The sequence below is a fragment of the Oryza brachyantha genome, chromosome 12, assembly GCF_000231095.2.
Source record: "Oryza brachyantha chromosome 12, ObraRS2, whole genome shotgun sequence".
NCBI lineage: Eukaryota > Viridiplantae > Streptophyta > Magnoliopsida > Poales > Poaceae > Oryza > Oryza brachyantha.
This window is the reverse complement of record NC_023174.2, coordinates 2441270-2583384: the sequence shown is the minus strand read 5'-3', so window position 1 is coordinate 2583384 and position 142115 is coordinate 2441270. Positions and strand designations below refer to the sequence as shown.

The following is a 142115-nucleotide window of genomic DNA, read 5'->3' as shown; positions in this document are numbered from 1 at the left end:
TAAATAACCCCTTACCTGTTTTGGAAGTACCATCTCTTTCCCCAGCTTTCTCCAAAGAAACAGATGCAGACCTGTCACATGGCTCTGAGTTTGATGTATCCCTATCTAATGATGCCATATCATCCCCATGCTTTAGCATTTTAGAGCGGTCATCATCAGATGAAGCTGGCACATCATTGCCTGTTGCCATGTTATCAGCTACATCTAAGCTTTCATTTCCACAAGATTCCTTATGGATTCTCTTCAAAAGTCTATGGTGCTTACCAGCGTTTTGTTCTTGCTGAGGAGACTGCCCATTATCAACCACTACAGTGGAAGTGCTTTCAAGATGGGGAACTTCATACTTGGCACTTTCTGGGCCATTCCACAATAGCCGGATCCTTTTGAATAGCCCATCTTTCTTAACACTGTCTTCCACCCCTGAGCAAGAGGGAATTCCAGAGGCAGCCCTAGCATCAACTTCCTTGTGGTGCTCTGGTGATTCTGTCTGTGCATTCAACTTGGCAGTTGGGTGCTCTGGTGATTCTGTCTGTGCATTCAACTTGGCAGTTGGGTGCTCCTTTTGATCCTCAGGTAACACATCTGATTGGGATGATGAGATTGCAAATGTAGGTGGGTTCTCGTTTACAGTCTCCAGGAAGCTTCTCCTCTTGGCAATACTTTGAGAAGAATTATCGGTTTTAGCATTCTTTTCAGAAAAAGAAGTTGACACAGGGAGTGGAGGTGACTTATCATTGTGTGTTGCTCGATTCAAGTTATTATTCCTGACATTACTTTCAACGGAACCCTTACAGCTTTCTTTGTCAGGATCCATTAATTTTCTGTTGGCCCCAATTACAAATGGCTGGTTTTCACCAGGTGAAGGATTAATAAATTCCACCAGATTTGGCATAGATTGGAGAAGGCAAGAGAACTTCTTATGGCCAAAAAAGTCATTACCCAGATAAATATTTTTCCTTTTAAGCTCTGCTCGGAGCTCTGACAAATTCACTCCACTAGGATATGATTTTAGTACCTCCTTGATCCCATTAACTGCGTAATTGGGGATTGAACCATGCTTCAAATCAGATGGTACTACAAAGAGTTCTTCAGATTCTGTGTCTGTAAATGGATCATCAAGGACTCCTTTGTAGTGACCATACCAAGAACCAGCTAAACCATCAGGTGGGTGGTTAAAACGTTTCGGTGAGAAATCCTCCCCTTTCACTAGAGCTTCCCAAGGCCACATGATTGTTGCTGCGCTACACAATGCACTGGTAACCTTGTTAGGACAAGCAAGCAGTATGTTATAGTTGCTCATTCGCAGACGATGCAAAATGTTTGCAAAATCTTTATCCCCAGATATCAGGAAAAAATGGGCTGGTGGAGGGTTCTGTGCGATCCAGTAGACAAGATCAGCCATAAATGATCGGTCAGAACTATTCTTTCCACCTACATCATCACAGCAGCATTATTAGCAGAACAAGAAGAAACCAAAATACAATATAAGAAACGCATGTCGAAAAGAAATAATGGAGGTGACAGAATGCTAAATTTCTACTGTTAATATAAGTAGTACTAATGAGAAGCTCTAGTGCTGCTACATCACCATCGTTAGGAACCAACATTCAAGCACTTTCAAGTATCATCTACGGCAGTGAGACCATCCAAATAACCACCTGACATTGGAGTTGCCAAAAGTTTGTTAACTCAACAACACTGCTTGAGCACTACCTAACAATTTACCCATCCAAAACGACAAAACCACATAACCATATAGGGAATTAAAAAACATATAAATTTCCCCAATATCCAAGAAAAAAAATGAAATGGTCCTGATCATCTAGCAGTTTTGAAGCTAGTTGTCACCAAAATTAAATAGCCATAAATCAAATGGATTTATTATATTTTGTGCTTCGCTAGAAAAAAGTAAGTGATAAATCTGAGCCCATCTGCCTATGCCAGACAACGTGAAGCCTTTATGACACTCAACAGAAGAAAAATGTAACTCATTCATCCCTAGGAGCTACCCATGATCCATTTCTACAAAAAAAAAGGGGAGTGCTCGTTAATTGACCCTCTGATAATATGGCAATGCACATCTAGTCACTAATCCATCAACGAATAATCCAGTGAAATACGCACTTGGAGAGTACGACTAGACGCATCAATTGTAGCAAAGGCGTCCAGATCATTTGGTAGTTCATGATTACATCTTTCGAAATGAAGAACAACTCAGAGGATACATGTCAGGAATCAAAAACCGCTCGAAAAACAACTGTACTGGGGTGGGGGGGGGGGGGGGGGGGAGGAGAGTACAACGCAACTGTGCGGGACGTGGGAGATGGAGACGCCGGTGGTGACGAGGTCCTCCTGGGAGGAGCGCGCGAGCTGGATCACGTCGCCGAAGGCGGTGATGGAGAGCGGGCCGCGGATGCCGGCGGAGCGGAGCGCGGCGGTGACGCGCGGGGCGACGCGGCAGGCGCTGACGCCGTTGGGGATGTTGCAGTTCTCGAAGTCCCACCACACGGACACCTTCACTGCCCTGGTCTCCTCACCCTGCTGCTGCTGCTGCTGCTGGTACGGGCCCCTCCGCCCCACCACGCCGCCTGCCCCGGCGGCGGCCGAGCTGAGGAGGCGGTTGCCGCTGCTTCTGCTGCTGTGGCCCACGCAGTGGAGGCGGGCCGAGATGCGGCGGAGGAGGACGAGCTGGGACATGGCTGCCGGACGGGGGGTGGGGGGGGGGGGGGGGCGGGGATCCGCCGCTCTCGCCGGCGGAGGAGTGGCGGCGGTTGCGCAAGGGTTTTAACGAAGCAAAAACCCTCTTTCTTTTTCGTTTGGGCATCTGGGCCTTGATGGGCCGGAGTGAAAACTCTGGTGGGCTTTCTTAATCGCGCGGATCAGGCCCACGTAACGAATCATTTGACTCTGGTGGGGCCCACTACAGACGCTCTCGTCTAAGCAAATCCGAGTAGAAACATGTAACCGCGGACGGCTTAAGCAAATCCGACTAGGAAACGCGAGCGATTATTCTCGGTTTTATAAGCAGACTCACCGGTCCCAGTCAGAGAGAGGCCAGCGGTTCCCAAATCTTGGATACGCTTCACAGGTATTTGTGTTTTTTCGTTTATGTTTATAACCTTGAAATTTTTCAAACTTCGATTTTGTAATTTATTTTGGTTTTGTTTAGTTAAAATTAATTGGCCGGTGCAACGGGCATTTTGCTAGTTTTATATTATAATGTACAATGTCATAACTGTTTATGATTTTTTTTATATAGAAGATTGAGGTTTTTGTCGTGATGGCGAAAAGGTGCGCAGACATGGCACTATCTTCCCGTCCGCGGAAGACAATGCGGATTAATATCAATTCTTGTAGATTGAGGTCCATGCTTCCTTACATCCCGGATAATGTGATGTTCAACATTATGCTACGACTGCCATCTAGGTCTCTTATCCGGTTTAAGTGCGTCTGCAAGGCTTGGTACGCCATGATATCAAGCCAATTTTTCGTCCATGCTCACCTGGAACAGTCGAAGCTAAAGCCATCATCGGTGCTCATGGCCCCTGGCTTTTATAAGAAGCAGAGAAATGGTCAGAAATTTGCGTTTTTGATGAGCCTCTATAAGTATCAGGGTAATAACATAATGCAACATTTGCATGACTTTCCATATGACTTTCCACAGATACTGGATACATGGAGTCGCCCTGTGCATTGCAATGGCTTACTCTTTGTATCTGACATGAAGGACAAAATGTTGATCTACAACCCATCAACAACAGAGGTCGTTTCCCTGCCAAAGGGGAGCCCTAACCTTTATAAGAGCAGAGGGCATGGATTTGGGTTTGACAATCACAGCAAAAAGTACAAGGTGACCAAAGTTTACTATCAAAGGGATTATGAAACATCATTGGTGACATGTAAGTGTGAAGTGCTCACTCTGGGCACTAATGAGTGGAGGCAAATGGAAGATCCACCTTATCCAATCGGTGAGTCATCTCCTGTTTATGTAAAAGGAGCTATCTACTGGATGGTTTCTCGTACATCATTTCACCCAGAACCACCTAATAGTACACTCGTTCGATTCTGTTTGACTGATGAGAGGTTTAGTCTGTTGTCATGCCCATGCAATGTGAAGCCTTCCTGTTTGACCCAAGTGGGGGATGAATTATATTGTGGTTTTTTTGTCAGTGAAGGTCTCTCACTGGAGATTTGGAGATGCAGTTTTGGGCAGAAACCTAAATGGACTCAACACTGCGCTATACAGATACCACCTTATGCTATTAAGTGGCATGTAGCAAGCCCTGTAGTTGCCTTTCATGGAAAAATATTACTGTTGGCACTGAATAAGATCTACAAGTATGACACCCAAACCTGTAAATTGGAGAGAATACCTTTAACGGTTGAAGACTTCATGTGCTATGACCGTGAAAACAATATGTACCAAACATATTCGAAGAATGTGGTAATGGATTTCCACCTGTTTAATTACGTTGAGAGTCTAGTTTCGATCAGAGAATTTTAAAAGACACTTCTTGTGTTGCTTTGAGAAGTGATTCAAGGTCTATAGGAGGTGCTCTTCTTTGTTGCTAAGTGTGGACTAATCCATTCTTAATGAGTTGGATGTACATTTTTATTTTGTTTTGTTTGAAGCAAAGTGGATGTATATTACTATTTAATAGTAAAATTGTACTGCTCCGTCTGGTTGTTTTGACCATGATGCAATAAGTATTCACCGTCATCTTTCCACTTATGACTATTTTTTCACTTATGATTATGCTTATAAGTTAAAATTTAAATTTTTAACTTTAAATTTAAAGATGATTTTTAGCCTTAGCTTTTAGACCGCTAAAAACACACATATAAAAGTTTTATTCATAAATTATTTTTCGCTTGCAAATATACCATTTGTCATTTTCCATAAAACACCAAAACAATCACCTCATGTTCAAGTTTTTAATATCATGGCTTTACACTCAATCGCTGATCAAAAGTTTAAAACTATCGGTGAACTTCAACAACTGAATATAATAAAAGATAAAACCCTGCGTTGCCACCATTGTACAAAATACTTGCATCATGAGAATACAAACATTCCTCGTATATTTGAATTATAGGCCATATGGCCAAGATTGTGAGACATGTAAAGTCAACGATATGATTGAAGTCAGACCGTTTCACCAAAAAAAACGTCAAAAAGATTAAAGTCAAACTGGAGCGTAGATGGCAAACAAATTTCAGAAATGCTATAAGTATGTCCGGGACGGACACAGCGACACAACGGACGGAAAGCAGGAGTCAAGCAAACATGCAGCAGGAGTCAAGCACCATGCAAACATGCAGCGGATCGAAAGTCAAAAGGAAATTGTGTCCATCCCGGTTGTACGGCCGGGATGTATGTATATAGTATTTGTGAACAAATTTACGGTCCCTGTGGACAAATAACTTTTCAATTTCTTAAGGAATACCGCCTCCTCTTATATAACTCTCACACGGCGATGAAAAACAACGTGCTACACCGATGGAAAAATACAAGACTAAAATGTAAGCTTCAATCCACGTAGAACCCAAAGATTGTATAAAAAAGACACCCAATCATATCGCAACTCTTTTCGGCCCCAACTTGTTTCTTTTGGCAAATCAAAGGGTAGTATTTTTTGGTTGTTTCCGCAATGGGATCAGCGCGATCAAGGAAATCAAATCGGGAGTTAGTTTTGTTAGGTGAAAAGCAAAGCACCTGGGTGCTCTCTCGCAAGAACTCAGCCCAAATCCGTTAGGAAAATGAGTATGAACATTTTGCCTGATAGAAATTTCAGTTCGCAGCATCAGTTTGAAAGTGACAAATTTGGTAAACCGATCATAAATCCAGATTGAATCATGTTTTTTCATCTAAAGTTTAGAAGAGAATATCAAATTGAGGCTTCATTCCAACTAATTTAAGATTAGGTCACAAAATTTGTGCACAAAATAAACTGACTAAGCTTGAAATCCCAGATTGCACGAGCACACAAGAAAACAAATCATAAGATTCCCCACCTACCGAATCAGAACGTGTTTTTGCGACCGCTACGAGCAAGTTGAATGTATCATCACATCGTGCAGATCGAGGATACCTCTGGCGGTGGCGGATCAATCGATGACGCCATATGGCGGATGTAGAACGAGAACGAGGGCGCTCCGCGGCGATGGTGCTTATCGACAACTCGGCAGCAGCAAGGATCGAAGCCGCCCCTACGGCGGTGGTGCAGAAGTTCACGGCCGTGAGATTCTTCCTCTGGGGCGGGAGCCTCGATACCAGTGTTGGAGTTCGGTGGAAATTTCCAATTTTAAGATTTTTCTTTGGAAAAAATAAAGAGGAAATAAACTAACAGTGGGGTCCACCTGTCATTAGGAGAATGAAGAGATAAGGTGAGGAGGTGTGCACGTGGCTGGGAGAGGAGATCCTTCTCCTGCTTTCTCCAGGAGTCTGTTCATCTTCTCCGTGTTTCCTTCTCTTAACTGCTCTATCCAATCTCAACAGAAAACCAGAAACTTGAGGGCTAATCCATCCACTATGCACAACAGCCATAACCTTGATCCGTTTTTGGCGCCCACGACTCACGTCGTTGAGTTGTTCATGGCGGACAAATCGTTGGATATGGCTGGCTTGAGTGCATATATAAGAGGAGATCGTCTCCTTCCTGGGAGAGGCTGATTAGCCAATAGCTCTAGCATTTTGATTTTGCTTAGTTCTTGTGTCTTTCGAGTTGCTTTGCTGCATTCCCCACGCCTCAGCTCATCGCTCGCCTTGCTGCGTTCGCTGAGTTGGTGTCGTATCTCCGAGAAAACACGGGAGGAGACCCGAGGCATAGGCGGGCTGTGATTTTCTCTGGGACAGCGTTCTTGACGCACTTCACCATTGTCGACGAGCTTGTTCGTTGCATCGTGAGAACACTAACGCTAACTCTCTTCTTTGTTAAACTAGAAATGATTTGGTTGGCAATTAGTTTTGCAGTACTAGTTTACCAGTATCAAAGTGTTTTGAGTCATTGTGATCTTTGGGTTCAGAGATATATTCCGAATTTCTAGTGGTATAATTAACTTTTGATTGTTTTACTCTAAAGTTAATTTATGCAGTACATGTTTTGTGCCTGCATCTGATGAGTTCAACACTTCGTTTATGAGGTCATGCAGTAGTATATCAAGTTCTGTAACTTTCTGTTTAGTTCTTGCTCTGGGAGCAGACTAATTCTGAGTTAAGATTTCTTGCATGTTCAGCTATCCAAATAATTTACTATTAAGTTTCTGGTGTAGCAATTGTGTGAACTGCATTCTGTCCTATTGTCTAGTAACCTGAATAAGTTGATTATTGTCAGTGGATACATAGTGACTTGCCTTGCTGATGTTTTGAGGATTAATGAGTGCCTAGGAGGAGCTTCTGTATGTAGCTTTTTTCAGCAAGCAAGATCTTGTTCTGTTTTGTTCAGATAATGTCCGGAGACATCTGTCCTTAATTCAGTTTTCATCTTTAGCCTAATTTTTGTGCTTTGCTTCCAACAACGAGCACAAACAAGGAAGTACGGCGTTGCCGCAGGAGGAGGGGCGGAGGTGGCGGGGATCGACAATGATGGACATAAGGCGATGGCAATCACTCATCTGCGGATGGAGGAAGACTGGAAGAGGTCGGGGAGGCGGTGTCGTCGGAGTAGCACGGGGATGTCGGGGGAGGCAGCGGCACGGTGGTAGTTTCGGGGAACCACTGGACTGGCGTGGACTCATGGAGGTGTTGGAGATCGGCGAGGAGGTGTGCGTCGGAAGAGCACGGTTCGGAGAAGATCTGGCACCACCCGAGCTCGTCAACTTCAGTCATCAGGGGAGGCAGCTGGGTCGTTCGGAGGAGGGCGGAGCCGTGGAGGCGGCATCGTGGATCTTGTGTGGGGGCCTTCGAATCCCCTCCGGCACTCGGACCGCTCATTGCAGGGCCCACCATTGTTGGCCGTAGCACCGGCGCTCAACCACCGTATTTATTGTGATGGGAGGGTGTCTGACGTGCCTCGCTGTTCTCATAATAGGCACAGGAACACCCTCCCCAGCTACCCGCCGCTGTCGCCCGAGCCTTTCCAGCCCGCCGACAACCCAAACCGACGCCACCTCGCCTCGCCCTCCTCAATGACTCGTCGCCGCCTCCCCAGTGCCGCTGCCGACATGCCGCCTCACGCTCTCCAACACTAGTTTTGGTTTTGGTTTTTGGGTGATGCTAACCGAGTATCAGATTATCGAAGATGTGGACCCGGGGGTATCCACTGGGCTCGGATGAAGCGAGGCCGCTAAGGGCCCACTGACTGAAACCCCCGGTCCCCGGAGGTCAGGCCCCGAAGAGCCACATGCCCCCTAGGAGGTCGGGCCCGAAAGATAGCTCTGTGAACGAGCACCGGAGGGGTCGGGCCGCTCCGAATCCCCTCGGCACTCGAACCGCTCGTTGCGAGGCCCACCCCATGTCGGACGCAACATCAACGCTCAACTACCGCATTTATTGCGATGGGAGGGCGCCTAACCTCCCTCATGATGGACGCAGCGCACGTCCCTCACCTGCACTCCCCTAGGGAAAAGGAGGGGGCGGGCTACCCTAACAGCACTTTGACATCCTTATCACGGTAGGGATGGCTTGTCTCCCTCACGTGGTCGTCGCATTAATGCTACGGACGACCATAGGAGAATAGTGGCGGCTTTTCGTTTAGACCGCTAGGTCCCAAGGGGGCGTCGCCCTCTTTCAGCTGCCCACTGACAAACAGGACCGGACATGGGTGACATGGCGTTGGGTTGACCAACGGCAAGGCTTCGCAGCGGTTGCTAGGAAGATGATTACCTGCACAATCGCTGGTGGAGAAAATAAAGGTCGTTGTGGTGTCCCCTTATAGTATAAGAGGAGGCCATGGCCAATGAACAAAGAGGACAAGTAGGACATTCTCATAGAAGCTTGTAACATATTTACTCCCATAATGCACAGGCAACAGGAACAGGATATTACGCTTTACGACGGTCTGAACCTGTATAACTCTCCCGTGTCACCCAAGGGGCCTGACCCCCTGGATCTCATTGCTTTTACTTTCTTCCCTCCGACAAGGCTTTCAGACCTTGACCTTGCACCCCTGGGTTGAACTCACAAAGGGGGTCTCATGGACACCCGCTCAATGAGCTCATGCTCCGATAAAGATGTTATGACAATGGTATCATCTGGTACTAGTGCGTCGGAATCACCCTGTTGTTGTATCAGATCTGGTACCATGATTTGATACCTCGTCGGAATCACCCTGTTATTGTATCAGATCTGGTACTGTGAGGTATCATGTTTGATACCTCGTCGGAATCACCCTATTTACAGTATCGAATCTGATACCGATGAGGTATCATATTTAATACCTCGTCGGAATCATCTTGTTTCCAGTATCGGATTTGATATCGATGAGGTATCGTGTTTGATACTTTCTTGGAATCATCCCGTTTTCAAAACGGGTCCCATGTGGTAACAACACCCTTATAAATAGGGGTTTTAACTTTATAGATATAAAGTTTACACAAATTTATATGTATAAAGATTTGTCAATATTATGTATATTTTTTTATTTTTTTGTGTATATATAATATTTGTATCTATAAATATTTTTATATGGAGAGTTTCTATATATGTATATAGAGAGAGAGTTTTTATGTATAAAGTTTATACGTATAAATTTATATGTATAAAGATTTTTATATGGAGAGATTGTATGTATAAAGTTTGCATGTATTAAAAGTTTGTGTGTATAAAATCTGTATGTCTAAATTTTATGCGTATAAAGCTTATATCTAAAGTAGGGAAATTGTTTTAAACTCTGGTGGGGACATCCCTTTGTTTATTGTATGCTATCCAAATAGTCATAAAAATATGAAAACATTTGTGAAGATAGATCAATATATGATACTACCTACGTTTCATAATGTAAAATGTTTGATTTTTTTGGTTGCAATGTTTGACCATTTGTCTTATTCAAAAATTTAATACAAATATAAAAAAAGACAAGTCATGTTTAAAGTTCTTTTGATAATAAAGTGAGTCACAAGCAAAACAAATGATATTTTTATAATTTTTTAAATAAGACAAATGATCCAACATTGCAACAAAAAAATCAAACATCTTACATTACGAAACAGAGGTAGTATATCACTATACAAACATACAAGTTCAAATGTGATTTGTACAATACATAGCAAAAATAACAAATATATGATTATGAGTATGTGTATACTATTTAAAGTTTAATTTGTTATTTTTATTATGGATTGTAGAAGTTATATTTTATCTTGCATGTTTTTATAATGATATATCACATATTAATATATCTTATTTTATATTTTTTAATAATTATTTAGATATCGTATAATATACGAGAGGACGTCCCCTCGAGAGTTTTAAATCCCCTATCGGCTAAAGTAAGCAAGTATGTGTGTGTAACTGTGTGTATATATAGAGGTAACTTTTATATGCCTAAAGTTAATACGTGTAAAGTTTATACGAGTAAATTATATATATATATATATATATATATATATATATATATATATACACACGCGTACGTATGTATATGTATACTATACATACTACTTTACTTATACCATAGAAGACGCTGTAATTTTCACATTTTGGTCCTTTTTAAAAACTTATTTTACAAATAGACCACTAAAAAACTTATGGTATAAATAGATCTTTTTGACCGTGCTAATGTCATTGGCGCCGTCGTCGTCGTATAGTACAACGTGAATGACATTGACGCCGTCCCAACGACGCTAATGGTGTTGGCGTGATAAAAATGTAAGTTTTTTTTTCTATTTGTAAAATAATTTTTTTAAAAAGATCAAAATATCAAAATTTCATACGGAAGGCGATCGCGCGTCGGGAGGGCGACCGACCGCACGCGGATTAACCCTCCCGGCGATGATGTGTCCCACCCTCGAGGACGCGTCTCCTAGCTGAACTGGGCCTATCTGGGCCGGCTCGCGGTGCCAGGCTGGATCCAGCTGACCCCACCAGCAGGAAGCAAGCAACCGAAGGTACTAGAACTTTCTAGACTCCTGTCCGGTTGTTCGGCTGACGTGGCGCGTCTCCTTTGTTCCTCTCCACGGCATGGCCACCGCAAGGTCGAGACAATATAAACCCCTCCCCTCCCCTTCGGCCATAGCCCATAAACCCGAGGCCCGAGACAGATAATCTTCGCCGATCGCCAGCCCGCCACCCACCCGCACCACCGTCCACCATGGCCAAAAAGAAGTCGTCGCATCCTATGGCGAACAAGGAGGGAGATCCTGCTCCGGCGGCGGAGGAGGAGCAGGCGCCGCGGCCTCGTGCGCCGCACTGCCCGTGGGTGATACTGCCAAGCATATCGCGCGTCAACGTCAACCTCCTCCCCCCCAGCGACGACTTCAGATTCAAGCTCGAATTGCCTCCGCGTACAAGCGCCTTCTCTATCGCAGGGCGGCTCATTCAATCAGGCCAGGACATGGTCAGCTTCACTGTACCACGGGCCCGCACTATCGTCTCCCTCGCCCCGCCACATGCTAGCGCTCCTCACATAATTGCGGTACACTCTCGATTGATACTCATCTCCACCGTTAGTGGCATTCTCTTCGTTTGCGACTCGAACACCCGCGCTGCTACTCGACTTCCCCCCTTCCTCGCCACGGAGTCCAGACAAGAACCTCGTGGAGACGCCACCAGCAGCATTGGCGTAATTCAAGACTCCCGCTCAGGCCACTCCATGGTGGCCTACCTTCTCCGTGCCAAACCGACCACGGGAAGAAAGTCCATGGAACTTATTTGCTGGAGCTCTGCATCTGCGAGCAGTGGTTGGATGGCTAAGCCCCTTACCACCTGTCCACACCCCCTGGCTTGGGGCGGCCAAGGCGGTGTCATCACCCATAACGACAAGCTGTACTTCATTGATCTTGCATTAGGTGTTCTATGTTGTGACCCGTCCGCTGAGAAGCCAGGCATGGGGTACATTCCCCTTCCTGAAACCTGCCAGATCACCCGAGTGAATGCCAGATCAAGCCACAACATCGAAAAGTGTCGTGGTATCAAGCTCACCGAAGGAAAGTTATGCTTCATTCAGATTGCGTCCGATGTGCTTAGCTTATGGACGGCTGTTGAGTCACAGGATCCGAGATGGATATGCAAGTTCAAGATTAATTTGTATGACATATGGGTAGACAAGACCTACAAGGCATCCGGACTGAGGCCAGGGAAGGTCCCAGCGATTGCGCTGGTTGATCCTATGAGGTGTGGAGTGGTTTACTTGATGCAAGAAGATGTACTATTCGCGGTGGATTTACGCAGCATGCGTACATGCCTGTCGGACAAATTCCAGCCGTGCAACGGTGTACTTCATGCAAGATGGCATGCATGGGTGGTTCCATCTCCCCTCCAGGATTGTTTTTGTGGTAAGTTATTTGTATATACCAACTTCAGTTCCTAGATACACTGTCTTTGATTTGCTTTTATAAAATTACTCTCGGATTGATTGACTGTCTTAACAGGTAGAAATGATGGTCCCGAGCAGGAATCACTGCTGTCTGATGATGGCTCATCTGATGATGAAGGTGACTCAAGATCATGGATCTATGCGCAAGGAACAGTAAGTGCGGGTCAAGCAGCTGTAGAGTTTATGGAATCACAGCTAGAAGCAATTCAAGGCTTCAAAAGACCTGAACAAGAACCTGCTCAAGATTATGAGGCCATTCAAGGTGCCGAAGGAGAAGTACAGTTGGAACACCAAACCGACGGTGAAGCTGAACTGTGGCTATGGGTCCATGCTCAAGGAACCATAAGCGCGGGTGAAGCAGCAGTAGAATTCTTCGAATCACAACTGGGTGCTATCCAAGGTGCCCGAGAAGCACCAAAATGATGATTGAACTCAAGGTGCGTAAGAGGCATGAAAGACGCCTGTATTCCTGTAAGAACAAGCTCCCTTACTTACTTGTTAAATCTGCAGTGGTAGCTGAAATGTTGTTGTGCTAGGTGTCCTCCTTTCCAGTGGGAAGAACTCCTTTTTTGTGACTTGAAATAATTGTGTGATTCAAATTTCTGTGCCTGCTATCTTCTAGTCCCTAGTCATTTTCTATGAAGTTGCATGTAAAATGGTTGGTCTTGTATGACGTGATTTTTTTTTTTGTAAAGATGGGTAATTAGGTGCGAAAGTAGACTTGTCAGTGCTTAATTAGGCATTCAGTTAGATGGAGCGAAGAATTTCACTGGATGAGCTAAATATTTTATGCGTAGGATGTAACTGTGGTTTTCGAATTTGGTAGCTCATTGAACAACTCGTTATGAAATATATAATGAGCTACTGAGCTAGTTTTACTTGAAGGTCAAAGCATAACTGCAGAAATGAAACAAATCGACTAACATCTGAACTCATTTTCTGTTGATATGCGTTCATAATTTACTTTGTTTTGTCCAATGTGGATTTGCATGCAGTCAACTTTTTCTTCTTTTGCTCTGGCAATCTTCTTTCCCTGTTGAATTCATTTCCTACATGCAAAGCTTCCAGCGGAGTTAACTGAGAAAGTGAGGTTCTTAGCTCAAATGCAGAATCTACAATGTCTGAATGTTAGTTGGATGCCTGGTGCTTCCTGTGTCTGTTTTACAAACCTGTGTGCATCGATAATAGCATCGGCGTGGATTCTAAACTCTCGAGAGGACATCCCCTCGTTGGCTTCTTATTTATGATATGTTATCCAAATAGTTATTAAAAAATACGAAAAAAAGTAAAGATAGATTAATATGTGATATATCACTACATAAACATGCAAGTTAAAATACGACTTCTATAATTCATAACAAAAATAACAAATTAAACTAGAAATAGTATACACATACTTATAATCATATATTTGTTATTTTTGTCATGGATATTTTAACTTGCATGTGACGAGAGGGGATGTTCCTTTAAGAGCTTAAAACAATTTTCCTAATAGCACCATGCATTTTCGTCCTGGGTGTAGGGGGGGGGGGGGGTAGGCAAAAGGACTGTGTACAAACCTGGAAAGCTGTCAAGATCCCAATTGTTCCAATCGATTAAGATCACGAAAAGCGTGGTACCCTCTCCGCTGGAGTGTAGCTGAACCACCAAGAATCAAATTCAACCTGAGGGATTCAGAGCATTGTGTGAGGTTGTGAGCAGATGACCAAAAGATTTTCTTCCGGGACTCGGATGGCCAACGCGTGGAAACTTTTTTGCTAATCCAACGATGCGCTCGGCTCGGCTTAATCGGGTCGCTTAGCTAGCTCGTTCCCAAATCAAGTCATAATGCACAACCACCGTGCATATTCACGGTGGTGATGGGCCCCGTTCGGATGGAAGGGCATTAGTTAACTTATGAGTGGCATGAAAAACGTATTAATAGATTAGTACATGATTAATTAATTATTAATTATTAAAAAATATATATAATAGATTAATACGATTTTTTAAAATAACTTTACTAAAGAAATTTTTTATAAAAAATACACCGTTTAGTAGTTCGGGAAATATACGCGCGGAAAACGAGAGTGGGTTAGTTAACTTGTCTGCATAGCTGAACACACCATATCATCTTTCTTCTTCATGCAAGTTGTCCCCAAATAGTACCCCCGGCGGCTACACACTACTGTTCCAATTCATCTACAGTCAATCTAGCTAATAGTCAATTCATACGATAGTCACCTATAAAACATATACTACTATGTCCCACCTGTCATACACACACTGCGTCTTAGAGTCCGTGCTGCAGCTGGCTACAAATCTATAGCCCACTACTCTTGTCTCTCCTCTCTTATCTTATTAATATATGTTTACAGTCAGCATATAGACTGCTATTGTACCTGATCTAATAATATAGCTAATAAGCTGGCTATAAGGTTCTTATAGTCTTCTCTTTGAGCAGGTACAATAGCAGGCTATAAACCAGCTATAAGCATATTTTAAAGAGATAAGAGTGAAGAGAGCTGCACACTGGCTCCAAGATAAAATGTGTGTATGACATGTGGGATCATATATTAATGTTTTGTAGAAAACTATTGTATGAATTGGCTATTAGATTGACTATAGATGAATTAGAGCTAGTACTTGGCTATACTATTGAACTTGCTATTAGTTCACTCATACAATAGTTAGCTCTTTATCATTAAATACAAGACCCACGTGTCTCTTTCACACAGTTCTGAGTTCTTATGTCTAAACTGACTATAAGATTACAGCTCACTTCTCCTCTCTCTCCTCCCCACTCTTCTCTACATAAACATTTAGCCAGCTTATAGGGTGCTATTATACTTCTCTTACAATCCTTGTCTTGGCTAGCACCGGCAGCTAGCGCCCCTCAATCCACCACCCGGCGTTCCAACATTCATTTTGCGGCGTTCCAGAGGGTCGGCCTCATAGACACTATATAAAGTTTTGTGGTTATTGAATAAAGTTTTATCTTTATACAAATTTAAGCTATATAAAGTATCTAATAGGAAAAACATCAACTTCAAAACATATCTATAGAGATTATACACTAAAAGATTATATGCACAAATTTTATACTCTCTTTTTTATTTAAGACCGTTGACTTTTAAATCTACGTTTGACTGTTTGTCTTATTCAAAAAATTATATAATTATTATATTAATTATTTTATTATGATTAGATTTATTACTATAGAAACTTTAAGCACAACTTCTAATTTTGTATATTTGGATAAAAATTCAAATGAATGATCAAATTTAAAACTAAAATTCAATGACGTCAAAAAAGCAAAGAGTGTATATAGAAAGAAAGTTATATATATAATGTTTATACATATGAAATATTTGTGCAGATTAACAGGGGCGTGTACGTGCAAGAGTACACCTACTAGCTCATCCATTATCGACAAAATAGATAACAAATACTAAAAAAACGTGGTTCGGCAATCCCTCCAACACATCATCAGTTTTTAGCCATCATCCTTGGATGATAGAAACTCCAAATTTGGAGTTTATCTCCTCACTCTAAGTGGGGATTAAAAACTATATGTTCAGTGGTATATATGTTAGAGAGAAAATGTGTAGTTGACATATATTAATAATATAATTGTGTGCCAGTGTGTGATACAAATGAGATAATATGAATGATCTGTTAGAATACAAACACATACGGACGATAATCATTTTTGAACGTTTATTTTAAATAAAGATAGTTAGGATCAAATTTGGGTACGTTAGATATTGGACATGGTCCTCCCTTTTCTCTTTCGGAGAAAATTGCTATGGTACTTTAAGTGTGTGTAGCACACAGCAAGCAGCAAGCACAGATCATGAAACGGTACTGATCATGAAAATTTCGAATTGAACTAATTACAGCATGCGTATGTCCTAGCGATCAGCCACAGTACTCACGCCGACGCTGCAGCACACAGCGTGCACACCATATCTCGGCCACATTTCTGGTCGACTGAAAAGTGTGTGGTCAACTCTACTACGTACATCAACACTAGTATACAGTAGTACAAAGACGACGACGACGACGACGACGACGTGCATATCGCCGTGCCATGTCTGAATACACAACTAGCTATTCCATTCCATAGTTCCTTGACAGTGTAAGAACAGAGATGAGTACATGTCGATCTCTCGTGGTGATGGATCGTCCGAGGAGGAAGAGAGGTTGTCAGAGCACGTCGTCGGTGCTGAGGCAGGAGTCGGGCTTGGTAAGCTTGGGGAACTTGATGCTGGACATGCCCTTCATCCTCGGCTGCGGCGCCTTACCGTGGTGCGCGGCGGCGTTCCTTTTGGTGTTCTTGGCGAACTTGGAGGCCGAACTGAGGAGGCGGTTGCCGCTGCTTCTGCTTCTGTGGCCCACGCAGTGGTGGTGGGCCGAGATGCGGCAGAGGAGGACGAGCTAGGACATGGCTGCCGGAGGGGGCTATCCGCCGCTGTCGCCGGTGGAGGAGTGGCGGCGGCGGCGGCGTTTGCCCAACGGTTTTAACGAAGCAAAAACCGAAAAGACTAATTCGGGCGCGGCACTGGGCCGGTCCACCGCCCACCTCCTGTTGCGGCCCAATTTGACTGTATGCAGTACTTTTCTTTGCTTTTTTTTTTACTTTATAAATAGGGGTTTTAACTTTATAGGTATAAAGTTTACATGTATAAATTTATATGTATAAAGATTTTTCTATAATAAGTATATATCTATATTTTTTATGTATATATAATATTATATATTTATGTAGAGAGTTTGTGTGTGTATATATTATATGAAGTTTACATGTACAAGTTTACATGTACAAAGATTTTTTCATATATGTATAAACTTTACAAATAGGAGTCTTAACTTTATAGGTATAAAGTTTAGATGTATAATTTAGAAACTTATTTAGTGCATAACTGATTTAGCAATGGTATAACTTACTAATGGTATAACCTAGCGTGTACAAAAATTATTTATAGTGTAAAAAGACATAGTAAAACATAATTACATTAAATAGAAAACAAAAATAGTTTATGTTGTAGTTAAGGAAATTGTTAAGCATATTTAAGTTAATGTAAAGCTATATTTTTTGTCGTTGTTAGCATGTTCTTATTATTGTCGCTTACATAATTAAAATACAATGATTGCTCGTTGGTACCGTACTATTAACACTGAAAGTTAAATATGATTTATCGCTTATAGTTAAAATATAATCAAACCTACAATCAAGTATTGCATGGACTTATTATTGTTAAAAGTTAATGACATAGTTAAGTAGAATAGTGTTTACTGCCAAGTTAATGTAAGTTATATTTGAATTTACAAAATTAAAAACGATGTAGTTAAAAATGTAGTTACAGATAGGATTTAATATAGTACAATATAATTCGTATGAACACATGTATTCATAAGCACACTAAAATGAGTGTCGTAAAAGATGTGTTGAAAAAAACAGTGCATTCACATTGTAGGTATGGCCAATAAAGTGCAGTTTCGACTGTACTACGAAGAAAGAAATGTCATGTATGGTCCCTGCGGAGTAGATCTTACTTAATTCAAATGCACCGTTAAGGGCATTGATAGACCTCTTGAAAGGACATTTGGTGGTATTCACAATTGGTTAATGAGGGGATTTCGCTAAAACCCAGAAACACAAGATATAACCTTGTCAATGGTAATAAGCTGGGCAAAAGAAGGTAATATCTGGGAATTGATGCCGGTGACCTCGACAGAGATATAGAGATCGTATGTGCAAAATGCAATGCAACAAGGATGGCCACCTGTCATCCACATTGCAGTGTTTAACAAGGTGGGAGCTCAGACAATGAGTACCCAAGAGCAGGAGGGGCCAAGTCGTAGAGGAGATGAAGCTGAATCAGGCAGTGAAGGTGAAGGGGAGGAAGGAGAAGACATGGTTCCGACTGGAGTAGCGGATGAAGTGGAGGTACATCTAGTTGAGGCCATGGAAAGGGAAGACTCTGAGAATGAGAGGGTTGATGACGAGAAATCGATAGATGAAGAATGTGTTGATGTGTACCCATCAGAATAGTCGAATGAGGATTTTTCTGGTCTCTAAATTAGAGAAGAGCATCATGTGCCTTCGGAGTACAAGGAGAATGAGGTCATACAAGGGGAAAGGTATCGGGACAAGGAGGATTTGACAGAGGCAGTTAAGCAGTGGGCAATATCATTATGGAGAGAGTTCTGGGTGGTGAAGTCAAGCAAGTCAGTGTATGAAGTGAAGTGTGGACAGTCGGATAATGGTTGTCCATGGAGGGTACATGCTTACAAGGGTAAATGGAAGGATTACTGGGATGTATCAATTGTGACCAGACACAATTGTCATGTTCCAGGTGTTAAGAAGTATCCCAGGAACATGACATCTGCATTCATTGCCGCGGAGATGTACGGTGCTATTGTGAACAACCTATGGTATGAACCAAAGTCAATTATTCGACACATCGAAGAGAAGTACAACTACACAATCTCATATGTGAAGGCTTGGAGGGCAAAGCAGAAGATTGTTGAGCGTCGGTTTGGTACATTCGAAGCTTCATATGTAATCTTCCAAAGCTGCTAGCTGTCATTTTAAAAGAAATCCAGGAAGCTTCTATGATATCAAATCCTTCCCTTCGACTCAAAATCCGCTTCAAGCTGTGCTTCAACGCGTGTTCTTCTCAATGAGTGCATGTATGTTTACATTCGTTCATTGTCGGCCCATACTTTGCATTGATGGTACATTTCTAACTGGGAAGTACAGAGGTCAAATCTTGACAGCAATCGGTGTGGATGGAAACAATCAGGTGGTACCAGTGGCATTTGCATTTGTTGAGAGTGAGAACACTGATAGTTGGTACTGGTTTCTGAAGCGCGTGAAGGATGCGGTTGTTCAGATGCGGCCTAGTGTTTGCCTTATTCATGATCGGCATGCGGGCCTCCTTCGTGTTGTTGAGTTGTTGAGAGATGGAAGCTTGGAGGAGGGTTTGGCACCACAATGGGCATATGTGGAAAGTAGGTGGTGCATGCGACACATGGGTGCTAACTTCTACCGTCAATTCAAGAACAAGCAACTTATGGATATGTTTAAGAGGCTTTGTGTGCAGAATCAGGAAAAGAAGTTCAACAAACTATGAAGAAAGTTAGATGAGCTTACAACGAAATACAGTTCAGAACAATCAACAATCAACGAAATAAAGTTAGATGAAGCGCTGCAAGCCTTAGGTCCACTCCCTGGTGATGGACCTACCATTAGAAAAGAATACGTGCAAATGGCATTAGGAAGTTCTTCTCACATTGGATAGAGAACGAACCTAAAGAGAAATGGTCCTTATTCCATGACCGTGGTGGTGCTAGGTATGGGATAATGACGACCAATCTAGCAGAGGTGTACAATTGGGTGATGTAGGGTGTGAGAGGTCTCCCGCTTGTTGCAATAATTGAGTTCATAATGAACGGGAGTTGCAAATATTTTTAGGAGCGGTTCAGAGCCATAGGACCATATATGACCAACCCCACTATTTCATTCGACAAGGTGATTACCAAAGAGTTGGATAAGAGAGGTATAAAAGCAAGCAAACATCTAGTCATTCCCCAAGGGACACAACAACACAAGTTTGAGGTTCTGTGTGCCGATCGGTCTAGGAGTGGCATATATCGTACAAGGGTTACACAAGAGTGCATTTTGAAGGAAGACGGGACATGCGCATACACTTGTCAAAAGCCGAGACTTGTTCATAGGCATTGTTATCATGTTATTGCCGCTTGTACTGAGTGCGGCATACATGAGAACATGTATGTGTCTCTGTATTTCAAGAAAGAGGCCATACATCACACATGGAGTTCAGAGATATATGGCTTCGGTATTGCTGGTTCATTCACAAGTACTAATGCGCATGTGTTGTTCATACCAGACCCTACCAAGGTTAGGAACAAGGCAGGGCGTGGGAAAACAAGATGGATTCGCAATGACATGGATGAGTCTGAGCTTGGGAGAAGGAAGAAACGTTGTAGCAGGTGCGACGGTGAAGGCCATACATACAAGAATTGCCTTGGTGAATCGATGAGTACAGTTGGCACCAACACGAAAGGCCCTTCGCAACAAGCTGGAGCTAATGGTAGTCGCCATGTTGGTGAAGGCACGACGACACGACAACCACGTCAGAGGCCCTCTCGTCGTGATACTACCGGTCATGTTGTGTGATTGGCTTGTTTTAGTTACATATGCATGAACTTCACGTTTATTGTAATAATTTGTGTGGATCAACTATTTGAATTTACTACTGTTGTAATGGTGGTGTAGTTCTTGGTATCATTGTCTTTCCTACCGGATTGATGTAATAACTGTGTACCTGTGTATGCACGGTCTATTCGTACCTGACCCCCTGTGTGTTCTGTCGCTATTTATGATGTTCGTTGTATGACATGTAATAAGTTCTCTTTGCTCGTTATATTATTTACGCATTGACCCTGACTATTCATTCTTTCCATGTATTAAGTTAGCAATTTTTCCATCGCATGAGGTTGACGTTTTGTTTTAATTTTGCAGGTATGGACGTTGACACACCGGAGTTGCTCGATCTGATTCTCGATCGGACACACAGATCGTTCCTCTCTACCGAGCGGAACTCGACTCTTGCCACGCTCCGTCCACGCACTTACCGGGAGGCACCCCCCTCGACGCCCGCCACATACCGAGGTACTTTGTCCTTTTCCATTACGAAAAAAATGTTCGAACAACTAATGAAATCTATTGTAACTGATTAGAATAGATTTGAACTAATTAAATATATTTTTTTGCAGTTTACGCGAGGCGGGCCTGCTTCCACTATGCCGGCTTGTTGAGCCATCAGCCGGTAATGCGAACCCGGCGAAGCGGTGGTCGGCCGATCGCTCCCTACCGTGCGGAGAGGTAGTCGGACAAGCTAGCCCCCCACGCCGACGAGTACTCCGTGCGATGCAGCTTGGAGGCCTATCTCCTTTGGTTGTTTGGGTGGGTCATGTTCACTGGCACGTCAGGCCACCTAGTGGAGAAGGGCATGATCAGGTACGCACGGGCCATCGCAGATGTTGGATGCATGCCGCAGTGGAGTTGAGGGTCCTCCGTGCTAGCGGTGACGTATCGAGCACTGTGCGATGCGTGCACGCGGACGGCCACGAACGCTCTTATCGCCGGATGTCCCCTCCTTCTACAGTTGTTGGCAGCGGAGCAGTTCTTGATAGGACGATCGGAGGTCGACCTATCGGAGTACGCCATAGATCTTTACACAGGGTGTTTACCAGTAGATTACCCCATGATGGGGACGTTGTGATGTCGTCGCCAGGTATGTTTCTTGCACGTTACATTCGTATTCAGCGTGTCTGACTACCCGTTGTACATTATTGAACTATTTGTTATTTGCCGAGGAAGTGGGCGCACAAGCAGGTGGTGCGGTCGTACCTAGAGTTTGTGATGGAGTTCGACCGGATTCAGGCGAACGACATCATTTGGGAGCCGTACACAGATGCCACGATCCTTGCTAGGACTACGCGCAGTCTTTCCTCTCTCTGCACACGGGACAAGGCGTACTGGCTGACCACCGTACCCTTTGTGTACGACATCTTCAACGAGCCGCACAGTCCCCATCGAGTGCTCCGTCAGTTTGGTCTCCTTCATACGCATCGGATGCCACGACAGCCAGCTCCCGACCACGGGTACTAATGTTGTTTTGCAAACAACGAGTATGTCACGGTTCGTATGCTAATTCAATCATTTCTCTTGCAGATTTAGTCGACGTGGACAGACTCCAGGGGCGCGGTGGGTTCCACGACTACAGGACTACGTCGCCGACTGGCTCATCGCGATGGAGGAGATCGCAGATGAGGATCAACCGCACACCAGCCACGGACCCGTACTCGCGTTACTCACACCCCGACGGAGCCTGTCACACATGTTGCCAGGATTGATGACCAGTACCCCAGGCACCATGACCAGGATTACTTTTGTGCGGTAAGTCCTTAGTCATTCTCGAAGATTGATGTCCTGTAGTTCTGTGTTCATTGTTCGGATGTTCTTCGATACAGGTGGACGTCTCGCATGAGATACAGGCGAGGTGGACGTGGTTGTTAGACGTCTAGACTCCGGTGTCACGCTGACCGACCAGGAGCAGAACATCATGTTCCGTCGCATCCAGAAGAAGCACACCTGTTGTGCGTGCACTCAGTTGTCGTGGCAACGACGTAGTTCCACGACATGGTGGTAGTTCAGCGACGGGTGGTCGTGGTCGATCATCCGCCCAAGGTAAGACACACTGTTGCGTAAGCATCACTGCTAACAGTATTACATATGGACTAACAAATGAACTACAACTCTCCTGACGTTGTTTTTAGGAGCCACAGGTCCAGGGACAACGACGCAGGCTACCGGGTCCTCGAGGCAAGCAGGACGCACTTCTACTCAGGCAAGCGACTCGTCCATGCAGCCTCCGTGAACGTCCACACATGGGCCGGGGACCTCCACACAGGCGTCGGGTGAAGAGACTTGTGTGGACCCGTTCTCGCAGGACGACCCGTGGACGTGGACAACAGCCGCACGCACATCGGCAGGATAGTGGTTATCCTATGCTGGAGGGACGTGGACTGTAGAGGGAGGTTGGACGGCCCCGCCTACTAGCTGGACCACGTCCACACAAGGTACCGATGACAACTTTGATGTATTATGCTATCCAATACAACTTGGACCGTACCGTAGTTTTCTAACTTTGTATTTGTTGTATACTTTCTCGGGCTGGGAGGACACGGCGGGAGGTAGCTCGTCCGGATGGAGTGGGGCTGGTTAGACGACCCAGCCTACTGGTGGGACCACGACGACACCAGGTACGAATGACACCTCAATTTTAATATACTAACCGGTATAACTCCAACCATGCTGCATGTTTAGAACTTCGTTTTTGTTGTACGCTTTCGCAGCTTGGCAGGACATGGCGAGAGGTAACTCGTCGGGACAGGCTTCAGGGGATTTTGACGATTTGGAGGCCGATCAGGACGTCATCGACACCTCCCAGCTTAGTGGAGCTCCACTTCCCACATAGCTTACTACCTCCTCCACTCCACTCCCCCCCCCCACACGTACTACCTATGGTGTGTCACCCGATCCGTTTACGTACTCCCAGGGCCACGTGAGGGCGCAGAGGGGGAAGGGTAAGAAAAGCAAACGTCGGGGTCCTGGGGCTTAGGGTGGGGGTTACTGTCACGCCCTGAGTTTTACCCTAATTAAAACTCAATAAAATAATGCATTAAAAATAATTTGTTAATTAAAGTTCAGGAGAAAACTCAGTGTAATAAATTAATTTAATTAATTGGAAGCTTTTCGGAATGTTCTAAAATGTCCCGAAAGCATTTTAAATCATTAACAGGATTTAAATTTGAATTGCAGTCAATAAAATTTGCTTAAATAAACTTAATAAAAATCGGCAAAATTGCAGGCAATATCTTTTTTTCCCTCCTTCCTTTTTCCTTCCTTTTTTCCTTTCTTTTTCCCTTTTTTCTTTTCTTTTTCTCTTTTTTTTCCCTCCTGGCCGACCTCCTCCTCCCCCTCTCCCCCGTGAGTATGATCTCCTCCTCTCCCCCTTGTGCGTGCAATCCCTCCTCCCCTCCACCCCACCTCCTCTCTCACTGTAAATTCAATTCCAATTAATTAGAACTCTAATTCTTATCCCTTTGAAATCTTATCTATTCCTTTTTAATAGGGGATGGATAACTAGATTTACTTCTAGTTTTCTCCTATAAATAGACCCCCTAGAGCCTCACATCTTTTCCCCGTCTCCCACTCCCGTGCTCCTCGAGCCGCCTCCTATCCAGCAGTTGCGCAGCAAGCCCTAGCAGCCCTGCTGCTTCCTGTTCGCAATTGCCGAAGTCGATCTAATCTATCGCCGAATCTCAGGTTCGCATCTATTTTATTCTTGCGAATCAATCTAAATTAATCTACCATTTAATCGTTTAGGTTTCCTATCCGAACAGTAAGGAACAACCGCATCCGTCACTGATCTCTCCACCAAACCTCAGGTTTGCATACGTTTTATTCTTGCAAATCAATCTATCGTTAATCTACCGTGTAATTGCTTAGATTTTCTAATCAATTAGCTAACGTGAGATTGATCTTCAATGCGGAGTTTAATTTTGTACGTGTAGATTGGTTTTACGTTAAAGTCGTCTAGTTTCAGTTTAGCGAGTCCTTAAATCTCAATTTAACGGGTCGTTCAATCCTGTCGTTGTTCCGCTAACAGTTCACCGGTTCGCATTTCGGATCTGATTCGCCGTACGAATCTCTGATTCGTACACGTTTTAGTTCTGTCAAGCGAAGGCGCGATTTGTTCGCAATTTTCTCGAGCCGTGGCCCAACCCACGCTCGAAGTCCTCTTTACCTCCCTCGGCCCTCCTCGTCCGGCCCAACTCCTTCTCCCTTCGGCCTCCTCCCGCGTGGGCTGGCCCATCCTCACGAGCACCCCGAAGTCTAGGCCACCTCCCTCCTCCTTGGGACACCGACAGGTGGGCCCCACCTGTTGGGGTCGTCCCCGTCCTCACCCGCGCCGGCTACGCTCACGCTGAGCCGCGCGTCACACCGCCGTGCCGCGCCATCGGCCGTCGCCGTCGTGCCACGTCCGCTCGCCGCACCGGTCGCGTCGTCGCCGTGGCTGCCGCCTCGTCGCACGCCTCGCCGCCGCAGCGCCCGTGCGCCCTACCGCGCCGAGCCACGTCGCGCCAGCCTTGCCGCTCTGTCGTCCTTCCCGCCATGTCGCTGGCGCCGTCGCGTTGCGCCGCGCGCCTACCTCACCGTGCCGCTAAGCTGAGCCGCCGCCTCCAACTCTACCACCCGCAACGGCCATCACCCGTCGCGCCCGCGTGCGCGACGCAATCGCTAACATCATGCGCCGCTGCCTCGCGCCGCGTCCTGTGCAGGCCGCCGCCGAATCCGCCGCGTCGCGCAACCACCGCGCGCACCATGCGCGCGTCTGCCGCCAATAACCTCTCCGTCTCCTCCGTGCCCGCGCCGGACGTCACAACCACCTCTCCGCCCTACGCGCCCGCCGCCGCCTCTCCATCCCCCTTAAATTCCTTCCCCGGCCGTGCCGTCGTCCCCTTCGCTCCCTCTCGCACCCGCGCCGCGACTTGCCACCTCGCCGTCACTGTGGCCGTTGCCACCGCGTCGCGCGCCACGTCCTTGCACCCGCGCTTCGCTGCCGCACGTGCTCGTCGCTGTCGCGCCGCGTCCGCTCGTCGCCGTTGTCGCGCCATGACTTGGCCATTGAGCTGTGTGCCACTCACGTGCGCCGAACCGCTTCGCCACCGCGTCAACGCCATCGCGCTGCTGCTCTCCCTCGCCGCGCCTGTGTCGCCGTCACTTCGGTTACACCGTCGCTCTGGTTGCGTCGCCGTCGTGCGCCGCCGCTCCGGTCGCGTCCGCCGCTCGGCCGCCATGCTGCGTCGCTGCTTGGCCGACGCCACCACCTCCCTCTTCCCTCGTGCTCCCTTTCATCGCCGCCGCCTTCGGCGTGTTCCGTGCCCGCATCCTCGCCTCCGCATCCGCCTGCTGCGTGGCCTTGCCGCTGGACAACGATCGCGCGCCCGCGTCGTCGCTCTGCCGGTTTGCGCCAAGCTGCCGCTCTCGCCAAGCCTGTCGCGCCCTCGCCGCCGCGCCGTCGCGTCCCGGCCACGCCACCTCTCCCACACCCGCGCCGCTGCCAACTGCCGCGTGCAACCGTCGGCCGCATTCCACGCCGCCGCTAACAACCTCCCCCGCCTCCTCCGCGTCAGACGCGCCGTCGCCAACCACCGGCCGCAATCCGCGCCGCCGCGCTAACGACCTCCCCGCCCTATGCGCGGTAGCCGCCACCTATAAATCCCCCTTTCCTCGAGCCGCCGCCGCCTTTATTCGCACGTCCCCGAGCCGTCGCTGCGCCCATTGCCTCGCCGCCGCCAGTCGAGCTCACGCCTCACCTCCGGTCACTGTCGCGGAGCCGCGTCATCACCCATTCCCGCTCGACGCCGACTCGCTGCCGCCCTTCGCGCCACCAGTGAGCATCCTCTTCCCCTCTCCCTCCTTTTTCTTCCCCTTCGGTAGCCGCCGCCGGCCCATGTGCCACCGCCATGCGCGTGCGCCACTGTTTGCCACCGACGTGCCATCCTGGCGTCGTCTCCCTCGCCTCATCATCGCTGCAGCGGGCCCCCTCGGTCGTTGCCACCGCGCCGCACGACGCCAAGCCGTCGTCGCGCCGACACTGTCGCCAGTCCCCGGCCGTCGTCGCCACGGTTTCCCCTCCCTCCATCCTCCTCTGCCTCCCCGTGCACGCGCCACAACGCCAAGCCGTCGTCGCGCACCGCTCCTCCCTCCTCTCCCCGTCGGATTCCTTTTCTCTTCTCGGTCGTTGCCGTCGCTGGCCGTTGTCCGTCGTGCCATCGTGCTAGCGCGGCCGAGCGATCTCCATCGTCGCCGCCGACCTACCTCATGCCGGCCGTCACCACCTGTCCTCGGCCCTCGCCGACCTGCCGCCGCCGTCCTCGTCGCCGGTAAGCCGTTGCTGTCCTCTCTATCCCTCTCTTTTCCTCTCCGCCCGTGGCCGCCGGAGCCGACGCCGCCGCCGCATTCTTGTGCGCTTCGGCCGTCTCCGTCGCTCGTCCGCCAGCCGCCACCCTCGCCTTGCTGTCGCCGATGCGACCCCGCCACCGTCGGAGCGCCGCCGCGCTTGTCGCGTCACTGCCGTCGCTCTCCTCGAGCTGCCACCGTCCTCCTTTGGTGCCGCCGCTCTTAGCGCCGCCGCCGATTCTCGCATCGCCGTTCGCCGGATCACCGCCGCCCGTCGCCGCCCGCTTGTCCGCGCCGCTGTCCGCCGGTCGCCACCCTCCGCCGCCTGCCCGGCCGGCGCCACCTCTCCCCTCTGTTCGGCCGAGGCCGTCCCGTCCTCCTCTGTTCTGAGCCACTGATGAGCGGGCCCCACTCGTCAGCCAGTCAGCCTCCCCTCTCCCTCTCTCTCTCACCGCCATGTGGGTCCCGGCTGTCAGCTTTCCTCTCTCCTCGGTGCTGACGTCATGCCTCCAATTAATTGCGCAATAATTCATTAAGGTTTTCTGTTTAGTTTAAAAACACAGATAATCTTCTAAAATTCATAAGTAATTCATCTAGTCTTCGTTTAGGTCCATTCAAATTTCATTAAATCCAGAAAAATACCAAGAATCCATTAAAAATAGTTTCTTTTTCTGTTTCAGTAGATTTATAGCCTGTTTTTCTTGTTTTGCCTTGTTTGTCGTAGGTTTTGACCCCGTCGCAGCGCCGTTCGTTCTCGAAGTCGTCGCCGAAGTTCCTCGTGGGTCTAAGCAAGGCAAGTGGCACCCTTCTTTGATCATATTGAACCTATGTTTATAAAATCCCCCGCTTTTACATTCAAACATGCATTGTATTCAAATGTATTTACTTTATCTACTGGGTTATTACCTTTATACCCGTTAATCCCCATTTATTATTATTGTCATCCCAGGGTTAATTTGACTAGACTTAGGGTTAGGCAATGCTTAGCCATACTTAGTTCAACTAGCTCACCAATTATTTAATTATTGTTACACTTTGATAGACCTTTAATGGTTGTAATCATTAATAATCTCCCGATGTGGATCAATATAACTAAAATATTGCTTATGGTGGGCTGTGGGTGCATGGTTTTGAGAGTCGTGCCCATGGCAATTAAGGACCGGTTTTCAGAAAACCCTGAAAGTCTTACATGTACTAACCACAAGCCAGAATGGGCAACGGTGAGACTCGTAATCTAGCTTGTCCCTATTTGACGTACCGAGGCAAGGGTAGGCGTGATGGAGTATGGACGGGCAATCGTGGTGTAACAAAAGCCTCTGCTGCTTCCGGATCTACCAAGGCACAAGAGGGGACTGCCCGACTTGGTGTAAAGGAGGGGGTGAAACCTGAAGTGCGGTGCGATTGTCTAGAGAGGGTTAGGTGAAAGGTCTTATCATGGTTTCCGTACTGAGGTATCGTGGTGATACGTTGGGGCATGGTAACATGCTTGGTAGCCATGTCTTGTGGGTAAAGTTGTACATCTCTGCGGAGTAAAACTATTCGAATAGCCGTGCCCGCGGTTATTGGGCGAACTGACAGATTCACTGGGATTAGTTGAACCATTAATAACCTGATTAATCTTGGAACTGGTTTGACCCTACGCAATGTGGTGTAACGTTGGCAGTGGTTTGGGTCTGTCGCAACGTGGTTTAACGTTGGACAGAGGGTTGACCCTGTTGCAGTGTGGTGTAACGCTGGACAGTGGTTTGGGCCTGTTGCAACGTGGTGTAACGTTGAATAGTGGATGATTATTTTAAATGCTTACTTTACTTTTATTTCAGTCTATTTTATTTACTGTTTTGCTAAATTACTGCAGCTTTGTGCAATTTAACCTTAGCCTATCTTTGACACCCTATTGCATTCATTATTCTCCCTCTCTTGGGTGTTACTTGTTGAGTACGGTGGTTTGTACTCAGCCTTGCTTAATTTTTCTCCCACCAGAGCAAGTGCCAGAGAAAGTGCCAGAGTTCCAGTCAGAAGGTTGTTCCCAAGGTCAAAGTGAGGTTCAGTCCGCCGTCGAGAATGCCTGTGGTGTGGAGCCGTCATCGCCAGTTGAAGCTGAAGATTAGATGGTCTAGTCTTGTTTTTCTTTTTCCGCTGCATTTCGATAGATAATTGTTTTTATTTGTTTTTAAGTCATGGAACTGTGTATTGATTTGTCATAGTGTGTACTCGGGCTGATGCCTAGACCGAGATTTAATACATGCTATTGTTCAGAAATTTGGTGTAAATTTCTGGACGTGACAGTTACCTAGCAGCTATCTGCAGACTTGTGTTCTATTACTGTTTATTTCATTACCCAGAGTAGTTTCTACCTATGTTTTGTACGAATTTACGTAAAACTGATTTCTGTCTTTCGTTCGTCCTTTATTGTGCCGCACATGTCGATGCCATAAAGGTCTCTATTATTGACATAGCAGTCAGGGGCCACTCGAGACATGACAACGTCATTTCCTCCTAATTTCCTCCTATCGTTGTCAAGCAAACCCTCCAATGGCGTTGGACACCTCAACCACACCCTATTACAAATAGATTTCATCGAAGAAACGGTTATTTAATTAAAGTTACATGACATTTCTCGTAGTACTTGTGAATACAATGTTGCAAATAAAGTAACTTCAATATCAAAAAGAAAAGACACATAAAGTAGGAAAATTCAACTAAAGGAGAAATCTACTTTCGATGCCTCAAGCATCAAAACACTAGCAAAATTCGAAGGCTCTACTGAGTATGATATAAGAGCAGCGACAAGGCCTTTTCAATGATCCTGGATTTACGATGCTTTGTTTGCCCTTGCATTGTTGACGACGATGTCGTTGTAAGTACCATTTCTTCTGAAAAAGTGTGAACTTAGCAAATATTACCGTTAAACCGAAACTACAAACTGAATTTAATATATAGTACAATTTTTACCTTGCTATTAAGTTTTATTAACAATCGGAATAGCAATTTATCTTTACTGCTCTCTATAAGCAGACTATACTTAACAGGTAAATTAAGATCACCAACAACCTTTTCAGTTTCTTCCAGTATTTTTAAAATTTTTAGATTTGCATTTCAATAATTCACAATAGTAGCCTATTCAACTACTGGAAGAAGCTGAAAGGGCTGCTCGGTAATCCTAATTTATCTGTTGCGCATAGTCTGCTTGCTTGCTTAAAGGAATGAAGCATGTCCCATGGTAGAGAACGAAATGAGGAGTAAGATGGTTTGTTTGGTTGGTGTGCGAAGGTCGTTGCTCTTATAGCAAGAGGGCGCCGAAAGTTGAATGTCGTGAAGCTCAGCGTCTGGACGTTCTGACACGATGCTGGGTGAGGCACCGAAAGTCGAGGAGGCGGTGAAAGTTCAATGTCGTGAAGCTAAGCGTCTAGACGTTCTGACTTGATGAACAAGGTGAGTGTTATGCCCAGAAATTTACACCAAATTTCTGAACAATAGCATGTATTAAATCTCGTTCCAGGAATCAGCCCAAGTACACACTATGACAAATTAATACGCAGTTCCATGACTTAAAAACAAATAAAAACAATTATCTATCGAAATACAGCGGAAAAAGAAAAACAAACTAAACCTCTAATCTTTAGCTTCAGCTGGCGAAGACGGCTCCACACCACAGGCATTTGTTGACACGGGTTTTGGCTCGGGTTTAAATATAATTAAATAGATAGTCCCTGATGTGCTACGAATTTAATATTTAAATAATAATCCAGACTAAATGATAGAAATGATCGAGAGAGTATATAAAATAAAAAATGTGTGGATAAAAATATTCACGGCGTGGATGAATATTCAACATGCGCATGGATAAAAATATTCACGGCTTGGACGAAAATATTCAATACGCGTGGATAAAAATATTCACGGCATGGATGAAAATATTTAATATACGCGTGGATAAAAATATTCTACATAAATAAAATGTAGATTTATTTCCAGCGGTGCCTAAAATAAATAAAATCTTCTATATATGTGCAGGTCAGCTTTTGCAAAATAAAGAAATGCCCCATATGTTTGTCAGTAATAAACAAAATATGTGAGGGTTAGACTTTAATATAATGTGTACGCGTGTCCCGTAAAGAAATAAATTAGCGCATACAAAATAAATCGACTCTTCATTCACACACATTCACCACCATGTATTCATGAGTAGCAAATATTCATTAATAAACCATTCAAATTAAAAGGAGCCCACTTGTCACCCAAACAAACTTACAAGCAAGTCAAGCCCACTCTCTCCATTTCATGCATGCATGCAGTCAAACCCACTATGCCACAATGCTACCCACGCACACCCAAAAAAATCTAAGTGCTCTCCTCCCTTGCCCTATAAATAGAGGTTCAAAGTGAGAAGAGAGCAGAAGGCTGGGAGGGGCTGGGCACACTGCTGTCTTTTCTTTCGCTCGCAGGATACAATAGAACGCTGCTGCATGCTTGCTGTTCTGCCTCCTTGCTCCACCGTTCCAAGCAGGAGGGAGGCACCGGAGATTAGCCACCGTAGCAAGGTAGTGAACAGGTAAAGTGCTGATGCATCCTCAATGCTCCATGAAAATCAATCAACTTGCCATCCTCTTGGTTTCTGCCTCCTCCTATTTTCGGTCTCTTGCAAAACAAGAGCATATCAAGGCCCCGTTTGTAGGTTTGGTCTTTTGATACAAATCATAATGGGATGTACGAAGACCTCAATCTTTGGCTTGGTCTTTTGATACAACGTCAGTGTGGGATCTACCTTGTTCTTTGACTCGGTCCGTTGATACGAGATCAAGAGCAAGTGTTGAAATCATGTTTCCTAAAGCTAACAAAATCGTCATACTCCGCGCATGGGTTCGTTCATCACGATACCTGCCATGAGTCACAATTAAAAGAAAGAATGCCAAAAATCATGTCAAAATAAGCTAAAAGAACATATCATCGCCGCACTCCGCGCATGGGTTTAATTACTATGAATACCTATCTTGAGTTGCGAAAGAGTATTCATAAATTGATCACTTCATTCTATAATAGGAATGGAGTGATAGATAAAATTAATCAACTTAAACATTTCCCCTTTATGAGAAATAAAGATATATACATAGCATAAATAATTTTACTTCAACATTTGTATATTTCGCATCTATCTGTTTGGAGGGTCAGATTGGCAACCACACATGCCGTAGTAAAAATAAAAGTGTGAGATTATAAATTCATAACAATGTCGTGATAATCGACTCTCAGAATGGGCGAAAATCCATTTCGCTTATGCGCCACGATGTCGTGGCGTGTTGTTAATTAATACATGTGATAAAGAATTGTTCCAATCCTGTGATATGCTCCATATGGCATGTCTTGGTTATATCGCCGCCAAAATAAGTCTGCGCATATAGCTTAAAGAAAATATATATATTAAACCGACCATGTCATCTACAGGTGCTGCCAGTGCAAACCCTACAAATAAAAATACTGCCATACGCATGCATACTTGGCTCAACAAACATTAGGAGCTCTAGGATAAATTTCCCTTTTTAGCTTTATTTATTTATGTTGGAATTCTTAATCAGGGGTTTTCTCTTCGGAGATGTAGTTAGCAGGACTTCTACGTAAATGTATAAATTCTGGAAGTAATGGACTCACACTCCTGATTTTTATTTATTTATTTCTCACATTTTAAATTAAATTAAATTGTCTCAAACGACTGGCGGAAAATAGATCCCACCATAGGACCGTTCCGATTTTCCCGTTACCAGCATTCTTGACGGCGGACTGAACCTCACTTCAACCTTCGGAACAACCTTCTTCTGACACAGGCTCTGGCACTTGCTCTGGTGGCGGGGGGGGGGATTAAGCAAGCCTGAGTACAAACCACCATGCTCAACAAGTAACACCCAAGAGAGGGAGAATAATGAATGCAATAGGGTAACAAGGATACGCTAAGGCTAAATTGCATAAAAACGACAGTAATTTAGCAAAACAGTACATAAAATAGACTGAAATAGAAGTAAAGTAAGGATTTAAAATAACCATCCACTGTCCAACGTTACACCACGTTGCAACAGGCCCAAACCAATGTCGAACGTTACACCACATAGCGACAGGGTCAACCCTATGCCCAACGTTACATCAGGTTGCGACAGACCCAAACCAGTACCAACGTTACACCACATTGATAGGGTCTAACCAGTTCCAAAATTAATCAAGTTATTAAAGGTCCAACTAATCCCAGTCAATCTGTAAGTTCGCCCAATAACCGCGGGCATGGCTATTCGAATAGTTTTACTCTAATCAGGGTTGTACAACTTTAGCCACAAGACATGGCTCCCAAGCATGTTACCATACCCCAACGTATCACCACGATACCTCAGTGCGGAAACCATGATAAGACCTTTCACCTAACCCTCCCTAGACAATCGCACCACACTTCAAGTTTTGCCCCCTCCTTTACACCAAGTCAGGCAGCCCCCTCTTGTGCCTAGGTGAATCCGGAAGCAGCATAGGCCATCGTTACACCACGACTCCCATCCATACTCCATCACGCCCACCCTTGCCTGGGTACGTCGAATAGGGACAAGCTAGACTATAAGTCTCACCGTTACCCACTCTGACCTGTGGTAAGTATGTCTAAGATTTCCAGAGTTTCCTGATAACCGGTCCTTAATTGCCATGGGCACGACTCTCAAAATCATGCACCCACAGCCCACCATAAGCAATATTTTAGTTATATTAATCCACATCGGGAAATTAATCATGATCACAACCATTAAAGGTCTATCGAAGTTTAACAGTAGTTAAATAATTGGTGAGCTAGTTAAACTAAGCATGGCTAAGAATTGCCTAAGCCTATTTCTAGTCAAATTAACCCTGGGATAACAATAATAATAAGTGAGAATCAACGGATATAAAGGGAATTGCCCAATAAATAAATAAAATAATAAGATTAAAACAATGCATGTTTGAATGTAAAACGGGGATTTTATCATCATAGGTTCAATATGTTCAAAGGAGGGTGCCACTTCCCTTGCTCAGACCCACGAGGAACTTTGGCGACGACTTCGAGAATGAACGGCGCTTCAACAGGGTCAAAACCTACGACAAACAAGGTAAAACAAGCAAGACATACTATAAAACTACTAAAACAGAGAAAGAAATTATTTTAATGGATTCATGGCATTTTTATGGATTTAATGAAACTTGAATGGACTAAAACGGAGACTAGATGAATTAATTATGAATTTTAGAAGATTAACTGTGTTCTTAAATTAAACAGGAAAACTTTAATGCATTTATTACGCAATTAATTGTAGGCATGACGTCAGCACAGGGGAGAGGAAATGCTGACGAACTGGGCCCACCGGTCAGTGAGACCCGGAGGCAGACAAAGGGGCCCCACGGCCAGAGAGAGGTGACGGGCTGGAAAGTGGTGCCCACAGCTCAGAGGGAGGAGTGGATGGCTGACAGTGGGGACCACTTGGTGTAGGGAGAGGGAGAGGAGGCCGGCATGTGGGCCCGGCATGGCAGAGACACAGAACAGAGGAGGGGGGAGGAGAGCGGCGACTGACTGGACGACGGCCGAGCAGGCGGCGGTGGCGGTGGACCAGCGGCGACGGATGCCCGGTGACAAGCGGCGGCGACGACGCACGGAGCGGGCGAGTCGACGGCGACGCGGGGCACCGGCGGTGGCGGACGACGGCGGGGACAGGGACCGGTGGCGAGCGGTTCGCGGCCGACCGGGCCTGCGGCACGACGACTAGCAAGCGAGGCGGAGGAGACACGAGGGCTGGGGAAGCACAGGCGTTGATTGCGGCACATCGGCGATGGCGAGGAGGAGACGGCGCCGGAGCGACGCGTCGATGGCGGCCGATGGCAAGGCGCGGGGAGGCGATTGCGGCACGCGGCGCCCGAGACAGCAACGACACGGGGTGGCGGGAGGCGACGACGCGGGTTGGCGGTGATGGCGTGGCGACCGCGAGGCGACGGCGGGCGAAGGAGTGGTGGTGGCAACGAGCGGCTGTCAGCGCCCGGTGACGGCGCGGGCGAAGGGAGCAAAGGCATGGGCGCGATGGCGGCGAGGCCGATGACACGTGCGTGCGCGTTGCGTGGACCGGCGCTACGCGGCGGTGGCACGCGAGGGAGAAGAGAGGAGGAAGGAGGAGCGGGCGCTCACCGGCATGAAGACGTCAACGGCGAGGCCGGGGAAGACGCGGAGGGGCGGCGGTCTCCGAGGACGACCGACGGTGACAAGGAAGGGGAAAAGCTCACGGCGGCGGTGACGGAGCACAGCCGAGGGAGGAGGAAGGAGCGCGGCAGCGAGATCGTTGACGTTCTAGGGCGGTGGCGTCGATGCTCTAGTGGTGGCGGCTCGAGGGAGCGAAGGGAAGAAAGGGAGAGACAGCTCACCGGTGCGGCGGACGATGTCGGCGAGGACCGAGCGACACCGAGGCGGCAACGACAAGCCAACGACGATGGCACGAGATCGATGGAGGGTGTCACACGTAGGAGATCGAGCGGTGGGCGGCGTCCAGCCGACAGGAGAGACGCGCGACAGAGGCGGCGTCGATGGGGCGGCGGAGAGGCGGAGCGGTGGTGACGACCGACAGAAAGAAGGCGGCGGTGCGGTCGGGGATGGGGGATTTATAGGGGGCAGCCAGCGTGTAGGGCGGGGAGGTGGTTGGCGGCGGTGTCGCCGGCACGTGGCGCGACGCGGCTCGAACGCGCTGTGGCGGGATGGGGGGAGGCGGCCACAACACCAATCCCAATATTTGTCATAAGTACCTACCTTCTAAATCGTTTCCCAAATTTTTGATATTTCAGTACCAAAACCCAGTATGTAAATTCATTCAGTAGGTTGATAGGGAGAATCTCAACCGCAATGACTCACGCCCCTATCCACGAAGTGAACATATATCTGACTACCACAGAAGGAATGATGAACACAAACGACGTAAAGCGGCTGAGAATCGCGATTGGTGGATCGATCCCAACGGACTACCAACGTGGAGGGAACGTCTCGAATGTCATTGCGGTGAACATTGCTAGGTTGTTAGATCTATTTCACGGTGAACTCTCGGCCAACGATGTTTCGTTTGCCCTTGCATTGTCGACGACAATCTCGTTGTAAGTACCATTTGTTCTGCATATATATTACTGGACGTTCAAGTTTATAGATTAACATTATTCAACATTATTCTGAATTTCACATAGGAAGAACAAAGAAAATGTAACTTCTTACAATGGATAGATACAGAGAGATCTTCTGTTGCAGGTTCATCAATTACGCAGCCTGAAACCCCCTCAGATGTTCTTCAAGCAGGGATGGAGGACGTACGGTGTGTACAAGCCGCTATCCTTGATTGGAGGAATAATCCATTCAGCATACCAGATTGGGTCGAACGTCCAATATGCAGTTGTGGAAATCACTGCCAGATGACTACATCATTTGAACCACAGAGTTATGGAAGGAGATATTTCCTTTATCCAAACATAACCAATAACCACACCGTAAGTATACATCACCCCAATATGACACTATGTCTTCCACATCCGTACCTTTGTTAACCTCCTTTGGGAGCATCTCCGGTATTTGTAGGGGAACCAAAGAGTGTGTTGTTTCATTGCGTGGATCGACGAAGTCATGCCTGAGTACGACGGCCATAAAATAACTGAAGCCGAAGCATGTCATGAGTACAAGAGAGAGGAGTACCATGAATGATCAAGGGTACAACGACGTTCAATGGGACAACTCCCAAGATGAACGCAATGTCTTTTCAACGATTGTATCCCGATTTCAGCTTTGTTGTAAGACATTGTTTCATGAATTGAGGGGTAGAATCTTACTAGATTTTCGCTTCTTGCTCTATTATGTTCTTCTCAGTTTTCTCCTTCTCATGTGCTACAAGTTTTACTTTGCTATTAAGTTGTATTAACATTCGGAATATATTTTCTTTGGTTCAAGATATATTTTAATGACATCATTATATACAAAGCCAATTTAATAAAATGTTAGCTTAATTCAGTACTAAATTTAACATTAAACAATACTTAATAAATCGAACCACCATAATTTTTAACTTTGTTTTTAAGTTGTAATTAACATTCGGAATATATTTTCTATATTTTCTTTTAAGTTGTATATACAAAGCCAATTTCATCAAATTTTAGCTTAATTTAGTACTAAATATAACATTAAACAATATTACATAAATCTAACCTAAATCTAACCACTGACCTAACAGTAATTAGCCGAACTAACCTAACCCGCCCACTAAGAGGGTGGTAGGGGCCGCCTGCGAAATGACCAGCCCCCTGCCCCCACCTTCTCCCCGGCCGTGCCAGCCCCCACACATTTGCACTTACCCCCTTCCCGCCCTCTGTAAGGGCGTAAGGGGGCTTAGTGCATATTTGCTCGCCGCGGCGCTAACGGTCGTCCCACCCGGACGTTGCGCCGTGTGCCACGTCAGCATTCCGCCCTCTGGGAGGGCAGGAGGAGGCTACTCCTGTGAATTTTTGAATCGTAAAATTAAAATGGTGAATAATTTAATAAATAAAATTAAAAATCCAAAAAATTCCTTGTGCGAGCAGGCGCTAGGGGAGCACGACCCATAGCTCGACCCATGCCCTGTTCGGCAGGGAGCATAAGTTAGGCACAAAAAATATAGTAATAAGTTAGTACATGATTAATTAATTATTAATTATTAAAAATATAAAATAGATTAATATGATTTTTTTAAAATAATTTTCCTATAGAATTTTTTTAAAATACACCATTTAGAAGTTCGGAAAGCGTGCACACAGAAAACGAGGGAGGTTTAGTTAACTTATGGGTGTGCCGAACATGGCCTTAGACGAGCAGCGATTGTAATTAAATGATATTGATTTTTTTCCTATGGAGAATTCTACCAAGAGACCAAACGAATAACGTATCCAATTAATCTAATCATGACATTAATTATGCAGCAGCTCCACTTGGCAATTGTACGTACGTGCAAATCATGATCACAATTACTGGAAGCTTCAATATGATCGATCAAGCACTAACCGTAGCTAACATTTTATTTGTCTTGTGGCGTGCTAGGCTGCTAAGTTTATGTATGTATGTCGTATGACTGTATCGATCGCTTGGTGTTTTCATGACACATATCTAGATGAGATTATTTCGTCTGTGACTAACAGTAAGAATTAGCTAATAAAATTGTAACTGACAATATCTAAGGAATGCGTGCACGTACAAAATTGTTTCCAAAGTTAGCGTAGGGAGCACCCGCAAACTTGATTATGCTCATAAGATTTTAATTTTATTTGAAGACGATGTTACTATCTTTCTTATAATTAATTTTTCATACTTTTATACTTACTTTTATACTTAAAAGTCACCCCTTGTCTACGCACATACATATCGATAGTATCTTTACCTACTTAAAAATATATATATTATTTCTATTTCCGTCGGTGCACTGTGTTCTTCCTGTACGTGGCAATTTCTTACATCAAATACTACCTAAAATATTTTTATGGAACTCGAATGTTCATTAAATTATATATACATGACACATATATATGCCATGTATTTTAATAAAATTTTATATGAAATGATTTTTTATCCCCCATGGCAAAACACGGGTATATATATATATATATATATATATATATATATATATCCCATCCCACATCCCACCCTTCTTCTAAGGTCCAAATCCACCCCCACCTTATTTAAAGGCTGGTCAAAGGGTTAACCCTATGAGTCAACCTCTTAATGGCTGCCTCTCATGTGTATCTAAGCTCGTATCTCGCCTCACAGGAAATTGTGCGGTAACACGATGATTAATTTGCAGTAACAATGCCGAAACATACCTATGAGGGATCTACTTTTTTTAAACAATATGGTACAAAAGTTCTTAAAAAATAATATATTAGGTGAGAGATAAAGTTGTTTAAAGTTCGAAATCTTAAGAAATATCTATAAGTACAGTAACAATGGCTTTCTATATAGTAATAACGCTATGTTGTTATAAAATATATGTATTGTTACTGCACAATTGTAGTAACGTAGTGATAGAAATGCAGTAACATCATGATATACATGCAGTAACATATATGTTACACAACTGCAGTAACGTAATGATAAAAATACAGTAACATCACGGTAAAAGTACAATAACATCATGACTGTATAATATTGTTCCAATACAACTAATACATGTGAGAGAGCTAAAAAATATTGTATCCTCAATCTTTAGAGAGAAATATCTCATGTGTTTTATATTATTTTTCAAAATCGTTTTTACCACATTGGTTAAAAAATGTGATTTAAAAAACTAGATCCATCATGACTATATTTTGACGTTGTTAATGCATTTTATAAGGCATGTGCACCCCTCTTAGAATAAGTATTCTATGCCCCATTCCCTTATAAGGTTCAAACCCTCTCCAACCCACTTCAAAAGACCCAAAACCTCTCTTTTAGCCTGGTCAAAGCTCTCTTTCGTCAGTCAAACGTGTCCTTTGACCTTCCTCTACACCTCACCTTTGTCAACTCATGTCTATCTGAAAATTGCAGTAACACGAAGTCAACAATACAGTAACATGTGTCTATCTGAAAATTGCAGCAACACGAAGGCAACAATACAGTAACATGCTTATAAAATGTAGTAACAACGTCAAAATATAGTCATGACAGATCTAGTTTTTTAAATCACATTTTTCTAACTAATGTGGTGAAAATGGTTTTAAAAAATAATATAAAACATATGAGATATTGCTCTTTAAAGATTGGGAATACAATATTTTAGCTCTCTCACATGCATTAGTTGTACTATAGCAATAATACACAGTCATGATGTTATTATACTTCTATCGGGATATTACTGTATTTCTATCACGACGTTACTGCAATTGTGCAACACGTATGTTACTACACGTATATCGCGATGTTACTGCACTTCTATTATGAAGTTACTGCAATTGTGCAGTAACAATACATATATTTTATAGCAACATGGCGTTATTACTACATAGAAGTCGCATCGTTACTGTACTTATTGATATTTCTTAAGATTTCAAACTTTAAACAACTTTATCTCTCACCTCATATCTTCCTGTCCGCAGAAGACAATGCAGATTAATAGCAATTCTTGTAGATCGAGGTCCACGCTTCCTTACATCCCGGATGATGTGATGTTCAACATTGTGCTACGACTGCCATCTAGGTCTCTTATCCGTTTTAAGTATGTCTGCAAGGCTTGGCACGCCATAATATCAAGCCAATTTTTCGTCCATGCTCACCTGGAACAGTCGAAACTAAAGCCATCATCGGTGCTCATGGCCCCTGGCTTTTATAAGAAGCATAGAAATGGTCAGAACTTTGCGTTCTTGATGGGCCTCTATAAGTATCAAGGTAATAACATAATGCAGCATTTGCATGACTTTCCATATGACTTTCCACAGGTACTAGATACATGGGAGTCACCCTGTGCACTGCAATGGCTTGCTCTTCGTTTCTGACATGAAGGACAAAATGTTGATCTACAACCCATCAACAACAGAGGTTGTTTCCCTGCCAAATGGGAGCCCTAACCTTTATAAGGGCAGAGGGCATGGATTTGGATTGACAATCACAACAAAAGGTATAAGGTGACTAGAGTTTACTATCAAAGGGATTATGAAACATTATTGTTGACATGTAAGTGTGAAGTTCTCACTCTGAGAACTAATGCGTGGAGGCAAATGGAAGATCCACCTTATCCAATTGGTATCTCCTGTTTATGTAAAAGGAGCTATCTACTGGATGGTTTCTCGTACATCACTTCACCCAGAACCACCCAATAATACACTTGTTCAATTTTGTTTGACTGAAGAGAGGTTTAGGCCGTGTTCCTTTCGGCTCGGATAAATTAACTTGCCCTGACACGGAAAACGTAGTAATAGATTAGTATATGATTAATTAATTATTAATTATTAAAAAAATATAAAATAGATTAATATGATTTTTTAAAACAACTTTCCTATAGAATTGTTTTTGTAAAAATACACCGTTTAGCAGTTCGGAAAGCGTGCACGTGGAAAACGAAAGGGGTAAGTTAACTTGAGTGGAGGGACGAACGCCGCCTTAGTCTGTTGTCACGCCCATGCAATATGAAGCCTTCCTGTTTGACCCAAGTGGGGGATGAATTATATTGCGGTTTTTTTATCAGCGAAGGTCTCTCACTGGAGATTTGGAGATGCAGTTTTGGGCAGAAACCTAAATGGACTCAACACTGCGCTATACAGATTCCACCTTATGCTATTAAGCGGCCTGTAGCAAGTCCTCTGGTTGCCTTCCATGGGAACTGTTGGCACCGAATAAGATCTACAAGTATGACACCCAAACCTGTAAATTGGAGAGAATACCTTTAACGGTTGAAGACTTCATGTGCTATGACTGTGAAAACAATATGTACCAGACATATTCGAAGAAGGTGGTAATGGATTTCCACCTGTTTAATTATGTGGAGAGTCTAGTTTAGATCAGGGAATTTTGAAAGACACTTCTTGTGTTGCTTTGAGAAGTGATCCAAGGTCTATAGGAGATGCTTTTCTTTGTTGCTAAGTGTCGACCAACCCATTCTTAATGACTTGGGTGTATATTTTTATTTTGTTTTGTTTGAAGCAAAGTGGATGTATATTGCTATTTAATAGAAAAATTATATTGCGCCGTCTGGTTGTTTTGACTAGGAAGCGATAAGTATTCACCATCATCTTTCCGCTAATGATTATGCTTATAAGCTAAAACTTGATTTTTTTTTTTTACTTTAAGTTCTGAGTTTATTTTTAGTATTGGCTTTTAGATCGCTAAGAACACACATATAAAATTTGTATTCACAAATTATTTTTCGTTTGCAAATATACCGTTTGTTTTTTCATAAAACACCAAAACAATCGTCTCGTGTTCGAGTTTTTAATATCATGGCATTTAATGTTTACACTCAATCGCTGATCAAAAGTTTAAAACTATCGGTCAACTTCAACGACTGAATATATTAAAAGATTAAACCCTGCTTACCCACCATTATACAAAATACTTGCATCATGAGAATACAAACGTTCCTCACACATTTGAATCATAGGCCATTTAGCCGAGATTGTGAGACATGAAAGTCAATGATATGATTAAAGTCAGACCGTTCTACCAAAAAAACTGTGTCAAAAAGATTGGAGTATAGATGGCAAACAAATTTACAGTCCCTGTGGACAAATAACTTCTCGATTTCTTAAGGAATAAATCCTACTCTCATACGGCAATGAAAAATAACATGCTACAGCGATGAAAATAATAAGCTTCAATCCACACAGAACCCAAAGATCGTATAAAAAAGGCACCCAATCATATTGCAACTCTTTTCGGTCTCTTCTTGTTTTTTTGGCAAATCAAAGATTAATATTTTTTTTGGTTGTTTCCGCAATGGGATCAGCGCGATCAAGGAAATCAAATCGGGAGTTAGTTTTGTTAGGCGAAAAGTAAAGCACCTGGGTGCTCTCTGGCAAGAACTCAGCCCAAATCCGTTAGGAAAATAAGTATGAACATTTTGGCTGATAGAAATTTCAGTTCACAGCATCAATTTGAAAGTGACAAATTTGGTAAACGATCATAAATCCAGATTGGATCACGTTGTTCATCGAAAATTCAGAAGAGTATCAAATTGAGGCTTCGTTCCAATTAATTTAAGATTATGCCCCAAAATGTGTGCACAAAATAAACTGACCCAAGCTTGAAATCCCAGATTGCACAAGCACGCAAGAAAATAAATCATAAGATTCTTCACCCACCAAATCAGAGCGTGTTTTTGCAAACGCTACGAGCAAGTTGAATGCATCATCACATCGTGCAGAAAGAGGATACCTCTGACGGTGCGGATCAGATTGAGGACTCCTGAGCTGGACAGTGTCAAAATCCGTCAGGCTAGCAGGAACGGTCTATGGGCCGGGCCTATCCACGGGTTACACAAACGGTTCAAACATGGCCTAATATCAGGCCGTCCTGAAGGCACTGCGGTCGTGTGGGAGCCTCGATACAAGCACAAACAATGAAGTTCGAGCAGAGCCGGCGCCTGCGGAGCGAATCGTGGGTGCCTCGTGGAAGCAGCAAGGGCCTATTTGGTTGACTGTATCCCTCTAGCTTGCCTGGCTCATCTCTTATATCCAGGCTAGATTTGACCTATTTGGTTGTCTGTATTGAATAAGCCTGGATATGACGGATGATGTTTGGTCGCCTGCAGCAAATGATTGCATGTATGAGATACTGTTTGGTTGGTTAGATACATCCTCGGTGAGGTTATAGATACAATCTGTACTAATGAATATAGATACAATCTGTACTAATGAAGTGTGAGATAAGTAGCCTTCATTTAACATTCTGGTTATCTATATTCAAATAAAAATGTATTGATACTGAAAACGAGCATTTCATTTATTTTTGAGGCTAATCTGCGGAGACGAATTACAAAAGACAACGTCAATACAACACTTGAACCAATGGCATTCTTTTGTATTGAGAGACCGGAACCACTGAGCTGGAGGTGAGCAAAAAAATATGTTATAAATCCAATATGGTCTAAAGAGTGTGCACTAATAAATTTTGCACATAACAGTAGCTGAAAAGTTCAGCAATCACATCTAGCACGATTTACAGCAATCCATGTGCACTGCCTTTTGACGTATGTTCAAGAAACTTTCATAATCCTGTAGTTCTAACTTCTGAAAAAGGTTTTTATTCTCAGCCCTGAATGCATAGAAAAAAAAGAGTTTCAGCAATATAATATTCACATTACTAGACGAGGTTATATCAATCTCACCAGACTATTATGTTCTTTCGATGATTAAGCATCAAATTCAACAGGAGGTTGTGCTAAGTTGTTCAAACAAGACAGAAGTGCCTAGAAGTAATGTAAATTATTGCCCGCTACACAAATTGCTAAGTATGGCATTGCAACTTTGCAAGCATTAGCTCAAAGTAAAAACAATAAAATAAACTAGGTTCTTCTTATGATGTAAAGCTTTTCATTTGAACATTTCATATAATTTGTCACTAAAAAAGTACCATGTTTGAATTTGACTGTAACCCAGATTAGAACAAGAACCCACATTAAAAATAAGTCATTGCTAATAACTCAGGTATCTCAAAGTAAAGTAAAGAAAATAAAAGAAAAGAAAAGGATTTCTGAATTGTTGCTGCCAACCTTAATTGGTGAAGATGCTGAACACTAGGGAGTTATCAGCCAGGTTAATAGCACCTAATCAATAGTATTCGTGCTGCAATTTATTCCAGAGAATAATATGCATGTCTTAGTTCTTGTTGTTCATCTGGGGATAATTCAACATTCAGAGAGCTCAGGAGAGTTTGTTTGTATATATCTTTCAAATTTGACAAATGTTTCTTCGAAAAAAAAACTAAAAATCATTAGTAACAAAATAACTACGTCACTGAACAATCATTAGTAACAATATAATTTATGGGTTTCTCGTTCCTTTGACCTGCATTCTGTGACACTCAAACAAAACGAATAGAGTCCCCTTGTCCCAGTAAGGAGGAGAATAACTTGGATTGCCAAAACGACCCCATCAGTTGCTTAAACACAGAGATTAATTAACTTGGATTGCTCGCAGGACAGTAAGGAGGAGAATAAATTGACAGCAAAATAGAAAGGGGAAGAAACTTGTTCACCTTTGCAGTTGCAGTAACCGGAAGAGAGGAGGAAGGCTAGCAGGAGCCACCGACCTTGCTGGGGACGGGACGAGCGCGACGGGCCGACGAGGGCGCTGTGGAGGACGGCGAGCGGACGAGGCCGTGGCGGAGGACGGTGGGCCGGAGGACGCCGATGGCCGACGGGGCGGCCTGACGATGGTGGGGCAGGCGGAGGAGGGTGGGGCGGCCGAGGGCCACGGCGGACGGCGCGCCGGCAGACAGACGGCGGCCCGGCGGACGGCGGACGGACAGACGGACGGACGAAGCCCCGGCGGACGGCGCGCCGGAGTCTGGCCCGGCGGTGGACGGCGCGTAGTGATGCCCCCAAACCCTAGTTTTGCTGTGAGGGGGGAGAATGCGGACGAATTTTTCAGCGGGTGCGCGACGCACTCTGGCCTGCACGGGCGGGTCCGCGAGTGCACGTGCGGGTGCAGGCTTCTCGCACAAGAGACAGGCTGACGAGAGAAGCTGGATTTCGCCGTTTCCACTCAGCCTGGGGGACTTTTTTTCATCAGTTTGGTCTGGCTCTACCTCGCGTACGGTAAACCAAACAGGCATTTCTTTACATGATAGTACCAAACAAACATTTCTCTGCATGACAGATGCGAGCCAGGCCTGATACAGGCAACCAAACAAACCAACCAACCAAATGAACGAGTGGCGCCAGCGTGGGAGAGGAAGCTCTGGAGAAAAAGAAGAAGATGTATTCCGTTTGGATAGGACCCGTTATGTAGAGTTTTCTTTATTCAAATAGAGATACGAAGTATTACCAAATTTGGGTTAGCGGATGTACACAGTCCTCCCTCTTTTATTTGACGAGGGATTTAAATCATCTACCATTATGATAGTGACATTATAGTCACTAATATGTAGATCCCACAGATAATACGGTACTGTAACACACAGCAAACACGGATCATGAAACGGTACTGGCCATGAAAATTTTGAATCTAAATCCTTAAAGGATCACCCCATCTATTGTTCCCTCCGCGTTCCCGGTGCCTCTGAGGGACGTGTGTCGCGCTGCGCGGCACTCCGCTTAGACGAACGGATTCGCTCGGATTTGTTCCACGGTGGAAGCGTGATCGAGGCGATACCGTCGGGAGGCAGCCGATGCGCCTGGATTCACTCCGCCCCTATGCCGGAACAGCGCCCAAGGCCGGAACAATGTCGCGCCTCCGTCATCGATGTCTCATCGGCGCGTTTGGTTGAGGTCGCCTCGTCAAATCCAGCAGCGAGGCCGCCTGCTCGCTCGATGCCCGCCTCCACCAGATACAAGATAAGTCCTCCTCCTCCCCATCTCCTATCTGTTGTGTGCCCTTTCTTCTTCTTCTCAGTCCGGTTTGAAACCCTAGCACTACTTCTTTCGTATTGGTCTCGATTTGTTGCTTTTGATCTCATCTGTAGTTGTTTGTGTTCTTGTGCAGATGCGGGGACAGTCATGGCATCGATGACCTAGCAAGGGTGGGTGGGTTGTGGCTGCAGCGAGCTTGGTTGTTGGTTGAGTTGGGGTTAGGTCAGACGATCTTCGAGGTGAGTTGGTTCTCCTCTAAACTTTTTTATGTGCCTTGTTTGCTGTGTAATGTTTTCTCGTCTAGACAGAAAGCTTTATATATGCTAATCGGGGATGCTATTTGTTGCTAGAATATCATGTAATGATTCCCTTTTATTTTGGAGAGAAACTCTAAATTTTTTGGTGTGCCTTTGTTTGCTATATAATGTTTTCTCCTTTAGACAGAAAGCTTTATATATGCTAATCGGGGATGCTATTTGTTGTTAAAATATCATGTAATGATTCCCTTTTATTTTGGAGAGAAATTTCTTTGGTGAATTTGTCCTCCAGTAGCTTCCTGCGTACTAATTAGGATACTCTTTGTTGCTAGATCATCTCTTGCTCAGGGAAGTAAGTTTGCTGTCAGATTGCTGTTGCTTTAGGTTGTATGCCACTGAGCTTCGCAGAGGTGATGTCTTTCTTCCTGCTTCCTTTCTTTCAGCGTGCTGCACTTGGTTCACTTTTATCTACAATGTTTATATTTATATGCTGCTGCACGGAAAAAGGCCTTGTCTGTCTTCTTTCCCTATCTGCTCTTTATATTCAGTGAAAGCTGATGCATTCAAAGTTCTGGCCTGGTTTTGTTGGATAACTGTGACCTCTCTTCTTTACATTTGGCTTTTAGTCTATGTGTCCAACAACAGTAGCTACTGCTCAGCAGTTCAGTTACAAAACAAGTATAGAAAATTCTTGCCTGCTATGCTCACTTGTGTTGTCCACTTGCTAAAGCAAAATTTAGATGGTCTCATACTTGATGCATACAAAAGCAGTACTTTTTTGAATTTATACGAAAGTTCACAGATTTTGTGAGAACTTAGGTACCATTAGTTTAGAATGTCGAACATAGATATATAATAATTAATTTGCACCATCTATCTATTGCACATACTGATAGATTATTTTCCTTCTGCAGCCTAGAAAAAGATGCATGAGCAGTGGAGCTCATGCTCATTTTGCCTACCAGTTGTAGCCAACTTTTTGTCTACTTGATCCCCGGTGGACGTCTTATGCGGGGAATGCATAGACATGTGGTTGTAGTTTGTGTAGCGTACGCATTTGCTGTTTATTTCAGTTAGTATTCACAGCTACCCATCAGTCTGTTTGGTAGCTATGGATACTAGGTGTGACATGCATGTGGTGGTCGAATAAGCTGTAATGAAGATGTTCTAAATGCTCGACATTGATCGATAGGATAGCCTGGTGCTCGGATGTGTTGTAATGCTAGCTCCAGATGCCAGACAATCAACTTTGATGCATAGGATAGTTTGGTGCTCAGATATGCTACAACGCTCTTGATTTAAATGCTGGACAAACACCTCTAATGAATGGTGCTATCATTTTTGTAAATGGTTTTTAGATATTTCGTTTCTTTTATCGGCTTCTGTTTATTTTTATCAAGTGTTTACATGGTAGGGCGTGCATCGCGTACCGAATGTTCTAGTCCAAAGTCTTTAAAGCCGTTGTGATTTGGAGCTCCAAGAGCTTTTCTGCCTGGCGTGGCCACCAGCAGAGGCTGACACGCCACCCCTCCCCTTTTCCGGCCATTTTGTAAAAAAGCCCTTGTGGTTGATAATTTCATATACGTAACTGGTTGTTTGTTAGTAGTCCCCATCAGTACATCCTCATGTTCTGTATATTTTTTTTAGAAATCCTCCACAAAATAGAATATCCTATGCGAAGGAGGAAAAATCCGATAGTAGAACAGCGGGTCTTAAAAACATAAGTGAGAGGGGCCTTTTTGAAAAGTGTGTACTCCAGGAACCCTACCCACCTCTCGCCCTCCTCCCCCACGCCGCCTCCTGCTCGCGTCGCCTCCGCCCCCGCTCGCGCCGACGCCGCCGCATCCTCCTCCCGTGCTGCGTCTCCTCCTCCTCCGCTTGCGCCGGCGCCGACGCCGCCTCCACTCGCCCGAGTGTCGCCGCACCACCCTCCACTCGCGTCGGCGCTGCCGCGTTCTCCTCCTCTACCACATCTCCTCCTCACGCTGGCACCCATCCGGTCATCCCATCCGCCGGACTCCCCACGCGGTGATCGCCCTCACCGTCGTCGCTTCTCCCCGATCCGCCTCCCCCTTTAACCCTAGTTGAACTAATTACAGCATGCGTATCTATCCTAGCGATCAGCCGTAGTACTCACGCTGACGCTGTAGCACACAGCAAGCGCAGATAGTGCGTGCACATCGTATCTCGGAAACATTTCTGATCGACTGAAAAGTGTGTGGTCAACTCTACTACGTACATCAACACTAGTATACAGTAGTACAAAGACGACGACGACGACATGCATGTCGCCGTGCCATGTCTGCGTCTTGCTAGCTAGGTACACTACTAGCTATTCCATTCCATAGTTCCTGGACAGTGTAAGAAAGAAAAAAAAAAAGATGAGTACATGTGGATCTCTCGTGGTGGATCGTCGGAGGAGGAAGAGAGGTTTTTTGTCAGAGCACGTCGTCGGTGCTGAGGGAGAAGTCGGGCTCGTCGGGCTTGGCCAGCTTGGGGAACTTGATGCTGGACACGTCCTCCATCCTCGGCTGCGGCGCCTTGCCGTGGTGCGCGGCGGCGCTCCTCTTGGTGTTCTTGGCGAACTTGGAGGCCAGGAACGTCGCGCCGAGGTGCGCGCCGCCGCCGTCCTTGTGGTCGCCAGCGCCGGCGGCGCCGCCTCCGAGCAGCGGCGCGCTGTCGCTGTCGTCGGGGCCGTCGCCGTCGTCGTCGCCGGCGCCGCCCTGGCCCTGCATGTAGTAAAGCTCCTCCTGCTTGATGAGCTCCCTGGCCAGCTTCCGCTTCTTGTAGCGGCGCCACGCACCCTGCACGAAGCAGGCGCCCCAGCTCCGCCATTGGTGGGAGTAGTACCGGAACGCGTGCTGCAGCCGCTTACTGTGCAGCCGCTTGAACTGGTTGGCGACGTACTTGAGGTCCTCGGCGCGCAGCGCGAACGCCTCCACCTCCGTCACCGACCGCACCGTGCGCGTCGACTGCGGGAAGTTGAGGCTCGGGTTGGGCATGAGCGCCCACGTCAGCAGCTCCTCGCCGCAGAAGTCGCCGGGGCGGAGCGTGATGGAGCTGAAGAAGTTGGTCCGCCCGCCGTCCGTCGTCGAGCTCTCCAGCTCGCCGCGGATCACGAACAGCATCTCACTCACCGGGTCCCCCTCCCGCACGATGTACGCGTCCTTGGTGCTCAGCGACGACACCAGCCGCTCGCAGATGGCGTCCAGCAGCTGCTCGTCCATCTGGGAGAAGAAGGGCACTCGCCGGACCAGCGCCAGGCACAGGTGCCGCTGGATCTCTCGCCGGAGGTCCAGCGGCAGCGACTGGAGGATCGACTCCTCGTCCACGCCCCTCGTCGCCAGCCACTTGTACTGGAAGAACCTCCTCACCCTCTCCTGCAGCTCCAGCGGCAGCTGCCGGTGACGCATCCACTCCTCGATGTCCCGCCGCTTCACCCGCCATTCCTCCAGCCTCACCGTCATCGATTGCAGGTACGTCTAATCACACCAGTTAATCAACAACTCATTCATGTTTCCAATAAGAAACAAGAACATTTTTTTACAAAAAAAAAAAAACTTGTTTTTTTTCTTCATATATTTTTAAGTGCAGTGACAAAATCGTCAGTTAAAAATGCAGCCATAAGCTACAAACCTGCATGTTTCCAATGAGATGTGAGAAGAAGACAAGCCCCATGATACATATCAGAATGCAGAATATGGTTTCTCCCCTGTATGTGCTGTTCTCCAAGTTCTGTCCGTATGAGCTAACAATTTGCAGGAAAATTACATCAACATATCATCATTAGTCAACCAATTTACGCATCAGTATCAGTAATCAAGACACTAAGATTAATCTGATCAACTGAGGAAGAGCACGAGAAATTCAGATAGATATGCACCTGAGATTCCTGAACCCCCACCAGAGGCAGTAGAGATACTTGTCCCAGAAATTCACCCCGGTAATATCCAGATTCAGAGCATCGGCGAACAATCCGTAGCCGTAGGTGGCCTTAGGAAGCAGGCACCGCTGGTCGATCTCACTGCGTGAATGCCAGTCCATCCGTATGGGATCCTTCACCGTTTTGCAGTCTAAGTAGTCCATGTAGCATTTTGGTATGGCTGGGTTTGTTCCATTCTCCCTCGTGCACACGTCCACCCAGCAGGTGTACTGCCTCTCTATTGACAGCAGATACCACAGTGCTCCAAGAACCTGCATCCATTCACCACAAGATACCATTATATTCAGGTTGAAATCTTCAGTCTTTTGGTATAGCAACTGTTCTGAATCTTTGGCTTCTTTTGGTAGGACTGTTTCTGAAGATTGCATCATACATGGCTTGCCAGTGTGTAGAGGAGAAGGTTGTAAGCAGCACCAGCCCAGGCAGTTCTGGTGACAACTCCACTGGATTTGACGATCTTGGAGTTCAAGGATACGATGAGGAACACTCTGGGGATGTACTGGATCAACACGATCATTGAGAGCGTGTTGTTGGTGTGGTTTGCAGAGGAGTTGCTCACGGCTGGTATCACAAACCAGACAATCACCTGCATATATGTATTTTGCACATGTAAATTCACATTCAAATCTATCTGATAGGGCCTACAAGTGGACATGATTCGGCATAAATTTGATAATTTCCAAACAAAACATCAATTTGTTTGTTTTTGTTTAAACACTTTCTTACTTGAGCTTTTTTAAGCTACTTGAAAAAATATCTCAAGGTATCATATTTTTCGATATAAAAATTTAGTAACTTGAGACACCATGTATCTTTTTTTAGTGAACATAAATACGATGTATCTTGAGAGACCAAAAATTTTAGTATAAAATTTTAATATCTCAATGTATTTTTTAAAGATTATAAAAAACCCTTCTTACTTATGTAAGCTGAATTGTGTATTTTTTGCATTTTATATTATAAAATTTTCTGTTCTTATAAAACACATATATTGATATATGAATAAATCTATGCATTACGAGAGTCATTTGGCCGGCATTTAGTGGAAAAGTGCATAGAATAGAGGAGAAAAAAATCATTTTGGAGTTTGAAATGCATGTGATGTGCATGGACGGATTGTAACCTGGGGGATGGGGAGCATGGCGGCGAGGTCGATGATGAAATCGTTCTTGAGGTAGCGGGCGGCGATCTGGTCGGGGTCGCGGACGAGCTCGCCGCGGCCGAACACACGGGAGCTGGGGGCGACGAAGGCGGTGCGGAACTTGAGGATCATGTGGGCGAGGTAGAAGAGGTCGGCGACGGTGCGCACGGCGGTGACGCCGACGCCGATCTTCATGTCCATGACGACGCACGACCCTTCGACGGTGTGGATGAGGTAGAAGTACATGGGGTCGACGAAGAGCCCCACCATGCAGGTGACGAGGAAGAGGCGGTTCCAGTTGAGCACGACGTCGTCGCCCGGGTCGAGGATGCGGCGCGGCGTCCACGGCCGGCGGCGCGCCGGCAGCCCGCCCGCCGCGGCGGCGGCGTTGGCCGAGGAGGAGGACGCCGAGGCGGCCTTGCCGGGGCGGAAGAAGGGCAGCGGCGGGCGGCGGAACGGCGGGAGCACGTGGCGGTGCAGGAAGCCTGCCATGGCCTAGCCGCGGGGGGCGTGGGCGGTGGCGCGCGCGCGTGCTGGGGCGGCGGGAAGCGCGGCGGGGCGCATGTATTGGGCATTTTGGGATTTGGCGGGAGGAGGAGCTTGGGTGGTGGTGGCAATGGACGGGCAAGAGGAAAGGCAGGGAGAGACAATCGAGGAATGGCGCCACGTGGACACAGATGAAGCTAATTCTACGCAACCTGGGCCTCCTAAAATTTTGAATTTGGACAACTCTTCTCAAACCCTCGAGTGATATCCCTCGTTTTTTAATTTTTTATCATATTTAAATGGTTACAAAAATATTGATATGATATCTTAATATATAATATATCACTAAACAAACATGCAATGCAAGAAAAAAAATCAATTCTACAAATTGCAGCCAAACAGACCAATATGAATATGCGTATAGTAATCGGAGTTTAATATTCTTTTCGTTATAACTTACCGGGATTGAATTCGGACATATATATTTATAAATGATATATCATATATTGATTTATTTTTTATTTTTAAAGCTTTTTTAAATATTTGGATGACATGAAAAAATGAGGGCTCCTCAAGATATTAGAAATTTTTTTCATAAAATTTGATGATATCATACTCTTCATTGCCACTTTAATACTCGTGAGAATGATACTTGAGAACATCTGAATCAATAACAATAGGTTAAGATATCAAATAATCGAACTTCAATATATCTAGTAGGAAAAAAATAATCTCTCGGCTTATTTGATTGGTGGCATGAGCGCAGCGCCTGGAATAAATACATACATAAGTGTTGCGTGAGAATGATTTATCCATGATTGAGAATGAATGAGTATATCAAGGCCTAGAGTGGGTGTAAATAGGCGATTTAAAAATTAAACCTAAAAAGCGGAAGCTGAAACTTTCAAAAGTTCCGGTCAGCTCTTTGGAACTTCCAGCTGCCGGAAGTTCCGTTGATCTTCGGAACTTCCGACAGCACCAGATCTAGAATAAGAAATGAGTAGATCTAGCCAACCAAAACTTAAATAAGCAAACTACCTCCAAGCTTTGCACAGTCAACAACTAGAGTACGCGCGACAAACAAAAGCAAAGCTCAAAGCACAAGTTAGAGAGAGATTTGACCACAAGTAGACACGGAGATTTTTTTTCCCAAAGTTCCAATCCTTGAGGGGATTGTACTCTGCGTTGAGTAGCTCAAACTTGAGCCGGGTTTCCACGACCCTTTCCGTTGAGGAGCTCAATCGAGGTGTCTCTTCCCTTTCAGAGGTGAGACCCAACCTTCACAAACCTTTCCTGGTGCACCACAAGAATTTTGGCGGATCTAGAAACGACGCCTAGCTGTCTAGGTGTCCTGAACCACCAAGAGTAACAAGCTAGCAAAGAGATCTTAGGGATGAATCTAGTGCTCAAGAAATTTCTCATGAAATCAACACCAAACACCCAAACCAACTCAAACCAATCAACTCAACACACACAAAATCTAAATCACTTAGATCCGTGGAGAGAATTAACTGAGAAAGCAAGGCTCAAAGTGAATCTCAAGAAATACAAGCCTAGGGGGCAAAAGAAACTCAAGCAACCTTAGTTTGAGGGGTTGGGGGTATTTATACCCCCTCTCCTTTTCTGCCGGTTAGGGGCAAAAGATGCTGTTTTTGGAACTTCCGAAGCCTCCTTCGGAACTTCCGGTCAGTTTAAAAATAATAGCCCACAACACTTAGAGAAATTCAAAATCAATTGTGAAAAATCAGGTCTTCGGAAGCAGGGTTTCACTTCCCGCGCAAACCATCAAAACCACGACACCGTGCTCCCGTGGATCCCGCACGGTAACCACAAAAACTGTGATGAATTTAAATCCAAAAAATTTGAATTTAAACTCGCGCGGTTTTCGCGGCTTACCACGCGGTTTCGCTCGGTAAGCACTTGATGAAACAACGCATGAAAACCATGGTAACCGTGGTTTCCTGCGCGGTTTTTGTGGCCGAAACCACGGTTACCGCGAGGAAACCACGGTTACCACGAGGAGACCACGGGTATGATGTCAAATGCAAAAAAAAACTTTAAAAAATCTTAAAAAATACATGAAAAATAGAAAAACATTTTGTGACTATATTTATGACATAGAAAAAATATGACATGTTATAGGGAAAATAAGAAAATTTTTACATGACCTTTTCTAAATTCTTGATATTGCAACATATAAACATACATTGTCATATCACACTTCACCAAATAATTCACAACAATAATAAGTAACAATAACTTCATTTTAATTGCTGCGTCATAACTATACCTAGTACCCATTATTACGAATAAACCTATTATTTATGTACTTACATGAACGTATAATTTTTCTCCATACATATTTTTCATATATCCATCGATATATATTTGTATTTCAACATTATGTACCCTAGTGTGTAGTGTAAATTAATAATGACTTAACACAAAATATTCTTAACCATCTTCCTATAAAATATTACTTACAATAGGCTATTTTTAAATTTTCTTTCCCGAAATTCTCGTTTATGATTTTTAATTACACCGAAATATAATTTTTTATGAATTTCTTTGACAAAACTACACTATATATCAACCTATACAACATATATTTTTTTCATTAAATTTTCTCAAAATTTTTAAATTCTCCTCAAATTTAAACTCGATTACCGCGGCTTACTGAAGCCGTGCCCCCGCGGACCACGCGGTTACCGCCGCGTTAACCGCGGGATTGTGAACCCTGTTCTGAAGTTCCGGTCAAATCCTTCAGAACTCTTCTTTGGAACTTCCGTGGTTCTCACAGAACCAATTCTGAACTCTTCGGAACTTCCGAAGGTTCTTCTTCGAAACTTCCGTTATGATATAACTGAATCCGACGTCTTTGGAAGTTCCGTAGGTACCTTCGAAACTTCCGTAAATTTTAGCACAACTTCAAAAAGATAGCAAAAGATGCAGTTCAAAAATATTTTCGAGCATCGATTCATTCCTAGAATTTATTTGCACACCTCTCTTTATAGTACGACATTCCTAGTTGACTCAAACATAAAATAAATACAGACGCCAACACGGATATACCGATTTTCTTCTCTTTTTATCGTGGGCGTTGCAACAATAACTTCTTCATAAGTACTATCTATACCTTCATATTCTCACCCACATCATTCACCCACATCATTAGCCATCATCATTTGATTGTCGTTAATCACTAAAAAATTAGAGACCTAGATGCACTTCCAGAGAAATGTATGTTTAGCTAGTAACCTATGCCTGAAAACATTTGGAACTAAAAATCCCATAATATCTTCCTTTTTAACACTCCGTTTGATCGTAATCCATATACTTGCTTGAAATATGTAAGTTATTTTTTCTGCTATATTAACCAGTCCATTAAATTTCCCAATAAAAGCTACTAATATAGGTGTATAACGCATGTAAAAAGAAAACAACATGCTCTCATTTTTGGCTCATGCCCGTGTTTGTAAGCCAAAATTTAATTTTTCAACATTAAATTTAAAGTTGATTTTAAAGTTTTTTTTATTATAGTTTATTTTCTAGCATTACCTTTTAGACTGCAATAACACTTGTATAAAAGTTTTATTTATAAATTATATTTTAACCACTAATAAGCCATTCGCTTGTACTTATAATAGGCAAAAAGGTTAGTTAGATACCTATCATTATAAATTTAACGGTTTTAGAATATACCATTCAAATAGACATGCATGTATTGTACAGTTATTTAATATATGCCACTACTCACCTTTTCAGTACATTTTCTAAAATTTAATTCATACTGGGCATAACGTGCCTTGCGCATGCAGATTACTAGTCACTACATAAACATTAGAACTGATACTCATGTTTTGCCTAAAAAAATGAGCTTTTAACATAAACAAAAGAGAAGCCCATGTTGCAGCATGCTCCGTTGGGCCGTATTGTTAATTTTTCCAGCCCACTTACGAGCTTCAGGGGAGGCCCATTTAAGCCCACGCTCTTCTCCCAAAACCCTTACCCTCGCGACCACTCCGCCGGAGCGCCGGCGCCACCGCCCTCTCGACGAAGTAGAGAGAGAGAGAGCAGGGCAGGTCCCCTCCTCGAAACCCTAGCGAAGCAGCAAGCGCGGGGATGGCGAAGAAGCTCGGGAAGAAGGCTCGCAAGTTCGCGCGCAAGCACCTCCAGTCCGCCGCCAAGCGCAACCGCAAGCAACGCTCCCAGTTCGTCCGCCGCCCTCGCAGAGGTGTGCCCTCGCCCCCCCCCCCCCCCCGCGCCTTCGCCGATAGTTTTGGTTCGTTACGGCTCGGTTGGTCGCTGAATCCACCCTGTTTCTTCACCCTCTTCTCTTCTCAGGTGGTGGCGGCCGCGGGGACGACCGCTCCGGCGGCGATGGCGATGAGGAGATGCCGCGGCGAGCAGAGCATAACGTCATGTAATCATCTCCGCCCTACGGTTTTGTTTCACCTCGGTGCACGAGGGGTTGGTGGAAAGTAAAGCAATGCGATGTAGAGCGCTACTAGGGCCCCTGCCGCTCTAGCCGTTTGTTGTTGCTCGATCAATTTCTGTAACAATGGTTGCCTGCTGGACTTAGTAGATGCTTACGATGCACTGTGGGGGTGCTTTTACTGTGGTTTGGGATGACTGTCTAAATGGGAATTGTAGCTGTTAACCCCTAGCAACAGTACCAACTTTGCTTTGCTAGGTTCACACATTAGTTAGTGTTGTATTTTGTTTTTCTTTTTGATGAAATTGATCTGTTCTGAATTGAAGCTATTGAGAGCAGACCTTGTTTGCAACTCTAAATGATGCAATAGACTTACACTTACCTCAATTCCATTTAATAACTTTACAAGTAATATTGCACAATGGTTCATTCATTGTTTCGTTTCCTTAATTAACCAAATAAACTCAAAATGGTTTTCCTTTAGGAACAATGATGATGCTGAAACTTTGGTTAGTGGCCTAGAGTTTCCAGAAGATGAAGGTGAATTAAACAGTGATCTGTCTGATAGTGATGGTTATCTTTCAGAGGTATGTCTGCTTGTTGTCCTTTACAGAGGATCTTCTTCATTTATTGACAACCAAAATTCGTTTTATCCTAACGAAATCATCCTTTTCTCTAATTGTTCTAAGTGTCCAGATTTTCAGTGTTGTGATGTTTTTGTCGTGTTGATCTTAAGCAGATAACAAATGAGTATTGCCCACCTTTAGTTTGCTCCTTGTTCCACATGTGTCTAGCCTTTTTCTTATCTTCACATCCTATGGACAAGGGCATAGGCCTTATTCATTCTTTTTTCCTTTGTTCATAAAATTGCTTCAGAAATCTTCTTATTTTCGTGCAACATCCAAGTAGGGGACTCTAGTTTTGTGGGCAAGAGATGATCAAATTTGTTGTATGTGAGTATATTATATGGTGTGATGTCATGGCATCTATTTGTACGTAAGATAACACTCATTTTCAATCATTCTAAGTTCACTATGGACAATTTGAATAAACTTTTCAAATCGATTTGTCCACCCCCCGCCCTATTTTGCAGACTTGCTGGTTGCTAACTATTACAATGATTGGTTATCATTACCTCATCACTATAGCAGCCATAGTCATGATGACTCAGTTCTTGCCAGTAGTCTGCCATCTATAGCCTACTTTGGAAACATTTGCTGTTATCAGCCAGTGACATTATCTATTGTCTGTTATATTGCTCCTGAATGATTCTATGAACATCACAACTCTCACGTTGCCTTTATAAACTGCTGCTTGCTGCCTGTTATGCAGGACTCTGAGTGTCCGTATTATTCTGACAGTGAGGGTGACAATGTTGTCAGTGGTTAGTGTTTGATGAGTAAAGCTTATTCAGCTTTGTGCTGTGCTAGTATATCCAATTATCTCGATATTTTGTGCAGATTCTGTGGTCCAAGATGGCTTAGATGGAGAGAATGACAAGATGAATACAGAGATAAAAAAACAAAAGAAGAAGTTGAACAAGTTGATGGATAAGGTGAAAGTTGCCTTTATCTAGATTTGATTGTGCACTCCTTTTATTATAATGTTTACTATACACCACAATTTCAGGTTATCTGCCTTTGATATCTTGCACGTGGTTGCTGATTTGGGGTTCTATAGTTGTGCACATCACTTGTTCTTATTGAATGTAGCCAAGTCAATGCTTTATCATGTATTCCATTGGTTATTGTATCAGGCTAATCATGTAGATGAAGTACTCCACATTCATTTGAATGGTCATTCATCCATGTGCAGAGGATGTGTTCGTGCTTACAATAGTTGCTTTTTGCGGGATTTTAGGGCCTTAACATATATTTGTTTGGGTTTTTTTGTATTCATGCTGTTAATTTTATTTGTAGGACCCTAAGTTTGCAAACTACCTTGAAAAATGGCAATCAGAGTTGAAGAGCTACAGAAGTAAAGAAGTAAGAATTTCTAATTGGTTGCTCGTGCATGAGCCGCTGCGATTCAGATTACACCTTTTTTCTTTTTATACAATGTGCTTTCCATCTGAATGAATCTCGCTGAATGATTTTTTTTTTTTTGCTTCATTTTCAAACTGCAATAGGATTCCGATGATGATGAGATGGACTCTGTGGATAGTGATGCTGACTTTAGTGATAAAATTCCTCCAAATGATAAGATACTGACAAGGAAGACTATAAGTGAATGGTGCCAGTTAGTTGCAAAGGAACCTAAAGCACCTTCTCTACGTAGCCTGTTAAATGCCTACCGGGATGCTTGTCGATTTGGTGTTAATTCCAAGAGCCCTTCGGTGCAGAGAATTCGAAGTACTGAAGTGTTCTATCACATAATAACATTTGTTCTTTCTGAAGCAGATAACATTTTCCGTGCTCTCTTAGAAATATCTGATGATGTGAACAAAGGCAAAATTATGAATCTGAGAAGTGCAAAGAAATGGCAAACTATTGAACCACTCATAAAGTCTTACTTACAGAATTCTCTAGATCTCCTTAGTCAACTTACTGACAACCAAATACTTGCATTTGTCTTGACTCGACTGAGAGCATCTGCCGTTCTTTTTTCTGCATATCCATCAGCGTCAAGGAGACTCCTCAAGGTATTTGTGTCCGTCGTGCATGCTTCTTGTTAATTTTGAGTGTTCTCTTGTTATTCCCAGGAGTGTTCATGTTTGGAAGCTATTCTAGTCAACTATATCTTATATATTGTGGAAGTTTGTTCTTTTACATTATGACCATTTGAGAAATATCTGCTATGCCACCACTTGTTTGACCTCTATGTTTGACTGTAGAGATGAGGAGAATGATGGTTCTTTGTGCTGGTCACTTGCTATGTGGACATTGTGTTTGTAGGATAGCTGCCTGCTTTTAATAAACTCACTTAAGCCATCTATATTTGTTAATGCTTTTACCAGCTTCGAAACAGTATGTTGTTCCAAAAACCTGTGTTAACTGATCATTGATGTTTCTTCCATACCTCCTTCATAGTTTGACTACCAGTACACTTCCTATTGGTCCTGATGTGACAGAATTTTTGTGGTGTCAGTATCTTATATTATGCTGACATACATTTAGCCATATGATTATCTGAAAATAGGTTCTACAGTATATCTGCCGTGTCAAACTATTTTCTTATTAGCTGACATTCACTCATGGTATATTATTATCTTTTTACAGATATTGATTCGCTTGTGGGCAAGTGGGGATCATGACTTGTCTCTGTCCTCATTTCTTATGATCCGAGAAGTGTCTTCGCTGTTACCAGAATCTTTGGATCTTTGCTTAAACAAATCTTATAATGCATACCTTGCTAGTTCCAAGCTTGTGAATGACCGAAATATACATCATATTGATTTTTTGACGGACTGTCTAGTGGAGCTCTATTCTCTCGATGTTCAAAAATCATGTGAGAGGGCAACTACCTCTATAGAGCAGCTGAATGCTATTCTTAGGCAGGCTTCTAAAACAAAAGAAAAGGTATATACCACTGCTTCATTATACTGTTATGTTTGCACGTTGTGCAGCTCTTGAACATGAAATTCCATTGTATCCTATCAATAAAATCCTTATGTTCCCCGCAAAAAAATAAAATAAAATAAAATCCTTATGTACTTTTGATTTGCTGGTCTGGTATCCAGGCCCTGCTGCTTCCAAACAAGGCCTGAGGGTGTACCTAAACACCAATTACATTAAAATGCACTTCATTCAAACAGTCTGCTTCCTATACTTTTCCCCTCTTTCTGAAAACCTTGAGAAGTGAGTATTGCCAAAAGAGAACCTGAGGCATATGTTTTATCTTGCTGATTACAGTACTTCCTTCTTGCACTGGTGAACATTGACTTCACAAATTGTACCATACTCAATCAGTTCTTGCCATAACTTTTTTGACAATTTAGAATTTGTGACAAGCCACGTTTTCTTGCTATGCCAATCTAAATTAGACAAGTTCTTTTTCTGTGTTGTTGTACAAGAAAAAAAATTCATGATGGTATACATCAATACATGCCCATTTCACATGCGGAAAAGAAAACAATAGGATATCTTTGCATGTACTGAGGGTCTTGTTTTTTTTGCTTTGTTGGCACCACATGGATATTTATATTCAATCTTGTTTGCTCTTGCAGGAAGACCTCAGGAAGGTAGATAACTGGCAATATATTAACTGTGTAAACCTATGGGTTAGGTTTCTTCGTTGTAACTACAAGGACTACAATATGCACCCATTACTTTCTTCAGTGGTTCAAATAATAAGAGGAGTGGCTCACTTATTCCCAGGCACACGTTACTTACCATTGAGGCTGAGGCTTGTGCAGATGCTGAATGAGCTTTCTGGTTGCAGCCAGATGTTCTTTCCAATTCCATCTTTGTTATTTGATTGCCTAGAATTTGGTGATATCTCTCAAAAAGAACAAGGACAAAAAGCAAAGGTCAACTTTTCCTCACTATTGAAGGTATGCTACTCTACTGGGCACATTTTGCACAATGAATAGTGTGGAGCGTATTCTGTTTCATGCATTTCGACAGCCACTAAAATGGCCCATTACTATTCTACCAGGCCACTATTAAATTCACACTATTTCGCCTTGACTCTGTAAAATGAACTTTTCAAAAGACTAGTGTCACTAGTGCTCTTTTAGCAACCATGAATGTTCTTTTGCAATGCATGGCTAACCTGTAAATTCATATTTTTTACTCATATTTATTGACCATTTATTTCTGACCTTGCATTATAATACTATAGGTTTTTTCAAATTCTGTATTTCTATCATCTGAAAATGGTTTTGATTAACTTCTGTTGCTTTCTAATTAGGTGCCAAAGAACCTGCTGAAGTCAAGAGACTTCCACGAGGAGTGCATTCTTTCAGCTATTGATGTTCTGTCTTCACATTTTGCCCAGTGGTGCTATCATGTCTCTTTTCCAGAAGTTGCCACCATTCCACTCATCCTCCTGAAAAGATTACATGAGCAGACAACAATTGAATCACTTCGTCGTCCTATTAAACGACTGATAGACCAGGTGAATACACATGCTCACTCTACGGTGAACTATATAAGTTGCACTCAAACTGCAAAATTCCACGGGAATATGTTACTATAAATAGATTTGTTTTAAGCTCGTTTCCTTCTTTTATGGGTGGGCCAAAGCACATGATCTTTTTTGTCACCTAATTCATTGCTTATTTCGAGTTTGAGTTTCAATATGTCAGCTTCATTTTAATACTGCAATGGCAGGTGGATGAGAACAAGAACTTGGTAGAAAGGAAGAGAGACGGCGTCTCTTTTTCACCAAATGATAAGACATCAGTTGAGAGCTTCGTTCAGGACCTTCAGGTTCGATATCTCCTTGTAATAATGTTCTTATTGTGTAGCCACCTGGTATGCTTGCAAACTTGTTGCTTCCTGATGTTTGCTGAAAAACTCTTTTCTTCAATACAGGCAGACAAGAGCAGTGGAAAAATTTCACAGTTTTACAAAAACGTACCAAAAAAGTTTTTAAGGTAAAGACAATTTTGATTTGACAAAATCATTATCAGTGGCCTGCATCCAAACATCCCCTGTTATTTGCATGTAAAAAAGAGGTGCTATGAATGCGAACACACTTTTTTGGCTACCAGGAGTATGCCATGAGCACGAATGTTGTGACTTCTATCGGTCAACTTATTTTTGTCCAGGAGGTATTCATGAATGAGTTGGTTACCTTATGACATTGCTCTTGAGTTAAAACAGGTCAATGAGCATTTGCTGAGCAAAGTTTTGAGTGTGGATGTTACCGTTTGTTGATGCATTTGGCAATGAGCCTCTTGCGTAGCAAAATTTTGAGCGTGGATGTTACTATTTGTTGATGCATTACTGTAGAGGGCGAGTATGTTCTTTAAAAGTGATATGGTATTCCATATTTGTACTACATGACTTCTGATTTGCTACTGCTAATTGTTTGATTAGAGCATTTCAGGTTCTCTTTAGGTAGATCTACTAGGACATTGGAATGATGTTACTGTCTATTTGAATTGATTGGCTGTACTATCCACATTTCAAGTCTTCTGCTGTACTGTGGTGGGTTTTGCAAAATTTTATGCCAACTCTGAAGGGATGAAGAGTGGCTGTTAGCGTCACATTCACACGGTCATTTCTGGTGTAATAACTGCCTATTCTCTCACCTATGGGAAGTCGGGGGTTGTTTGGAGGATGGTCACAATTTGCCTCCCCTCGTCACAACTCATGTTAGATAGAGTTGACTAAATTAGCAATATGTTTGGTTCATAGCCACATTTATGGAAGTTTATCTTTTCCATCTTATTGGCCACATATTTCAATACCACAAAAAAGGGTGGCAAATTTGCCTCGTATTACTGCTGTTTGAAAGTAAGTGATCTCTTGCTAGTTCAAATTGAACTTTGGAGGAACTTATTTTGGGACGTGACGGAGCGAGTGCCACACCTTAGAGCATCTCTAGCAGCATAACTATTCAGCTCTTTAAGCTAAATTTTGGTAATATTGTCTAAAATTTGCACTCTAACAGAGTTGCTATCTGGCTAGCCAAATTACTCCCCCTACTGGCTGAAGATAGCCAACCAAAAAAATTTGCCAAACATGGGCCCCACGCATGTGTGACGAATAGCAAGCTGCGTCCGGGGATGACCGCCGCTGCCAGCCTGAGGACGTGCGGCGACCACATTTTCCCTGCCCCACCACTGTCGGACTCCAATCGCTCCACTGTCCGTGGAGGGCGTCGCCTGTGGCGAAGCTAGTAGTGTTTACCGGGGTCTTCGGACCTCGGATAAATTATCTAATTCTTATTAAATTATATCATATTAGATAATTAGTATGTATTGGATCCCTGTTAATTTCTGTTCTAGCCACTGCCGTGTAAGTCCATGATCTCTGTCGCTGCCATGGCCCGAAGAGGCCACTGCCGCCGCTGCCACGCAAGTCGGTCGTCGCCGCCGCAGCAGTATAGGCCATTGCCCCCGCCGTCGCAGCGTAACGGTCCCTTATATTTTCAGTTGTGCCAGCTGGTTTCCAATCAAAGAATTCGTGATTTGATTTATTCCTGCCCTTGAAGCTTCAACCAGGGTTCGCGTTACCGTGGTAACTGCGCCCTCCGCAGATATATGGTTTCGGTAAGCCGCGTTAACCGAGTTTAAATTTAAGGAGAATTTAAAAAAATTAAGGAAATTTAATGAAAAAATATATGTTGTATATGTTGATATATAGTGTAGTTTTGTCAAAGAAATTAATGAAAAATGTATTTCTGGCGTAATTAAAAATTATAAACGAGAATTTCGGGAAACAAAATTTAAAAATAGCCTATTGCAAGTAATATTTCATAGAAAGATGGTTAAGAATATTTTATGTTGAGTCATTATTAATTTACACTAGACACTAGGGTACGTAACGTTGAAATACAAATATACAACTATGAAAAATATATATGGAGAAAATTATACATGCATGTTAGTACATACATAATAGTTTTATTAGTTACTAGGTATAGTTGTGACACAACAATTAAAATAAAGTTGTTATTTGTTATTGGTGTGAATTACTTGGTGAAGTGTGATATGACGGTGTATGTTTATATGTTGCAACTTGCAATATCAAGAATTTAGAAAAGGTTATGTGAAAAATTTTCTTGTTTTTCCTATAACATGTCCTATTTTTCATATGTTATAAATATAGTCATAAAATATTTTTCTACTTTTCATATATTTTTTTAGATTTTTTAAAGAGTTTTTGCATTTGATATCACACCCACGGTCTCATCGTGGTAACCATGGTTTCGAGCGCAAAAACCGTGCGGGAAACCACGGTACTTACCGTGGTTACCACGCGGTAATCATGTAAAACCACGCGGTAAACCGTGAAAACTGCGCGAGTTTAAATTCAAATTTTTTGAATTTAAATTTATCACGGTTTTTGTGGTTACTATGCGAAATCCGCGGGAGCACGATGCCGCGGTTTTGACGGTTTGCGCGGTAAGTGAAACCCCGGCTTCAGCTAGTTTGTTCTATTTTAAAAAGGAAAAGATTCTACTTTCAGGAACAGACAAAATACATGCGTCTCAATCCTGTAGAACGAGGATACAATCACGCTCGATACATGCAATCCGCTTAACCAGGTAATCATCAATCTTGCCCTAGATCTTATCAGCCTATGATTCTTTGTTCTGAATGCTCATGGGAGTCTTCCAGTATTTAATGTTGCTATTATCGATACATCATTGACTATGTATATATAATTTTACATGGTACCATGAAACAGAAACTCTCATGTAAATTCTAAGCTACTATTTTTGGTTCTTATGGGCTCACGGCCAAAAGCAGAAGCAGCAGGGGAGGCAGTAGCAAGATAAAAAACACAAGCCGCAAAAACAGCAAAAACCCTCAATGGAACTAGTGATAGGGCATATGTAGGAGTGAAAAGTCTTGATAAAATGGATGACATAATATGTCGGTCAGCCTTGCAGTAGAGCGATATAGAGCTAGGGGTAGATGTATCGAGCATTCTAGCTTAGGACTCTTGCTGCACCCGAGGAGTCTGCAGAAACAAAAACTGCATGGAACAACACACTGGTTAAACTTAAACGATACCACAAAGGCACAACTGTTCTTTCTTAAAAAAAATAATCTGTTGATCTAGCCTAGGCATGTACCTCAAAGGATTTCCCTGATCTCTCATATTCAAGCATGCTGAGTGCGACTTCACAGCTTTGGGAGACTATTGGCTCAGGGTCCTTTGCAAATTCCTCCAGTAGTGCAATGCTTTCTTGATCTACAGGGCAGTGTGGTATTATGGTACCCTCAGAAAACTATCGTATATGGATGCTCATTGGGAAACTTTTTAACATATTTTGTAATGTTAGTTACCTGCAATTGAACCAAGGGCCTCAGCAGCTTCATGCCTGACCATTGGATGCTCATCAGCATTCTTCAGTACGGTGGAAAGTGCGTCTGAAGCAACTTTATTTTGTAGCTGACCTAACACATAAGCAACCTGCGGAAGGAAAAACAATTACACTCAAGAGCAAAATAAGCAACTAAACAAGAACAGCATGGAGTGGTTTGTTGATTATCTCAACGAGTATAACAGAATGTTTTAGATATGATGCTATTATTAATAAATCAAGCAACACGCACTTTGGAATCTGGAGCAGTTTCCCAGATTATATCATGCCATCAATCCTAGTAATATTATGCCTTCTCCTATATTTGGACAAAGGGATGCCCCTGTCTTACAAAAAAATAGTTTCTTGGCTATCCTGAATAACTAATAAAGATGAGTAGGTGCAATGCCTACATTTGCCTTGCTTTGCTTTCTGTAACAAGAGAGGAAACTAGAATAATTTATGCTTGTGGAAAAAGATGCAAACATATATTAGCTAAAGTTCAAGAATACCTCATGCTTTAGAAGGGCACTTTTGACACCAAGAGCTGCAACAATAGCAGAAACAGCAGCATCTCCGCTATCATTCCTTAGTGCAAAAAGAGCTGCATAACGTTCATACATGCTTTCTTGTTCGTTGAGAAGAATCTCCCTGAAAAGTATGGGTCACGCTAGTACTAGCAAGAAAATACATACAAAATACAACAAACAAGTGCGCGACTGCCTCAAAGACATACCTTAGTTGTTGTACTGAAAGTCCTTGCTTTGCAGGCAATGCTGGATCAACAGAGAGAAATGGTGAAATGGTTGTGCTTTCAGAACCATCAGCATTCTTTTGTTGTTCTATCCGCCTAAGAGCCAGTTCACATGTTTCTTGAACCTCCACAGCAGGATCAGCAGCTAAGCTCTCCTCCAGCAGGGGAATACTCTTCACCAGGCCAATAGCACCAAGGGCTTCCGCAGCCTAACAATCAATATATGTATAGCCAACTTCTCAAATGGATAGTAAAGCACTACAAGAAGAAGATGGCATTAAACTTCTCCAAATTACTACCTCATGGCGGACAATTGGATGAAGAGAAAGATCTTTGAGAACTGCCTCTAATGCAGGGATAGCCTGAGCATCTTGCATTTGTCCAAGCGCAAATGCAGCCTCATGGGCAAGCAAGTTAGAAGAATCCCTTGCAGCTGAGCATTGCATCAAACAGTCAAATATGTTAGCTTTTCTTAAACTTCTTCATGCTACTTCCTCCCGTCAAAAATATTTGTTGTTACAACAAGATTTGGTCAAAAGTTTAAAATTGTGACCATCAATAATTTCTTAGGTGCTTAGTTTAAATACAAAACAAATGGTATACATGGATTTTTCCCAAAAAGTACTATCACAATATCATAAACTTATTAGAATTTATTCTAACATAAAACTTGTCATAAACGACAAATATTTTTGTCCGGAGGGTGCAGAAGCCTCCATCAATGGATAACATTGCCAGTTTGTCACTAAACAGCAAGCTTTATCATCGATATGAGTGGGTGAGTTTGTGAGGTAAGACCTTGAAGGAGGGCGCACCGGGGGCCATCGCCATGGAGGTTGCGGAGGGAGAAGAGAGCGCGGAAGCGCTCGGCGATGGGCTGCGTCGTGTCCAGCAGCAGATCGCACAGGAACCTCTCCATCTCCGGGGTAGGCCCCGAGGCGGCGGAAGAAGCCGCCACCTCTGCCGACTCCATTGTTCTCTCCAGTAGCAGATTTGTGTGACCTAACGAATCACGCAAATAGAATGGGCGCTCCGGGCGGGCAAAGATAGATTAGGGTTAGGGCTCGGGAGACAGGGCGTACCTTCACCGGAGGAGCTTAAGCCGATGCTTTGGCCGCGCCGCCGCCGCCGACGAGGGTTGGGGTTGGGGGAGCGGGAGCGGGAGGAGAGCGGGCGCGCGTTATTCCCACGCAGTCCGAGTGGGAAGGAGATCGTCTCACGTTTCGTCACCTAGCTTTGTGTCACTGACTTGTGGGCCAAGAGAGAGGTGGACCCACATGTAAGCCAGAGGAAGTCACCTGCCTTCTCACCGGAGCACCGGCGGCCGCAGGCTCTAGTTTTTGAACACTCAAACCAGCAGCGCCGTGAAGAGCTTTGTTCTCTGGCCTTGTTTTCCAATTTTTTTTTAAAAAACATATCATCGAATATTTAATATCTAAATGAAGCATTAAATATATATGAACTAAAAAACTAATTACACAATTACGTGAGAAACCGTAAGATGAATATTTAGATATCTAAATGAAGCATTAAACATATATGAACTAAAAAACTAATTACACAATTACGTGAGAAACCATAATTAGTCCATGATTAGCCATAAGTGCTACAGTAACCAATATATGCTAATGACGACATAATTAGGCTCAAAAGATTCGTCTCGTGGTTTCCAGTCGAGCTGTGAAATTCGTTTATTCATTCGTGTCCGAAAACTCCTTCCGACATTCGGTCAAACGTTCGATGTGACATTCCTGCCAAAATTTTTTGCCATCTAAACACCCCTCAGAAAAACAATTCTAAAAAAATATATTTTTTAAAAAATAAATTATCAACTCAGTTCCCAATATTTTAAATGGGCCGAAAAAAACCATTGGAATTTATCATTTGACTTTGTGTGGTTCTTGGACCCACCAAAAATGCCACGTGGGTTTACTATGTATGTTAATTATAACATATATTTTACATATTTTCATAAGCTTTTTAAATAAGATGAATGATAAAGCGTGCGTCAAAAGTCAATAATGTCATTCGTTAAATTACAGAGGGAGTATTTGTTTCTGACTAGAGAGAGGGTCATATAAAATGATTGCGTGAGGTCAACAAACCCAATTTTAACAAAGGGTGAACCCTAGGTCATGTTGCTTCTGTATTTTCAAGCAATGCTTTGGTACTTGGTACGTAACAACATAATAACAACAACCAAAACAAGACGCTTCAACGGTGTATCTACAAAAAAGTTACGTTAAGACTCCTTTCTTTCTTTTTGGAATAAGTCTACTTCATACCCTGAATTGTCACGGTTAGTCTACTTAACCTCATAATATATAAAATTAGATATTCCACCCCCATTAGGTACGAAACCAGTTCAAATACCCCTTAGAGTGATTTTATAGGTAGTTTTGTTAAGTACATGATGACATGGTGGTGGTTTTGGCTATATGGAGTATGGAGGGGACAATGACATGGTGGTAGCCAGTTCGATAATTTTTTTTCCATAAGTGAACTGGGTTGAGAATGATAAACATTAGTGATAATATTTGATTTTAGGATTGTTGATCAATGGGTGAAAAAAATATTTGGTTCAACTTGGGTTTAATGGGTCAATCTTTGTGCCATACAAGCAATAACGCTACTACGTCAGCATCTGTATGACAAAACCACCTACAAAACTGCTTCAGGGGGTTATTTGATCTAGTTATCGTACTTCAGACAGTGGAATATCCAATTTCATACATTAGGGGGCTAAGTAGACTAACTCTGATAGCTTAGGGGGTTAATTAGACTTTTTCCTTTCTTTTTAGATTACATTTCAGAAAACCGTAAGATTTTCTCAGAATTATAGATTTCCTGTAATTTTAGCCATGTGTTTCACAAAACAAAAATAGTTGATGGCTTTATTAAAAAATAACAATTTTAGTTGTTGGGTCCATCAGTTAGTCAGTGCAAGTTGGGCCCACCTGTAGTCACACGTCGATGGTAAAGTTGCTATTTTATGATAAAACTAATTGTTATTATTGTAGTTTTGCGAGATATGTAGCTAAAATTGCAACAAAGGGATAATTTTGAAAAAATAGTTGTAGTTTTGTCGCATTTGCTATGAAACTTCACAAGTAGTATTGAATTACCAAGGGATTGTAGATGAATCACCAGTAGTCAGTTGCAAGAACATGACCCCCTCCTAAAGTGGTGGAACCTATTGAGATCCCTCACCACAAACTCCCTCTCCATAATGTCGCTGATGAGCTTAAACGCCTCATGGCAGCCACAACACATCCTTAGGTTCTTCATCACCCTAATGATCATCCCCTTGGGTATCACCAACAAGCCAAACCCCAACGTCAACATCTCACTGTGCACTCCAACCATCACACCCTTGCCTTCATCATGATGATCTTCATCCACTTCTTCATCAGCATCAAGGACCCTAGCACCGCCTATTCTTCCCTTGTATCCTTTCTCCCTCATCTTGGTCTCCAACTCATCTAGTAGCAACATCACATCATCAGCCCTTGCACCGGCAGGTGATGCCACACCGGCGTAGAACACATAGGGGACGTCCTTTATCTCGATCCAGCTACACCCAGGATCCTTCCGAATGCTGCGCTGCCTCATGTTTGACCACACTGCAGCAGCGTCATCAGCTTGACCAGCTGAAGCATATGCATTCGACATAACCACCAGTGCACCGGCTACATCTTGGCTGAATTCTGATACCTTCTTGCCAGCCTTGGTTGCTAGGTCCAAGCGCTTGTGGTTACGGCAAGATGACAACAGTGAGCTCCACAGCAAAAGGTCGTCATTGCCATCGAGCCGCGCTTCGTTGGCCAGCTCGAATGCCTCCTCGAGCTGACCTGCACGACCAAGCATGTCTACAGCACAAGTGTAGTGGCTGGCGCATGGATCAATACCATACTTGCTTCGCATTGAGTGGAGGAGATGGAGGCCGATGTCAACCAGACCTGAGTGGCTGCAAGCATGCAAGACGCCGAGCAGCGTGACACTGTTGGGTTGCACACCTCGATCAACCATGTCACTGAACAAAGCGAGTGCACACCTGCCGAGGCCGTATTTCGCCGTCGCCACGATGATGGAGGTGTAGGAGATGACTGACGGCTGCTTGATATTGTCGAACACCTTCTTTGAGTACTCGTAGCAGCCACATTTGGAGTACATATCGACCAGAGCCACCGCAACCACGTCGTTGTCTTCGTGCCCATGGCGGAGGACCATGCCGTGAAGGCACCTGCCAATGCCGAGCCGCCCGACGCCGGCGCACGCGCTCACGACGCTTGACAGGATGAAGTGGTTGGGTGCCATATCTTCTCCATTGCTTCTGAGCTCGGCGAAGAGCTGGATGGCGTCGTGCCCGAGCGCGTTCTGCGCGTACACGGACAGCATCGAGGCCCAGGACACTATGTTTCTTGCTGTCGCAGGCATCGCGTCGAACATGGCGCGGGCGTCGCGGACGCTGCCGGCCTTGCCGTACATGTCGACGAGCGCAGTGGCGACGACGTTGTCGCACGCGTAGCCCGCGACCTCGGCGCAGGCATGCACCTGCCGCCCGAGGCCGGCGTCGGCGAGGCGCGCGCACGCGCTGGCCGCCGTCGAGAAGGTGAAGGCGTTCGGGGCCACGCCGCTGAGCACCATGGCGCGGAGGAGAGCGACGGCCGCACGCGGCCGGCCGGCGCTAGCGTACCCAGACATGAGTGCCGTCCAGGAGACGACGTTCCGGTCGGGCATTCCGTCGAACAGCCGGCGCGCGGGGGCGGTGGAACCGCAGCGGCAGTACGCCGCAAGGAGGTGGTTGGAGGAGGCGACGGAGGCGTCCGCCCCGAGCTTGAGGAGCTTGGCGTGGGTCGCGGACACGGAAGCGAGGTCGGAGGCGCCCCGAAGGAGGTGGATCAGCAGCGGCATCAGCGTGGCGGCGGCAGCGGCTTTCGGTGTCGCCGCCATGGAGACCAGTTGGAGCAGTATCATGCCGGACGTGGCGCGCCGGGTAGAAGCAGCGCCGCCGCCGCCGCCGGGGACGGGGTGGCCCTAGTTCGCTCGGCCCTCCTGGAGGAGAAGGCAACCATCTTTGTCCAGAAGATATTCATGAATGAGTTGGTTACCGTATGACATTGCTCTAGGGTTAAAACAGGTCAATGAGCATTTGCTGAGCAAAGTTTTGAGTGTGAGTGTTACCGTTTGTTGATGCATTTGACAATGAGCCTCCTGCTTAGCAAATTCTGACCATGGATGAGGGTGAGGATGTTCTTTCAAAGTGATATGGTATTCCATATTTGTACTACATGACTCTTCTGATTTGCTACTGCTAATTGTTTGATTAGAGCATTTCAGGCTCTCCTTAGGCAGATCTACTAGGATATTGGAATGATACTCAGGTTGTTTGGAGGATGGTCACAGTTTGTCTTTTTCATCTCATTGGCCGCATATGTCAATACCACAAAAGGGAATGGCAAATTTGCCTTATATTACTACTGTTTCAAAATAAGTGATCTCTGCTAGTTCAAATTCGAACTCGAAGACTTATTTTGGGACGGGATGGAGTGCCACACCTTAGGCAAGTAAGCAAAAGATGACCCTCTTGACAAAATGGATAACATAATATGCCGGTCAGCCATATATCGATGTAGAGCTAGGAGTAAATGTATCGAGTATTCCAGTTTAGAAACAAAAACTGCATCGAACAACACCCTGAATAGCTAATAAAGATGAACAGGTATAATGTTTAGATTTTCCCTGCTTTGCTTTGCTTTCCTTTCTGAAACAAGAGAGGAGACTAGCATAATTTATGCTCGTGGAAAAAGATGCAAACATAGATTAGTTAAAGTTCAAGAATACCTCATGCTTTAGAAGGGCACTTTTGGCACCAAGAGCTGCAACAATAGCAGAAACAGCATCATCTCCGCTATCATTCCTTAGTGCAAAAAGTTCATCAGAAATACATTTTTCACATCACCAACAGGTAGCATACCGAATTTGGATACAACTTCAGATTTGGAACTCTTACGAAGCATGAACAACACAATTCAGTCAGCTAATTATTATTACAGGCAGGGCAATATGCTGCTACTCTTAAAGAACTGTAGGGATACAGATACAACTCAGCAACAGCAGCTAAAAATCAGCGGATATCTCTAAACATGGTTTTCTAGTACTACAAGTTAATAAGGCATCAATAACAAACAACAGAATTGCGGCCTCAGCTAAATTTGAGGGGGCCGCCGATTTGTTACATAATCGATCACCATGCTTCAGCACCAATGGTTTCATTCGCAGGCCAGCTTGGTGTCGAAACTACTCAAGCAGATTGCAAAGGCCTGGAACGCTGAGAGAGGGTAACGGTAGTCCATGGTGAACATGTCCTTTGCAACCTTCCCAAACTGTAGTATCACTTTGTCATGGTCAGATGGAGGTGGTGGGGTAGGCTGAGATGGTGTTGGGGCTCCAGCAGCAGGCTGCATCGCAGCAACAAGTTGGAAGTTCTTCACAGAAGCAACAGTCACTCTGCCCTTGAAGTTGAGGCACCAGCACTGCAACTGTTCATGCCATCTTGGGGCCTTGTTACGGAGGACCAATGGCCTCTCCTTGAACTCATCATTGTCGCCTAATGCCTGGCCTCCAACTGCGGGGCCGCCAACTGAGATGTCTGTATATCTGCTGCTGCTAAATCGAATGGAATGGTCCATAATGGATGACTTGGAAAAGAAGATGCTGCCGAAGGACTCATCAAGAGAGCGTGCAACGACACTGTCTGGCTGGCATGGGACAGTGCCACCGGCCTCAAGAGATGAGGCAGGGATGGAGTGCATCACACAATTCATCCGCCTAGGGCCCCGAGTCCCCAAAACATTAAGTTCATATGTGACTTGAGCTATGTTGTAGGTGTTGGAAGAGCTCTTTAGTGACACCTTCCTGGAGTAAAACCTACGGCTTGTTTTCCCTGACTGTGAAACATTGGCTGTGTTGCATGGAGGTTGGGTATCATATATTACAAACTTTGTTCCGAGGATATTTGACCTAAAAGTTCAACACATAAATATATCAGATTATACCATTAAAACATTAGGATGATGTATCTTCTCTAAACAAAGTTGCCATTATTTGAGATTTGTACCTTAATTTTCCAATGTACATGTTGCTTGACCTAGATGTATTGTCAGCATTCATAAATATTGTATATTCTGTACAGGTTGCATGGGAGTATCTTTTTGCTGATAAAAGGAACTTGCCACTTTCGACGAGCACAGCTACATGAGACATGTTATAACATGTGAACGATAACAAAGACTAAAAAGTATGCTTACAATATACAATATTTATGTTACAAAGCAATGATAAATAATGTTTTTAACAATGCAAGTTATATAATAAACTCTGACTGTTGTTTATGCAATGAGAAATACAACACAGTAAAAGCAATAATTGCAACAAAGTTGCTTCCACATTTCACCGTGTCATCAACACAATTCAGCCATCGGATCAATTGTAAGATCTTTGTGTCTTTAGCAAGAGAAATGAGCACTAACTGAAAACCATCTAGCAGCTTTATGTTGAATACATTGGATTAAGCCCAGCCTATTTTCACTCTCACGCTGTTGGTGCATCACTTATTCCCCTTCTGTTACCATGCATCATTGTATCCCACCATTACAACAGATGAAATTTAAATTCTAAATCTGCCGTGCCGCTTATATTTCCTCTATGCAGCCATTCCTATGAAACGGCTGTGGGTATGCAGAGTGTCTGACCATTAAGCAGCCTCCATGAGATGATAGTTGGTTTGACTTTCTCTAAGACTACATATACCAGCCAGTCTCTTCGGCATAAACTCCCCAATCGGTTCACTTGGTAGGACATGGACATATTGCCCTCTAGCTTTTCCTTTAAATGTGAGTGCCTGCTTTCTCTATTTGATTCTTATAATGCACCCGTTAAATCATGTAATATTACTGACTTTCATGGCGATTCCTGTGTTGGATTGCTGGAATATCACATATAGGGATTATGATGGACCCTTTTTATCCCTTTTTTAGAGAGGTTCATTTTTTTCTCATCATGATTGTTCGTTAGTGCTTTCCTTTTTGTTGATCACTAATCTTATTTTGTTCCATTCCTCAATCTGTTTCAAGTCCAGAACTTTACCAAGCAATGCCTAACAAGTGGGTCCACATGGGGCAGAGATATTCAGCTCTGTCCCATGCATGGTTCATAAAACACCTAGGCGTCTGGGTGCCGTCAGGAAGCAAAGCATCACCACCACCTAGCGTTCTTGTTGACTTGTTGCCTTAAACTCACTTTAAACACCTATGCATCGCCTACGCAATTGGGCAGGGGTGGGTCGCCTTGCCTCGCCTTGTCACCTTAAGAACATTGGTCCCATGTAATTAATTTTATCTATGAATTTTTAAATGTTCTTAGGTGTTCTATTAGAGAGGCCAACGATCTTATAGTAACTTGCTTCTACTGTTTAGAAATGTCGAAAATACTAGAAGAAAGCAATGGGTATGCAACAATAAATACACAGTGGTAGCTGCCAAGAGCTTTTTACTGTATTACAGCTTATGCCACTAAACTTGGAGAAGTATAATCCATATATTAACATTAAAACACATCCTTTTGGTGTGTAATGGTGCCAATATGGAAAAAAAATTGTATGTGATGAAAACCAATCAGTTAGGTAAAAAAATATGATCACTTGATCTGTCAGGAATATTCATATAGTTATTATCCATAACTAGCTTACTTTGTTTGATCGTTTTTCCTGTAGTCATAAATTCTACATACATAAGATGATGTTTGCAAAGCACAATTAACAATTCAATTTACGTATTTCATGCAGTACCACACCAACGCGCGGGGAATTTAATTAGCATAAACAATAGATACAATCTCCTCATAGGAAGTGCTAGCTGTGATGCAGCGTAAATAATTATGGCGAGTAGTGAGTAGCAAACACAATACTTGGATACATGTTTACCTGAGCTAAGACATAGATATAGGCTGTAGGTTTGTGTAGATTTATCCCTTTTAATGAAGCACTGGATGGCTCCATCCCGGGGCCCAGGCTGAATAACAAACATGGACAAGAAATCATATTAGTGAACACATCAATATTTTTTGTTATCGGACTTTCATTTCACATACTAAGCCAAATACAACCACCATCAAAGAAGTATATTATTTTGCAATGTAAGTCCACACATATCTGTTTTTATTTTCAAACTAAGCATTCGTGAAGCTATTAATAATCAAAAGTTCAATCAAATATATATTCTCCTAAGCATCAAATAAAACAGTACTCCCTCCGTATTTCTCCGTATTTTAATAGATGACGTTGTGACTTTTTGGCATATGTTTGACCATTCGTCTTATTCAAAAAATTATGCAAACATGTAAAAATGTAAGTTATAGTTAAAATACATTTAGTAATGAACCCAATCACAACAAAATAAATGATAATTACGTGAGTTTTTTGAATAAGACAAACGGTCAAACATGTGCCAAAAGACAATAGCGTTGTCTATTAAAATATAGAGGGAGTACTTGTTTGACTAGAGAGAGGGTCATAGAAAACGGTTGCCTAAGGTTAGCAAACCCAATTTCAACAAATGGTAAACCTTAGGCCATGTTGCTTCTGTATTTTTCAAACAATGCTTTGTAACCTAACAACAAAAGTAACACCAAAGAAAACAACTCACTTCAGTGTTGTGTCTACAAAGAAGTTAGAGTAAAATACATGGTCGGTCCTTAAACTTGGGAGGGGGTGTCATTTAGGTTCTTAAACTTGGGAGCGGGTGTCATTTAGGTTCGTAAACATTTAAATTGCATATTTAGGTCCTTAAACTTGAGAGCTGATGTTATTTAGGTCTGTAAACTTGAAAATTGTATATCTAGGTCCACCATGTTGGTTTAATAAATCATAGCCGGTCCAAATCTCATTTGACCGAAGTTATCGTGGACAGGGTTGTATGCAAGTGTAGTACCTACATGGAATACAACGTCAACGGTTGAGGTTTGGAATCGGCTATGGTTCATTACACCAAAATGGTGGACCTAGATGTGCAATTTAAAAGTTTACGGACCTAAATGACATCCGCTCCCAAGTTTAAGGACCTAGACATACAATTTTTAAGTTTACAGACCTAGATCACATCCGCTCCCAACTTTAAGTACCATGTACTTTTACTCAAGAAATTATGTCGAGACTTTCTTTCTTTTTAGATTAAATTTCAGAAAACTACTAGTATTTTCTCAAAACTATAGGTTTGACGCAACTTTGGGATGATATTTCACAAAACAACAACAATAGCTGACAACTTTATTGAAAAAACCCTACCATTTTAGTTGATAGGTCCATCTGTCAGTCGATGCAAGTTGGGCCCACCTATTACTCACTCATCGAGCAGTACTGAATTACCAAATGATTGTAGACTTGGATTGAATCACCAGTAGTCGTTGCAAGAACATGACCCCATCTTGAAATGGTGGAACCTATTGAGATCCCTCACCACAAACTCCCTCTCCATAATGCCACTAATGAGCTTGAACGCCTCATGGCAGCCACAACACATCCTCAGGTTCTTCATCATCCTAATGACCATCCCCTTGGGGATCACTAGCAAGCCAAGCCCTAGCGCCAGCATCTCACTATGCACTCCAACCATCACACCTTTGCATTCATCATGATAATCTCCATCCTCTTCTTCATCAGCGTCAAGGACCTTAGCACCGCCTATTCTCCCCTTGTATCCCTTCTCCCTCATCTTGGTCTCCAACTCATCTAGCAACAACATCACCTCGCTAGCCCTTGCACCGGCAGCTGATGCCAAGCCGGCGTAGAACACATATGGGATGTCCTTTATCTCGATCCAGCTACACCCAGGATCCTTCCAAATGCCACGTTGCCTCATGTTTGACCATATTGCAGCAGCGTTGTCAGCTTGTCCAGCTGAAGCATATGCGTTCGACATGACCACTAGTGCACCGGCTACATCTTGGCTGAATTCTAATACCTTCTTGCCAGCCCTGGTTGCTAGGTCTAGGCGCTTGTGGTTACGACAAGATGACAACAGTGAACATAGCATGAGGGCATCATTGCCATCAACCCGCATTTCGTTGGCCAGCTCGAATGCCTCCTCGAGACGACCTGCACGACCAAGCATGTCTACAACACAAGTGTAGTGGCTGGCACATGGATCAATGCCGTACTTGCTCCGCATTGAGCGGAGGAGATGGAGGCCTGTTTCAATTAGACCTGAGTGGCTGCAAGCGTGCAAGACGCCGAGCAATGTGACACTGTTTGGCTGCACACCTCGATCAACCATGTCACTAAACAAAGCGAGGGCACATCTGCCGAGGCCGTATTTCGCAGTCGCCACGATGATGGAGGTGTAGGGGATGACCGACGACTGCTTGATCTTATCAAACGCCTTCTTTGAGTACTCGTAGCAGCCACATTTGGAGTACATATCAACCAGAGCCACTACAACCACGTCATTGTCTTCATGCCCATGGCGGAGGACCATGCCGTGAACACACTTGCCAATGCCAAGCCGCCCGACGCCCGCGCACGCGCTCACGACGCTTGACAGAAGGAAGTGGTTGGGTGCCATATCTTCGCCATTGGTTCTAAACTCGGCGAAGAGCTGGATGGCGTCGTGCCCGAGCGCGTTCTGTGCATACACAGACAGCATGGAGGCCCAGGACACTATGTTTTTTGCTGTTGTGGGCATCGCGTCGAACATGGTGCGGGCGTCCCGGACGCTGGTGACCTTGCTGTACATGTCGACGAGCGTAGTGGCGACGACGTTGTCACACGCATAGCCCGCAACCTCAGCGCAGGCATGCACCTGCCGCCCGAGGCTAGCGTCAGCGAGGTGCGCGCAATCGCTAGCCGCTATCGAGAAGGTGAAGGCGTTTGGGGCCACGCCCTTGAGCACCATGGCACGAAGGAGCCGGCGCTGGTGTACCCAGACATGAGGGCCGTCCAGGAGACGACGTTCCGATCAAGCATTCTATCGAACAGTTGGCGCGCGGGGGCGATGGAACCGCAGCGACAGTACGCCACAAGGTGGTTGGAGGTGATGGTGGTGTCCGCCCCAAGCTTGAGGAGCTTGGCATGGGTAGCAGACACGGAAGCAAAGTCGGAGGCACCCCAAAGGTGGATCAACAGTGGCATCAGCGTGACAGTGGCAGCGGCTTTGGATGTCACCACCATGGAGACTGGGGAGAAACGCTTGGGAGGGATCACGCCGGAGCGCCGCTATCCTGGATGTGGCATTCCAGGGAGAAGAAGCGCCACTGCTAGGGACGGGGTGGTCCTAGTTGGCCAGTTCGCTCAGCTCTCATGTTTGCAGGGTAGAAGGCGACCAGATCAATCCATCTCACTATATACGTACAAATTAGGGCCCGTTTGGTAGGGCTCTAAACTCCAGATCCTAGCTCCAAACTCCAACTCCAGTGAGAGCTACTCCTGTGGGAGCCGGAGAGCAGATCAAAACTGTTTGGCTAGCTTGGTCTGCTTTAGAACTCCTAAAAGAGAGAATACGAAATAGATTGACAATAATAGCCTTGCGGATTATGTGTAGTCATGATTAAACCATAATTTAATTATGTTTCTTTTCATGTAATTAAATACTAATTATTTTTCTTTTGAACTTCAACAACACAACTATATGGTTATAAATAATATATGATAGTTAACACATAATATAAATATTTACTAATAATATATAGTAGCATGAGTGACAGATTCAAGTAATTATAATAAAATAATAAAGGGTAGTGGGTTTTTTGGCGTGGAGTAGAGCTGTGGAGCAACAAAAACCTAGCTCCACCCTTGTAGTTTATTTTTCAGTAGCAGCTCCGCCAACTCCACTCCAAAAAAATTAGAATATGTACCGTTTGGCACAAATCCGGCTCCAGTTAAGTTGGAGTTGGGAGCTGGAGCTGTGTCAAACAGGCTCTAATGAACAAACATGGACAGAAAATCATATTAATGAACACATCAATTATTTTTCTTATCGGGCTTTCATTTCACATACTAAGCCAAATACTACAACCATCAAAGAAGTATGTGAGTTAAATAAATCGGAAATAATACAGCGCGGGAAGAGTAAGTAGGGGAGCATTGATAACCTGCTTGAGGGAAACAGGAAAAGTGATCTTCCCGCAAAACTCCGGGTTCTTGACAATCTCTTTACACATGTCTCTCCAGGTGCGGCAAACCGAGGCGCACGCGACGACGTTCTTCCTGGACGGCCATGTAGCCTCACTGGCCTCCAGCCTCTCGATCACGTCCCGGAGCAACTCGGGCGGCAGGTTAGCCCAGCAGCTGCTCTGGATCACGGGCGCGGCGGGCTGGTGGTCATGCAGCTCGTGGACGGCGCTGTGGGACTTCCCTCTCCGGTGGCCGACGAGCCTCACCTCAAACCCTCTCCGGGAAAGGCTCCCGAACCCGTCCCTGACGTCGCGGACAATGCTACGGAACGACATGTCCGCGCGCTCCAGAATCCAAGCGAGAAAACCCTAGAACACAAATCGCTGAAACCAAGGTCCCCATGCTGTGAATCGGGCGGGCAGATTCGGAGGGGCGGGGAAGGGAGCATGGACCCGGGAGGATACGAACCTCGGGATGGACGGGCGGCGGCTACGGGAGGCCGCCGGGGGAGGGATGCGGAGGCGCCATGCGGATCGGGAGTGGAGGGGGAGGGGAACGGAGGAGGAGGAGAGGAGGAAGGAAAGAACAAGTGATGGTGTGGTGGCTGGACAAGTGTTAGGGGGGACGCCACTTCACGTGGGAGCACAATTCTCTCTCTCTTTTAACTCTTTCTCTGTTATAATTATATTTATATACATATCTTTATACTATTGTCTGGACTTTTGGTAAGTCACCTGGGCCGACCCGCCGTGCGTGGGCTGAGCTGCTTCCCCCGAGAGTGCGTCCACCTGCGTTGACCAGGCCACCGTCGTCCGCATCCACCTGGGCCGACCAGCCGCGCGTGGCCCGCAGCTTCAACAACTCAGCCCTTTCTCTGTTCCGTGATATGGGCCACGCTTGTTTGAAAAAAAATATCAAAAAGCCGTAGATGTGGGATATCGAACCCTCGTATGCTAAACAGGCGCTAATCCATCTAAGCTACGGTACAACGTCTCCAACTTGATGATAACGCTACATCCCAACTTGAATTCTTTCGGATTACGTTATACTCCTGCTACCTCCGTTCCATATTAAATTTATTTTTTAGTTGTTAGATATAATGTTTTGACTCTTCATCTTATTTGAAATATTTTTACGATTAATATTTTTAAAACATGAATAATACTTTATGCGTGACTATTTTTTAAAGTTTTTTTACAAATTCTTCAAATAAGACGAATGGTCAAAACATTAGACATATAAATCAAAAAATAAAATTATTATGGGACGAAGGTAGTACGTGATATCAAAGAGATACACTAAACTGAAATTAATATATGATTGACTGAACAAGACATACAGGCGAAGATAATCATCTAACAAGTCCATTTTGAAGTAATCTCCCTTCAACAAAAACCAGTGCAAATCGTTAATAGTGTTTTAGCTCCTGACATTTAAGTCGTCGTCTTCTCCTTTGTTTCTGCTTCTTATAATAGTATAGATAAGCCAAAATTTAATTTTTTTAATCTTAGATTTATAGTTGATTTTAGGATTTGTTTATCATTATTTATTTAAGATAAATTTACAAACATGCTATTATAATTTTACAAAGTTAGAAATATTTCATTGGTATCTCAATGACATATGGGGCTTGCATAAGTCAACGACATGTGGGTCATGATGTTATATCTCTAATTTTACAAAATTATACTGACATCCTTACAATTTTCCCTTTATTCATATTTAAATACAACATCTCCTCATTCAATTTCTACCGCCTCTCGTAAGCTTCCAATTCTAACAATGCCCACGAGCAATCACGTCGGAAGCAAATGAAAAGACCAAGAGTGATTGTTTAGGTGTTTCATAAAAAATGCCAAACAATATATTTTTAAACAAAAAATAATTTATAAATAAAAATTTTATATACGTCTTCTTAGCGATTTAAAAGCCAATCATATATATATATCATAGCTAACTGCACCGAGTGCGTTAGTGTACAGGGAATTTTTCTTGCCTCGTCATATGACTAATTGAGCAAATATTTTTGTTGACTAATATGAAGTTTGAACTTATCAAGATTGACCTAGCTAAATGCACACTCTCAATTCAAGATACCAAGAATTGATGATGGTGTCATTTGTAGCTTTACAAAACAAAGTGGAACGACCAAACTTTTACTTTTACAGATGGCATCGTTGATCATTTAGGATGAAGCCTTTGTGACTAAGGTCGCGTTTGTTTCAACCCTGGTAAGTTTAACTTACCCTAGTGCAGAAAACGTACTAATAGACATAATTAATTAAGAGTTAATTAGATCCATGTCATTATAAATTTGTCAGTTTTAAAATATGCCATTATAATTCGACTAATTATAGAGATGCCACTATAATTTTGGAACTATTTCAGATGTCATTTTTGGACCAAATTGCCCTTTGCACATGTCAAGGGTGCAGTAAACAGCATATGGGCAAATATGGTCCAAATTTTTTTAAAAAATACGCCGAAAGGGTACGGAGTGGCATATTTCTAATTGTTCTGAAACTATAATGTTATCCTTACAATTAGTCGAATTATAATGGTATATTTCAAAACTAGCAAATTTATAATGACATAAATCTAATTAACCCATTAATTAATTATCAAAAAAATATAAAATAGATTAATATGATTTTTTAAAACTACTTTCCTATAGAAATTTTTTGCAAAAAATACACCGTTTAGCAGTTCGGAAAGCGTGCGCGTGGAAAACGAGAGAGGTAAGGGCTAAGAGGCAATCGGTGGAGGCACTGGACAACAGTATACGTGACATAATGAACAAACCAAATCTTCCTTTTGGTGGAGAAATAGTTGTGTTCGGAGGTGATTTCAGGCAAGTTCTTTCGGTTGTTCCAAAGGGGTCAAGGGGTCAAATAGCAGACGTTTCATTGCACAGGTTTAACCTGAAAGTCCATGTGCATCTGGTGCACAACATGAGGGCACAAAGCGATCCGTGGTTCGCGGAATACCTACTACGGATCGGTAATGGCATTGAAGATGTCAATGATATTGGAGAAATACATGATATATGCATGCCACATACCGGGGATGACAGTGACATAGACAAACTAATCGAGAGTGCTTCTGTCTATTTTCATCCCTATATTTGGAACTGTCAAATTTCTGTGTTAAAATAATTCAAGCTTGAATACAAAATCAAAAAGAGATTACATGCCCGCTATAATCTTTAAACAAGCATGAGTCAATCGAGCATTTTTACAAATTTTCAACTTTTGTTTTTAAGTCCGTTGCAACGCACGGGCATTTTGCTAGTAATTATAAGATACTGTTATAAGGCTTCGTGGTATTTCTGCTGCCCTGTTTAGTTCAACGATTTTTCGCATGTAGCCGTCACATCAAATCTTTAGACACATGTATAGAACATTAAATATAGTTAAAAATAAATAACTAATCGTATAGTTTGGAACGAATTCACGACACAAACCTTTTGAACCTAATTAGTCCATGATTGGCTATAACGGCTACAATACTCATATGTGGTAATGACATATTAATTAGACTTAAAAAATTCGTCTCGTGGTTTCCTGACACTCTATGTCATTAGTTTCTTAATTGGTCGCTAAAATAGTCTTCCGACATCCGATCAAACATTTGATATGACACCCAACCCAAAATTTTCATGAATTAAAACATGCCCGTAGAGCATCTCCAAGAGCCTCCTAAAATTTGACTCCTAGTAATCTTATTGGGAGCGTCCTAAAAATTTTTAGGCCTAAAAACCAACCCTTTTTCCAACAATGTCCCTGTTTTTTATGCCAATATTTTAGTTGTTGGTACCCGTCGTTTCCTTGATTCAGAAATACGAGTGGAATGATAAAAAGATTGGAGAATAGTTTAAATTCTTCCGTCACAAATGAATATGTTAAAAAACTAAAGAGTTATCTCTTCAGAACAAAAATAACAAAGCACAGGAGAGAGTGTGTTCAGGCGTTCAGCTCATCAGTCAAAGATGTTCCTAATTATGGTATATGTGTGATTGTTCAGCCGATCGTGGTGATTGGTTCAAGAAAAATGCGCTTATCTAAGACTAGATTTTAAATAATCAAAGCAAAGTAAAATTTAAGGTATTAAGTGGACTTTCAGAGAGTTGTGGTACATTACAGTCTTCTCACATAATCATATGATAGAAGTTGAAAATAGTGATGATCTATGCACGTGGAGATATGATTGGGAACGCCAAGCCTACACCCATATCTGGCTTCATTGGCTCTAGTTTTGGGAGCACTAGAAGCTGTTAGAGCCTGATTTTTATCCTTTCATTCTCAAATTTTAGTTTTAGGAGTGTTTTTGAACGTCTCTTAGAGATGCTCTTAGTCTCCAAGATGCTCTTAGTCTTTGTAGTGTTTCTACCGAGGTCGGTCTTCGTCGGTCGTCATGTCTTGGTCTGTCGTCCAACTCTAGTTGTGCTTTTGCTTATAATATAAATTTAAATTTTCAACTTTAAATTTAGATTTGATTTGAGATTTTTTTCACCAGAGTTTATTTTTCAACATTAGCTTTTAAAACGCAAAGAATACGTATATAAAATGCTTATCCACAAAATGCTGGACAAAATGGCAGCTCAGATTATGGATCGGACAATCTGACCTTGTTATTATACATAAATTGATGACAACATTAACAACATATAAAATGATCTTGAGAGTATATTTTGATCACATGTGGTTACCAAGCTTCCAGTAACCGAAATACATGAGTTTTGATACAGATCAAGCTTACTAGCACAAATAATGTAGGGACAAAAAAAAGGAAGCAAAATCTGGCATACAACATAGTCTACTGCATTCGAATGTCTGGCGAACTACTGGTGGACCTTAACCTTCTTGCGTCAGTCTACTCTAACAAGTAACAACAGAAACCATCAACGACCTGAAATAGCCAAAAAAAAAAGAAGCAAATTCATGAGAAAGATAACTTTACATCCATAACTAGACAAGAATACAACTTTATGACAATTAACAAGTCAGCCCTGCATGGGAAGGCGCCACAGCATCAAAATTCAAAAGTACCTGTATATGCCATTTGATAGTGAAAGTAAGCATTTGGTGAGACCACTAAATACACAAGGGCATATGGCTACAACAATGCATTTTGTGCACATAACTCAAAACCAAGGTAAACCAAACATAACAAATTATTCATACCCCAACCCCAATATAACAAAGTGTGTACCTAAAACAAACTTATACATTTTGCGATTGCTTCAGAAGCTACAAAGCTCTTGCTTTGCTTTTGCAGGGACGTATATGCAGTCCAGTAGTTATATATTACTACAGAACAGTAACTTCATCAGGATGTTGTCACTGCCTCTAACTTCTGAACACCACTATGTCATAAGAGCCTTTAAAGATGACATGCCTACAAGAATTTTGGTTTGCAATTGTTTTCCTAATGCCCTTTTCCTAACCTCCCAAGTCACAAGTTATAGTAAAGGATGGGAAGATAGGCCTAATGAGGTGGTCTATCATATGTTATATCTATAACACATTTTCCAGCTTTAGAGGCACTAAATTGCTCTAGTAAATCAGAACGGCAACAGGAAATAGCTTTTTTTGTTAGGTTGCTCTTGATCAATCTTATGTGCAATATTCTCTTTGTGTTCCCATGCTTGTTAGTTTTGTATTATAGTTCATATCTAGTGTAGCCAGTTTTTGTTCGTTCGCAATTACTCTTGTACTGCATAAGTACGTATTTCAAGCATTACTAAAATACTGCATATTTGATCTACTGAGAAAGTTATCCCAGAATAACATATTTTGCAACATGTGATAATGTTTTTCATATAAGCATATGCACACGCTCAACAGCTCAAAATGCACCCCACTTACCCAGCCCTTGTGCTTCCACATGCATGTCCCACCCTAATGGCCCTCCTCTCATTGCCAGTTGTTGCCTCAAACTCCAGCATTGGCCCAGTGCTGACATGTGAGTGAGAGTCATCAGTGGGATGAGGTCAACTTTCAGTGGCATATATAAGGAAATGTCCCAATCAAAGATTGTGAACTGATATTTATTGATAACCAGGATGCACCCTTTCCAAATTTATCAAAACAAAAATAACAAGAGTGTATAAATGTTGGCAAATATGTTAGAATTGAAAAGGCATGTAAAAAATGTTGTGCTGAAAGTCCGATGTTCATTTTAGTGGCCGACATAACTGAACAGATATAAATGTGCAGTTTAACTCATTAACAATTTGGATTATTAAGAGTTAACAAGTGATGTAAGATAATAGGCATAAGATTTACAAGTAGAAACTAACGACTACTGTAGAATTTTCTTATGGAAAGCAAATTACATGAAACTAAAAAGGGATGTTGTCGGCACTATGTAAAACCACCATATCAATAGTCAACCAAAATCAGTGATCTAGTACATAAAAAAATAAATATACCATGTACACCCCTCATATAATATCATAAATTGATGATAAAGCAAATTATGTGTTTTTCAGCTCAAGTAGCTCAAGAATTTATGGCTCCTAAAACATGTATTGATGTTTCCACAGATAGAAAATAAAAATGTAAAGATGAAATGAAGTGAGATGGAATCAAATTGCACCTTTCTGCACAGTAATACCAAAAACTTGAGAGGCAAAATGGGTTATCAAAATGTTCAGGTTTTTCAGGGTAATGATACTGGGGAGTTGGCTTACCATCTTACAAGTCGGCCTTGATTGGTTAAAAATATTTCATGCAAGATTGCCACTGCCTTTTAGCTTGAGTTCAAGCTCTAACTCCTTGCGCCTTACATCCAGCTCCAAGCGCTTATTCTCAATCTTCATTCTTTCATTCTCCAACCTCATCCGTTCCAGTTCTCTATCCTTTGTTTTACTGAAACGCTCCCATTTGAGCCGCTGTTTTGCAAGATAGACTGCCTGGACTTCAATTTGCAACCTTTGTTCCTCAAGATCTGCAGATTGTGTAGCCATGTCCTTTTGCGCCAAAGCCAAGTTGGTTCCATCTGGAAATGCTTTGTTGATATCCAATGATATGCCATGGGAATCAGACCTCCTGCTACATCCATGTGAGCTGGAAGAGTTGCCAAAGCCCACATCCTCCTGATCTGTCATATGCCTCAATCTTTTATGCATTGGCAGGGCACTCTTATCGCCTTGTAACGTGTAATGTTCCTCATCATTCTCCTCCTCAGAATCAGTGTCTACGCTTTGATCATCTTCATCAGCATCTCCACTTGTTCCCCTCCTCAGATCATGCTCATCTTTACATCTAAGGGCAAGCTGCAGTGAACGCTGAAGGGCTGGATCTTCAGGCAAACTCACTCGGTTGTTATTATGGTAGGAGCACATCTCCTCATAGAACAAATGCTTTGAACTCAGTATCTTCCTTGCATCATCTTTCATCTTATCAGACAGATTACTCATGCAATCCAGCAGGGCATGATTTTCCACAATCTTGCAAGCTGTACCCCGACCAAGGATATCTGTAAGTCTTTTGTATCTCTTATTGAGATCATTGAATTTATCTTCACATTGCTGTGGTGATACACTGCAGCCTCGCTCGCCCATGACCTTTGATATCGCTTTCCACTTGCCTTTCTTCTGCATGATTGCAGAGTTTCTCCTCCCAGATCCTGAATCAGCTCCTGGATCTTCCCCAGTGTAAGATACTGCAGTAATTAAAAGCTTAACCATTGAATCAGTCCACTTCATCCGATGCCATGCAGCACCCTTCTTTCCCTTGCCGCTCTGGCTATCAGTGGCATCCTCGTTGACACCATGATCCTCATCATCACTCATGCCATTCTTCGTGTGTTGACGGTGGTGGTGATGATGGCAGTGGTGGTGGTCAGCCTTGCCAAGCTCTCCGAATTGAAATTCTGGCAAGTGATCAGAATCTGTAGACTGGTTCACATGCATCGATAAATTGCCAGGTGCCTGAGCCTGAGTATGGTCGAAGCCCTGCTTTCCAGGATTTGGAGCATGCATTTGCGCATGGTTAGGATGCAAGTCTAAATTGGCATAAGGTGTTTCCTGCATCAAGTTTCCAGAGGGTAGATTGTTGCTTTCCATTCACACCAAGGATCAGCCAGGCACAGATGAATGCAGGCACTTCTTGTCAGCCTTGTCACATCACCTGCGAAAGCAATTTAGGAAAATTGCTGAACATGAACAGCAAAATACATGATCAAGAACTCCACAGCGATATCAAATTATTATGTAAAGCTAGAGATGTAATTAACCAAAACTACTGATACAATGAATACCGTGCTTCAAAGATCTATCTGAAGTGAAAATTTGGAAAATATCTATGCCTTCGACAGCAAAAGAACAAAGTATAGATAATCCTGAAATTGAACAAATATGGCCCAATCTAATGTAATCTTATAATCCTTTAAACGGAGGTGGTGGTGGTAAATCCAACACCCTGTCTACTCCTATTGTAAATTTTGTAAATTACCCTTTGAGCTTATTAATATTAAAAACCAATCAAATCTAAATGGATAACCACATATAAAATCAAAGTAAGGTGAATATTTCTTTTAGCAAAAGGATGGGCAAAACATTTCATAAAAGTTATGCTTTTTTTTATTTATTTGAGGTGATACAGGAACTCATTTCTATTTTATCTGTAGAAAAGCACAGTATTCAGCTAGTTTTTAGAAGATACTACATGTATACGGTGTTATGAAAAACTAAAAATATCTTGCAAATTCATAGAACAAAAGCATTTTCTTGCTGCAAAGCAGCACAAATTATAATTTGTTTGTTGCATGTGAGGAAAATCCACACCAACATTAACAAATTGGAACCAAGTTTCACTAAGGAAGATGAAAGAGGAGGGAAGGAAGTTCAGATCTGGGGCAGCAGTTGCACATGGGAGGCAGTGCTTACCGCAGATGATGGTGCCTGCAAATTGCGATTTGCGAACCAAGGTAGAGCCAAAGTAGTCCAGTAGCAAAATATGTTGCAATTACACCCGTCAAAGAATGTTACACACAATAGAACAATTGACTTTTAATCCATGTGCAAACACGCGAACATGACTGTAGAGGACAGAAGATGATATTCATGCCTTGATATATAAGCTTGCAGAATAATTTGCCACCAAAACATTGAGTTACTGGTCTAAAGAAAAACCATTTCAGGGCTCAAGATAGAACAAACAAACAACCTAAAATAGATATACTAGCCTATGATAAATAAACAGCCTAAAGATTGCAATACTGAGCATTGGCAAGTTCGAGGTTTATACTAAAGCAGCAAATCTTTTATCATGTGTGATCCAAGACCTCTCAATATCGTAAATGATATCATCACCAAGGAGCATTACAAACAGAGGCGGATCTAACGCAGGATATGCGAGGTTCAGTTGAACCCCAAAACTTTTTGGGAACAAAAAAAATACCGTTACTGGTACCAAAAGTGAAGGCAAATTAACATAGAAACTCTCAGATCCTGAGGAGGAGCTACCTAGGGTTCATGGTGTAAATTCCAGAAGAGAAGAGAAAAAAAAAAGGTGCGTGGATAGAGAGAGAGAGAGATGAGAAAGAGGATGTGGCGGATAAAAGGATGCACACCGGTGGGGAAGATTGGGCCGTCGGAGACTGCGACCGCGAGCTCGTCGGAGAGAAGATTGGGCCTTCGCCGCTTCGCCGCTTCCTCTGCTCTCCTCTCCAAGTCTTCGGGGTCTCGAGCTTTTTTCTTGGAGCTCCCACGGCGAGGAGGAGGAGGACGACGGTGGAAAATGACCCCCTTTTTTCCTGCGAAAAAAAAGGTAAAATAAGGTCTGGTTAGTTCCTAAATTTTTTTTCTAAAAACATCCCGTTAAATTTTTGGACACTTAAATAAAACATTAAACATAGATAAAATAAAAGACTAATTACACAGTTATAGAAGAAATCTTAAGACGAATCTTTTAAGCCTAATTAGTCCACGATTAGCCATAAGTGTTACAGTAACCAATATGTGCTAATGACGGAGTAATTAGGTTCAAAAGATTCGTCTCGCGGTTTCTAGTCTAGCCGTTAAATTCGTTTTTTCATTCGTGTCCGAAAATCCCTTCCGACATTCCGTCTCTTTCAAAAAAATTTTCAATCTAAACACCATCTAAATAAAATTAAAAAAAGACAAGTGGGAATGGTGCCACACCACGGCGCCGTTTCATCGTGGTGTCGGTGTACGCGGTTACTGACAGGTGGGATCATCTCTGTGGGCCATGGGTGACAGTCTCGTGGTGGGACTGGGAGTGCAGAGGTTCGTGTATCTTGGATGTGTGCCCATCACAGTCCCATTTTGTCGGCTGGATCGGCCTGCTATGAGCTCATGAAAGCTCTCTATCTATTTTTTATTCTCAACGAAAAACATTTGCCCCTCTTCTGATTTTTTTCAACCATTGATATATAGACGTATGTTTTACCATTTATATTGTTTGAAAAGTTTTATAAAAAACATTATGGAAGTATAAAATCATACTTAAATGACCATTTAATGGTAAAACAAATCGTGGCAAAAATTAGAGTAAGTTTATAAAGTCTAATAAGTTCATTATATTATGATATTATTTTTGCAATGTAAATCCACACATATTCCTTTTTAAGGGAAAATTGCAAGGATGTTATTAATAATTAAAAGTTCAATCAAATATATATATTATCCTAAGCATCAAATAAAATAGTGATCCATCTATATTTTTAATAGATGACGTCGTTAATTTTTTTGTCATATGTTTGACCATTCGTAAATTTTAAAAACATTATGCAAATATGTAAAAATATAAGTGTAATTAAAATATATTTAGTAATAAATCTAATTAGAATAAATAGAAATAATAGTTATGTAAGTTTTTTAAATAAAAAGAATCGTCACACACGTTTCAGTGGCTCCGATGGAAGGTACAACCCTAAACCTGACAAAATAGTAACAACCAAAGAAAAGAAAACAAGTCACTTACGTGTTGTATCTGCAAAGCAGTTATGTCAAGACTTTCTTTCTTTTTAGATTGATTTTCAAAAAACATCAAGTATTTTCGCAAAACTGTTGGTCAGCTGCAACTTTAGTAGGGTATTTCACAAAACTACAATAATTGTTGATTACTTTATCAAGAAGATACAACTTCAGTCAATGAGTTCATTTGTTAGTCAATGCAAGTTGGGCCCACCTATCAGTCACACATCATCGGTAAATTTATAGTTTTCTAGTAAAATTCCTTATTACTATTGTAGTTTTATGAAATATGTAGCTAAAATTGCAGCAAAAGGATAGTTTTGATAAAATAGTTGCTGTTTTTGTGAAATTTACTATTCTTTTTAACATCAGAAAGTTCACGAGTAGTAATGAACTACCAATTGTTTGTAGAATTTATTTGAATCACTAGTAGTCATTACAAGAACATGATCCCATCCTAAAGTGGTGGAACCTATTGAGATCCCTCACCATAAACTCCCTTTGCATAATGTTGTTGGTGAGCTTGAATGTCTCATGGCAGCCACGACACATCCTTAGGTTCTTCATCACCTTGATGACCATCCCATTGGGGATCACCAGCAAGCCAAGCACTAGCACCAGCATCTCACTATGCACTCCAACCATCACACCTTCGCCTTCATCATGATGATCTCCATCCTCTTCTTCATCAGCATCAAGGACCCTGGCATTGCCTATTCTCCACTTGTATCCCTTCTCCCTCATCTTGGTCTTCAACTCATCTAGCAGCAACATTACAACATCACTTTGCCAGCCCTTGCACTAGTAGATGATGCCGCACCGACATAGAACACATGGGGACATCATTTATCTCAATCCAGCTACACCTACGATCCTTTCGAATGCCGTGCTACCTCATTTTTTACCACACCGTAGCAGTGTCGTCAATTTGTCCGACTGAAGCATATGCATTCAACATGACCACCAGGCACCGGCTACATCTTGGCTACATTCTTATACTCTCTTGCCAGCCTTGGTTGCTAGGTCTAGGCGCTTGTGGTTACGGCAAGATGAAAACAATGAGCTCCACAACATGAGGGCGTCATTGCCATCGACTCGAGCTTCGATGTTCAGCTCGAATGCTGCCTCGAGTCGACTTGCATGACTAACAGGCCAAGCATGTCAACAACACAAGCGTAGTGGTTGGAGCAAGTATCCAGGGGCGAACCTACATGTAGTTTTCCGGGGTCCTTCGACCCCGGATAAATTATTCAATTCTTACTAAATTATATCATATTAATTAGTGTATAAGTAAAAAATTAGATAATTAGTACGTATTGGACCTCCGGTAAGTTTTGTTCTGGGTTCGCCATTGCATGTATGATGTCGTACTTGCTCCGTATTGAACGAAGGAGATGAAGGCCAGTATGAACCGTACTTGAGTAGCTGCAAGCATGCAAGATGCTGAGCAGCATGACACTGTTTGGTTGCACACCTCGATCAACCATGTCACTGAACAAAGCGAGTGCACACATGCTGAGGCCGTATTTCGTTGTCACAATGATGATAGATGTGTAGGGGATGATTGATGACTGCTTAATCTTGTAGAACACCTTTTTGATGACTCATAGCAGCCACATTTGGCGTACATGTCAACTAGAACCACTGCAACCACGTCGTTGTCTTCATGCCCATGGCGGAGGACAATGCCGTGAACACACTTGCCAATGCCGAGCGGCTCGACGCCCATGCACGCGTTCGCGATGCTTGACACCATGAAGTGGTTGGGTGTCATGTCTTCCCCATTGGTTCTGAACTCAACGAAGAGCTGGATGACATCGTATCCGAGCGTGTTCTGGGCATACATAGACAACATCGAGGGCTAGGACACCATGTTTATTGCCATCGCATGCATCACGTCAAACGTGGCATAAGTGTCCTGGACGTCGCCGGCCTACCCGTACATGTCGATTTGCGCGGTGGCAAAAAAACTCGGTTTCTAATGTACAAGGTAGATGAACGTTGGGACATGTGCGAATTGGTCTATGATTAATCCGTCATCGATTCTATTTCAAATAGACAAACTTAACGGGTATGAATCATCCCTATATATTACCCTTATACTGATATGTAAAAAACAATCATGTGGGCAATCCCCTTGCACACAAAACGCACAACCTAATGCCGATTGGATTGAGATCCTCCTATATAAAGTCAGAGACTGCACCCGCTTCCCTGGCGATGGCTGCCTGCACGCGTTATCGCACGGAGATCATCGTCATATCACCATGCTACTAGTATCTACATGATACCAGGGAGGCAGCGACCCTTTGTGTTTTCATTTCCGCCGTAGTTTCGATTAAGCATGCCAACGTCAATAAGCTTTCGTTCTGATTACCGGCACTCTAGCAGGCATGTTCTTGAATTTAATATGGGCCAATCTCTGCAGTTTATGCATGATTGCACAAGGAGTTTTCTTGGCAATGGCAGATTGGCAAGTGAACAAACGAGAGAGGAAGTGACAGGTACCAAAACATCAATCTTCATCATATGCGAGGGCGGGGGCGGTAAATTCTCAGTCGCGGGTTGTTGATATATCAAGCTAGGCCGATCCAATTTCCTCTATGTAAGAACAATGAGAACTGAGACCGAAAAAATTAGGCCCCAAGATGATTGCTCAAATGCATATGAAAAGACAAAACCAAGCCAAAAATGATTACTCTCTACTCCTCAACATTAGTGAGCCACACATCCTAAACAAAGCCCATCGCTGAACGAGAGAAACGTCAGGTATATTTGCAGGGGATTAATCTTTGGCAACTGAGTCATCTTGTCGTTGGCTGGACCCTCCCGAAGATCCCTGCAAAACAGCAAAAGGGAAAAGTTAGTCGATCTTTTTTTTTTTTTTTGAGGCAAGTTGGTCGATCTTTGGAACACAAGAATTTTACAGGTTTTTTTCCATAAATAAGTCTAATTCAGTAAATCCCACAAAAATCTTCTCAAATTCCTCCATTCCAGTTTCCAAAGGACTTAAGGACATGGGACTACCAAATTTGCTTCATTCATTCTTGTTTGGACTAACACAAATACCTGAACACGTGCGAGAAGATCGTCTAGTTCGGCTAATATATCTGTGAAAGCAGGTCGGTTGGATGGAATGGCTTCCCAACATCTCTGCATCAAGTCTAATAGTTGGGGATGTGCATTTTCTGGGAGCCCTGGGCGCAATCCCTTGATTAACAGTAAAATGACAGGCTTAGTGCATTTCACAATGCATATTACAGTAAAATTCAGCACATTATTTGAATGAAAGAAACCAGCATATATTACACACCTGCCTCACACCTACAGCTGCTTGGAGAGGGGTCATGGTATTATAAGGTATCTGAGAACACCAAACCGAAAATTTGACAAGCCTTAGCGATCACAGTAATAAATGCATGATGTAGGCAACTGTGAGTCTATAACTAGTCACAGAAAATACTCTACCTTGGATGTTATGAGTTCCCAAAGCACAATGGCAAAACTGAACACATCAGCTTTGTTATCGTAGGGTTGATGATTTATGACCTAATAATGCCACATCAAAGATACATTAGCAAGGAATTTAACATTCTTTTATCTTTAGTAGACAATGTAAACAAGGAAAATACAACACGTCCATGCAAACTATAGAATCAGATAATTGAAACAAACAAAAAGTCCGCCTAGCACCCTGACACTGAACTTTAATTTAAATCCCTAAATTTTACAATACCATTTATAACCTACTAAAGTGGGTTTTATCTACTTCCTCCGATTTTTTTAATTGACGCAGTTGACTTTTGGACTTACGTTTGACCCTTCGTCTTATTCAAAACTTTTGTCCAAATATGCAAAAATATTAAAGTTACTTCAGTAATAAATCAAATCATAACAAAATAATCAATAATTATATAAATTTTTTGAATAAGACAAAGGGTCAAACGTAGATCCAAAAGTCAACGATGTTAGTTAAAAGAACAGAGGGAGTAATAGAATACACGTTGGGTACTTTTGCCCATGTCGCATAAATGCTGGCATACATGTCAAAATTTCCACTTAACTATGTCCTCTATCCCCCTGTCACTTTCGCACCAAGGGCTAACAAAATGATTGTATGACATCACAACCGATCAAACTTTAGTCAAGTATTGCCAAGGGGCCAAGGTGTTTCAAGGCGCTAGGTGGACTTTCATTCAAAGTTTTGGGGGGAATAGGGAAATTTCACTTGAAACAATAAACTAATATAAGCCATTCACTTTAGCAGCGAGATATGTGATTGCTATAAGCTTCTGCCAGCATTTTCTTTTTGAGACTTCAAAACAGCAATACTATTAAGCACACTTGGAATTGGATTACTTTGCTCCAGCAATAGAGTTTTACCTCAGGTGCCATCCATCTGTATGTTCCAGTTTCAGCTGTCATGTTACCTCCTTGATCCTGAAAACGAGCTACACCAAAATCTGCCACTTTCACAACCTAGAAAATAACAAGAAAGTAATTTATCAGTTCACATATATTCTCTCTTAAATAAATGCAATGCAGATGGCTCCAGGCTCCCACACATAAAAAGAACATAAATGGAGCATGATTCTATTCCAACAGTACCCTTTCCCACACTGTATGCTTCCTTTTTGTCCCATTTTTTCTCTATGTATATTCATCGATGAAGAGTTAAAGAGTTATAAAGGCTACATACATGATCTTTGTCCATTAGAAGGTTGGCACTCTTTAAATCCCTATGGATAATACCCCTCTGATGCAAGTAACACATCCCTCTGCATACATCAACTGCAAACTTCAGCAGAGTTGGGAGCTCCAAGACATTGTGTTTCTTGTGCACAAAGTCATAGAGACTTCCTCCAGACATGTATTCTGAAAGATATAGAAGTAGATGTTCACCATTAGCAAGAACTTGCTCTTTATCACATAACAAGCATTGTGTAAAAACTATTCAGCACATGCTTTCTTTTTAGGAATAAACTATTCTTCAAAAATTTCCCTATGAGAACCAGTTGGTGTTGCCATAAATCTTACCTGTAATTATGCAAAATTGCGGTGGTTTTGTGCATGCACCAATGAATCGCACAACATTAGTATGCTGAACTTCCCTGGAAACAAATATGGGAGATGAAGGCAACACATAAATATTTAGCTACTGGTACTTGCAATTCAGACATTCTAAAACTAAGAGTAGTAATGTGCTCATGGATACGCAAGGAGAGAATTGGATATGCTTAAACAATTAATTCACAATGGTAAATGTTAAAAAGAGTTGCATAAGCAAAGCATCTTATAATGTTAAATACCTTAGAATATATACTTCTTGTGTGAACTCATTCCAAACGTTCTTATTCAAATGCTCAGATCTTAGAACTTTAACAGCAACATCCTCACCAAGATAAGTCCCATGAAACCTTCACATAAGGATAACACAACATAAAAACGAAGTGCAATGAATAATTGAATACAGAGACAAACTCAGCAGTATACAATTGACTCACAAATCCCCACAAGAACCAGAAGCAATCATCTCTCCCATCTTTAGCAGGCGTTTGTCAATTTCCCATTCACCACCTTTTACTTGGAATGGCAGTGTTCTTTCTGCAGCTGATGAGTGAGATGAACCAGACCATGATCCCTGGATTCTCAGAGAGAACAACAAACTATACTGTCAGATTTGTAAAATGGAACCAAACATTGCATCATGCACCAACTCGTCGCAAAAGTACAAAAAGCAAGATAATTACCCACATGCAAAAATGCTTATTGCTTAGATAACCATGATAAGCATCGCCATGGAAATAGTCGAGAAGTTACCTCATTTCTTAAAATGGACGCTTCCAGTGCCGTGTGCAAACCTTCAGTGTCCTGATCAACCATTGCAATGTTGTCATCATTTGAAAGAAACAGTTCATAACAAAAGAACCAGAATGCAGCTGGCTAGTTCATTGGCATAAAGCTTCACAGTACTTCTTGTTCATACAGCATATCCTTGGTGATTGTATCACAATGCTAACCAGCTGCCAGATGATTTTCGAAGGCAGAAGCCTCAAGAAAAATGCAATGAAGTAGATTGTAGCAAGCTCAGGATTATTTCTGAAGGAAGGAAATTACAAAGCTTATGTATGTATCAGGCTATTACCTTAAGGCTAGGTGAGTCACATGAGTAAATAATAAACATTTTTTTGGTCCAATTAGCTCTTCAAAATTAAAGCCATGGGTTATCAATTGACTATGCACTCATGCCCCCAAGCACTAACACTACCCTCACTCTAATAAAGACCACAGATTTGTATAGATGGTCACATTTCAAATGATTGTATCGTTTATAGAGGAGTAAATCGTTTAACTATTAAAGCAAAACTAAACAGTGGTAACCATTACCTATTTTCTAGGAATAATAGGCCAAAGGAAAGATTCCCACACATCAGTTCTGCAATTTACATCTAGATAGTTCAGCAATCAGAACCTAACATTACCTCAATGGGCCAGCCATCAACAACAAAAACATCGAGAGAATAGTTGTCAAATGTCGAAAAAACATGTGCTTCCCTGATGTTCAATCCAATGTCAGATAGCAAAGCAGACAGCTGTCAGAACATATTGCGGTTAGATGATATACTGTGAGCAAAAAAAAAACAAACAAATGACTTATTATCAGGAAAGCATAAATTAAACAACTTTAGCATGCATGGTCTAGACTCTAGAACAACCGTGCAAAACTCCTTTCAATAAGATGCTACTTCCTCCATCCCAAAATATAAGTTTTAAGCTGGGTACGTGTATAAGGAAGTTGATGGAACTAAATGGGGGAAGATTATGATTGGTCGAGAAGAGAAAGTAGGTGGGAAACTTCTGTGGTGGAAGTTTGTGGTTGGATGAAAAGAGTGTAGGTGTAGAATTTGTTGTATTTTGGGACTCATTTTGAATGCTTGAAGTTATGTTTTGGGACGGAGGGCGTAGATTATAAGCAATAATGGCAAATAAGCTAGAATGCCCAAATTATACTGATTGAAAAACAAAGTACATGCTGAAATTGGAACGTAAATAAAAAAAATGCAAATGTACGATGAGGTTAAGCCAAAAGGCACATATAATTACTGACCTGACTAAGGAGCTTTGGCTTGTCAACAGTGGAGAAAACTACCTCATGAATGTGTGTATATGATATGTCCTGCCTGCAAAATATATACATACAGGATTAACAAGCCTTTAAAGGGTTAAGAAATCTCAAGCTTTCTCTCTAGGTTATGTGCATGGGCATGTAACAGTGTGTCCAACTGCCCATGCAAGTACACAAGTGGTTTTGACTTATTCAAGGAGATTTAGGAGACATCACTTATGTCGGGTTACTTCCCAAATACTTGAGGTAGGTACCATATTCCGTATTTATGCACATTCTTTGTCTCTGGTGTACTGTCTATAGAAGTATATGTATACTTACATACAAACACTATCTATGGTTACTATGCAATAGGCCCTACGATGACTATAATGGAGATACATTAGTATAACAAAGCTAGAAGAACTTCAGATGCAACATATCAGAAGAATGCAAAGGAAGCAGACAACACTAAGTCAGGAAGTTTAGTATGTAAATTCTTGAGTACACCAAACTATATGCTTAACCCTTTCTTACATCTTTTTTTTTTGTAAAGAATGTCTAATTACAATGTTCCTTTCCCACACATAACAAGAAATGGAAGACAATTTATCTACAACGATACATGATTTCCAAACCATTAGGTTCTCCATAGCTTTTCAACAAACCTAACAGAAATAACAAACTCTAATTTACACCATATCATGCCACAGCAATATCAATTTTATTATAACGGAAACATATACCACTAATCCCAGTAATTCTTATGCATGCTCAACTGAGTTTCTGGTCCTTGACTATCTTTGCATGTTGTATTACAATTGTCCAAGAACATGAGGCTACTCTGAGATGTATCATCAGTGTACTCAAGAACCATTGCTTCAGTGAATATAATGGAATACAGCTTTTTATGACAAACTAGAAACAGAACAAGCCAATTCAACTTGGGTTTCCAAAAAGTTTCATAGTGTCACTCAAAAAGGCTATTTCTCATCCCTAAACTCTTGTTTCATTTAATTTTTGTCCCTTGACTGCAAACCTGGGTAAAACTCATCCCTCTAGTCTCAAAACCGATAGAACTCATCCCTCCACCAGTTTCAGAGTGGTTTCAACACATGTGATATCCATGAAGGATCTAAGGTGGCACCACAGAGTTGCTGAGCAAGAAACACAATCTTTCCCTCCTAAAAAACAATGGAGGCAGCATCATAGCATAGTGCATTATTACCTTACAGAAAGATCATCACCATCATCAGCCACATCTTCAGATGCGTCAGAGTCATATGTCGGATCCACTTCTTCAATCTTCGATCAAAGTTTAGAGTCAATTTGACAACTCCGATTTCTATTAGTGATACTAAAGATAAACAATCAGTAATGCATGGAACAACCATGTAACATTGGCAAAATAAGCAAAATAAAATAAAATCTAAAAGCTAGCAGAATTCTCACCCCAATTTATCTCTCTAGATCATCAAATATTGTAACATTATATGCATACCATATAAAAACCATTTAATAATAATAGCTAAAAATGTTATCCTCACAAATAGTGTAGTACGTGGTGAGCATCCTCCTACCTGTATCATGGCATTTTTCAGCAAAGACAATCAGCTGTACTATATTATGTATATACTATATGAACAACGATCACACATGTATTGACAAATACAACTTGCCACTTTCTTCACTCTTCAGTGTTAAATGAGACAGTTCAGCAAATGATGGCAACATTAGTGTTTGTCTTTGTACAATGGCCACGGCCCTACTTCCATATCATTGTAGAAGAGATCCCAATGATGGCTACACAATCTAATGAAAAAAAATCATAAAATTGTCGGTCCACTCCATGTCTTTTTAGATGATCTGATGGCAAGGCCTTTATTAGTATAAAATCAAATGATATACACATTGAACTGAATTATTCCTTTCTTCTTGTTGAGTTCATCTGTTTAACCATAAAAAACTGTGCATTTTGATTCAGAAATCTCCTTGAAATAGTACAATGACATGCTACACCTTAGAATACAGCTCTAAAGTTACATGCCAAAATTCATAATATTGGTGTTACAACATTCTTTTCAATCTAGAGTTCTACACTTACCTGGCAATAATACCTTCAATATGAACAATATGCAACTCCTAAAATCGCATAACACAAATTAGTCACTTCTACAATAGTTCAGATCAACGTAAGAGCTTTACCCTCAAGAAACGAACATGGAACGCAGGGCGTCTATCAGGATCTTTTGCTTCTGCCAAGACCTTCTGATGGACTAAGACATCTTCAGCTTTGTCAACATTGATATCCAGTTGATAGCTACATAGTGAGAAAACAAAACAGGAACCAATATTTAAGTTGATCATTGCATAAAGACCAGAATGATGGAATAGATAATTGCCTAGCAATATTATGCAGCTATCAGCTTCCTTTTTCAGTTATGAGATACCATATAAGAGAAGAAGTCTCCAAACAAGCAATCACACGGGATAACTACGAGGCCAACTCCACGGTTGAGCCAATTCTTCAATTTTTAATTGTATGCAAGTATAGTAGAGAGCCATTGCCACCACAGTCAGAACGGGCAATTAGTGAAGGTAATGGATAAGAATTTGGAATCAGAACATAAGAAATGTACTCTCTGGAAGTGAGTGATCCCACCCACCCCCACCCCCACCCCCCAACAAAAGAAGGTTTAACCACTCGTTTAATTCAAGCTTAACTCTAATCCCCAGAACATACCGGTTGAAAATCGAGAAAGTCCAGCTCAATTTAATAAATCACGCACTGTTCCATTCATCACAGTAGAAGGAAAAAAACACATCAAACTCCAACATACTAACTGAATTCTAATTCCTTCCTCAAGCCAAACAACGTTCCTACCAAATCAAGCACCGGATGAAGCATAACCAAAATGACACCGTCTTCACACAGTTACACATACCTCACCGATAAGCTTCATGAATCATGAGACCGCCCCCCAAACACCCAAAAACGATTCCACCACCTATTCGAGACGCGAAATCGAACCCCCCCCCCAACACACACACACACACACACACACACACCGATTTTCAACGAGAGGGAACCAAACGAGCAGGAGCAAAATCAGGTAATCAACCAAATCACCTGTGGGGAAGCCGCATGAAATGGGCCTCGAGCTGCGCGCGGAAGTCGGGCGCGGCCGCCTCCTCGTTCCCCTCGGCGACGAGCCGCTCGTACACCTGGCTGCAGACGTCAAGCCCTCCACCTCCCGCGCCACCGCCGCCGCTCCCGCCCGACGCCGTGGGCGCCCCCGCGGGTCCGGCGGCATCTCGCGGCGGGGACGAGCTCTCCCCCACCCCTTCCTCCACGCCGCCCCCCTCCGCCGCCATCCCCACTCCGGCCCGTCACCGCGCGCGCATCACCTAGGGTTCCCGCTCCGTCCGCTCTCCACACCCACCCCCACCCCGCGCGCGCTCCAGAAGGTTCCGCGAGGCGGTGGGCGCGGCTCGCGTAGCTGGAGCTCGCGAGGAGAGAGAAGGAGGATAGGAGAGAGAGTGGGTGGAGAGAGAAGAAGAGAGAGGCGCGCGAGCGAGGTGTGCGTGTGCGTGTGGGGAAGGAAACACGAGGCGAGGGGAGGAGAGGGGCAAAGGCGTCTTTTCAATTGGGGGGAGCGATGCGCGTCCCACGTGGCCGACGCCTCGGGGATGGCTGCGTGGGCCTCGTCCACGCGGTGCGGCTTGGAAGGGACCCGCATGGCAGGGAGAGTGGTCTAGCGGACGCGGTGCGGGTAGGCGTGGATAGGGGTTTCCCGTGCACGGGGTTGTTGCTAGGCGTACACGACGGGGGGTGTTCACTGCTGTTTTGGTGACAGCCACTGGCGTGTGGGCCCGCCGTGCTATGCAGGTTACAGGCTTGAGCGAGTGAGATATCAGCCTTATCTTATTAGTATCTATATTAATTAATCAAGACAAGGACTAAAAGTCTCATATTATAAAATGAAGGAGTACCTTCTAAAATAAGATTATTTTTATTATTTGAATTACTTTTATTATTTGAATCATATATTAAATATAATTAAGATCATTTTTACTATTCGAATCATATATTAAAATATAATTTATGGGGTACTATTCAAACTACTAATCGCTTCTCATCTTTTTCACATTTGATTTCCACCTACCGTTCCTTATTTATTAAACGTCACCATAGTTTTTTTTTAATATTAGTTTTCACTAAACAGTGTAGAAATATTTTTCATTGTAGACATATACTCCATTCGTTACATATTATAAGATTTTTTGGGTTTGCGTAGATTCATCTGTATATGAATATGAATGTATATATTGTGTATATGTGTTTAGATTCATTAGCGCACGAATAAATCTAGGCAAGACCAGAAAATCTTATAATGTGCAAGAGAAAATATTTAACCATTTCTTGTTAAAAGGTTGATGTAAATGTGCAATATAAGTTATATAAGAGTACATTTTAAAATGAAAACATTTTTTCTAGACATATACTTAACCATATCATAATAAAATAAATGATGATTATGCGATTTTCTTAAATAGAAAATGGTTGGGCGTGTGTGCAAAATTTTAAGGAGTCATGCATGGAAAACAGAGAGGTATAGTAGTAGCGTTGACAAGATAGATCATGCGACACTCATAGTGTTGACGGGGGTTAGTGCACACGTGGCATTTTCTAAAATATGATTTCTACATCTTTCGTGTCAAATAAGTTTACCAAACAATGTTTACATTATAATCATTTCAGTTAGCGTGTGATTTGGACCACTGCTAAGACCAAAGGGCTATTCATCAAAATACGCCCCCACAAACTAGTCAACATGGTAGCTCACGATTGTTAGACAAGTTGATGACATGCTTTCGCCATAATTGATCAATTTATATTGAAGTAGGAAGTAGTGAGCCTTTGATATCAACACCGTAACTAGTTTAAAATAAAATAAGAGAAAATCGTAAGATTGCTATTATAATTTTATTAAATTGGAGATATGTCATTCTGGCCCACGTACCATTGACTCATATGTGAGCAATGACATATCTTCAACTTTACAAAATTATAATGACACGATTGTAAATTTTCTAAATAAATAATGCATAAAAAAGAATAGGATACGCACTTGACATTTGTTTCAAAAACTTTAGTCTAGTCAATAATTTTATTTTTTTTCCTTATCAATTTTGTCCCATTAGCCTTATACTGACTGTTGATGTATTTCTAACATTTTATTGGATGGGTGTCAACTCATGAAACATACAATCAAACAAAACAATAATAAGATGATTATTTATCATTCATGGTTTATCCTAAGCATCATTCCTCCATCCAACATATATATTATGATGCATATATGTACAACAAACAAATATCACCAACATAGAGGGCACCAACTCCTAACTCTAGCTGTAGTTTAGTTTGGCTCTACTGTCCTATAGTATATCCCCTTCCTCTTTAGCATGTCCATCCTCCATCACTCCATAGCAACACTTGTTAAACAAGGGCAATTAAAGATGATATCCTTAAACCGGTCTATGTGCATGTCATAATGGGGGAAATGACAAAGGTGCCCTTGATGTGGACTGCTGTAACCTTGCTGGTTGCTTATCCAAAATGTGGATTAGAACCAAGCCTATAGTAGTGCGGGCTGGAATCTGCTTAAAGTGGAAGGAAGGGAGGAAGGGGAGAACCTAAGATGATGAATCCTTCCCTGGGGTCCATGCATGTTTATTCCCCATGTAAGCATGTCACATCCTAATTCCATTCCATGCATTGACATCCAGAATAAGTGCATATATATAATCACTCATTTCTTCAGTATCCATATTATTTCAAATGTGCATAAAAAAACCAAGAAATTACTCACTAGAGTAAACATGTATAAATATTAAGATTTGAGATATGAAAATTAATCAATAAATTTATCACAAAATAGTTTAAGCATGTCACATCCTAATTCCATTCCATGCATTGACATCCAGAATAAGTGCACATATATAATCACTCATTTCTTCAGTATACATAGTGTTTCAAATGTGTATAGACAACCCAAGATATTACTTAGTAGAGTAAACATGTATAAATATTGAGATTTGAGTTATGAAAATCATATCGATAAATTTATCACAAAATAGTTTAATGTTATTGTATTTTAATAACAATATGAACATATTATTAGAATATAATTTAATTATATTATTAAAGTAAACAATTATCAAACAGGTATCTCACGACTTTGTCAATATCCTTAATGACAAGTCTCTACTGCTCAAAAGTGTTTTTAAATAGAGGCATCCTCTTTTCGCTGAAAAAATTGCAAAAATAGGCCTCCAATCGTGGCCCCCCTCCTCCCCACGGTATGCAGCATGCTCATCCACTTCTTTGAGTTCTTTCCACGCCGCTTGTGTAACAACAGCGGGATCCAGTGCTTTCTCTCCAATCCACCCTCCCAGCCCGTTCCATTCCAAATTTACGGGTTTGATGTGTTGTAAAGTATGGGTATGTTACTGGTAAAATAAAAGAGAAGGATTAACAAGAATGCACAAATGTTCAAATACATCATGTGCAAGTGTTTACATATGCGTGTATATTCTGTTTTATCTTTAGCCGTAGGAGGACTATGGGATTTGCCATTCCATTTTTAGAAAGTGACACATCAACAAAGTATTTTGAATGCAATTTTGACCTCTCATCTCTACTGCGAAATATTTGGACACGGGAAGATATTGATATCACAAAGCTTTAAATGTTTGAATGAATGTTTGTGCAATAGAAAATTATTTGTAATCGTAGGGGTAATAAATTGATCGTTTATACGTATCAAGAAAGTGTTGGTGGAAAAATATTAGGTGAGTTCGTTTGAGGTCACGCACATGGTTTCCAAACTATCAAGTGGAAAGTTGGCAACTTAATTACCCTATATGAAAGTTGCTTTTTAAAAAATCAAATAACCTTAATTTTGAAGGTTAAAATAATTAATACGCAATCAATCATGCGTTAATAATTTACCCTATTTTCCGTAAGCTGAATTGCTTAGCTCAAGTTGTTCAAACGAACTCGTCCTTATAGATCCCCTAGACCACATCGTCCTTATAGATCCTCCATACCACATCTACAAGAAAATTAAGGGGTTGATTCCCACTAAATGAGGTTAGTTATAGGCCGAGTATATTACTACATGCTTATATTATTCTCATGGTTTCATGAGATTTGATCTGATCTCATGGCATTAGAAAGCATATATACTTCTTATTAATTAGCACTAGGGCAATATCATCGATCTCCTTTTGACAAATCGCATAAAAGCAAGGATACTTTGATTTTGGAACATTCTCAGCCCATTACTGAAAATGACTATTAATGTACGACGTGTAACGATATGTTAACTATTGCTCTAGTGTATGTGTTTATTAAGCCCAATTTTTTCACTTTGCTTATGTTTATAAGCCAAAATTTGAATTTTTCAACCTCAAATTTAAAGTTGATTTGGGGGTTTTCATCGTGGCTTATTTTTCATCCTTGGATTTTAGGTCACTAAAAACACAAATAAAAATTTTATTTATAAATTATTTTTCATTTACAAATATGATGTTTGGCAATCATCCTCTAAAGAGCATCCCCAATAGATCATCTAAATTTGGTTATCCATATCTTTATTTGAATGATCATCTAAAACACTTTTATCATGTATATCTCTTTGTACTCCAGCAGATCATTCATATATGACATCCTCCATATTTTTTTGGAGAATGGAGAGAACATCCAAATACAGAGTTTCTCTCTCTAAATATGGATGATATCTAAAAGTAGAGGATGAGATGTATGTTCCGCTGGAGTTTAATCTTTATATTTTATCCTCTATTTTTAGGATAGATGATGAGATAAATGAACTGTTAATGATGCTCTAAACGTATGCATTGCATGTGTTACACAAGAGACTAGTGGAGGCAGGCATCAAACATAAGCGAACAATAATCTACTACTCCTACTTAATAGGAGAATCTCTACAATGTGTTAAAATAAAATCCCGCATCATCATGGCCGATATATCTTAGGAAAGATCTTACCTAGTTCTATATAAATTGAACAATGATGTGGAACATGGTTAAATATGAAGCTAATTTGTTATAATCCATAATTCAAGAAAACTTTAAATATTATTCTTTTTGGCAGCATGGTCAAGCATATATATATATATAACATGTGCACTTAAACTCTCTCGGACCATAGTAGATTATCTGATTTTGGGATGACTTTTCAAGGATACAAATAAATGAATTAAATATTACAAAATTGAAATGGATTTTAAAAGGTATTCTAAGAAATTTTATATAGAGATATTTTCTATCCAAAAAATAGTCCTGTTTAGAAACTTGAGAAGTTTACCGATAATCTAGTAATTAGTAGATAAAAAAACAAGTAGCTGGATCTCATTGTGATGGGCTGGCAACGTAAGCTTGGAGCTGAAAGAGCACTAGTGTCGGCCATTATTACACTTAGGCTCCATTTGGCAAGAAAAGGGATGCCACTTTCCCTTTGGTGTGTCACAATTGCATTGGGGGGCCTGATGGGTCATGTTCTTGGAAAAATTTTAGTCTAGCTAGAGAGAGGAACTGAAGAAAGTCACACAGCTCCATCCACTTCTTTGTCCAAGGATTGGGTAGTACATATCATGCCTCATTATTTGCAATGGTACTATGGCCGCATTTAGTTATCTCCCTTAGGTATCCAGCTTTCCTCGTAAACTGTTTCTCGAACTACTAAACAGGCTATTTTTAAAAAAAAATATAGAAAAATTGATTTAAAATACCATATTAATATATTTTTAGTTTTTTATAATTAATAATTAATTAATCGTGTAGTAATCTATTGCAACGTTTTTCGTGCCGGATAACTTACCCCAAAACCATTCAAAACGAAAGCAGCCTATGTCCTGAAGGGGTGTATGCGAAAAGGAAGATATGGTGGTATAAATTTGCCCTCTATTTTAGCGAGGTTATTCAAACGCATACTATTTATAGATCCAAGTAGCATAAGTTATTTTAGCCCTATTCACTAGAAGTGAGAAAATACCATGGTTAAATCTGTTACTTTTGGTTTACATGAGAATTGAAAGATAAAGCTATTTATTACTGAGGAGAGTATGACCTTTTTTGTCAATGACTCAATATACATCAAACGCGGAAGAAGCAATAAAAAAAAAACACTACTTGGGCTACAACATCGATTGGGGTCACCTATTATATCATAAGCTCATCTCAATTTACTAGTATAAAATAATTATCACTATTTTATTATAAGATTTGTTTAATCTCATCGATATCACCTGGCATATCAAAATGGGATGCATCCGCCCATGCCTTTTATTTCTAACATGACCTACGGTATGGAAAATACAACTATTTGTGTATCCTATATAGTTCTCACCAAAAACTTAACATGCATTGAGCCCTAGAATAATAGCATCCGGATCCCTCTCATACTTTGATCCCAACTATCCATATGTCATGTACACTAACAACCTACTTAGTGTAGTTAATCTAATAATTAATTAGCCACTAATTCTACTAATTTGGATGAGAATTACCCTTCCATTTATCCAAGTCAATTTTATATGTATATGCAAATAAAAAAGCATATATATTTTTCACTTGACAATAACTATATTCGATAAACAAATAATTAACGTGCTAACCATAGAAGCAAGTAATTTGGTGGTGTTATACTCATATAAATTCCCACATCAATGCACGGGGCTATCATCTAGTTTATATTTATAAATCAAACAGAGAAGCAACTAATAAAAAAAGAGATCGACCAGCAAAACCTACAAGAATGTTGCTCAACAATTTCTTGACAAAAAATATATATATATAATGACTATATAAAGCTTATCCACATGGTTTGTGCAATGCATACTTTGGTCTTTGAGTAATCATCAAAGGAACACCCCAAAGTCTGATGAATTCTGGCTAGAGACACTAGCACTGGTGCCGTGGGTACCAGGCACACTTGAGATCAAGAAAGCAATGGAAGTTGCTGCAAATGCTGGAGAGAAGGAAAAAAAAAAAAAGGTGTCTGAGTCTTCTTTCTCTTCTATTGCTAAGGCCTTGTTCAGTGCGTAATTTTTTTACAAAAGCATCACATCAGATATACAGACATACATTTGAAATATTAAACGTAGTCTAATTATAAAATAAATTATAAATTTTGCTAAGAAACTGCGAGATGGATCTTTTGAGCCTAATTAATCCGTCATTAGCATATATAGGTTACTGTAGCACTTATGAGTACTAATTAGGCTCAAAAGATTTGTCTCACAATTTCTTCCATAACTGTGTAACTAGTTTCAATGTTCATGTATATTTAATGTTCCATTTAGATGTCAAAAAATTCGATGCGATGTTTTTGGGAGCTAAAGAGGGCCTAATACGAAGAAAAGGTTGGAGAATGCATGTGATTGGTGAGGCATTTTGGCTGTTGGCACTAGCAAACACATTGTAGTGGTGGATGGCCCTACCTAAGTCAGATTGAACAGAGCAGTGTGCAGTAGTTTTATCCATTTCTTCAGAAGAGGAAGAGGAGGTTGCAGCAATGGATTGAGGAAGTAGCTTTCAGGGTTGAGGTGTAAGGCCTCTGTCAACTTGCTCTAATCATGTATGCTTGGCAGCCTTTTGATCCACTCCATGCTGGTCTTATCTTGCCCCCCCCCCCCCCCCACAATTATTTATTTAATTATTTTTTTCTTTTTTATGCAAAGCTAACACCTTTGCCACTCAACTTTGTCTCACCTCAACTCTTGAAAATCGATTCAAGCTAGCTTGCACGTGTGAATTAGGATCTTGTGTTTTTGTGATGCATAAAGGCAGTGTAAGATGTGTATGAAAGCTGAGATATGCTGTAAGCTTTAGGACGATTGAGTTTTTGGTTTTTATAATATTATAAAAAGATCTTTCAAAATTTTAGAACTTTTTTGGTCACACACCACATTCTCACACCCACATGAGTGAGCTCTTTAACACATGCTACCTCCGCCATAGAAAAACTTCATTTTTCGATTTCTATGTCTAACGTTTAATCATCCGTCTTATTTGAAAATTTTGTACTAAAATTCAAAAAAATGATCACGTGTAAAATATTATTCTTGTTTTATCATCTAATAATAATAAAAATATTAATCATAATTTCTTTTCAAACACGAAGAGTCAAATATCGTATCCAAAAACTAAAGAATAAACTTATTTTGGAACGGAGGAAGTACTTAAGTAGACGTAATGAGGAATAGTAAATCTCCATTGTTATTTAATTCATATAAAAAGCCAACTTGCATATACATAATACTCGTGAGCAGCAAAGTTTGAACCTTATCGGGTGGAGACTTCACCAGTCACCACCACACCACCGTGCTTTCCCAAATTTCAGCCCTCTTACTTTTCAAAAAGAACCTAAAGCTCAACCAAATTAAGATGCATGACCTACAACAGATTTAAATTTGTAATCGCTTTTTTCTTCTGTTTTTACTTATAAACCAAAATTTAAATCTTCAATCTTAAATTTAGAGTTAAATTTGAGGTTTTTTTTTTACCGAAGTTGTTTTTCAGCCTTAACTTTTAGATCATTAAAAATACATATATAAAAATTATATTAATAAATTATTTTTTATTTGTAAAATATCGTTTGCAATGTCCCGCTCACTGCAGAGAGTTGCTGATCCATCATGACAACCTTGCCCTGGACGGTTCCGACCAGTGGTCTCTTGGCACATGGATACAAAAGAAATGCATGATTAGGTGACCTAATAGTCTACTAGTAAGATGGGGTCAAAATTAAATATTAGACAAAAATTTCCCCAGGAGAAAGGAGATTATATATGGATTGGACAGTGATTGGCAAACCAACCGACAGAAAATCCTAATTGGCTGGAGTATACACTACTACTCTATGTTCCAAAGTGAATTTGATATGACTTGGGTGCAAACTAGTGCACCTGCATTCTGTCGGCTTTAATGTGTACTGGGCTGTCAGCTTAGTGTGGGCTTTACTTGTGTTTGGCCCACAGTGAAGCAAAATTTGCAGGGTCCTGAAGTTTTGGACAATATTTGATCAAACTTTTTAAAATTCAAATGCTTCTTAAAACATATGCATAGATTTGTATGAAAAAGTATTATTGTAATGGCATAAATTTATTAGATTTTATAAACTTATACTGATACAACATCGATATGAAAAGTTTTATTGAATCTTATCTTAAATATTAAATATTTATGATAGGAGGGAGTACATCATCGACATAGTATCAAATACCAGTGATGGGTGTGTATACTCTCTGTTGATGTGCCGGCGAGCACTACATCTTTCTATGATTAGAGCGAATTTTAGACTTTTATGCAAGATATCTACTATACGCATAATATGCGAAGGATGGAGAGAAAAAAAAGAAAGATTCTTGACTCTTATATAAGAGTTAGCTCTATACGTGCTCTAAGATAAAAATAGAATTAATTCATAAATATCAGAAAGATATGGAAGAAAAATACCGGATATATTATATACGTTGGCTTTAATATGAGCTTATAGCCAATAGTTAGCTGGTATATGATCCTCTGGTTTTAAGGTAGAAAGACTAATAAATGCATGTGTGGGGTTTGTTTGTCCAATGCCAGTAAAGGTCAAGAAATCAATTCAAATACACTATGAAAACTTTTTCGGTGTTTGCATATCCCAAAGGTAAAAATCTAACTCTCCATAATCAAGTAAGAGGCAATTACGTATTGATATAGGTAATTACGTAGGAAAGGTAGAGAATATAGTTTTGTTTCATTACACTAGCAGATAGAAAAGACAAAAATATCTTGATATTATTAGTTTGCACATGGATCGGTTAATAATCTCTAGGATGTTGCATTCTTTTTGCGTGGTATTTTTATATTTGCGCTTTGTCCCACAAAGAACATCACCTCCTTTGCAGTCCATGCCATTGGAGGAGCATTGCCTCCTCACATATCTGGATCACCTGTAGATGCTATAGCAACAACTTAGGCAGTAGCATTTATTGCTATTGGATGTAAATCGGATGGTTATTGGAGTGCGAATCGGATGGTCCAAATCAACCTGACACGTTGTAGCAGAAATATTGTAGCACAAATTCTGTAGCATGGAGGACTGTAGCATAAGATCTAGGTTGTTGATCATCAGAAACTTCGTGTAGTCCTTAACTTGCAGTCAAGGTTGTGACTGTATGTAATCGGAATTCCCTCCTCACCGTAATGTGAAGGAAAATGAGGGACTCGCCAAAAGGTTCACACGTTTATCAATCTACGAGATAATTGATGATTTAAATTATAACAATATAGATTTGTTAAATTTAAAATAAAAATAAAAAAGTGTGTTTAAGAGTGACCTAAAATAAAACTTAAATGATAAAAAATAAACTAAAATACACTTTACTTTATACTATCGAGTTTAAGCATGGCCCCAAAACACAGGACACAAACCTTCGAATGGAACAAATGCAAGAGCCAAAGAACATAATATAATACTGTCTCCGTCTCTAAATACCGTTGATTTTTTTATACACGTTTAACTATTCGTCTTATTAAAAAATTATATAATTATTAATTATTTTTATATCATTTCATTTATTATTAAATATACTTTTAGACATATATATATAGCTTTACATATTTTAAAAAATTAAATAAGACGAATAGTAAAACGTGGATAAAAAATCAACGCCGTGGACGGAAGGAGTAATAATCACACGAAATTCAATGACTTCTTATTAGGATTCATCAAACTTTTTGCTGCATTTGCATCGACCGGCCATCGATCTCGATCTGCTCACACAAGAACAACGGGCTGATGACACCTGGCTCATTCAGGAGAAACAAACATCAAGATAAATCTCGATGAGTACGGCTGTGAAATGCTTCTAATGTTTGATTTTTTTTACCGTTTGAACATTCGTCTTACTTAAAAATTTAGTATAAATATAAAAAAAATAATAAATCGTGCTTAAAGTTCTTTTGATAATATAATAAAGTAAGTTACAAGCAAAATAAATAATATTTTTATAATTTTTAAATAAGATAAATAGTCAAACATTATAAGAAAAAAAAGTCAAACATCTTGCGTTATAAAACAAATCAAACACCTCACGCGATGAAACTCCATCCGAGAGAACATTAACAAGAACCACAACCATCTAATTTGCCGGCAATATGATCTCATTTCAGTGCAAGACGCTATCTTAATTGGGAGCAATGGACGTGCACCTCCGTCCTTCGAAAAAATGACCAGACCGCACCGGAGATCCGCAGCTGGAGGCTTGCTCCTGCCGCTGCATCACATCTTCCACCGCCGGCGATGTCGGCGAGGAGGTCGTCAAGCCTCGACATGATAGCAGTGGCTTGGATGGCGTCGCCGGCCTCCACTGCCATGGCGCCGGCGAGGAGGAGATCACATGAACTCTCCATGGTCTCCTCCTGGACTGCCACCAGGTTGCCATTGTCATGCCCTGCCATTGCTAGTCTCTCATCAACATCAAAGCTAGCTAATGAATCAGCATTGGAGAAAGCGAAATCATCTTGCAGCAAATCAGCAGCAGCTTCTTGGACCATCATGTCCAAGAACTCATCATCCTGCTGCTGACCATGAGAATGATCACCATCAAATTCACACATGTTGGCATTCTCATCTGGAGCAGCTGCTGCTTGAGGAGACCACAGGAGAAAGCTACTGCTACTATCTTCAAATTGTGTGGAGAAGGGGATGAGAGGGGAGCAAGGGTATGCCATGGTCTCCATTAATTTGGTTTTTGAGTTGCTACCTCAACAAGAACAGCATGCTCTGGTTTCTGTGGTTTCATACAGGCATGCAGCTTATTTATACAAGGAAGAGGCTGTGTGTTAAGACCATTTCTGAATATAGGAGAGAAATAATTTCATATATGTGGACCTAGGATCTTCATGGCTAATGTAAGCTAATTTGTCTGATCTTGAAGCCCCAAATGGGACATTCATCTGACAAAAGTTCATTCTTTGTTGGTTTAGTTCTCTCTACCAACTTTGGAAGATGAGATTTGCTCCGGTCCAATAAAAAGTAACTCGTGGTACCTGTATCTCGAGGTATCAAATCGTTTCTCACCATTAGATCTAGCTGAGTAGGATGTGCACTGTTTGATCCAACGATCAAAAACGATTTGGTACCGCGAGATACCGGTACCTTGATATACTTTTTGTTACTTTTTGTTAGACTAAAACAAATCTCTTGGAAGATATATGAGCAAGCAATTGTGCCTATCTTTATGGTGTATTAGAATGAAGTAGCAGATGAAGTGATCAGAGCGTGCGCCTGCCAGGCATATTCCTGGAATGCTTCTTGTTAGGTGTCAGCATGTGGTCAAGTTTTGAATTATATGTGAAACGATTCTATGCATGATGCTACAACCTGTGGACAACATATAGCAACGGTAAGGTTCAATACCAGGAAGAAAGTTTTATGCTATGATGTTAGTTCTGTGCAAAACAAACTGCTTCATTACCATATCTTCTGGATAAGCACTGGCCATCAGTCAGAATCAGCAGAAATGTTTCAGACTGAAACTTATGGCCTCAACGACAACAGTTATTATTTTTACTCCTCTAGTGTTAACCTGTGATGATTCTTTAAGCAGTGTCCAGTAAGCCTATGATACAGACATTTTCATTCTTTATGTATGCAGTAGTGTATTACCAATCATGCAGCACCATTACTACAAACTGATATTAAACTCCAGCAGTTTTATTATATAGCCGGTAGAGTGTAACTACAGGGAACCAATGCTTCTTGTCTGAAGGGGGTAGATGTGATGCAGCCGAAAGGGAACTTACACAAAACAAATGTTTTAATTAGTTCACGGAGATATTCTTCCTTCCAAGATAACTCTTGTTCTTCTGTATGAACTTTTTCCTCCTGGAATTTTCTCCATGGTAGTATGCAATAGGATTTCCTCCAAAAGGAACTGCAACAGCAGATGATTTAGTAAGCCAGTAAATCATGAGAGTTTAATCAGTAAATGACGTTACAACGTTGTAATCACATAGAAAAGCACAAATGATGTACTTTGGTGATATGATGGGCTTCAATCAGTGGACCATGAAAATGAAACGCAAAAAAGAATATTTTCTTGTTTTTTTGCCAACAAGTCTGGAAGTGACTGGTATTAGAGGACATGCTAAGGTGGTGTTTGGATGGGGCTAAACTTTTTTAGCCCCATGTCACATCGAATGTTTGGACACTTATTATAAATATTAAACGTAGACTATTAATAAAACCCATCCATAATTTTAGACTAATTCGTAAGACGAATCTATTGAGCCTAATTAATTTATGATTAGTCTATGTGATGCTACAGTAAACATGCACTAATTATGGATTAATTAGGCTTAAAAAAATTGTCACGCGAATTAGCTCTCATTTCTGTAGTTAGTTTTATAATTAGTCTATGTTTAATATTTATAATAAGTGTCCAAATATTTGATGTGATATGGGCTAAAAAAATTTAGCCCCATCTAAACGCCCCCTAAGAATTCATGACCCACACGCGAACAAGGAGATTAGGGGAACCTCAGGATTGTCAGTAGTGATTTCTTTAGTGTATGTCATCACTAAATACACCTATGGATCATTGACATGATTAACCATAGCAAAACGGATTTGAAGTACGATAAAACTAACCTGAACAGTAGAAAGGAAAGTAATGACTTTTATATGAGATGGATCCTTGATAATATGGAACTTTCATAGTTCATATTGTCGATCAAATGAGTAGGAAGTTTTAAATTTACCATCTTCAGTATTATAATAGGATTTTTTTTTTGAGATAGTGACAATAAGAAGAGAAGAAAATATGAAAGGTATCAGGGAAAAACCATCCCTTTGAGACTGTAATCACAATGCAAAAGAAACTGATGTAATTGAAATGACCTGAGAACAAAGGCAAATAGTCATCCAAGAGTAGGCAAGCATCATAACTCACGATAGTTTCAGGTTATCATCGTACCACATAGTAATTAAATCATTTGGGATTGAGAAAATAATAGATTTCAAGTTCATTTAGCAACACATTAAATCTATGAGTTTGCCTGCTTGCCATGAACCCTTGAATCCTTGATTATGAAACACTCCACCCATTGATGACATCAAATGAGTTAAGGCCGGAAGATGGAGACCTTAGACTAGTTATCCTAATCATACTAGAGAAAAGAGCATTACTTTAGTGCCTCAAACATCAAGTGTTGATGCAATACTGGATCAGTGATTCCAGCAGAGCAATGATTCCAACAGTCATGGAATCTGAAGACTAGAAAAAAAATATGCATAATATAATTACCTTTGCTTGTTTTATTCTCCTGGTGGAGCCCAACATGATGATCAACAAAGCAGAACCATGCAATAAGCATTTATGCTAACACTACACTTGTCAACATTTGATTGACACATAGTATTTCTGTTGAAGAAAACTAAAAAGTATTGTTAAGTGGGAAAATTGGGCAAATATCAACAAACAATTTCCAGTGGAAATCCTCCATTTCTGGACGGAAAGTAGAAAGCATCTTGTAGAAAACAAAGGCAAGATCAGCAGAGCAGACCAACCTGTTGTTTCCTGTTCTACATCACAGTGCGACATGCTCTCCTGTGCTCAAAAACCTACAGCTACTCTGGCGCATCACCAAAAGATATTGTCCTCCTGCTGAAACATGCTTCCAAATGTAACATGAACAGTTAGTTAATCACCAAAGGGAAGTACTACTAAGCACAGATGTGCCAACATGGCACTGGATGATGTCAATTCAATTAATTTGAACAAGAGGCAAGTACAAGTTTCTACTGGCACAAATAAGGCAAATTTTGACTTGCCTAAAAATTGTGCTAAAGAACAAGTTACAAAACTGATGATAACAGAAAAAACTTGCGCAATTTGTATGACCCGCAATCCCTTACAGCAAAAATAAAAAAGGAAAGTAGATGTACTAGGTATATTCTTCTTAACAGCCTCATTGTTTTGTTGAAAGTAAGCATAAGTGAAACAACTTATTAACGATTCAAAAATAATTTATGAGTAATGTATACATGTGTTATTAGCGATAAAAAAACAAATGCCAGAAAATAAACAAGGGTGAAAAGGCCCAAAATTAACTTCAAATTTAAGTTTTAAAATATAAATTTTAGCTTATAAGCATAAGCGCAAAGATGGGCGTCAGCTAGTTGCATCCACTCCGAACTAGCATAGTTAGTTTGCATGTTCAATCAGAAATAAGGTTCGCGAAGCTGTTAAACAAAGTACCGAATTGCTAATTTTGGAGGAATTAATCCCAGACCAGTTTTACTGAAGTTAAAGATGACGTCTGCAATCTTGTTTCAAACTTTAGCACTGGATTCTAAAGTGACAAATCTAAAAAGTGTAGTTTCCTGATAGTTTTGACAATATAAACATAGTTTTATGTTTTTCTATTAATAAAGAACAGTCTAAGTATATTGAGTAGAATTAGACAAAAATAAATGTGATATTCCTGTATAGAACCGACAAAAGGAGGGCCCTTTCCTCCATAATCTGTAGCAAGTTTTTTAGACAGGCTGCCACTAAAGTCCGGTAGTGCCAAGGTCCAGGGTCTGTCCACTGTCAAAAAGGAGGAAAGAAAGAAGGATAGTCAGCAAGACGAAAAGGACAGCAAGGCAAAAGGTCAGGAGAAGGAAAAAAAAGACAGCGTATCATATCACATCACCTCCATCATTCTGTTCCAGCATTGTCAAATGAACGAGAAGAGACTAATCACCTGCCTGTCCAGCTAAGTATGGTTGTAATATAGAAGCCTCCTCATCTGAATCTTGTCAATAGTGGCCAGCGATTCTGCTGTGTCCCCGGTTTAATGGAATCACAAGAGTTCCAGCTAAAAACAAAGGAAAGCAGCAGCTAGTCCAGCACAGCCATGTCCATCAGCCCATGTTAGTTTTTGATGGCATGGCTAGATCATCAAGATCCAGCCAGTGCACCTCCTAATCACCCGAGATTACTTGATTAAGACCTGATTCGGTGCACATTAATGCCTTTGCTAACCAACTGCATCCGTAACCCTAACTGAATTCCAGAAAACATTGACTGTTACAGAAGGCCACTTTACAGGGAAAACATTGACAAGAGGTAAATGGTTAACATAGTTAACTTAGTCTACGGCAATACTTCAGAAATAAACAGAGGAAGATAGATTATGTCATACAAGAATTACTTCTGTTTACTGGTACAAAGAACAGCTAGCTACCCTATTCAATGATTCATATGCATTACATTGTACATTAGCTATCTTTACAATGCTGAACTGCAGTTGGTATATTTGGTTTAATAGGGGCCCGGAGTTTCTTCTCCTCACATGAAATCCATGGAGTCGTTTAGGGACTGACCACTCAGCGACTGGCTGCCATTTGATGAGCTCTGCTGATGGCTTGGATGACGTTGCTGAGCTTGGTGGCCACCTAAATAAGACATCTGTTGCTGCTGCTGCTGCTGTTGTGTGTAATAGGGTGGAATCTGCTGTTGGAGTCCACCATTAAAGGGATTCCCGTTCATGTTTGGTGCTTGCCCTGCTGCTATCTTAAGTCGCTGAACTTCTTCTCGCAGGGCTTCATTCAGAGCTGCATGAAGTAGAGAGGGATTATTTTCGTAAAGTAATTCATGGGCAAACAAAACAGAGCACTGTCCATTTTTTCTTACAAGAGTAACAGACCAACAGATATATGGCGAAAGAATCAAGCATTTAGTTGGGCCTCGGAAATTCATGCTACTTAGGAAACCATTTATTTCACAACATCAAATTAATGGCTACGTGATGAAGTTCCAAAAAGTAAGGGCATACCGTCACGTAGTTTAGCTTGCTCTTCCATGGACTGCAACCGTAGTTTGAGCTCTCTATTCTCAGCAGTCAAGCCAGATGTATCCCTCTGGGTTTCAATTAAATTGCCAAAAAAAATCAGATTTGAGGTTATCAAATGGCACATATGCAAATGGAAGAAAATAAATTGTTGGACTACAGGCTTGGCAAGCAAATTGCCTACCAGAATAACCATAGTATTATCACTTTATCAGCAGCATGCAAAAAGAGTGTTGTGCGATAGCTTGATCCAAACTTAACAATCTATAGAGTATATACACATGTTACGTGCAACAAAATATGAGCTACAACGAGCAATAGTAAGTTAGCATCCATATCCCTATATAGATAATACTTAAGCAACATTAATTCAAAAAACAATACATTTTTTGAGAGAAAAAAATATATTCATGTAGCCCAATAAATAATCAAATGGCACTCTAGTTCTCTGATCTCATCAAATAAATTATAGATGAACAAACAGAAACATACGATGTGTAGCACAAACAAGCCACTGACGTTACTTCATTGTATAAAGAAAAGCAAGTATAGTGTTTGCTCATTGTTAAAAATAAGCTGACTTCGAAAGGAACATGATTTAAGTAAGTTCAGATTCATTATTATTATTATTCATAACATCAGTCATCTCTGGAACTCTAGGTTCATTGTCATGTTCTAATTATATGATAAGAGTATTAGTCATGTTTTCTTGAAAGTAAGATATAGTACGTTGCAAACTGTGGTCACTTATTATTTATCCATCCTAACATGACGCATCTCATCACATCCACTTCAAATCATACTATGAAATGGTTCATCACTAGCCACATTGGTGGTGAGCAATCAATCATTCAAGCTACAAACATCTACTGATCTACATCAAGAATAAGGACAGGAAAGTATTGATAAAGGGGGGGGAGGGGGGGGGGGGATTGTGCTTATCACGTCTACCATTATGCACTAATGCAAACTGCCATAAGAAATCCAGAACATTTTGCAAATATTAATAAAAATATATATATTTACATCGCATTTCTCGCTGTCCATTTATATATCAACAGCCATGGAATACTCATGTTATCGCTTGTTTTTACAAAGCCACATACAGCTTGGCAACTAGCAATCTAATAAATTGAGGTGCTAGATCCATAAGAACATCAGTTTAATTGAAATAGAAAAGAACATAGGTATGCATTAGCTTATGGAATCTCATAAAATATGTGTAGGATACACGGTTTAGTAACGAAGTTCTTATTTCCAATATTTCGCCCTATAATTTAAAAATTCTACTTCCTACACTTTCTGAAGCTCCTGGCTCATATTCCGCAAACTTGTAGGAGGGCACTAAGTTCCTAACCCATAAAGGAAACCAACAGTCCTACTCAATGCCAACAAATTCTTTATTGTGTAATAACTTATAACAGTTACTTGGTTCAAAATGTAATACCGTATACTCTAGCAGAAATAGCAACAATAAAACTGCCCATAACAGAATTGCATGAACAAATGAAATTCACCGAATCTTATGCAACCCATAAGCTACATCATATAATACATGTTATTCCTGTACCATTCTAGTAACAAAAACTAGCCCATTCTGACTCAAAGTTGATTTGTACTCAACAAAATGCTGAAAATAATCAAACAAGCTGCTTTAACTTGAAAGAAAGGGACTAGATACAATAATAGCATAAAAGGTTTAAGCAGCAGGCTGCTTACAGTAGTTCTTCACATAACATGGCAACCATTGAGTCAAATATTTAGGTTTCGTACAGGCTATACTATACTTTGTCACAACTAACTAGTAATACATGTCAAACATAACAATTGACCAACAAACTAAGCTGATATGATAAGACAAATATAGACTTATCTGGCACTGGGAAAGTGGGAATAAAGAAGAGTTCCATACCTGGAGAAGAGTGAGCTGTGCAGACAGCGTGGTAGCCTCGGTCTGCAGCGTCTGCACCTTCCTCTCCAGCTCGCTAGTGTACTTGATCTTCCTCTCCTTCGACCTCGCAGCCGACTGCCTATTCGCCAGAATCCTGCACAGAAGCACCACCACAAGCTTAACCTAAATTAACAAGCCCCAATACAATCTCTCCGATTACATAGCAAATTAAAGCAGAGATAGCTCAGATTAAGAAAGGAAACACCAAAAACAGCAGCAATCAGTACTAGCTCAAATCGCATGCTTCAAAATGGAAATCGCTGTATCACAATCACTGTATTAGATGGGGGCAAGTCACGTTTCCCTCCGGATCTGGAAAACGTTAAAAAATCGATGGATGAAAGAGACGAAGCAGCAAACGGTTTCCCCACCTCTTCGCGCGCTTGGGGTCGATGAGCGCGAGCTCGGCGATCCTCTCCGCCGGCATGGCCTTCTTCGCGTAGTCCGGCAGCCCGCCGGAGAGCGCCGACTCACCCTCGAACGGCGAGTTGACCCCGTCCATCGACCCGCTCCTCTTATGCCCACCGCCTCCACTCCCACTCCCTCCCCCTCCCGCTCCTCCACCCTGCAAGCTGAACCCCTCGAAGAAGGCGGTGTCGAGGGAGAGGCTCCTCAAGTGGGCCCCTCCCGGCGGCCGCGGCGCCGGCACCGGGGCCAGCGGCGGCGGCGGCGGAGGGGTCGGGTCGGAGACGGCCGGGGTGGAGTCGTCGGAGAGGGAGGGGAAGTCGAGGTCGGAGAAGGAGAAGTCCCCCTCCGGGTCCAGGAGGAGGTCGGCGTCGGGCAGCCGCAGGAACGTCTCCGAGTGGGCCCTCCGGTGGTGCCCCCTCCCTCCTCCGCCCCCCGACGCCGGCGGCAGCGGGAACCGCGCGTCCATCCCCGGTCAACGCAGGTCGATCTCACCCTCCCCCCTCCCGGCGGCGACCTCACTGCGACTGCGGCGGCGCGGCGGCGCGGCGAGCGGGTGGGTCGCTTCGAGAGCTCGCGGGGATCGAGTTGGTGAGAGAGAGAGAGATACGCGTGTGAGGAGATGTGAGGAGGACGCGAGGTAGCGGAAGGGCGCGGCGCACGCAGCGCAACCGTAATCCCCCCCGTGGTCCCGGTCCACGGAGGGGCGCAACCGTGATCTCCACCGTGGTCCCGGTCCACCGAGGAGTGGGGATAGCTCGCCCGCACGAATCCCGAGGCGGGGTGGACGGCCGGCGTGCGGCTCTCGAGGTGGATCGGACGGCGCGGATCGGGGAGCGGCGCGTGGGCTGGGTTTAGCTAGGAGGGGAAGGGGACACCCGGGTGGGGGCAGGAGGGTAATTTCGTAGGGGGAAGGAAAAGAGCGCCGCGTTGGTCGAATCAACGTGCAGTGTGGTACAGCGGCGGTGGGCCCGGGTAACTGTTTGCCGGTGGGCTTCCCGTCAGGTGGATGACATGTGGGCCCCGGGGTAGGGCACTAGCCGAGCGGCCACCACCCCGGCGCGACTGGCAGTGCCAGTACGCAGATACGGATATACCGCCACCTATACTATACGTTTATACGGCAGACAGCTACAGTATTCCTGTACCAATGAACCGGTACAAATCTACTATCTGTGAGTATAAATGTATAATCATTGGTGTGGTACTGTGGTTGCCTCGCATGAATCGCTTGCGTATTAAGCACTCCAAATGACAAAACAAGATTCACATTATGGCTCCTAAAATTTTTTCAAAAACATCACATCGGACATCTAAATAAAGCATTAAATATATATGAACATTAAAACTAACGGGATTAGCCATTCGTGAGACGAATCTTCTGAGTCAAATTAGGACATGATTAGCCATAAGTGCTACAGTAACCAATATGTGCTAATGATGGATTAATTAGACTCAAAAGATTCGTCTCGTGGTTTCTAGGCGAAATCTGAAATTTGTTTTGTAATTAAACTGTGTTTAATACTTTAAATGTATATTTAAAAATTTGATGTAATGTTTTTGAAAAAAATTTTACAAACTAAACCAGGCCTAAGGCTGGTTCTAGCTCCAGAATTTTCAATCTTTTATCGGGCTTTGCACGAGTGTTTTTCACTGAAATTATTTTTTCTAAAAAATATATAAAATCTTATTATCTTATATTTTTAATTTTATAATAGTTAATTTTATTATTTATATCGTTGAATGTTACCATTTATGTTCTAGCACACTTTAAACACGCCCTAATGTAGATATAGGGTGATAGGGAATTGACACCTAGTTCTATGGATTATACGGTGGTAGTATAATGAAAGAGGATAAAAACAAACACCGGAGTCGATGATTGATACAGGTTTCATATTAAACCCACCAAGTAAATTACATTTAATTTACTTTACTTATTGTAAGTCCATTTGACCACTTAAAATTTCCAAATTATTTTGAGAGTTGGACCGTTCGTTACATCTCCCTTCTTAAGTTGCTCGCTAAAATATGTAAAATTGCATCTTAAATTTTTTGTTGAGGTTTAAAAACAACAAAAACCGTTCAAAATACACAAAATTCAAACTCTCCTTACCGGATCGGACAAATAGCTTTGTTTTTCGAACGAGTTAAAAAATAAAAAGAACTTAGATATTAGAAAAAGAACTAATATCAATTATATAGATGTAAGTGAGGCTTCGAATCCAGCTAGTTAAAAGATAAAATATAATATATTTTTTTAATAAAAGTAGTCTGGAATATCATCATGTTTTCTGGCTTACAACGGCTTTCATGAGATTTAGAGATATCACTGGTAAGCAGTCTTTGATCTGGTATCGGGACTGTGAAGCCTTATTTGGTGCTGTGGTGGTATGATTCTACACACCATGGGTTCAAATATTCAAATCTTTGATCCATTTGAATATTAAGCACCGTAGAAAAAAAACTCAAATTATTGACGTAAAAATTTGAGTATTATTATGAAAAATGGTATTGGTAGATTGGTTATAAAATCATTTAACTTTTAGTTGGATCAATAATAATCTCTATGTTATTCAAACTTCGATCATATGTTATTAAGATCACATCGATGTCCTAAACGAAAAGGAGCAAAAACTGTGAGCACCGTTCATACTCCCCTCTTTTCTCTTCAGCGTTATAAGCCAAAATTTAATTTTTAACCTTAAATTTAGAGTTAATTTTGAAGTTTTTCACTGAAGTTTATTTTCTAACCTTGACTTATAAATCACTAAGAATATATATATATATGCACAAATTATTTTTTATTTACAAATATTTCATTTTGATTTTTCATTAAAGACCGAACAATCACCCTTCAGTCATCCACCATATAAGGAATTAAAGAGTAATGGCAGTATTTCCTCTGTCCATCCAACAGGCGACACCAGATAAAAAAGGTCCAATGGTAGCATCAATCACAATCCTGACTCTTCCCTGAAAATTATTCCTCACCTTTTTTTTTTTTCTCCCCATCTCACATCAGAAGGAAACGGCCGATGATTCTTACGCAGCACCTGAGAATCATGCCTTTTCACTTCTTTTCCTTTGCGATAAACATTTATTTTAGATGACTTTCGGATGTACTTGCATGCTCTAACACTCTTCTAAGGGGCATTTAACTTTTTGCCACTTTTAGAAATAGTACATCTGTCTATGACACGTGAGTCCTCATGTGTCTATGACATATGGGTCTAATAACAAATATGTTAGTGCCATTTTTAAAAGTGACAAAAAGTTAATTATTTCCTCTTCGAAGACATTGCAGGTTGATTGTAGATAAAAAACGGAACATGCGATTTTCTTTTTGATTTTTTCCACAAAGCTATAATAGTACCATTGTCATGATAAAATATGTCACGATAAAATATGTCACGTCGCTCTTACCATTGTCCCAACGCTGTTCATCTTATTCTACCATTATTTAGCATATATTTCCACTTGTACTTATAGCTAAAAATTAAATTTTTAACTATAAATTTAAAGTTTATTTTAAGATTTTTTATGGTAGTCTATTTTTAGCACTTGATTTTAGATCACTAAAAATACACATAAAAAATTATTCATAAATTAATTTTGCAAATATATCATTTCATTTTTTGCTCCAAGCAACCAAAAGATGACCACATGTGTCTGAACTTTAGCCGTCACATTTGAGCTCAATGATAGAGCAAATTAGTGAAGATTAGCGCAACTGATTAAGTTTTTTCACGGTGAAACCTGTAGATCCCGATTATTGTCTCAACTCACAAGTGTTTTTATCTATTACTAATTATTTTTCTAGTTGTAGACGATGATGTACTCGTCGATAGGTGTGCGTTATAAGCACATGCGTTTGTACGGTGCTTTGAAAAAAAACAATTCACCACTGGTATTCAATTTTTTGATTTCTTGCGCATTTTTAATATTTATTTTCAAAAGCAAACTGTCCCAAAACTTATTTGAAAGTAAACTTTAAAAAATAAATTTACGGTTGATTTTAGTGTTTCTTTTCGCCATAATTTATTATCCAATATTTACTTTTTCCATCGCTACTGACATGCATAAAATTTTTACTCGTAAATAATCTCCTGTGACTATAAACCATTAAATTTTATAATCAGCTGTACGCCAAAATGATAGGCGTCCTAACGGCGTCGGGCAACCAACCATACAAGAAAAATATCCTAGTGATCCGATTGCCATACTTGTTAGCTTGTACACTTCAGAATTCAGATGTGATTATCATTTCAAAGAAAAACAAAATCCACTTTAGAATATGGAATATGTTTGGTTTGTGAACTAGAATAGATTATAGCTAACCGAGGATCTTGAGATGTGTTGATTCTATTTTTCTGTTTGGTTGAAAAAAATACATTGAACCTTGTTTTCTCTGTGGATGAAGTGATAGAATGTGATAAAAGTAATCATGTGACATGTTTGAACATGTTTGAACAAAAGTACTTCGTATGAAAGTAGGATGACTCGATATTTTTACATTGCGTTGTTAAGGTTACCTCTAAGGTTTCACGTTAAGGCACGTGACATAGTCAAGGGACGAATAGTGGACTTTATATTTGTGTGGTTTGCAACCTCCGCAACCATGGGCCCACTTGAAAGCTCTCCAGCCCACCCAACTCACCGCCACCACCAAAGCCCATCGGCCACGTGGCCCCCTCCCCCAGAATCCCGGGGGGACACGACGACATCCGCACCCCCGCCCCCCACCCCCTTCGGCCTCTAGAACATCTCACGACGAGGCGCTCCTCTCCTTCCCTTCTCCTCCCCCACCCTGCCGCCATCGCCATCGCCATCGCCATAGCCGACGCCGCCGCGCGAGGTGAAGGAGGAGGAAGGGGAGGAGGAGGCTTGGATCCCCCCCAATGAGGTGACTCTCCTCCCCCCGCCGATCTCCTCCAATCCCCCGTCCCCACCCTCCGTATCCCTCTCTTTCGCCGTCGTCGTCGGAATTTCTGTTTGTAGATGGGGTCTTCACCGCGTAGCCCTGGGAGATGGGGGGCGGCGGAGCCGGGGGCGGGGGGGGGGTTGTCTTCCTTTCGTGTTGCGGCGTGGGGCAGCGCGTGGGATCCGGAGTTTCGGGGGGTCGTCCTGGCGCCGCGTGATCGATGTGGGGGGTGTGATTTCGGTTCCCGTCTTCCTGATTACGGCGGGGAATTTGATTGGGCGGTGGCTGGTTGGTGACTTGGGTGTGGCGGTGGGTTCCTCCGGTGTATGGTGTTGTTCGAGATGTGTGGTGGTGATTTTTTTTATCCTTTCTATGATTGGGCGTTGCTGCAGGTGTGAGGCGTGTTGATTGGGAGCTGCTGGTGGAGTTTGGAATTGCAAATGGTGGATTCCTCGGAAGGGCTCCGACGGCTCGCTGCGGTCCTGTTCAAGTGCTGCAGTCTCGACTCGCCTAATCGTCCCAACGGCCTGCAGGATCCTGAGCGGTTGGCGAGGGAAACAGTTTGTAAGATTCGTCTTTCCAATTCGCCTCCCATCTATACATTTTCTTCTATGTGCACGGAATAATCAGTTTGAGTATATGTTCTTGGATGCTATTCTTGTTCTCTTGTTGTTTTATTATTCGTAATGAGTTTATTCTGCTTGCTTATGCAGTTAATGTCAATGAAATAGAAGCGCTGTATGAGCTGTTCAAGAAGATTAGCAGTGCGGTGGTTGATGATGGCCTGATCAATAAGGTTAGTACTATGTTCTGCTGGTTTCCTTGGCCGTGAATTGGATGGCCATGGTTCAAGATTACAATCCAGTAAGCTCAACTGATGGCATTGACCGTCTTATATACACAGGAAGAATTCCAGCTGGCACTGTTTAAGACTAACAGAAAAGACAGCATGTTTGCTGATCGGGTATGTATATGTGATTGACTAAGTTCTGTTTAATCAAGTCTTTATGATGTCATTCATGGTGTTTGGTCTGTTCCTGCCTTGCTTCTCTATTGGATCACTTTATGTTTCTGTTAGTTTTATGCACTCTTGATTCATGAAGCATATATGATGCAGTGCATACTGTATGAACATAGGCAATGTTGCATAGAATAATTTAAATCACTGAGAACTTGAGATTTTAAAGCTCTGCTCATGTGCTCAGGCACACACATTTGTTGGCATGCATATGCATATATCTCTGTGTGAGTACATATGTCTGTATGTGGGCATATTGAGTTTAAATGTGTGTGTGTGGTTCACCTGCAATTATAGAGACTTGAAGGAGGATAGTTACTAAACCTCCACTATTTTTTAAATTTATTAGTTAATTCTTGAACATGCAGATGGACATTCCTTTTGGCGTATCTGAAGTCATCTCTAAAGTTTGCTGTTTTCAATTTAATCTGTTTTAGGTATTTGATTTATTTGACACGAAGCATAATGGAATTCTTGGGTTTGAAGAATTTGCGCGAGCTCTTTCTGTGTTTCATCCTAATGCTCCAATTGATGACAAAATTGATTGTAAGACATCATGATTCATTTTATTTTACATATGTACTTAGTGCAGCATAAGCAATTGAATAACTATTTTCACTGTTTTCTATAATACTAGCCGACAATAGTCATAAGACAATCCACGTCTGGCTTGCCTTATTTTAAATTCCAATATACCATACAAACTCTTTATATATGGGGGTTTATTATGATCACCTATCTAGATGATTTATGATCATTTGTCTAGATGAGTACGAGCTTTACTGGTGAACCATTTTTCTTTGATTTTTAACCTAGCACATGTATTAATTTGATTTTCATGGAGCTTGTTTCTAATTAGAAATTGTTCTTGTGGTATATACTATATCATTCAACTAATGATCCTTTTGATTGCTTCAATAATTTGCAGTTGCTTTCAAGCTGTATGATCTCAAGCAGCAAGGTTTCATAGAGAAGCAAGAGGTGCCTTCCTTCTGCATGTTATTAAGTCACTCTTTCTTGTTTTGCTATTTACTATACTGCATCAGAATAAAGGTGTTGCATTTTTTCTGAGATATGCTTTCAATATTCCCATTGGTACAGTTGTTCACACCTAATAATTTTAGCGCAATAATTCAGCTAGTCAAGTCATGTTCCACGATTAGCAGCTTATGTACTAGATTGAATAATTAAGAATGGTGAGGGCATTCTGTCTATTATGGCAAACTAAGCTGCATCCCCTGTAAGGTTGATTGTTTATTTGTTTGAGATGTCATACCTGATTTAATACCAACTCATCATATAGGAGCAGTTGGTCAGGAAAAGTTATTCTGGTCTTTGATTGTCAGGTGAAGCAAATGGTGGTCGCCACACTTGCTGAATCAGGGATGAATCTCTCAGATGAGATTATAGAAGACATTATCGACAAGGTATGTATGAAGACTTGCATTACAGTACAGGATGTATATCTGTTGTATTTATACTCAATTGCTTATGAAGATAACTTTATTTTCTCTGTCACTAGACATTTGACGAAGCAGATACAAAGCATGATGGGAAAATTGACAAGGAGGAATGGCGCAACCTTGTCTTGAGGCATCCATCTTTGTTAAAGAATATGACACTCCCATATCTCAGGTCATTGTTGCTGACCTGTTGTGCATTCTGTTTCTTTTTTACTCTTTAATAATCTGTCCACTTTCCTTCCTCAATATCTACTTGGGATGAATTTAATACATGTTGAGCTTAGTATGCTAGACTCTGTAGTCTTAATGACCAATTTGCTGAACTTGCTATTTATATCTCACAGAACATTGGGTATCTATCTTCTGCAAACATATCAAACACACTTAGTTTTGATCTTACCATTAGACATTTCCTTGGTAACGTTGCTCTGTGGTAGAGGCAGTTTTGTTCCATTTGTTATATAGCATGGGAATTTTTTTTTGGCTTGTGTAGCAGTTTACATGGTATCCTTTTTCTAACTATAACTTTCTCCGACAGGGATATAACTACAACATTTCCAAGTTTTGTATTCAACTCCCAGGTTGAGGACGCATGAGGTCAAGCTTGTGGGGAACAAAATACCATATTCTAGGGGTGCGGTTGTTCGTTTCATTTCATTTTGTTGATATCTTTCTTCTGCTTAGAACAAACCTTATGATTGCTCCGTTTCTTAAAGATGTGAATCCAACACCATGGCAAAGATGAGGTTTTTTTCCAATTATTTTTTATGTATATACTTGAAGATGGTCTTCTTGCACAAACTAGTAGAATGAACTGCTTCTCGTGATGCAGAAATGATCTTCAATCCTAAGATAGATGGTTGCCTCTACCAATAGCAGCTCACACTTTCTAGCATGGCATGCGAATATGCGATGAACTGGAACTAGGGGTGAAGAATGAGCCATGTCTGCTTGTATGGGCTTATCATCTAGATAGCTTGGCTCGGCTTGTTATCCTTAACGAGTTAAATACCTAGTTTAGCTCAGCTCACGAGCTAGCTTGTTAACGAGCTATACCTCATTCAAATTATCGATTTATAAATTTATTGTTTTACCATATATCAACACAAGAAAGAGACACTAACTAATAAAGAACTTATTAGATACTTTTTCCATTTTACAATGTAAAATTTTTTAGTCTTGTTCAAATTTATATGAACGTTAATAAATTATACAAATATACAATATATATATATATATATATTATAATTTCTTTTTACTAACGAGCTAAATGAGTAGCTCATGGTCTAGTTTCCTCATTAAGACTTCGAGAGCTTTTGAGTCTTTTTGTCCACCCCTATCTAGTTTTACTGTTTATCTGTTGATCATTGTGTTGTTGTGAAGCCTCTTCAGGCTCATCATGCCATTGTTCAACGTTAGTAGAGCGTATGAATTTTGGTGATGCCTCCCTGAAACATCGGGGCGAGCACGTATGGCTTAGCTCGGAGAGGAGCACTCCATTTTTTTTGCTTCAACTTATACGTAGAGATGGCTACGGGGAATTCACCGTTGGAAATCACTATCGTGTTTCCGTCCTCGTGGCGAAAAAATTTCTCCGTCCCCGTCCTCGCCAAACACGACGGGTTTTACAGTTAACCCATCCCCGAGCACCGTGGTTTTCCTCGCCTTGTGAGACGGCGCGTCGGCGGACGGGCGGAGAGGGATGGGGGTGGCGCGTCGGCGGTCGTGCGAAGTAGGCCTGGGCAAAAAAGACCGAGAGACCGAACCGAATAGACCAAGACCGAAAAGACCAAGACTAAGACGCCGACAAGGCGTGTGCCGCTAGAGTAGATGATGTCTTTCGCCATTGGGCCTCCTCCTCCACCGTCTTCGCCTTCTCCATCGCCACCCCTGTCGACCCTGGAGCTGAGCGTGTCCAGGCTTACCTTCGTGTGGGAGTGTGCGCGTGATGTTGAGCTCGACAAGTAGAGCAAGCATGCCATGGCGGGGGCAGTGGTCGTGGTGACTGTGTCCGTGGTGATGCACTTGGTGGTAGAGGAAGCGAAGGCCGACAACGGCGATGTGTTGGAGGCGCACATTGTCGAGGAGAAGAAGCGGGCATGGTGGTAGTGCCGTGAGGAGCTCTAGGTAGGACTAATGGGTGTGGCTAGCCGACAGAGGAGAAGAAATCAAGAGAGGGAGAAGAAGAGCATGATGGAAATTTGACTAGTGGGTATGGCTAGCCAACGGTGGATGTGTCTCTCCAATGGAGAAACAGTAGAGGAGAAGAAAACACAAAACGTGACGGTGATGGCATGGATTTAATTTTATAAAATTATAGTGGCTAGACGCATGGATTCAATTTTATAAAATTATAGCGACATCTAGCCGATACCGTGAATAATAATAGTATTTTTCTAAGGGAAAATTTATAATGACATGGATCAAATTAACCTAGGGTAGAGTAGGGCGACTAACCCGGCTATGACCCCTATTGTCTCACACCCTAAACCTCTTTCTAGTATTAGGCTTAGCAGTCTAGCTAGCACATTAGGCACTACCGCGCTAATTCACCATCAACCAATCAGATCAAATTAAGTATTCTAGGTCATGCGTTTAGGTATGAAGCATCGATCTTTCGTCTCGTCTTCAAGACTACACTGGCTGCCTCGCATAATGTCCGTTCGTTTTCACCGCTACCTCTCTGGACTCTTGTGTGGCGTGCCGCCATGCCAATGCAACAATGAGCACGAGGAGGTCATTGCGATCTGATGTTTGCATTCGCTGTGCCATGCACTTAGTTGTCTTTATCGACCATCAATACACTGTCTATTTAGAGCAAGTTCAATAGTATAGCCAACTACTAGCTCCAATTCATCTATAGCCAATCTAATAGCCAATGCATACAATAGTTAGCTACAAAACATCAATACATGACCCCACATGTCATACACATATTTTGTCTTGGAGTCCGTGTGCAGCTGGCTACAAATTAGTAGTCCACCTCTCTTCTCTCTCCCCTCTTATCTCTTTAAAATATTCTTATAGCTGGCTTATAGCCTACTATTGTACCTGCTCTTAGAGCTACATCCACCAATGACCCAATGTAACATGTGATTAAGTTCTCACTTATAATAATTGTAATATACTAGCTACCAGTAGGGAGTGATATTAAAGCCCCAACTTTTGGAGGTGAAGTTAAAAGTTAAGATAAGTAATTTCATACCTAGGAGATATGGACACCATCAGTATAGGGCATGGTATGCATCACAAATACAAAGAATATCCTCTCATGGTTTGTGGTGGACTAATATATCTCCACTTCTTTATAGAACCTAAAACAATGTTCATATGTGGCCTTTCATTGCATCCCCTCTTGGCCTTGGATTAGGTTACATTTCCACCACTAACCCATTCCATAAACATGCCATTTTAGTGTTATCCGCCTCATGTATGAATATGAGTCATTACAAAACGTAACTTGGAGGCGCTTGTCACCGTTTTCCTTTTATGCCCTTGCTAATTAATGTTGTTTCTCCACAATAAAGGAGGTCATTTTAACACTATCTTAATTTCTTTGTACATGTTAAAAAAAAATATACATTTAGAATGTGGGGTATTGTATCTTTTAAGCATTTATCATAGACCACTCAAAGGACCCTTGTTCATACATAAGTGTGCTACCTCATGGAGTATCACAATGAGTAAGTACGGCCTTGTTATCCAATAACACTTTTGGAACTGTTTTTTTATTTGAATTTGTTGTCTTTGTTGGTTTGCACATAAATTCATTAAGCTCATTTACTATAAATGCAATGCTCATGCAGCTTAAAAAACAACCGGAGATGGAAAAAAATCATATTTAAAGAGAGAAAAAAGGAAATAAAGCATATAAAAAGAGCAGCCATGTACTAACTGTGTGTTCCTCCTGGAGTCGTAAAGCTAAGTTGTGCATCATAGAAGACTACCCTTTTCAAGTAAATAAATAAAAAAAATACAAATAGTCTTCTTGTAATCATCTAATAATGTTTTTAAATAAAACTAACATTTATACTAGAACTACTATTTGATAAGAAAAAGTCACGGAAAGGAGACACATGCACAGTATTTTACCATCATGGATTCATGATGGTATATATTTCAAATTGAATAATCTAAAACTATCAATTTTGGAAACTGAGCTCATTGCCCCTATCACATTTGGTGATGGGCAATAACTCTATGGCCTAGGCCGAGTAGTTCTTGTGTCTTCTCCTTTGCCCCTTTCTTTTATGTTTAAGTAGCGCGCTATTTATGCCACCTTTTCTTAAATGCAATGATACAAAGTTCTCTTAAGTATAGAAATACATTTTGGTGTGTGTTTTTCACAACAATTGTTTGATGTTGTCAACTACGTACTCCTTCCATCCCAAAATAACTTCATTTTCATGTATCTTACGCATCTCAATAAAAAGAAAAACATATTAGTATGCATTTCACCTTAACAAATCCTAATGCTATTATCCATATTTTATCTAGTTTCAATGCATCTGTCCCCTTACTTTTACAAACTTCAATGCAATTCAATGTTGTGGTGATAAAATAAGATGATGAAATATGAAGTTATTTTGGAATGGAGTAAGTTGGAAGCATGTTCCATTTCTTAAATAGTACACATTATGTAATTCAATGTTGTGGTGATAAAATCACACATAAAGAGGTGCACTGTGAAAGGCTTGGACATACAAGGTGTCAGTATATGGTATTCCTAGTGTTAGTGTGTTACAGTTTCTTACATAGGCATTTAGAAATGGGAGGCCTCGAGGAAGATGGAATTACAAGTTTTCTCAACCAGTTTCCCCAACAATTCACTATTGCTCGATTTGCCGAGCAACCTTGTGCTAAGAGGAGGGAATAGGGAGCCAAAAAACTTGGAGCAATTGCATCCAAATTTTACCTTCTTGCAATGAGTCGCTAATTTGTCATAGTTTTTAGCTTTTGGTTTGCTATTCTCATGTGAGTTGCTAAACCTGTTCATTCTCATTCAGAGTTTTTTTTCCGTAGGAGTCAATTCAATGTTTTTGTCATGTTTTGGTGGACATTTGGACAATAATAGATAGCATCCCAATCTTATATGAGGTACCGATTGCCCAAGAACATAACAAAAGATCCGGATACTCTTGTTATTTGTTAGCCTTATACCGTGGATTGGATGGTTTGGAAGGAGATGAACAATATAATGCTCCACAACAGGGGAACAATCGGGATTTGAGATCATGGTTGCCACTGGTAGAGCTGCCTTGTGCACTAATAGAGTAGAGACCTTTTTCGTTTTTAAAGAAGGTTAGAAGTCATAGCTAATATACATGTAGGAAAATTTGAATAAACTCAATTGTTGCACAATCATTTTTTCACTGTGTATACGCCATCCTCTTTAGTGTTTCTGATGTGGATGATCATCTGCACTAACTTTATAGTGTTTTTTATGACGGCTACAACGAGTCAAGCCACTCCCAACCCGAACACGCCAAAATATCAAGGTAAGTTGTACATAGGCATTTTTTAAGTGGCAAGTATAAGAGCATGTTTGGTTGCTAGAAAATATGCCTGAGCTAAGTCAACTAATTGCACAGTTATGAAAGAAATCTTGAGACGAATCTTTTGAGCCTAATTAGCCCATGATTAGCCATAAGTGCTACAGTAACCAACATGTGCTAATGATGGATTAATTAGGCTCAAAAGATTCATCTCGCGGTTTCCAAGCTGCCCGTGAAATTCGTTTCTTCATTCGTGTCCGAAAACCCCTTCCGACATCCGGTCAAACATTTGACGTGACACTTCTCCTAAATATTTTCTCAATCTAAACACCACTTGAATATATTATTGATGAAAGAAGATGTACCGTAGGCTGTAGCACAGCTACTTATTAGGTCAACAACAATATTTATTGCCTAAGGTGATAATAGCGTGGGCCCATAAATGAAAAGGTGGTAGGGTGTAGAAAATTCTATTAGACCGTTCTCAAAAAGTAGTTTCACTATAATAACACTTCTAGTTTTGCCTTTGTTCAAATACTATTCTCAAACTAGTGCAACACACTTAAAGGCCATTTGACTCATTTCTTCTTTAAAAAAATCAATCTGACACTGTTTTTTTACAGCGAAATGTCATTTGCATCCTAGACATTAACTTTACAAAAAAGACTTGATTCGGCTTGCAATTTTAAGGGTGGAAAACACCCAAAAGCCTAACCTAAACTTTATAATTATGGGTGCTTTGTTGAAATGTTAATAACGTTAACTGCTCAAATATTATTGGAGCCCTTAGAATTTTGATTGAGTGGTGTATTGATGTATATATATAATTTTTTTATTTTTGATATGTATTTTAGTTTGTAATAAATATATGGCTTGACTCACCACCTATTTGATATTATATGCTTCATCGTTTTTGTTTTCAAAAATATTTCTCTACTTGCCTACCCCATTTGATTTGCTGAACTAGCTTATTATCTATGCTCTTGGAGGGTAATTTGGTAAACTCATAGGAGAATAAAGAGCAAAAATATTTTCTTTTGTATCAAATGAATGAATATGGTATTTCAACGTGTTTTTCTACTTTAGAAATGACATTGTAGCGAAGCCAAATCTAGAAGTGTTATTTTAACGAAACAACGTTTTGGCGATGGCATCGTGCCATGCCATGGATGATCGCTGAGCAATGGTGGATGTGGCTCGAGCTAATTATGTGTTTTGATTCTCGGGTGCTCTAGCACGCAGCTTTAGTCAAGGACACCAGCATAGCTAATATGTAAGAGTAAAACGCAACAACCTTCCTTGATTGTTGTAATTTGTAATAACCTTCTCCAAATCTTAGTGAAATTTGGTTGGCGAATCTTTCATCGGCCCGACGAAAAAAAATTGTCAATGCATTCAGAAAACCAGTGACTGTGAAGAAATGCAATAAATCACTTTTCTTTCTCTTCGCTTCAATGCTGTTAGCACAGCTCCTGCAGTTTCGCTGAGATAAAAACATACAAATTTCATATGGAACAATTCGTTTCCGGCATGATTTGGAGAATAAATCCTCATGCCTTATACAACGTGCTCTACCTACGGATTGGTATAATTTGAACTTTAAATTTGGTTCAAACACCCAGTTTCGATCTAGTGATCAATCAGGTCAGTTGTCCAGTTGGAAACAGGGAAAGATCTCTATTCTGCTAGAGCAATATGAAGAATTGAAGATTTCCCACAGAGATTTAATTAGCCTGTACAATCACAATGATGTACTATAGCCAGAATTTTCAACCGGCATTTAAGGAAAATATTTTGATCAGTTAAACAAAATATTTTGGACATGTAGACAAGACACCTAGCAGAGGTAGAAGAAAATCATTTCAAGACCAGCTTTGTTATGGGAGTATTTTGCCCCTTTTTTCAGTTTCATGTAAAGTGCACACCATCATAGTTCATGCTTTGTTATGGTTGGGTCATGACTACTATGGTAAGAGAAATTTTATGGTCCTTGAAAAAATACATTGAGGAGGCAACTTTTTATATAAAATTTTGATACCTCTATATACATAGTATCTAAATACCAAAGTTTACACTAGAAAATATGATATCTCTCAATACTTTCTCAAGAATGAGACAATTGCCCATCAACCATCGTATAAGGGTGATGTGGACTTGTTGTATCAAACTTCTTGGTCTTAATGCAAAGAGGGTGGTGAGTATACAAGAAAATAGTAATATCTAACGAGGTGTTGTTTAAATATGCGACTCTATTGTGGAGTGATTTAGTTTTTCCTAGCTAGAGTGTTCCAAATAATGCGAGTAGCTGGCTGTCTTGAAGGACAGAGTAAATGGAAAATTGTATTTACACACTACAATACATGAAGCAAATGCCACCATTATAAATAACTACGGAAGCTACATGTATGTTTTGCAAGTAAAAGTTAGGACCTAAGCTTGGGGGAAGCACCAAACAAGCTCCTGCCCTTTCGCTAAAACAACAACATACAAAATCATATAGTAACAAACACGATTACTTTCCTATAATCCTAGGCATAGAAGGCTTCAAGAATATCTCTATCCGCATGTACATGTAGCCTCGAACTAGTCTATCTTGATTCTTGATTATGACCATCTCCGTTTCCAGTGCCACAAGGCCTTATAGAAATAGTGGATTGGATTCCTTTGAAATGCAAATATTTTCTTTCGTAGACAGAAAGTTGATGGACAAGAGATTGTTGTCCGAGAGATGAATGTTCTGGAAGTAGTTTTCTATGGAGTTGATCAGCAATTTCAATCCACTTAACCACCTTCTAGTGTCTCCCATGGTTCCGTTTCTACCTATGCTTGTAAGTCAAAACTTAAAATTTTAATAGTCACTTTTAGGGTTAATTTTGTGATTTTTTCTTCTTAATTTATTTTATATCATTTTTTGAATCGCTACGGACACGTATATAAAAGATTCGATCACAAATTATTTTTTGGTTGCTGACAAGTCTCTCGGCTTATTCTTATAATAAGTGAAATGGAGCCTGATCCTAATCTTTCGCGCTGCTGAGCTGATCTTTGTTGAGGTCTCAAATTGCACAAGAAGATAAGAAAAGATTTGAAGGCTGTAATACTCCTAGTCAGACAATTATTATGGATGTGTAGTTCTTCAAGCTTCTTTCTTTCTTTCTTTCTTTCTTTCTTTTTTCCCCTTTGCTGTTGGCTATTGTCACAATTGCCTGTTTATCTGACTAACAAATAAGAGAAAAACATTTGGCGTGTGCATTTTTCTAAAGTGTTTTTTCGATGTAAATTGGAAAGTGCATTCATTTCCTGAGTGATACACATTATGTAATTCAATCTTGGGCTGATAAAATCGCACATAAAGAGGGTGCACTACAAAATTGAGAGAGAGGGAGAGGACAACATAGCTGTTAGCAAAGCACAGGGTTTTCTTGGAGACGTTACAGTTTCTTACATAGACATGGGAGGTCTCAAGGAAGATGAAATTGCGACTCTTCTAGCGGTAGAACTGATACATGTTTGATCTTCCAGTCTGCTCTTTGGGTGAGGTTGTCAAAGTTACTGCTTGTTCATCCTCCTTCAGAGCTGTAGGTCATCAGTCAACTCAGTGTGATTGATTACCTCCTTTTAGAAGAATTGCCCCCAAGAACTGTTAAAACAAAAATTAAATATCTTATCTATTCTAGCTTAACTTTGATATTAAGTTGATGATGTACATATGTTAACAAATCAGTTACTGCAAAGACAGTGAATCATGTTCTGAGCACACTGTTTCTTGTCTAGTGTCTAAGCATTTTTTACCATTGCCTTTCACTCTGGAGTTTTTGAGTCCTAGCTATGTGCTTCTAACACTCCCTGCCGTTCCTCTATATCACAACTTCACTTCCGTTTAATGCATTTTGGGTAGAGCTATTTCACTTAGCAAAAAAAAGCACACAAATTTCACATGAAGCACAACTCATTCGCTGCATATCTCACTCGGTCTCTTAGAGGGAACATGATCGCTAGGTCAATTGTCCAGTGGGAAATATGAAAAAAAGGAAAGATCTCTATTCTGCCAGAGCATGATAGCGATTATCCAATGAGTTTAACTGAAAGATCTGGTGTTTAGTTTGATCAGGATTGTGCATTTGGTAATAAGCTAGCAGTACAACAATATACGAGACAAACATGTGCAGAGAATGTTTAAACACAATAATTTTGACATATTTATGGAACTAAGTATCTCACCGGGCAGGAGTAGAAGACGATCATTCTTAAGATCAGCTTTCTGATGGATGCTACTGTTTCACTGTTCTTTTTATATTTTTTTTAATTTGCAGAGTCTTCCTTATATATATGTGGTTAGTTGGCTGCCTTGACAAGCAGCAAATGGGAAATTGCATTTGTTCAGTGCAATGCAAAAGGAAGGTCATCACTATAAATACCACCAAGCTACATGTATGTTTTGCCAGTAAAAGTTAGTAGCCAAGATGGAGGGTGCAACACCAACATGTCTTCAGTGCTAGCTTGCCATTAGTGGTTTCTTTCATGGAAATAATCACAGCTACATTCCTATAATCCTATGAATGGAAGTTATCAAGAAGATTGCAAGTGTTGGTTGGTCATATATCTCATGCATTGTTCACTAGACAAACACCATTGTATCGTGTACACCTTCCATGCTGCTCCATTTCATTCCTCTCTGAGAAAGTTAGTCGAGCTGCCTAACCTATCCACTCAAAAGAGAAAAAAAATATCAAGTGATGTGGGATAAATCCCCTCAACTATTTTTAAAAGATGAACGTTTGAACTTAAAAGCTAACATAAATCACATAGAATCTATTAGGTAATTCTATAGATACTACGCCATTCAAAATAGAACAAAAGACCCTTAGATACCAATTCCAAAAGTGTAGCACCAGTGCGTGCAATATATTGCTTCTCCTATAATAGCATCAAAAACGAAGAGGCACCATCTAGCATGCACGAAGATAACCTGCATAGGATTAGCCAATTGTTATTACAAAAACTATATCATTTGGACAATGCCATTTTAATTAACATCTTGAATAAAACTAATTTGTTTGTGGACCTATGAACCCCCATAAGAAAATTTCCAAATATATTTTTGGCACTACGGGAAGGGGGAGTATGAAGGGAAAGAGGACATGCCGCCCAGGAAATCAGGTTATGTGAATTTAAATAAACAATTTAAATAGCATGTGTATTTTCTATAGTAGTTTATTATTATTATTATTTGAATGGAATGCATATTTAATTCCTAAAAAAAGCTACATGTGTGTTAGCTCTATATGATTCCATCTTGTGCTGATAGCAGAGCCTTATCAAATAGGGTGTGTATCATATGTTGTTATGGTAGTATCATTACAACCACTGATTATGTGGGCCCCACTCTCCTAGTGTCTACATGTCAGTGTCCATAATAACTTTATTATAATGATAGACGATGTGAACCATATTCAATAGGGGAGAACCATGCAGATATTAGGAAAGATGTTAGTCTTCTTGGTTTAGCAGTTTCTCACATATGCATGGGAGGCCTCGAGGAAGATGAGACTAATGTTTTTGAGATAACCTAATCTTTTATTCTCTATTGACCAAAAACTGAAGGATTATGTGCTAGGATCTAAGAGCATACAGTTTTGATCCGACAAACAAGGTCAGTTTTCCCGTTGGTCATAACCAATGTCATCAATAGAGGTTTGATACATGGTGCTTACATTGATTAGGAACACATGCATTTTGCAATTATCTAGTCTATGTCGGTTGACTTATCAGCATATGGCATGAGGAGGAAGAGATAAAACCACCGCCATGGCTTCCCTATAAGAAACATAATAAACAATGGTTTCTTTTGTAATCCGTGGAAACAAACCAAAAACTTATGACGAATAATCCCTGATGCCTAACAGCATGTTTATAAAAAGGAAATGAATATACTATGGGGACGCTCGTCAGTTCTGTGACTTCTCCTTAAACCCTAGAATATTTCTAATCAATCAAAGCGTTGAGGGGTTCGTGAGGCAATTCCTGGCCAATGTCCATGGAGTCCCGAAGGGCATCAACATCAAGAAAAGCATCAGAGACCATATCCTGATCAAGCCAACACCATACTATCTTAATTTTAGTACTAGAAACATGGAAGATCAATCTAAAGAAGGGGAGAAGAAGAGACCAATGATTTCATCCATATTTGAATTATTCTTTAGCACAAACTTAATAGGTGATCATGTTACATGCTATGGCTTAATTATTGTCAATAAGTATCCAACATTATTACTATATAAGCTAAAAAACCCCAACCATTTTTAACAAAAAAATTGATTGTTTAAATAAAGTATTTTGGATATGTGTAAACATGACACCAAGTAGAAGTAGGTAAATCGTTTCAAGACCAGCTTTGTGATGTGAGTATTACTGCTCTCATGTCATCATAAAGCCTAATGAGGGATGTTTCGATATTAAGACAAGGACTAAGGAGAGTGCTGCTTAGGGGATAAGATCAGAAGAGATTTGAATAACGGGTAGTTAGAGAAAAAATGTACTCGAGAATTGCATTATTTATAAGGTGCATTTAGATACTAGAATTGGACTCTTTTGGGACAGAGTCAGAGGAAGTGCAACAAATTTCATGAATAACATCAACAAAGGTTGTTGAAAAGCTAGAAAAATATTTGGCACAACTATTTATTTAACAAAGGTTGCCTAGCTGCCTGTAAACTTTACACTTCACACAATCACACACCCTGCTTCACTTCTGCTTGAGTCGACCCTTTTTGAGATTTGTAATACTGCCATGCTCCAAGACCACCATTCTCCATTTGCTAAACCAGATTAGACAAAGTAAATAGAAAAATTGCATCAATTTCCGATGTCATCGTATAAATATCACTAAGCTACTTGTATGTTTTGCTTGTAAACGTTAGGAGCCAAGTGGGTGCAACACACACAAGTCCTCGGTGCTTGTCCATGTATACAAGTGTCTGCATTGGTGTTTGTACTCAATGCTTGGCAGCAATAGTTTTTTAGCATATTTCTATCATCCTATGCATGGAAGGCATCAAGAAGATTGAAAATGTTGGTTGGACATATGTCTCCACCTATTCTTCTCAGGCATTATAGCATTGCCTATGGCCTTTCCTGTATTCTGATTGGGCACTTTATACATGATGATACACCCCTAGCTAGCTAGGGTGATTGAGAATCATGTGCATCCTCAGTGTCATGGTGGTGCCATGCATGGATTTTCAATAGTATGTAGAATTATTTAGTATGGTCTATATCAAATCATCACATATTTTCTTCTGGACTCATAGACATACAAAAGGGGTCATTATCTGGTTCAGGCTGACCTTGTTCTTTGATGTTGTGTCTGATAAACTTGACATTCCACTGTTTATATTGTTCAAATCCAATCTCAATGAAAGTTGGGACCGATAACTTTTAGAATAAGTGTTTGAATATAATATACACATTGTTTAAAGTCGAAATTGTGGTGTTTAAATTGTTCAACATTCATATTTTTCTTTTAGTCCAAGAATGGGACTAGTGTTAGCTTACATTCAGCGTAGCAGAAGGATACAACAACGACACAACGAAACTTTGATTGAACGTTAAAACCTTGTATTATGTATATATTACTATAATCTGAATCCTAAGATAATAGAAACCCTCTTTAATAGTTTGCCTCTACACCATCAAATGGTTAAGAAACTTGGCATGTAAAAGAGGACAGGTGGAATCTTACATGAAGCAAATGTGAACCAGAGACCCTGCATAACATAAACAGAGTGGAAGAAACAAAATTAGACATGATACTATACATGGGTAGTTAAAGTGCCAAGCATAAGCAAGGCCATAAATTTTAGTATCCGTGGTAGTAATGATACTACAAATCATTGATTCCCATAGATATTTGAGATATTTTGTTTTAGATATTTAACAGAAATATTAGTTATATATAGCTAAACTAATATGTGACTATCTTAAAATAAGTTATTTTATGCCCTCTCCCTCATAAGGCCCAAACCCTCCTTACCACCCCTTCCAAGGGCCCAAAACCTCTCTTCTGGCCTGGTCAAAGCTCCTCTCACCGGTCAAACCTGTTCTTTGACCTTCCTCCACACCCCATCTTTGTTCACTCCCGTCTATCTAAAATGTGCAGTAACACAAAGACAAAAATACAGTAACATGTCTTATAAAATGCAGTAACAATATCAAAATATAGTTATGATGGATCTAGTTTTTTAAATAACATTTTTTAACCGTTGTGGTGAAAATGGTTTTAAGAAATAATATAAGACACATAAGAAATTACTCTCTAAAGATTGGAAATACAATCTTTTAGCTCTCACATATGTATTAGTTATATTGTACCAATAGTATGCAGTTACACCGCGTGTTATTATACTTCCATCATGATGTTACCGTATTTACATTACGACGTGCGCATATGTTACTGCACTTATATCGTGATGTTAACAACACATATGTTACTGCACCTGTATCATGATGTTACTGCACTTTTATCATGACGTTAGTGTAATTATGTAGTAACAATACACATTTTCTATAGCAGCATAGCGTTATTACTATATAGAAGATACATCATTACTATAGCTATTGCCATAGCATTAGTATATACTAATACAAATCCTATAGATATTTCTTAAGATTTTAAACTTTAAACAACTTTAATTTGACACCTCTTTCGATAGTTTGTCTGCATTCAAATAATGTAATCCTTAATCTACACCTACTGATCTAGCCATATGCTCCCTAAAAAAAGGAATGTGTAATCCTAATAATGAAGGGAGAGAAAGAAGAGCATATCGTAATACTTAATCAATAAATGGTTTTAAAGGTTATCAAAAAGCAAAACAAATTAGAATTTGTGATTTTTTATGTGTGTAGTTTTTCAATCTTGCAAATATATTTTGTATGTGATACGAGCTAGAAAGTTTTACCATGCACTTGCTCGACTATCTCATCTACCATTGTCATGAGCAAATCAGTATAGAAAGATAATGCTCGGTGACCACAACATCATATAAAAGTCAATAATAAGAAGTGACAAACACAATATTTTTACCTAGGCATGTATACATGGTTGCAGCCGATAAGGCCATATCAAATAATTGTGTTACGCAAGTAAGAAAACGAATTACCTTGTGCAACTACTCTTAACATTTTATATGGTGAGATATTCATGTTTATAAAGTTACAGTAGTATAATAGTCACATAGTCACACTACAACGTTGATGTACTATTACGTGACTACTTCATTTGTATTAAATAATATTTTGTTATTATCTAGATTCATTCATAGTGGATGTACTACCAGGGTTCGCGTTACCGCGGTTACCGCCGCGGTAACCGAGTTTAAATTTAAGGAGAATTTAAAAAATTTGAGGAAATTTAATGAAAAAAATATATGTTGTATATGTTGATATATAGTGTAGTTTTGTTAAAGAAATTAATGAAGAAAATATATTACCGACGTAACTAAAAATCATAAATGAGTATTTCGGGAAGCAAAATTAAAAAATAGCCTATTGCAAGTAATATTTTAAGGAAGATGGTCAAAAATATATTGTGTTGAGTTATTATTAATTTACACTAGACACTTGGGTACATAATGTTGAAATACAAATATACAACGATGGATATATAAAAAATATATATAGAGAAAAATTATACGTGCATCTTAGTACATACATAATAGTTTTATTTGTAATAATGAGTAGTAGGCATATTTGTG

At 41.3% G+C, this 142115-nt stretch overlaps 14 protein-coding genes, 1 long non-coding RNA gene and 1 pseudogene across 22 annotated transcripts in view; 5 read left to right on the top strand and 11 right to left on the bottom strand.

Annotated features, from left to right (window-relative positions):
• LOC102710455 overlaps positions 1-2697 on the bottom strand; it is a 5397-nt gene extending 2700 nt beyond the window's left edge. Inside the window, exons 1-2 of the mRNA XM_040529662.1 lie at positions 2307-2697; positions 1-1431 (exon numbers count right to left, since the gene is read on the bottom strand). The exon at positions 1-1431 is cut by the window's left edge and continues 244 nt beyond it. Coding sequence (XP_040385596.1) covers positions 1-1431; positions 2307-2697 — 1822 coding nt within the window. The remainder of the gene's footprint in view (positions 1432-2306) is intronic.
• Positions 2698-3063: 366 nt separating this feature from the next.
• LOC102713422 (putative F-box protein At3g52320) lies at positions 3064-4517 on the top strand. The gene is made up of 3 exons (XM_015843360.1): positions 3064-3088; positions 3260-3572; positions 3665-4517. Exons 2-3 carry the CDS (start codon positions 3281-3283, stop codon positions 3718-3720), a joined length of 348 nt encoding a protein of 115 aa, XP_015698846.1. The 5' UTR covers positions 3064-3088; positions 3260-3280; the 3' UTR covers positions 3721-4517.
• A 6144-nt stretch (positions 4518-10661) lies between these two features.
• Positions 10662-13299, top strand: LOC102710169. The gene is made up of 2 exons (XM_006664301.3): positions 10662-12432; positions 12529-13299. Exons 1-2 carry the CDS (start codon positions 11250-11252, stop codon positions 12894-12896), a joined length of 1551 nt encoding a protein of 516 aa, XP_006664364.1. The 5' UTR covers positions 10662-11249; the 3' UTR covers positions 12897-13299.
• A 26835-nt stretch (positions 13300-40134) lies between these two features.
• LOC102709892 (F-box protein At3g07870-like) lies at positions 40135-40912 on the top strand. The gene is given in 4 exon segments (XM_015842739.1): positions 40135-40482; positions 40484-40625; positions 40628-40769; positions 40771-40912. Coding segments are annotated over 4 exon segments (774 nt in total).
• Positions 40913-43293: 2381 nt separating this feature from the next.
• LOC107305403 lies at positions 43294-45134 on the bottom strand. Its single transcript, XR_001551552.2, has 3 exons — positions 44720-45134; positions 44235-44358; positions 43294-43777 (listed from the first exon to the last, which is right to left on the bottom strand). It is a non-coding gene; the product is annotated as an uncharacterized LOC107305403 (long non-coding RNA).
• Positions 45135-48467: 3333 nt separating this feature from the next.
• Positions 48468-51867, bottom strand: LOC102713144 (cyclic nucleotide-gated ion channel 18-like). The gene is made up of 6 exons (XM_040529367.1): positions 51833-51867; positions 51358-51754; positions 50608-50820; positions 50175-50485; positions 49928-50039; positions 48468-49773 (listed from the first exon to the last, which is right to left on the bottom strand). The coding sequence occupies exons 1-6, from the start codon at positions 51865-51867 to the stop codon at positions 48730-48732; spliced, it is 2112 nt and encodes a 703-aa protein (XP_040385301.1). The 3' UTR covers positions 48468-48729.
• A 4022-nt stretch (positions 51868-55889) lies between these two features.
• Positions 55890-62651, top strand: LOC102709614 (nucleolar complex protein 2 homolog). The gene is made up of 12 exons (XM_006664300.2): positions 55890-56095; positions 56206-56284; positions 56781-56883; positions 57629-57680; positions 57757-57851; positions 58216-58281; positions 58425-58937; positions 59515-59814; positions 60462-60788; positions 61148-61354; positions 61570-61668; positions 61774-62651. Exons 1-12 carry the CDS (start codon positions 55984-55986, stop codon positions 61837-61839), a joined length of 2019 nt encoding a protein of 672 aa, XP_006664363.1. The 5' UTR covers positions 55890-55983; the 3' UTR covers positions 61840-62651.
• Positions 62652-64399: 1748 nt separating this feature from the next.
• LOC102712678 (deoxyhypusine hydroxylase-A) lies at positions 64400-67174 on the bottom strand. Its single transcript, XM_006663784.3, has 8 exons — positions 67058-67174; positions 66774-66977; positions 66275-66408; positions 65958-66184; positions 65734-65872; positions 65205-65331; positions 64991-65109; positions 64400-64890 (listed from the first exon to the last, which is right to left on the bottom strand). The coding sequence occupies exons 2-8, from the start codon at positions 66946-66948 to the stop codon at positions 64849-64851; spliced, it is 963 nt and encodes a 320-aa protein (XP_006663847.1). The 5' UTR covers positions 66949-66977; positions 67058-67174; the 3' UTR covers positions 64400-64848.
• Positions 67175-69005: 1831 nt separating this feature from the next.
• LOC102712405 (pentatricopeptide repeat-containing protein At4g15720-like) lies at positions 69006-70928 on the bottom strand. Its single transcript, XM_015842978.2, has one exon. It carries the CDS (start codon positions 70926-70928, stop codon positions 69129-69131), a length of 1800 nt encoding a protein of 599 aa, XP_015698464.2. The 3' UTR covers positions 69006-69128.
• Positions 70929-71949: 1021 nt separating this feature from the next.
• On the bottom strand, positions 71950-79785 carry LOC102712126 (tubby-like F-box protein 14). Of its 3 annotated transcripts, none has more exons than XM_015843239.2 (5): positions 79609-79785; positions 79119-79523; positions 74959-75046; positions 73096-73228; positions 71950-72998 (listed from the first exon to the last, which is right to left on the bottom strand). In XM_015843239.2, exons 2-5 carry the CDS (start codon positions 79473-79475, stop codon positions 72248-72250), a joined length of 1329 nt encoding a protein of 442 aa, XP_015698725.1. In that variant the 5' UTR covers positions 79476-79523; positions 79609-79785; the 3' UTR covers positions 71950-72247. The 3 variants fall into 3 exon arrangements, with proteins under 3 accessions (XP_015698725.1, XP_015698726.1, XP_006663846.1); XM_015843240.2 differs by having other exon boundaries at positions 79119-79508; XM_006663783.3 differs by having other exon boundaries at positions 79119-79785.
• LOC102711846 (pentatricopeptide repeat-containing protein At4g15720-like) lies at positions 76343-78636 on the bottom strand. The gene is given in 2 exon segments (XM_015843238.2): positions 76343-77934; positions 77937-78636. Coding segments are annotated over 2 exon segments (1773 nt in total). The 5' UTR covers positions 78199-78636; the 3' UTR covers positions 76343-76423.
• Positions 79786-83727: 3942 nt separating the features above from the next.
• LOC102711209 lies at positions 83728-88879 on the bottom strand. 6 transcript variants are annotated; one of them, XR_001551656.2, is made up of 5 exons: positions 88720-88877; positions 88034-88185; positions 85835-87300; positions 85008-85097; positions 83728-84048 (listed from the first exon to the last, which is right to left on the bottom strand). XR_001551656.2 is itself a non-coding variant. In XM_015843317.2 (4 exons), exon 3 carries the CDS (start codon positions 87209-87211, stop codon positions 85871-85873), a length of 1341 nt encoding a protein of 446 aa, XP_015698803.1. In that variant the 5' UTR covers positions 87212-87275; positions 88034-88185; positions 88720-88879; the 3' UTR covers positions 83728-84048; positions 85835-85870. The 6 variants fall into 6 exon arrangements, 2 of the variants coding, with proteins under 2 accessions (XP_015698803.1, XP_015698804.1); XR_001551654.2 differs by having other exon boundaries at positions 85835-87275; XR_001551657.2 differs by lacking the exon at positions 88034-88185.
• Positions 88880-90511: 1632 nt separating this feature from the next.
• LOC102709330 lies at positions 90512-92522 on the bottom strand (annotated as a pseudogene).
• A 70-nt stretch (positions 92523-92592) lies between these two features.
• On the bottom strand, positions 92593-100756 carry LOC102709046 (serine/threonine-protein kinase STY46-like). The gene is made up of 15 exons (XM_040529310.1): positions 100321-100756; positions 99396-99510; positions 98419-98495; positions 97194-97266; positions 96568-96678; positions 95906-95956; positions 95590-95726; positions 95395-95502; positions 95123-95196; positions 94785-94960; positions 94469-94564; positions 93554-93634; positions 93399-93449; positions 93155-93295; positions 92593-92924 (listed from the first exon to the last, which is right to left on the bottom strand). Exons 1-15 carry the CDS (start codon positions 100563-100565, stop codon positions 92871-92873), a joined length of 1590 nt encoding a protein of 529 aa, XP_040385244.1. The 5' UTR covers positions 100566-100756; the 3' UTR covers positions 92593-92870.
• A 15583-nt stretch (positions 100757-116339) lies between these two features.
• LOC102708763 (transcription factor VIP1-like) lies at positions 116340-120082 on the bottom strand. Its single transcript, XM_006664298.2, has 4 exons — positions 119427-120082; positions 119017-119149; positions 117090-117174; positions 116340-116868 (listed from the first exon to the last, which is right to left on the bottom strand). Exons 1-4 carry the CDS (start codon positions 119927-119929, stop codon positions 116603-116605), a joined length of 987 nt encoding a protein of 328 aa, XP_006664361.2. The 5' UTR covers positions 119930-120082; the 3' UTR covers positions 116340-116602.
• Positions 120083-124208: 4126 nt separating this feature from the next.
• LOC102710930 (calcineurin B-like protein 6) lies at positions 124209-127734 on the top strand. Its single transcript, XM_006663779.3, has 9 exons — positions 124209-124366; positions 124777-124948; positions 125098-125180; positions 125289-125348; positions 125840-125948; positions 126331-126383; positions 126749-126829; positions 126925-127037; positions 127404-127734. Exons 2-9 carry the CDS (start codon positions 124825-124827, stop codon positions 127459-127461), a joined length of 681 nt encoding a protein of 226 aa, XP_006663842.1. The 5' UTR covers positions 124209-124366; positions 124777-124824; the 3' UTR covers positions 127462-127734.
• Positions 127735-142115: the final 14381 nt, after the last annotated feature.

Excerpts from the sequence above, each read along its gene's own strand:
- LOC102710169 (XM_006664301.3), top strand. The coding sequence starts at position 11,250 with ATGGCCAAAAAGAAGTCGTCGCATCCTATGGCGAACAAGGAGGGAGAT. Across the intron at positions 12,433-12,528 it reads CCTCCAGGATTGTTTTTGTG|GTAGAAATGATGGTCCCGAG; the intron begins GTAAGTTATTTG and ends CTGTCTTAACAG.
- LOC102709046 (XM_040529310.1), bottom strand. The coding sequence starts at position 100,565 with ATGGCGGCGGAGGGGGGCGGCGTGGAGGAAGGGGTGGGGGAGAGCTCG. Across the intron at positions 98,496-99,395 it reads TCCATGTTCGTTTCTTGAGG|ATTGAAGAAGTGGATCCGAC; the intron begins GTAAAGCTCTTA and ends CTTTGATCGAAG. Across the intron at positions 93,296-93,398 it reads CAGCTGTAGGTGTGAGGCAG|GGATTGCGCCCAGGGCTCCC; the intron begins GTGTGTAATATA and ends CTGTTAATCAAG.
- LOC102708763 (XM_006664298.2), bottom strand. The coding sequence starts at position 119,929 with ATGGACGCGCGGTTCCCGCTGCCGCCGGCGTCGGGGGGCGGAGGAGGG. Across the intron at positions 117,175-119,016 it reads CACAGCTCACTCTTCTCCAG|AGGGATACATCTGGCTTGAC; the intron begins GTATGGAACTCT and ends ATTGAAACCCAG. Across the intron at positions 116,869-117,089 it reads GCAAGCTAAACTACGTGACG|CTCTGAATGAAGCCCTGCGA; the intron begins GTATGCCCTTAC and ends TACTTCATGCAG.
- LOC102712405 (XM_015842978.2), bottom strand. The coding sequence starts at position 70,928 with ATGGCGGCGACACCGAAAGCCGCTGCCGCCGCCACGCTGATGCCGCTG.
- LOC102713422 (XM_015843360.1), top strand. The coding sequence starts at position 3,281 with ATGGCGAAAAGGTGCGCAGACATGGCACTATCTTCCCGTCCGCGGAAG. Across the intron at positions 3,573-3,664 it reads TTATAAGAAGCAGAGAAATG|ATACTGGATACATGGAGTCG; the intron begins GTCAGAAATTTG and ends GACTTTCCACAG.
- LOC102709614 (XM_006664300.2), top strand. The coding sequence starts at position 55,984 with ATGGCGAAGAAGCTCGGGAAGAAGGCTCGCAAGTTCGCGCGCAAGCAC. Across the intron at positions 57,681-57,756 it reads GGGTGACAATGTTGTCAGTG|ATTCTGTGGTCCAAGATGGC; the intron begins GTTAGTGTTTGA and ends TATTTTGTGCAG. Across the intron at positions 59,815-60,461 it reads CTTCTAAAACAAAAGAAAAG|GAAGACCTCAGGAAGGTAGA; the intron begins GTATATACCACT and ends TTGCTCTTGCAG.
- LOC102710930 (XM_006663779.3), top strand. The coding sequence starts at position 124,825 with ATGGTGGATTCCTCGGAAGGGCTCCGACGGCTCGCTGCGGTCCTGTTC. Across the intron at positions 125,181-125,288 it reads ATGATGGCCTGATCAATAAG|GAAGAATTCCAGCTGGCACT; the intron begins GTTAGTACTATG and ends TTATATACACAG. Across the intron at positions 126,384-126,748 it reads GTTTCATAGAGAAGCAAGAG|GTGAAGCAAATGGTGGTCGC; the intron begins GTGCCTTCCTTC and ends TTTGATTGTCAG.
- LOC102712126 (XM_006663783.3), bottom strand. The coding sequence starts at position 79,475 with ATGTCGTTCCGTAGCATTGTCCGCGACGTCAGGGACGGGTTCGGGAGC. Across the intron at positions 75,047-79,118 it reads TTCCTGTTTCCCTCAAGCAG|CCTGGGCCCCGGGATGGAGC; the intron begins GTTATCAATGCT and ends TTTGTTATTCAG. Across the intron at positions 72,999-73,095 it reads ATGTACATTGGAAAATTAAG|GTCAAATATCCTCGGAACAA; the intron begins GTACAAATCTCA and ends TTGAACTTTTAG.
- LOC102711209 (XM_015843317.2), bottom strand. The coding sequence starts at position 87,211 with ATGGAAAGCAACAATCTACCCTCTGGAAACTTGATGCAGGAAACACCT.
- LOC102712678 (XM_006663784.3), bottom strand. The coding sequence starts at position 66,948 with ATGGAGTCGGCAGAGGTGGCGGCTTCTTCCGCCGCCTCGGGGCCTACC. Across the intron at positions 66,409-66,773 it reads CCGGTGCGCCCTCCTTCAAG|CTGCAAGGGATTCTTCTAAC; the intron begins GTCTTACCTCAC and ends TGCAATGCTCAG. Across the intron at positions 65,110-65,204 it reads GGCCCTTGGTTCAATTGCAG|ATCAAGAAAGCATTGCACTA; the intron begins GTAACTAACATT and ends ACTGCCCTGTAG.
- LOC102713144 (XM_040529367.1), bottom strand. The coding sequence starts at position 51,867 with ATGGCAGGCTTCCTGCACCGCCACGTGCTCCCGCC. Across the intron at positions 50,821-51,357 it reads CCATGCTCCCCATCCCCCAG|GTGATTGTCTGGTTTGTGAT; the intron begins GTTACAATCCGT and ends ACATATATGCAG. Across the intron at positions 49,774-49,927 it reads ATCTCATTGGAAACATGCAG|ACGTACCTGCAATCGATGAC; the intron begins GTTTGTAGCTTA and ends TGGTGTGATTAG.